The sequence below is a fragment of the Macaca nemestrina genome, chromosome 10 (assembly GCF_043159975.1).
Source record: "Macaca nemestrina isolate mMacNem1 chromosome 10, mMacNem.hap1, whole genome shotgun sequence".
Lineage (NCBI taxonomy): Eukaryota > Metazoa > Chordata > Mammalia > Primates > Cercopithecidae > Macaca > Macaca nemestrina.
The window spans coordinates 111,673,807-111,817,985 of record NC_092134.1 but is presented as its reverse complement, the minus strand read 5'-3'; the positions used below and the strand labels follow the sequence as shown (position 1 = coordinate 111,817,985).

Here is a 144,179-nt window from a genome sequence, read left to right as displayed (position 1 = left end):
GAGAGATCAAAGGTCCATGTTGGCTTTTGGTGCCTTAAGAAAGGTGGAGTTGCTGGCACCAATATTGCAAATTGTGTGTGTGTTTGGTGCCTCAGCAGTTTTTAAACTTGTGGCACAATACCACTCTGAATGAGAGGTATGCCTTATGTTTGTAAATTGAGAGAACTGCAACTGTAGAAGGGAGGAGAAAAAAAGAGAGCTAGTTTGATGTCACAATCACAGGTACATGCTCAAGCAATTTTAGGAAAATGGAGATGAAACTCTGGAAATATTTTTTTTTAAAAAACTGTTGCACCCATGTGTCCCTTGTAAAGTCTCTATGTACCCTCAGCATATCCCAGCTGACTTAGTGTAAACTGGCAGTGGGTACTGGGAAAGAATAAAATCAGACCTGGTAAATGATCAAAGGAAGGTCATAGAGCCAGAATATCTATACTTTCCAGACAAACAACTTTGTGTCATTGCCCAGCACATAATTGTACTTATATTTCAATAATTTTAAATATAATGCAGAGGCCACATCATTTTGTCCTTCTAGTTTGAAGAATACCATGCTAACTTTGTTACCCATCAGAGCATTCAAATTTTGCATTAAAAACACTAGAAATATAAAGGAAGAATTAGAAAATATGCATAAATTAAGAACAATAATAATAACAGCATGATAGGCAACTCAAAGGATGCTTGGTGATTAAAACACCTAAGGTCTTATAATTCTGCAATAACAACTGTAGCCTGGATTCTTACTTATAATGATAATCGTAGTGAATTAGAAAGCAGTTGGTCGTGGAGGTACAATAAAGGCAATTTGAACACTAATAAAGGGAAGCTGTCAAGCAGATCCAGCTAATGATTTATAAAGATAAAGAAACTACTTTAGTGGAGTTTTTTATTTTTTCCTGCTTACAACAAATTATTTCAATTCAAGTGTAACATTTGATTTTGAGAAAGAAAAAAAGATCAATTTAGCTTTTATTTTTGGTCTTATTCCATATTCCAATTATACTTCCACTTCAGTGTGTGAAGAATACAAGGCACCAAGCATCACCATAATGAAAGCAAGTCTAGGATTCCTTCTTTTGTAGCTTTTTTCTAATTTTTAATTTTTGTGGGCACACAGTAGATGTATATATTTATGGGGTACATGAGATGTTTTGATGCAGGCATTCAATGTGTGATAATCACATCATGGAAGATGGGATATCCATTTATCCTTTGTGTTGCAAACAATCTGATTATACTCTTGTAGTTATTTTTAAATGTACAATTTAGTTATTATTGAGTATAGCCACCCTGTTGTGCTATCAAATACAAACACCTATTCATTCATTCTATTTTTGTACCCATTAGCCATTCTCACCTCCCCCTCTTCACCATCCCCTCCACTATGCTTCCTAGCTTCTGGTAACCATCAAGTCCGGGATTCTTGAAGCCAGTTTTGTCACAAATATACATCAGCACGAGAGTTGCTAGGCAGTGTAAAATGGTATTTACTACTTGAAAATACATTAGCTAAAAACGGAAAATGTGATTCTTGTGTTCAGAGAATGTCAATAAATACCATGAGGAAAGCAAAGGGAATCCATTATTTATAATGGTAAGTTACACGATTAATAAGTTAAAAATTACCTCCAACATCTGCTTTTCTATATATTTGAGTAAATATCACTTTTTATACTGAACCAAATGTGAAAAATAATGGGAAATGCATAACAACACTATTTTGAGAAACTTTCGTTTCGTATAAACAGCAAGTAGGCAGGCACTGACCCAGTTCATCCCCTTACTCTACATAAAATGCATTCCAAGTCCTGTGCTCTGGAGCACCGAAGAAATGACAGGTTCTTCCTAAACTGCTGAATATTCAAATCCTGCAGTGCTGTGGGTCAGAGTCACAGCGACCAGGGATGGGGTGGAAATCATGGTGCCTATTCTTCTGTGATCACATCTGCAATTGGGAAAAATCCTGGGGAATGTGTCCTCTCACCCATGGTGTCACTAGGAACCAACTTTCTACATATGTATCTGTAGCATCACCTAATTACCATCCCACAAAGCGTTCTTCAGAGAATCAAAAGGCTTCTTAGTAGCTACAGCTAATATTTAAAAGAATAGGCAAAACCATAACCTTGAAATTTTTATTGAAAGTTGCTAATATAAATTTCCAGTGATCTGGGTAGCTGAATTCTAAGATTACAAATAAACTAAAGGAAAAGAGAAAAAGGAGAGAAACCTATTGTTCAAGTATTTTTTTAAAAAATTCCCTAAAATAGAAATATAGAACAAAGAGACTTCTAAAGGTTGCCTTAGATTCTTAACAGGATATGATATAAGAAATGTACATGCAGACGGCGGGGACTAGGGGATGGGAGTAGAGAGGGCAACATATACACTCGCACTGAAGTTGTCTATACTGACTACATTCCAAGCCATTTAACTGAAACAGTCGTTTGGTGTCTTTACCCCCTTGACCTCAACTTGCTTTTCTTACTATGCACTTCCTCTTTGCCAAGTCATTTGAAATTGTGAAAGTCTGAGTTTACAGATGCTGTAGGCTTATTCTAAATACCTGAAGTGTGCATAACTTAGAACCTACAGAATGTTGAGCAGCACAGATTACAGTTTGGCAGACCAATCTAATGAGAATGGAAAAGGGATCTTGTTACCCACTGCATTTCCATTCCCACTGGCATAAACTGAAATAATCATGCACATACCACAGGCTAGGGGAAGGAAATATAGGTTGGGGGGTCTAATGCCAGTGCTCCAAAGGGAGATGGCCCCAACCGTGTGTTGGCATACCCTCGAGGTAACCTAGCTTTCTTAAGAGCTAATGTGAAATCACCTGCTTGCCACAGGCCCCAATCAGAGGAAATGAGAAAAAGGCAGTGGACAAAATGAGTAGGAAGTCCCTTAAGACATGGGGAGAGCATCACATTTCTCCAAGGGGAAGGAAGAGAGAGCTGCTGGGAATCAGAAAGTAGTGCGACAACAGCTAAGAGAGAAGGACAAGGTGAGGCTCCAGCCCTCAGAACTTAGGCTCCATTCCCTCCAGGCCCTCTCCCTGCAGCTGCCTTGTTGCTATTTTTTTTAATTCAGCCTCAACTTTGCAGACTTACTAAGCTGTTTGTTTAAAAGACATTCACACTCATGATCACAGTAAGAGAAAATAGATAATCCCTGGTAGATGTCCAGCCTAGAGGAGGATACAGCAACATGTGTCAAAAACTTTTGAAAGTACATCATATTTGACTGAGCAATTCTGCATCCAGGATTCTGATGAAAGGAAATAACCAGGTATGTGCATAAAGATATATATGTACAGGAATGTGCCTCACCACATTAGTTATAAGACGAAAAAAGTGAGAAATATAAAACTAAATTTCCAATCATATGGGAAGGATTCAATTAATTTTGTTGGCATCACAATATGAACTACTATAGACCATTAAAATGATCATATGAAACTATATTTATTAACATGAAAATATACTTGTATTATATAAGTATTTTAAAGGAGATTATGCAATGCAATGCAGGGGCTTCTCATTTTGTTTTTAAAAGACATGACTGCATGAGAGAAAGTCTTAAAGACCTTGCTCATGTAATAAAATCAGCTACAAATTCAATTGTAGAAGGAAATATTGATGATCCGTTATTAAGTTTGAGAAGCAAGTAGCAGAACAGTATTACAGTCTGTCTCTCAGTAAATAAAATAATGTGCATAATATGTGTTCATTAAATATATATATGCATGCATCAACAAAGAATGAGAATATTCACCAAAATGTTAACAATGGTAGGATTACACATGGGTTTTATTTTCATTTTTGTACCTTTCTGAATTTTTCTAAATTTTTACAAATACAAGTTTTCATGATCAGAAAAAGCAGTGATTCTTTAAGTCTTACATACAACACTGCTGTTCATTCCCTTGCAAATAAAAGGCACAAGAAACTAGCACCAACTTCCCACTTTCTGACATCTAAATACTGGTCATTTCATGTTTCTTTTTGGCATTGAAACTAAGGTATGGGGGCGGAGCAAGATGGCCGAATAGGAACAGCTCCAGTCTCCAACTCCCAGCATGAGTGACACAGAAGACCGGTGATTTCTGCATTTTCAACTGAGGTACTGGATTCATCTCACTAGGGAGTGCCGGGTAATCGGTGCTGGTCAGCTGCTGCAGCCCGACCAGTGAGAGCTGAAGCAGGGCGAGGCATCGCCTCACCTGGGAAGCGCAAGGGGGAAGGGAATCCCTTTTCCTAGCCAGGGGAACTGAGACACACAACACCTGGAAAATCGGGTAACTCCCACCCCAATACTGTGCTTTAAGCAAACAGGCACACCAGGAGATCATATCCCACACCTGGCCGGGAGGGTCCCACGCCCACGGAGCCTCCCTCATTGCTAGCACAGCAGTCTGTGATCTACCAGCAAGGCAGCAGCGAGGCTGGGGGAGGGGCGCCCGCCATTGCTGAGGCTTAAGTAGGTAAACAAAGCTGCTGGGAAGCTCGAACTGGGTGGAGCTCACAGCAGCTCAAGGAAACCTGCCTGTCTCTGTAGACTCCACCTCTGGGGACAGGGCACAGTAAACAATAACAAACACAGCAGAAGCCTCTGCAGATGCAAACGACTCTGTCTGACAGCTTTGAAGAGAGCAGTGGATCTCCCAACACGGAGGTTGAGATCTGAGAAGGGACAGACTCCCTGCTCAAGTGGGTCCCTGACCCCTGAGTAGCCTAACTGGGAGACATCCCCCACTAGGGGCAGTCTAACAACCCACACCTCACAGGGTGGAGTACACCCCTGAGAGGAAGCTTCCAAAGCAAGAATCAGACAGGGACACTCGCTGTTCAGAAATATTCTATCTTCTGCAGCCTCTGCTGCTGATACCCAGGCAAATAGAGTCTGGAGTGGACCTCAAGCAATCTCCAACACACCTACAGCTGAGGGTCCTGACTGTTAGAAGGAAAACTATCAAACAGGAAGGACACCTACACCAAAACCCCATCAGTACATCACCATCATCAAAGACCAGAGGCAGATAAAACCACAAAGATGGGGAAAAAGCAGGGCAGAAAAGCTGGAAATTCAAAAAATAAGAGTGCATCTCCCCCAGCAAAGGAGCGCAGCTCATCGCCAGCAACGGATCAAAGCTGGACAGAGAATGACTTTGACGAGATGAGAGAAGAAGGCTTCAGTCCATCAAATTTCTCAGAGCTAAAGGAGGAATTACGTACCCAGCGTAAAGAAACTAAAAATCTTGAAAAAAAAAGTGGAAGAATTGATGGCTAGAATAACTAATGCAGAGAAGGTCATAAACGAAATGAAAGAGATGAAAACCATGACACGAGAAATACGTGACAAATGCACAAGCTTCAGTAACCGACTCCATCAACTGGAAGAAAGAGTATCAGCGACTGAGGATCAAATGAATGAAATGAAGCGAGAAGAGAAACCAAAAGAAAAAAGAAGAAAAAGAAATGAACAAAGCCTGCAAGAAGTATGGGATTATGTAAAAAGACCAAATCTACGTCTGATTGGGGTGCCTGAAAGTGAGGGGGAAAATGGAACCAAGTTGGAAAACACTCTTCAGGATATCATCCAGGAGAACTTCCCCAACCTAGTAGGGCAGGCCAACATTCAAATCCAGGAAATACAGAGAACGCCACAAAGATACTCCTCGAGAAGAGCAACTCCAAGACACATAATTGCCAGATTCACCAAAGTTGAAATGAAGGAAAAAATCTTAAGGGCAGCCAGAGAGAAAGGTTGGGTTACCCACAAAGGGAAGCCCATCAGACTAACAGCAGATCTCTCGGCAGAAACTCTCCAAGCCAGAAGAGAGTGGGGGCCAATATTCAACATTCTTAAAGAAAAGAATTTTCAACCCAGAATTTCATATCCAGCCAAACTAAGTTTCATAAGTGAAGGAGAAATAAAATCCTTTACAGATAAGCAAATGCTTAGAGATTTTGTCACCACTAGGCCTGCCTTACAAGAGACCCTGAAGGAAGCACCAAACATGGAAAGGAACAACCGGTACCAGCCATTGCAAAAACATGCCAAAATGTAAAGACCATCGAGGCTAGGAAGAAACTGCATCAACTAACGAGCAAAATAACCAGTTAATATCATAATGGCAGGATCAAGTTCACACATAACAATCTTAACCTTAAATGTAAATGGACTAAATGCTCCAATTAAAAGACACAAACTGGCAAACTGGATAAAGAGTCAAGACCCATCAGTCTGCTGTATTCAGGAGACCCATCTCACACGCAGAGACATACATAGGCTCAAAATAAAGGGATGGAGGAAGATTTACCAAGCAAATGGAGAACAAAAAAAAGCGGGGGTTGCAATACTAGTCTCTGATAAAACAGACTTTAAACCATCAAAGATCAAAAGAGACAAAGAAGGCCATTACATAATGGTAAAGGGATCAATTCAGCAGGAAGAGCTAACTATCCTAAATATATATGCACCCAATACAGGAGCACCCAGATTCATAAAGCAAGTCCTTAGAGACTTACAAAGAGACTTAGACTCCCATACAATAATAATGGGAGACTTCTACACTCCACTGTCAACATTAGACAGATCAACGAGACAGAAAGTTAACAAGGATATCCAGGAATCGAACTCATCTCTGCAGCAAGCAGACCTAATAGACATCTATAGAACTCTCCACCCCAAATCAACAGAATATACATTCTTCTCAGCACCACATCGTACTTACTCCAAAATTGACCACGTAATTGGAAGTAAAGCACTCCTCAGCAAATGTACAAGAACAGAAATTATAACAAACTGTCTCTCAGACCACAGCGCAATCAAACTAGAACTCAGGACTAAGAAACTCAATCAAAACCGCTCAACTACATGGAAACTGAACAACCTGCTCCTGAATGACTACTGGGTACATAACGAAATGAAGGCAGAAATAAAGATGTTCTTTGAAACCAATGAGAACAAAGATACAACATACCAGAATCTCTGGGACACATTTAAAGCAGTGTGTAGAGGGAAATTTATAGCACTAAATGCCCACAAGAGAAAGCAGGAAAGATCTAAAATTGACACTCTAACATCGCAATTAAAAGAACTAAAGAAGCAAGAGCAAACACATTCAAAAGCTAGCAGAAGGCAAGAAATAACGAAGATCAGAGCAGAATTGAAGGAGATAGAGACACAAAAAACCCTCCAAAAAATCAATGAATCCAGGAGTTGGTTTTTTGAAAAGATCAACAAAATTGACAGACTGCTAGCAAGACTAATAAAGAAGAAAAGAGAGAAGAATCAAATCGACGCAATTAAAAATGATAAAGGGGATATCACCACCAACCCCACAGAAATACAAACTACCATCAGAGAATACTATAAACACCTCTACGCAAATAAACTGGAAAATCTAGAAGAAATGGATAATTTCCTGGACACTTACACTCTTCCAAGACTAAACCAGGAAGAAGTTGAATCCCTGAATAGACCAATAGCAGGCTCTGAAATTGAGGCAATAATTAATAGCCTACCAACGAAAAAAAGTCCAGGACCAGATGGATTCACAGCTGAATTCTACCAGAGGTACAAGGAGGAGTTGGTACCATTCCTTCTGAAACTATTCCAATCAATAGAAAAAGAGGGAATCCTCCCTAACTCATTTTATGAGGCCAACATCATCCTGATACCAAAGCCTGGCAGAGACACAACAAAAAAAGAGAATTTTAGACCAATATCCCTGATGAACATCGATGCAAAAATCCTCAATAAAATACTGGCAAACCGGATTCAGCAACACATCAAAAAGCTTATCCACCATGATCAAGTGGGCTTCATCCCTGGGATGCAAGGCTGGTTCAACATTCGCAAATCAATAAACATAATCCAGCATATAAACAGAACCAAAGACAAGAACCACATGATTATCTCAATAGATGCAGAAAAGGCTTTTGACAAAATTCAACAGCCCTTCATGCTAAAAACGCTCAATAAATTCGGTATTGATGGAATGTACCTCAAAATAAGAAGAGGTATTTATGACAAACCCACAGCCAATATCATACTGAATGGGCAAAAACTGGAAAAATTCCCTTTGAAAACTGGCATAAGGCAGGGATGCCCTCTCTCACCACTCCTATTCAACATAGTGTTGGAAGTTCTGGCTAGGGCAATTAGGCAAGAGAAAGAAATCAAGCGTATTCAGTTAGGAAAAGAAGAAGTCAAATTGTCCCTCTTTGCAGATGACATGATTGTATATTTAGAAAACCCCATTGTCTCAGCCCAAAATCTCCTTAAGCTGATAAGCAACTTCAGCAAAGTCTCAGGATACAAAATTAATGTGCAAAAATCACAAGCATTCTTATACACCAGTAACAGACAAACAGAGAGCCAAATCAGGAATGAACTTCCATTCACAATTGCTTCAAAGAGAATAAAATACCTAGGAATCCAACTGACAAGGGATGTAAAGGACCTCTTCAAGGAGAACTACAAACCACTGCTCAGTGAAATCAAAGAGGACACAAACAAATGGAAGAACATACCATGCTCATGGATAGGAGGAATCAATATCGTGAAAATGGCCATACTGCCCAAGGTAATTTAGAGATTCAATGCCATCCCCATCAAGCTACCAATGAGTTTCTTCACAGAATTGAAAAAAACTGCTTTAAAGTTCATATGGAACCAAAAAAGAGCCCGCATCTCCAAGACAATCCTAAGTCAAAAGAACAAAGCTGGAGGCATCACGCTACCTGACTTCAAACTATACTACAAGGCTACAGTAACCAAAACAGCATGGTACTGGTACCAAAACAGAGACATAGACCAATGGAACAGAACAGAGTCCTCAGAAATAATACCACACATCTACAGCCATCTGATCTTTGACAAACCTGAAACAAGAAATGGGGAAAGGATTCCCTATTTAATAAATGGTGCTGGGAAAATTGGCTAGCCATAAGTAGAAAGCTGAAACTGGATCCTTTCCTTACTCCTTATATGAAAATTAATTCAAGATGGATTAGAGACTTAAATGTTAGACCTAATACCATAAAAATCCTAGAGGAAAACCTAGGTAGTACCATTCAGGACATAGGCATGGGCAAAGACTTCATGTCTAAAACACCAAAAGCAACGGCAGCAAAAGCCAAAATTGACAAATGGGATCTCATTAAACTAAAGAGCTTCTGCACAGCAAAAGAAGCTACCATCAGAGTGAACAGGCAACCTACAGAATGGGAGAAAATGTTTGCAATCTACTCATCTGACAAAGGGCTAATATCCAGAACCTACAAAGAACTCAAACAAATTTACAAGAAAAAAACAAACAACCCCATCCAAAAGTGGGCAAAGGATATGAACAGACATTTCTCAAAAGAAGACATTCATACAGCCAACAGACACACGAAAAAATGCTCATCATCACTGGCCATCAGAGAAATGCAAATCAAAACCACAATGAGATACCATCTCACACCAGTTAGAATGGCGATCATTAAAAAGTCAGGAAACAACAGGTGCTGGAGAGGATGTGGAGAAATAGGAACACTTTTACACTGTTGGTGGGATTGTAAACTAGTTCAACCATTATGGAAAACAGTATGGCGATCACTCAAGGATCTAGAACTAGATGTACCATATGACCCAGCCATCCCATTACTGGGTATATACCCAAAGGATTATAAATTATGCTGCTATAAAGACACATGCACACGTATGTTTATTGCGGCACTATTCACAATAGCAAAGACTTGGAATCAACCCAAATGTCCATCAGTGACAGATTGGATTAAGAAAATGTGGCACATATACACCATGGAATACTATGCAGCCATAAAAAAGGATGAGTTTGTGTCCTTTGTAGGGACATGGATGCAGCTGGAAACCATCATTCTTAGCAAACTATCACAAGAACAGAAAACCAAACACCACATGTTCTCACTCATAGGTGGGAACTGAACAATGAGATCACTTGGACTCAGGAAGGGGAAAGTCACACACCGGGCCCTATCATGGGGAGGGGGTAGGGGGGAGGGATTGCATTGGGAGTTATACCTGATGTAAATGACGAGTTGATGGGTGCAGCACAGCAACATGGCACAAGTATACATATGTAACAAACCTGCACGTTATGCACATGTACCCTACAACTTAAAGTATAATAATAATAAATAAATTAAAAAATAAAAAAAAAATTTATAATGAGACTAGGCTAACATGCATTTCATAATTTTTATAATTATTCTTTTATTGTAATTAAGCACAATGCAAATATTTAATGCAAATAACTAAATAAAATTCTTACACAGCAAAAAAAAAAAAAAAAATTTAAAAGCCAGTCCCACAGCTCCGCGACATGTCCCAGCCAGGGCGCGGCGGGGAGCCTTGGACACGAGTGCACTTGAAGGTGAGGGCTCAGAGTGGCCGGTGGGACTTGTGGCTGGTGTTCTCGGCCATGCCCTGGCCCCAGAGGCTGTTGGTGAAGATGCCCCAGCGGAGCGAGGCGCTGGGCCGCACGTCGGGTTGTTCACTGTAGCCTACCAACTCGCCCTGCAGGGAACCGCCTTAGCACAGGCAGCTCGCGCCTGCCAGCAGCGCCGCGGCCCGGGCCGTCAACACCTCTTCCTCCCTACTGAGAATGCCCCGATCGTGCTCCCCAAAACCCAACACATCCACGCCCCCCAAAAACTGGGAACCCACGCGGGTGTCTTCTGTTTACCGCAGGCGCTTGAATACCAGATGGCGAGAGTTCGCGCGCAGGTGGAGTGGGGATCCTGGCTCGCGGCTGCCCAGGAGAGGAGGGAAAGGGCAACCCGGGGCTCCGCCTGTGGTACCCAGCTGTGCTCACCCCCACGCCCCAGACACCAAAAGGGGCTGGGGAAGGGCACATCTGGCGGACCCCTCCCGGGGAACCAGGCGGGTTTAGTAGGTGCGCAGCCTGGAACACAGGGAGAAAAGTGCCGCTGCTCCTCGGGAAGTTCCCGGCTTTACAGCACCCAGGACAACAGCAGCGGCACCCGGGGAGAGGCTCTCCACCCCGCCCCGCGCTCCCTTCCAGTCGCGGGCTTCGTGCTCTCCTGCCCGGGCTTTCTCTCACCCGCCCGGCGCTGCGTCCTGCAGTCCCAGCCTCCGTCGGGGACAGGGAGCACCTTTCCCAAAGCCAGGAGAAGGGGTCTCCCTGGACACGGACATCCTGCTCGACCTGCCTGGGTGTGTTTAGAGGCGCCACCGGCAGTTTAACTTAACAGCCCATTTCTCGGCCCGCACTTATAAAAAGCCCCAGGTTTGATTCTTGGTTTGAGCCTGGGAGCTGAATTGGCTTCGAAAACATTTCTTTCATTTTTATTTATTTCAACTCTTTAGGCAATCCGGAAGATGACGACCAAATTATTCTTATGCAAGACAGTCACTTGGGTCTGATTATTCATTTCTGGGCTTTGCAGGTGTTTGAACTGCTTCTGCTCAGTCAGTATGCAAAGAACTGGATAAGGCCTTTGGTTTTGGCTCCTAAACGTCCCTGTTTTCTTCAAAGGTTCTCTTTTTAAAATACTAGCTATAGTCTATCGATAATCAGCTCAGAGTGCTGCACACTAAAGTTTCTACATGTGAAAGTCTCCTAACTCTTTCGGGCCCCTTGCAAATTACCACTGTTGCCTGTTAGTGGTGGGCCTCTGATGAGCTTTCCAGACCCTTCTTCAAAACCAATGGACTTATTCCCAGCTCTTGAGAGTTCTATTGGCAGGAAACCCTCAGATATCAGTCCTCTTTAGAACTGCTTTGCCTGAAAAGGGACATCTCCACCAACGTCACCTCCTCCTTCCAGGGTAGCATGAATCCAACGACTGATGGGTGTTGGGTTAGGGAGGCCCACTTGACCCTCCTGCCCTGGCTAGCGACAATTCTGATCATCATTCCAGCTTCAGATCTTTCCAAGGTGTCTCTACTGAGGCCATATATGGCTCGGCAGCTCCCTTTGCCTAATCCTTTTTTCCCTTCCTTTCCACAGGTGGTGATCCCAAAAGCACTCCCATATACACATCCAGCACCTTAAAAATCCATCAGAGTCTGCTTCTTAAAGATCCCAACTTGAAAAAGTTGGTACTAGGAGTGGCCCCAGAAAGCAGAGGTTAAGATCAGCTCTTTGAGTTGTATTACCCACCAACCCAGTTGGAAGAAGTATACCATCCCTGGAGCTAGCTGGATCACAGATAATGCTGGCACAAGGTATCAGTTCCACTATAAAAATGTCCACTGGTGATAAAAGGGGATGTTATTTGTAAAGTAAAAGCACTAGCCTGTGCAATGTTTCAGGCTTTTGGGAAATGCAAGGGAAATTGTAATTCTAAGGACAGTGGAATTGGGTGGCTCCCAGTTGATGCTTTGGGGAAAGTTAATGAAAACATTGGAGCAATTAGTTGGCAATTAAAAGCTAAATGTAAAATCCGAGGGCCTCTTAGCATATAATGAAATTCTCATCTTCTGCAACCAGACAGCAAAGAAAACTGAAGATCAGGCCTGAAATTTAATCCATAAGAGTGGCAGAGCCCAAGAGAAGGTTAACTTCCCAAAATAGGCTGGTCTGCCATGCCAAGGCTGGCACCTTGGTTGGGAAAACAATGGGATATCAACATATGAGAGAAGCATATTGGGGCTGATGCCCATGAAAATAGCGAATTCTCAGTTTCCTCTGGAACTCCTGAGAGTGCAGAAGTGGCCCAATGCTCCCTAAGGGTGAGTCCCCAACCTCATTACCCTTGAAGAAGATGCAATAGCCTCTTCTTTGCAAGACAGTTTGTGTACCCCTAAGGATTTACTTCCTCTTCTCCTCTGACCACTAAGGGTGGAGGCCTTAATAAGAAACACGCCCTCCTGAGAGTGGAAGAAAAATCCTACAAAGATGAAAAGACTTGTCAAATCAGTAAAATATTTAGGGATCAAGTAGCAGGACTTTGCTTTCAAAGTAAATGACAAATTGTTGCATCCTGCACCTCTCACCTCCAAGAAAAAAGCACAATACCTGGTAGATCTCTACTATTTGTGGAGACAGCAGATTCTACACCTAGGAGTACTATTCCAGCCCACACACTGGTACCCAAGTGGCTGCCAGTTTGGAGAGGCCCATAGCGGGAAAGGGTTGTGCAGTAGGTCCAAGCTGTGGTGTAAGCTGCCCTCCCTCTGGGGGCATGTGTGTGGACAGACCCCTATGTTAAAAGTGTCGGTGGTAGGAAAAGACACCACGTAAGGAGTCTGGCAAGGCCCTGGAGGAGAATTACAATGCAGACTCATAGTTCTGGGACAAGTCCATGCCACCTGCAGTCATAAGTCATATATACTCACGAACATTCCTGATGCACTCCTCGGCCCTGGTAGAGAGAGAGTGCTGAACTCATGCAACTCTAAGTGACCATGCAGTAGAATGGTCAATAGTGATCTGGATTCTGCCAGACCCACCAAGTCATGAGGTTGGACAGACATAAAAGCATTCCAACATGCAATGGAAGTAGTACATCTGGGATCAAGTATAAGTGGGGCCAGAGACAGCAGCGTTGGCCTGTACTGGCTCCCAGAGCCAACTGTTTAATTTCCAGGAATTTTGCAAGCCAGTTGTTAAATACAAATATCATTACAAATTAAATTATATAAACTTACAATTAAATAAATTATATTAAAGGAAAAGGCAAGAAACACTCAAACTTTTTACTTCTTAATGATTTTACTATACTTTACTACTACCTATGCTTCTGAGATTATGTCTTTTGTGTCCGAATGATAGAAATACTCTATAATAGTGTGCTACAGTATGTCTCTCCACCATTTCTCATTCAGTGATGGTATGTTGGTAGTTTGAAATAGCTGTTTTGAAAGATCTATGTAAGTTACATTGTCAACTGCTACAAATGAGGGCTTGATTTATTATTTTTTGTAGACTGTCTATACAGTCGTACAGTTGTGTAGATTGTCTACACAGAATGTAATAGGAAAAACCTTAATCGTGTAGATTTTATGTATTTATTTGTTTATTTTAGAAACTGGATCTCATTCTATCATCCAACCTGGAAGACAGTGGCAGCCTCAACCTCCTGGGCTCAAGGAATCCTCCCACCTCAGATTCCTGAGTAGCTGGGATAACAGGCACATATCACCATGCTGTCTAATTTTTAAAATTTTTTTAGAGACAAAATATCTCTGTTTGTCCAGGATTAGATTAAGTTTTAAATGTGTGTCATTTCTATAGTTATTATATTGTGTATGGCAGAAAAAAAAAAGAAAAATATTCCAATATTTTACAAATTGTTATTATTCCATTCAGCCAACAAATTAATTACATCATTTGCAAAGGACTGAAGTTCCAACATATATCTTTGTTGTTTCACTTTTGTCTTACTCTTTAAAGTTGATGGATATCAATGGATATAAAACTATCAGAACTACATTCATTCATTCATCAATTGCAATCATAGGTTGACTATGGATAAAATAATTTTTCAAAAATCAACAAAAGCATTCTGTAAGAATGTATTGGCTATATGGAATTTAAAATCAATAATATTGTTTATTTTATTTTATTATTATTTATAAATGAATACTACATATCCTTCTTGTCAGTAAAATTATAAACGTATGTATGTGCATTTATATGTATATACACACTTTTTTTGAGAACCAGTGGTTAAACTGGCTAGGGGAAGTGTAGACCCTAATGTTATCCACCAATTTTGCACCAGCACTCCACCTGCTTTTCACACCTCCACATAGAGGATCCATTTTGACCAAACCCAGAGCTTGGTTCATTCTGAATTATGGTTGGTAGATAGGGATCAGCATTACAGCCCCATTCAGGAGCAGCTACAAATGAGCCCAAAAGCCTAGGCTCCAACTAATGAAGTTTGATCCAGCTACTGCTGCCTCTGAATATACAACCTGACAGCAACAAAGACCAAGGTAAGCTCCCAATATCATAATTCCTCTGGGAAGCCAACTGGACACATGGTGGTGAGTTTATTGAGCCCCATCTTTCCTAGAAGAGCCCATAGCTTGTTCTTACAGGAATAAACAACTGTTCCACATATGTGTTTGCCTTTGTATCCCAAAGAACCTCATCCATCATCACTAACCAGAGGCTTACAGAGTGCTTGATTCCATACAACATAGCATCCAGCCATGTGTCTCATTTCACTGTGAAGGAGGTGTGGGAATAAACCCATGATTATGGGGTACACTGGTGGCATCCCATGCCACACAATCTGGAAGCAGCCAATGTGATAGAGCATTGTAGTGTCCTGCTGAATGTGCAGCACCAGTACCAGCTCAAAGGCCATTCGCTACTTCAACTATGAAGTGCTCTCCTCCAGAGACTCCTATAAGGTGCCGTATCTCCAAGAGGAAGAAACACATGGATTCAGGAAACAATGGGTGGAAGCAGGAGTGGATCCATTTACCATGACTCCTTATACCCCTTGGGGAATGTTGTGCTTTCTGTCCCACAAATCCTGGACTCTTCAGGTCTAGAGATTTTCAACCTTAAAAAAGCCATACTCTAGCCAGGGACAATGGAAAGAACCTACTGACCAATGACTGCTCCCTGGCACTTTGAACTCTTTGTGGTCCTGAGACTGTCAGGTGAGAAAAGGAATCCACCTCTAGACAGGGGTAATTGACCTTGATTAGCAGGATGAGATAGGGCTTCTCTTACATAAGGAGGCAGAGTGGAATATGTGTAAACTCAGGGGATCCACTGTGGTGCCTCTTGGTTTTCCCTCAATCAAAAGTAACTCAGCAGACATGCACAGCAACCCTGGCCTGCTAAGAGTATGATTACTAAGAACTCCAATGACTCAAAAATGAGGGTTTGAGGGTAAACTACCAAGACCTGCAGCAGTGACAGCTGAGGGTGAGAAGAATGGAGAATGGTGACATAAAGACCATAAATACCAATTCCAGCTGCAAACACGAGAGTAGCTGCAAACACGAAAGTAGCTGCAAACATGAGTGGTTGTGCATCCTGCTAACCGTCCTCTTTGAGCATTCTATCAGGTAGAAAGGCCAGTGTGAACCATGGAGTCTGAACATGCATGGAGAAGTGGACCTGCATGGTGCAAGGGGTGGACTTTGGACGCCATGTAGGTGTGTTTCTGAGATCTTCCTTTAAGCAAGAAATTGCCCTGAAGGGTTCACTCACTGAGGGATTTGCTGCAGCATTCAAGTCAGAGACACGTTCTTCCTGGGAAGCTAATGACCAAGCACAGTGGGAGTTTTAGGGCTTGGCCACTTCTTTCCAGTTGGAGACTTTTCTTACAGGTAATCTCTGCCCTGAGCTGTCCACTAAACCGGCCTAGACTTTCTCTAGCTGTCCAGTCATCTGAGGCTGTTATGCCTTCCTCCTTTCCCTCTCCTTTCATAGGTGGCAGATCACCACAAGGATGAAGGTTTTCCCTCCCTTTTCCTACATCTTCTTCCATTTATCTCTCTTCCCTTTATCTTTCACCTTCTGTACATTTCTTGTACTTCTAATTTTATCTTGACATCTGCTTCCCAGACAACCAAACTAACTCATATAGCCACTTGATTGGTGACAAAGGTACAACTGCAATATATCTTTGTTCAAAGAATTCAAATGATCACTTTTTAAATAAATGGCACTGGGTCAATGAATTATGGGAAAGACTTGAATCTTGACCCCTGCTTCACCCTATACACAGAAATTAATTCTAGATGGATTTTGGACCTAAATGTTAAGAGGAATAAATAAGTTGTTTTAAACAGAACCCAAAAAGCACCAACCAGAAATGAAAAGTTTGATAAATTAGATTTTATTAAAATAAAGAATGTCTAATTGTGAAGACACCATTTGGGGAAGGAAGAGGCAAGGCCCTAAATGAAATAAGATGTTTGCAATTTATATATCCTATAAAGATATTATGTCCAGAATATATAACAATCTCATTTAAACCAATAAGAAAAAAGATAACGCAATTTTTGCAGAGGGAGTTTATTAGGTTTCTATGGCTGCTGTAACAAATTACTACAAAGTTGATGGCTTGAAATAACAGAAATTTATTCTCTAACATTGTTGGGGGCAAAAGGTGTGAAATAATTATCACTTCGCTGAAATCAAGGTGTTGGCAGCGTTTTGTTTGCTTCAGAGGCTGTAGAGGAGAATTCATTCCTTGCTCCTTCTGAAGGCTGCTGGCTTTCCTTGGTTTGCAGCCACATTACTTCAATATCTGTGCAGTCACATTGCCTTCTCTTCTGTCTGTGTCAAATCTCCCTCTGCCTTTCTCTTGTAAGAAGGCATGGGATTACATTTAGAGTTCACCCAAATAATCCAGTATTATCTCCCCATTGCAAAATCCTTGATCTCATCTGTAAAACCCTATAAATAAGGTAATATTTAGGTTCCAGGGGGACCACATTTTGAGGGGCCACAATGTAGTTTACTGTAGGGGAAAAGTGTGTGAATGGTACTTCCCAACAAGGATATCCAAGTGGCTGACTGTGAAAACTCTCTAAAGTCCTTTAAAATTAAAAAATTCTATCATTCTATAAAAGTCAGTATTCCTAGAGTTAGATATTGTAAGGACAATGTGATAGCCTTTTTGTTTTGTTTTGTTTTGTTTTGTTTTGTTGGTTTTTGTTTGTTTGTTTGTTTGTTTTGCTGTTATAGTTGTTACTATTGCTTGGGGGATAATTCAGAAAGTTTTAACAACAAAAGTTATTGTTAAAAAACTGAGGGGTGAGGCAAAGAAATAAAAGAAGATTGGAATTAAAAAACATAGACATTGGGAATGAGTAAGATAATATGGAATCAGGGGAGCAAGAAAAAGCAAACACAGGTAATATTAAAAATTTTTATACCATGAGCTGAGATCTACAAGTTTCCTAAGATGGCACTCTGAATAAATGTATTCCCCTGTGGAAAGTCTCAACATGGTCACCTTACTGTGATTAAGTCCTAAGTACCTGAGCCAGCAAATGTAATCTCCCAGTGTTATCCAATGGAAGAGGAAACATTCTACTGATTCTAATTAGGCCACGTACAATTTTATATGATCCCCTAAAACAAAGAACACATTATATGTAAGTTTTTCTTAAATACAGGCATCCAGAGGAATAAATATCTCTCCTCTGTCTTATTTTTATACCACTGATTTAGAGAAAGAACTGAATAGTTAATCCCGTGACAAGGCAGTCTCTCCACCTGTGCACCAGACAACTGCATCTTTCCTTTCTAATTTCCAGCCCTGGTTTCACAGGGGGCTATGAGGACTAGGGGAAACAGTGAACAGGACTCTCTCTCTCAAGGCCCAATAAACTGAAAGAGCAAATTTGCAAATGCTTACTGGGGTACACTCGAAGGTACCCTAACCATATTATTTACACTCAGAAGCATCCTAACTATGTAATTGAAGCCCTAGAAGTGTCTCACTTCCTCCCAAAGAGCAGCTAAAGCCCAGGAGCATTAGAACATTATTAGAAAATGTATCTGGTAAAATGGTTATTAAATAAAGTATGACTCATTTAGGTGGCTTTAATCTCTCTGATTATGTGCCAAATAGGAACTGAAAGTGGTTTAGCACATAAATCCATTTAATCTAATTTGTAACATAAAATGTCGGATTCCATTTCCATATTATCAGTGTGGCAGCAGGCACTCAGGTACAAGACTTCTGGCTGCGCAATGGGCCAGTCACCAAAGGAGGGGCCGCTCCCTCAAGTAGCATAAATTTTACTTCAGATAAAACACACATTGTTGTACTGGGGAGAAATCTGTGATCCAAGAAAAAAGGCATTGACATTGGAGTTTGGGAACCCAGGCTCTGATTCTGGAACTAGCACTAATGAACTGTCACCTTCCCCACACTGTCCCTACATTTCTAAATCTGTGGATGAGAGAATAGAATAGGACATTTTCTAAGAGCACTTCCATTTCTAAGTAAAAGGATTGGTAGAAAATTTAGGGACAATGTCTTCCTGGTAGGCATAGGGGAAACACACCTGCTAAATAGATTGCAAAACCATTTATTTCACTTTATCTCTACTGCCAAGTTCCTACTTGAAGTTGTTGTCACCTCCCTGTAAGGCTCCTGCACTGGTCTCAACAGAAAGCTTCATGGCTTTTCTTGGCACACACAGCCCTAATCTAGAATGATCTTTCCAAAACACTGTCTGAAGCTGTCTTTTCCTGAATACATATTCTGATTGAATTCATGAAACTTATGTTCATTCATGTTAGAGAATAGGTATTGAACGTGGGTGAAAAGAAGAAAGAAGAGCAGCTAGGATTCCAAAGGCAGGTAGAAGAGTTGAGATTTATGTAACAAAACAAGCCTCTATAGGCTTTCCAGCAAGGCAATGGCATGATAAAATCCACTTGAGAAAATTTGTTCTACCAGTGGATATCGAGCACACTAACAAGAAAGAAAACAGAGGAGAAGCCAGCCAGGGTGCTGTGGCTGACTTGTAGGAGGGGGCTGACAAGAGACCTGAATGGGCCTATGGGCCTGTCAGAGGGAAGTGGAGCTGGGGGTCACTCCGTAGAAACCATTGCAACAAAAGAGGAAAAGGAAAATATTAAGAATGGTTTCACTGGCCTTATGAGACAACAAGAATGGGAGCAAGAAGAAAATAAAGTATTTTGGGGTTACTACTTTCATACCTTAAATATCTGGAATTTCAAAGAAACTATAGTTGTAACAAGATCATTCTAATTTTATTGAGCTGTTACACATTTATGATGCTTTTAAAAGCTAAATGTATAACTAGAAATCTTTTCTAGCAACAACAAAAAATTTTCTGTTAAACTGGTAGCTCACTGGTGATGAGCATCTTTAAATGTCCATTTCTCTAATGCTTTGTTATTCTAATAGTGTCAGGTTACATATAACATTTTATTGTTATATTACTCATAGTCTTAGGTAAACATTTTGTGATACTGTAATTAACTCAAAGACCCAATTTTCAGTGTTTTGTCTATATTTTAACTCCCACAATATTATAGCAATTATAAAATTATAGTTACACCAGTACAAATGATGTCGTCTTAATTTTAAGAGCAATTTTAACATATAAAACATATTCTCTTTTTACCTGTTCGTTGTAAGAACATTATCCTTTTTTTTTTTTTTTTTTTTTTTTTTTTTTTTTTTTTTTTTTCATTATTGCTATTCTAGATCAGGACAGAGTTAAGAAACACAACATTACTTGAATTTCCTATGTGACCAGGAAATCCACACATTTTTCAATAGGTGTTATTTTGGTTCAGTGAGTCTCATTTCAATTTCTTTTCTGCTGTGTCTGGTTTCACAGTATGATTAATGACCTAACTTGCTTTGGTCTCCCTGCAATTGTCTTGAGAATTTACAATACTGGATTTATTCACTTACTATAAATGCAAAGCAGGAATGCAATTTTCAATGTAGATGTTGCCCTTAAAACACACAGATATTTATCATCGACTGTTTTTTAATCAATTTCTTGGATTTTGGACACAGAAGTGTTCTGTGTGGTAACCGTTAACTTGTATAAATAAAATATTGTATATGAAAAGTATCAGATTAACAACATTGCAAATTAAACTCTTTTTAGCTAAAGAACATAATGATAGAATCCAATCTTCACGCTACATACGCCCTCTGAATTCTACCTCAGAAAGTCCACCTGTAAAACCAAGAATTATTTCCTGAGAGTGAAGAATATTAACTAGAATTTTAACAATAAAGTAATGTATAAAGTGAATGTCATAAATAAATTGACATCTTGTTATTCCAGATGATCAACCTGTGAAACCACTGGACATTTTCCCCTCTGAATTCTCTTACCAATCCACTGGAATTCAGTTCTCTGAATTGTATTACATAGGTTCCTGTCTAAAATCACTGTCATTCCGGAGTGAACAGGATTCAAAACTTATTATTCTAAACTACAGGTCTCTGCAGCTCAGGCACGGTGTGGCTCAGTTGGTTCCTCTTTACTTCCAGTTCTGTATTCCAAATACACAAACATGTTTATCAATTCCTCCTACCTGCCAAGGCCCTTCTCACCTCCTAACCTGCGTACCTGTTATTTACATTGGAACTCTCTTTTCTATTTTGACTAACCCTACTTGTCTTCCAAGTCCCAGCTGAGGGATCACTTCTTCAGCAAGAACTTAGTTCCCCCTTAGATAAGATTAGCTCTCCCTAATATATGTTTTCATAGTTCCCAGTCTTAGCATAACAACTATGAGACTCTCTTTAATGTCTGGTTTCTCCTTCAGAATGTAAACTTCATGACAGGTGGTAGACATTAGGTGATTTGCAGGACGTTATAAGGATTAGGTGAAATCAAGTGTATAGCACTTAGCCACACACAGAATAAAAGGCTTTAATAAGTGGAAGCTATTTTTCTTACAGCAGTTTACATGCTTGGTGTCAAAATGTTAATATAATAGCAATGCTGTGAAGCCACTGGAGTCAAAAAAGCTACCTCAAAGTACCTCAACTTAGGAAGACTAGAGTGGTCATATCTCCAGAAAATCATCAAAGCCAAGCTCAGTTGTCTTGACATTCACTGATCCTACGTTTGCAGTCACAGCTGTCCTTTAAGACCACTTTTCAAATCTTACAGTAAATTTCTACTCTTCAATTAGAAAATAGTAAGAAACATAATAAAAATAAGTTAAGAACAAGATAATTCAGAAATTTTTTGTGTTTCAAAAGATAAATGAATAAATATGTCAATGTAGATGGGAAAGATAATGTTTACCATTGGAAGAATGAGATACTTTCCAGCAATAAAATAGAACCAACCACTAACAAACATGACAATACAGATGAATCTTAAAAACATTATGCAGCCGGGCGCGGTGGCTCAAGCCTGTAATCCCAGCACTTTGAGAGGCCGAGACGGGCGGATCACAAGGTCAGGAGATCGAGACCATCCTGGCTAACACGGCGAAACCCCGTCTCTACTAAAAACACAAAAAATTAGCCGGGCGAGGTGGCGGCGCCTGTGGTCCCAGCTACTCGGGAGGCTGAGGCAGGAGAATGGCGGGAACCCAGGAGGCGGAGCTTGCAGTGAGCTGAGATCTGGCCACTGCACTCCAGCCTGGGCGACAGAGCGAGACTCCGTCTCAAAAAAAAAAAAAAAACATTATGCAACATGAAAGAAGATAGACACAGAGTACGTAATACATAATTCCATTTGTATGAATTTTACATGAGACAAAACTAATCCATGATGACAGAAAGCAGATTGCTGGTTTTAAGGGGCAAAGAGAGTGGGATAGAATACAAACAGGCATAAGGGAACATTTTGGGGTGATGCAAATGTTCTATATATTTATTGTGATATGAACAGGAGGCAGGGAAATACTAGGTAGAAAAGGGTGGGGTCCCTGGAAAGGGCTTCACCCTCAAGCTTGCAACCACCACCCTAAGTGAGAACATGCATTCCTGTTTTCCCACCCGAATGTTGCCTTTTCCAAAACCACCCTGGCCTGCCCTGTCCCCCATCCTGTACCCATAAAAACTCTAGGTTCCACTGGCAGAAGGGCAGCAGAGTGGCAGAGCAGCAGAGCAGCATGGCAGAGGAGAGAAGAGAAGCATCTGAACATCAAGAGGTGAAGCAGCTGGAAGACTACAGTTGGAGAGGAGTTTGGCTGGTGACAGTTAGAGAGGAGTTTTGGCCAGATAGCCAAACTTCAGAGGAAGACCACCTTCCCACTCCATCCCCTTTCCAGCTCCCCATCTAACTGAGAGCCACTTCTACCACTCAATGAAATCCTCCACATTCACCACCCTCCAATTTGTTTGCACAATCTCATTCCTCTTGGATGCCAGACAAGGACCTGGGTGCAGGTACAAGAGGCTGTCACATTGATCCCCCACTGAGCTGTTTAACACATAAGCTGTCCATGGATGGCAAAGCTAAAGCAGCTCACTGTAACACACACCCTCTGGGACTCTGGGGATCACAGCAACCCCCAGATGCTCCCACAGAGCAGTGCAGAATTCTACTCCTGCCAGCACCCAGAAGCATTCATCCAGGCCTCTGAACCTCCTCACTTGCATGTGCCCCTCCCACAGGGGTTTAAGAGCTGCAGGGTGAGTAGGTGAGCCACCCCTTCACGAGTCCCATGAGGGGGCCAAGGGAACTATCCTGTCTTAATTGGAGTGGAGTTTATATGCAGATATGCACTGGTCAAAACTCACAGAACTGTACATTTAAAGAGGTACATATGATAATAAAATTATTATGTATAAATTATACACCAAAAACTGAAAATTATATTTAGGAAAGAGACTCCCTGTGGTGCTGAAAGAATTAGAAAGACACAAGGTTTTTTAGGAGCATAGAGGTAGTACTAACTTGTATTTGCATCTTTTAAACATTAATCAATGTGAAAAGTTCCTTTTTAAAATGTGTGTATGTTTGCGTGCGTGTGTGTGTGTGTGAATGTATTTCAGTTTGCTGTTATTCCTGAACTTCAAAAACCTTAAATCTTGTTAGTAATTAAAAATAAATTATCTCAGTAGGAAGCAGATGTGTTACCTTGATGATTTAGTATCTACTTGACCGCTTAGGTGAAACTGTATTTTCAATTACTGACCAAGAGTTTCACTTGTTCTACTCTTATTGTTAGATGCATTTTTATGTGACATTTGTAATTAGTTTCATTATATTCACACTTGATACATTTAATAAATTAGCTATCTTTATTTTCTATGCATATGAGATGAATATAAATATGTACACATGTGCACGATTCATTTTTCTTTGAGATAAATATTTCAGTCTTTACTTTTGATCTTGCTCGGACAGGAGTGTCATAACAAAATACCACAGACTGGTATAAACAATAGAAATTTATTTTCTCAGTTTTGGAAGCTAGAAGTCTGAGGTCAGGATACAAGCAAGGCGAGATTCTGGTGAAGGCTCTCTTCCTAACCTGCAGCCTCTGCCTTCTCACTGTGTCTTCACAGGGCATTTTCTTGGTGGCATGTAAGTGGAGAGAGAGTGCCCACTCTTCCTCTTCTTTCTTATAAGGCCACCAACCTAGTAAGAGTAGGACACCACCCTTAAAACTTCATTTAACATTAATTACTTCCTAAGAATCCCATCTCCAAATACAGTATCACTGGGATTTAGAGCTTCAGCATACAAATTTTGGAGAGGGACACAATTCAGTCCCTAGCTTCAGGTGACTGGTTTTGAGCAGAAATTCACTGGTTTGTTTCTCCAACAAATATTTATTAAGTACATGCTGAATGGTGGGTTCTGGAGACCCAAAAGTTGAAGAAGACATAGTCCAAACCCTCACCATAGGCATAGCCTTTGACAGTTGGTTATAAAAGCAAAGGGAGAACAGCTTGTAAATTTGGAATGTGAGATAAATGAAATGGGTCTTTTGTTTCATTAGACCTTTAATTGAGTAAATGAGAATTAAAGGAAAATAGAAGTGAATGAGAAGTAACAGTTCTCCAATTTTTTATATACAGAAACAAGAGCATATATTTTGATAACTTGGTATTTATGTTGTAATTTAAAATATGGGAATGAACACTTGGACTTACACTGCATCCCTTCCTCTTTCTCTCCTCTCCCCACTGGTAACAGTGATTGATGGTGGCCTGAAATACAGAATTGTCAGTGGGATATAAGATACAGTGTTCTAACTGGACACTAGACAGGTCTCAGTGCCGGTCACCCAAAGAGTTGCCAACCCTTCAGAGTGTTCTTATATATATCTGGTTTGCTTAGGAAATTGAAAGCTATTTGAATCTCACTAACCTCTTCCCTTCTAAAAAAAATGTTATTTAATTTTTTTGACACTAGAAAAGTTGATCTGTAGCAACAACAGAATACATTTGAAGCTGAGTTGAAAGGTAGCTGCAGGAAATTGTCCAGCATAAGAGAAAAAAAACCCTCTAAAATACTCTAAGCTTCCTAGTATTTCTTAGTGTTAAATTGTAAGCTGTATTTTTTCATTGTTTTCATGGGAGCTGTAGTCATTGTAATTTGAGTCAAAACAGGTATTTTCAAGGTCTTAACATTTCAACACAAATTAGTTAATATGACCAAGAAAATTCCACCAAGAAGTCTACATCTGCTGGTATATGGCTCAGTAAGCTTGAGCCAGCCTCTCGGCCTCTCCAAATTTAAATGCTTGTATCATTAAGATAAAGGCCCAACATATTCAGAGGCATGAGACATAACAGCAAACAAAAATGTCTGTGAGTTTACATACATTACCTCTCTTAATCCCTAAAACAACGATGAAGCAGTATTATTAAATACATTTTAATGTATGAGGAAACTGAGGGCAAGAAAGGTTAAGTGACTTTCCAATGGTCTTAAAGCTACTAAGAGAAGACACAGAGTCACTGTGAAAACAAAGGCCTGCCTGACTCCAAAGCCCTTGCTCTTTCCACTTTCTCCCCAGCCTCTCACCTCTTCTTTTAAATAACAGCATTTTCACTTTTCAGAGTAGTTTTACATGCATGGTCTTGTTTGATCATCACAATTCTTCTGGAAAACAGGAAAGAGCAATCATATTTTCTCTGTAATACACCATGGAAACAACAACTTAGAAACTTTCCCAAGATCACAACACTAGAATATGTTAATCAAGTGTTGAATTCAGTCTTCTGATCCCCATTTCAATATGCTTTTCATTACAACCCATTTTAAAAGATTAAATTGACTCCCAATTTATAACACCTATATTTTCTCTTTCACATCCATCATCTGTGTGTTCTTGACCCTTATGTGTTCCTTAGAGATGGTTTCCTTTTCATTTGGGGCACAGAAATTCTTCTTCTTCTTCTTCTTTTTTTTTTTTTTTTTTTTTTGGCGACAGAGTGTTGCTCCGTTACCCAGGCTGGAGTGCAGCCGCGCAGTCTCGGCTGACTGCAACCCCTGCCTCCCAGGTCTTAGCAATTCTCATGCCTCAGCCTCCATAGAAGCTGGGATTACAGGTGTGCACTACCACATCTGGCTAATTTTTATATTTTTAGTAGAGGCAGGGTTTCACTGTGTTGGCCAGGCTGGTCTCGAACTTCTGACCTTAAGTTATCTGCCCACTTCAGCCTCCCAAAATGCTGGGATTACAGGTGTGAACCACCGTGCCGGGCCACAGAGATTCTTCTGTTTATGCATACAAACATCTTTGACAAGCACCTCTAAATCTGAGACATTTTAAAGTCAGCCAGAGGTGAGGCCATTATTATGGTCAAGGCAGAAAGAAATTTTTGTCAAATTTATTTTCATACTGTAATGTCCTGACTATTTGGATCCACTGTATTTTCCAGTGGGCTTTCATTTCACTTCTGGTTCTCAGCATCCCCCTCCTTTTACAATTCCAGGGAGCAGATCCTTCAGTGCATCTAGATCTTTTATACTTCGGTGTTTTGGAACAGAAAATCACAAACTAAAATAGGTACACTTGTTTTTGGTGTTAGCACTGCTTTTTCCCAGATATAAAGCACTACAGCTGCTTATGATTTATGAACCACTCTAAAACTCTTCTCTCCTGTTTTCATCAATAGTACTGGGATTTGATAGCTTCATATCCTTCTAGGGACAGCTCCTATCTTTGAAAACATAGCAACTGATTGGGGAGTTTCACTTAGGACTCTAGTCTTAAGAAATGAATATGCATTACCCAACCCCTCCTTATCTTAGCCAAGCCTTATCCGATGCTTTTGGCAAGGTACTTTTCTTAAAACTGGGAGCTTCATCTCTTGCCCCACTGTCAGCGAGATCCATGAAAAGGAGAGTGCTGGGTTTATTAACTGTCAGCACTTACTCCTTACGTACATAACTTTCACTCCCTCACAACTTAATCCTCACAATACATGGTAAGTATTTTTAGTCCTCATTTTTAGATGATGAAACTGAGGCTCGGGGACATAAAGTAATATGCTCAAGATCATACACCTGTTATGTGGTAGGAACAAGATTCAAAACTAGGCCTGTGATTCCAAAATCATTTTTTAGGTACTATGTTATATAGGCGCTATGCAGCTCTCTACTATAGTGTTCTATATTACACTATACTATACAATACTATACTATACTATACTACTCTAGACTATACCACTCTAAACCATTTCACTCTACAATATACTTTGTGACACTACATTATATTATACTACGCTACACTATACTATACCATACTATATTATAGCATGATATACCACATTAAATATAATATACTATACTGTAATATATATTATTTGTAGAAATTATACTATATTACATTATACTGCATTACACTAACTATACTAGTTAGCAGATTTAAGTAAGCATCACTATATCTGGAACATACATACAAAGTCATTATGGAGAAGATACCTTACATTCTGGAATGATTCACTGGTCACATGGTATAGCCCACATGATACTTAGCATGCAGTGCTAGTGCAGTAGCTTTGTAGATTCTGTTGCCTGGGAAATGTTTAATGGTTTTGCTCAGGCAGTTCTACAGTGCATAGCTAATGGTAGATCCATTTTCAGTTTGGGCTCTAAGCAGAAGGAAACATTTTTCCCTGAAGAGATTTCTAAACATCACACCTCTGATTTTCATAGTTTTGGAAGAACATATTGTAACATGAAATACATGAATATACTGCATAAATAACGTTGTTACGATGTTAAAGGAAATTATTCTAAAATAAAGACCAATTTACCCACAATTATTCTTCGACAAATCAACTTTTCTTTTTTTTTCTTTCAGTTTGTGTCCAAATGCATATTTTTACATATTAACATGATAGCGCAGATATAATTTTATATCCAGCTTTCATTATACTAAGCTTTTTAAAAGAAAGCATTTTAATAGGGGAAAGAAGATACTTCCAGTGACCATGTCAAAGGAGACTGCATGGCAGAGATGAAAAAGTTGATGAGGCTTGCCTGGAATATGAATACTTTCTGTACCTAGCAACCAAGAAGTACAAAGGAAAGAAAACCAGCATCATCTAATGTATTATTTCCTTTTACTTACGCCACAAAATTAGAACCATATTTATACTGAGAGTGAATGAAGGCCAGCAAGTAAAGCCCAGCAAGCAATGCCTGCTTTTCCTGCCATAAGACCTTTGGCTTGTCCAAAGTTAAGTGCTAGCCATCTGTGTTAGATTCCCAGCCATCCAAACCTACTAATACTCATAAAATATCCCCAGAGCTGGCCAAGACGGTAGACTGATATCAAAAGCTTCTGCCAAGTAAAAAAGGCATATCTGTAGACAAGTGTGATGCTGGAAGGACATAAACTTCACTGTTCTTTGATAAACAAAAGTGAATGAGTCCATCAGCCTGCACCTTGTACTTAGTGGAGACTGGGATTTTGTTTTTGTGTAGCTTGTGCCTACACAACGTGTAGCCATCTGTCCCTTCCACACAAAATAGGAACTACTTGTAGATATAATAGTAAACATTAATATCTACAACACTCAAAAAAGTGTTTAAAAAGTGTTAAAATGTGTGTTAAAACTGGCTGGTGATAATGAAGGAATTTGAAGGGGAGTGAAAAATGCCTCGTGTGGGAGCTGTCAGGGCAGCCTGCAACAAGCCATGAGAATTGGTATTAGGTTCAGTCAGAATTTTGACATCTTCACTAACAATCTTGAAAAGCGAGTGAATGACTCATTAATAAAATGCACAGATAAAGTGCAATGATGGATTAGATGCAAAAAAGCGACATTAGTGATGTTAGCAAAATGAGATGCATCTTCGGGAAATGCTCACTCATCTATTTAGACAGAAAATCACCATCAGAAACTCATTTAATGGGAGCAGTCAGTCCAGGGAGCACCACTACCAGCAGAGGCCTGGAGGAAATGCTGGGAAGAAAGTTAGATAGAGATGGGAGGCTGAGCCTGCACAATCAGAGCTTCTCTCTGGAAAAACATCATGACGTTTGCCCAGTGTTCATGGGCTTCCCACAGCTCTGGACACCCAGCCAGAGCTTCTAAAATTCACTCTGCTTCTGCCCCGTGGCCAGCCTGTCCTCTGATTTTTAATTCTGGTTGGGAAGATGGATCCAGATGGGCTTCCCATCAATGCTCTGCACAAGGAGAAGTTGGTGATGTTTAATGCTTTACTGCTTTGAGACCAATAACTCAGCCAAAGCTAACGGTGTGAATCCAGACCCAGGATTGAAGGCTAGGATTATTCCTGAATGGCCCAAGGAAATGTGCCAAATCTCTGGCTTTTAGCTGATTACAAGCTTTCTGGGGTAAAGTTGGATGTAACCAAGACTCGAATCACGTTTTTCTCTAGTATTTAGAGGAAGTAGATCATGGATACTCTGCTATTCACTATGGTATATCACTTCCATCAGCTGACAGGCAACTCCTAATGATTCTAAACAAAATTTGCATTTAGACTCACACTTGCCTTACAACGTTAGGCTGACCTTGCTCCCTTAGCTCCCTTCTTAGTGGTCACTCCCTTCAGGATCCTACAATGATGGTTGCTCATTAGTTAAGAAACAGCCATTTTAGCTATGGACTGAGGAAGTTAGGAACAAAACTGCTGGTTTCTCATTAATTTGTATAAATGTTCTCAAAATATCAGTGCACAAAACTCATTATATTTCTTAATTTTTCTAAATCAGGTTAAATCTGCATGAATCAAGGAGAAAGGTGATGTCTTAATTTACAAGAAGCTTGGAGGACATATTCAATTCAGAAAAATTGAAAGTGGGCTCTTGGTTTGAGTTCATCATGATTGCCACCCAAAAGACCACTTCTTTAAGCTCGTGTCTTGCCTCAAAGGTAGGTATCGTTGCTGTTCACAGTTCTGCTGCTCATGGTACCCACTGCTTCTACAAACATGTGGGTTGGCCACTGGTCCTGCTGAGGTTTTCAAGGTGGCAGTGCTGTGGATTCATGCATCTATGTAGTAATCACAGTACGTAACAGTTAGTTTTTCAAATCTTGCCTCCCCTCCATCCCCTTCTAGTAGCCCCCAGTGTCTATTGTTGCCATCTTTACGTCCATGGGTACCCAATGTTTAGCTCCCACTTACAAATGAGAACATGAGGTAGTTAGTTTCCTGTTCCTGCATTAATTTGCTTAGGATAATGGCCTCCAGCTGCATCTATGTTGCTGCAAAGGACATGATTTCATTCCTTTTTATGGTTGCAGAGTATACCATAATGTGTATGTACCATATTTTCTTTATCTAATCCACCATTGATGGGCACCTAGGTTAATTCTATGTCTTTACTGTTATGAACAGTGCCGTGATCAACATATAAGTACATGTGTCTTTTTCATAGAACAAATTATTTTCTTTTGGATATATACCCAGTAATGCAATTGCTGGATTAAATGATAGAATAGTAGTTCTGTTTTATTTTTTATTTTTTTTTTTTGAGGCAGTCTTACTCTGTTACCCAGGCTGGAGTGCAGTGGCAAGATCTGGCTCACTGAAACCTCTATCTCCCGGGCTGAAGCAGTCCACCTGCCTCAGCCTCCCGACTAACTGAGATTACAGGTGCCTGCCACCAAAGCCAGCTAATTTTTATATTTTTTGTAGAGATGGGGTTTCATTATGTTGGCCAGGCTGGTCTCAAACTCCTGGCCTCAAGTGATCTGCTCCAGTTGGCCTCCCAAAGTGCTGGGATTATAGGCGTGAGCCACCATGCCCAGCCCTGTTTTAAATTCTTTAAGAAATCTCCAAACTGCTTTCCACAGTGGCTGAACTAGTTTACATCTCCACCAATGGTGTATAAGCATTCCATTTTCTCCACAGCTTTGCTAGCGTCTGTTGTATTTTGACTTCTTAATAATAAAGCTCATGATTTTCAAATCCTGAAAAAAAAAAATAGGCTATTTGGGAATAGGATCCAGTCTATTATTTAAAACCAAATTTCCACTAAAATAATTTACTTCGTCACTACTTTTAAAGGTAAGTCAGATAGCTTATTTTAAGTTTATGGCTATTTAACACTTGGAAGAGGTAAGGATTACTGCATGAGCATAAATATAAAATACTACATGCCAAAGTTGAGTTTTCCAGAGAAGAAATGACAACAGTAGGCAGAATCGGCAGTTCTGTGTGTTTTATATTAGAAGTATCTGATGGGCCGAGGATTTGGATGGGGCAACCTGAATCTGTGATTCTTCAAGGTTAGGGTTAATTGATTATTGTCCCAAATCTGACTTGGAGAACCAAAATCACATTGGTCATATCACTTTAGTCCAGATCTCTTTACGCCACAGTTCGCTTTAGGGCACTGAGTCTACCCTTTCCCACACTGTGCCGTGAAAAGACCAGTTTCAAGGTGCAGCCCTCTGAGAATGCAGGGTTGTGGACTACATCCAACATGAATTTTAGACAGTCTGGCCCAGCCCTGATGGACCAAACTCAGGAGAAGCTTTCACTTGTTTCATAGCCCCCGATGGAGCCAGAACCATCGCTTGTCAAATGTCAACTGGATACCACCATGAAGCATGCAAGAGCAAATATCTGACATTTTCTAACCCCTGCAGCCTTTGCTTCTGTTGTTCCCAACATGAATCCTCCATCTGCTCCACTGATTTTTCCCTCTCAGCCATTACAGAGATTGATGCTGAGATTACATTTAATGTCACCCTCAATTAACCTGAGAGGACAGGATACAGCCCTTAGTCCGCTCCTGGGACTAAGAGAAAAGAAGAGACTTAGGGTGGGAAACTGAAAATGCTTTTATGTTCCTGGCTCTTCTGCAGGTACATCTCTCAGAAAATTGCTGTTTTATTGTTTCCAGGCATTGAGCTCACATTACACCAGCCCAAGCCAGGAAGGTTCTGTCAACCCATCCATCAGCTTTTATAGGGTGAGGACCTCTGGGAACATGGAAACCACTCAACAAATTGGAAATGTTAATGACATGGTCCAAGTAAACACCAAATCTTCATGGCTGGACATTTTCTTCCTGTACCTTTCCCCAGCTAAAAATGATATGGAACATTATTGTGAGGGGACTTTTTAAAAAGCGTGTGTGAGTCCATGCATGCACGGGTGCATTTGCATGCTTAAAAGAGAGGACTGACCCAAAGCCATGGGGGATTTCCAAAGGAAATGAACCTTTCTTAGAGAATCAGTCTTTCCTCTCTGGAAATTGGTCTATATACAACCCCAAACTATTACAACTGCACTGCAGTAATGAGCTGTCAGATATTTCCCGTTATGTAAGTGAATCTTATTATTTAATCAGTTAATAGTTTGTGTCTGTTTGTTTGGTTTTGTTTTTGTTTTGAGACGGAGTCTCACTCTGTCACCCAGGCTGGAGTGCAGTGGCTTGATCTCGGCTCACTGCAGCCTCCGACTCCTGGGTTCCAGAGATTCTTCCACCTCAGCCCCCCAGGTAGCTGGGATTACAGGCTTGCGTCACCATGCCTGGTTAATTTTCGTATTTTTAGTAGAGACGGGGTTTCACTATGTTGGCCAGGCTGGTCTCAAACTCAGGTGATCCGACTGCCTCGGTCTCCCAAAGTGCTAGGATTACAGGCATGAGCCACCACTCCCGGCCTCAGTTAATAGTTTTTAACCAACATCAGAATAATGTAAGTTGTCTAGAAAACAATGTTGACAATTCAGCTGAAAGATAAATAGGAGCCCTCTATAGTGTTAGACTAACATCTATAGGACTAGTCTAACATCTCTCTAATGTTGGAATATGTTGAGCATTTTTACAAATATTTAATGACTATTATTTTTCAGAGTGACCTTAACCATTACAAGGCAGAGACCAAATTCACCTGCAATGCTCAGGTGTCTGTCGCTCTGTAGCAGTCCTAAATGCCCTGGCTCACCATGGAGAAATCAAACTGCTCCTTGACAAGTGATCCAATACCTTGCATTGCGTCAAATAATGTAACAGGAAAAAATGGAAAAAGACTGAAAGTGACTATGTTGTCACTGTTCTTCCAGGTTGTCATAGTCAAATCACTTTTGCTGCTTTTATTCAATAAAAACATACTTTGTCCTAATTCTGTAATGATGTCCCTAAATACGTTATTTCTTCTCTACCCACAACATACACAGTGAGCACATGGCAGAAAAATATCAGAAGCAAGAATTGCACGTTGACATTTGGAATTGACTCTAGCCGTTGCAATTGTGCTAAACACTGGTTGTTGGTTTTTTAAAATAAGTTGTCTAAATTAAACACTACTGTTTCAGACATTGTTAAGAAGCGTAAGTTGTATTTGATTTGAAGTGTACATTCACATTCTTCCTGAGAAGTGTTGAGCAGTTTGTCCCTAGACCAAAAAAAAAAAAAAAATTGTATTTTATTTCCACTCAGAAAGAAAAACATATTTTTGATATTCAAAATTAGTTATTAAAATCAGATTCTAAGAAGTTTCTCAGAATATTTTATTTGTTGTGGAATGTAAGTTCTACTAGATGATGGAAATCTAAATGCTTCTATAGAAATAGTGTTCAAAGATTTTTTTTCCAATTCCAATGATCTCTCAGTAATTTTTAAGGGAAGGGTGGTGGGGCAGAGAAGGACTATAGGGAAGTGGATTTATTTTTTGTTTTAAAATGTTCTTCCCATTAAGTTACAGATTTTACTGAAGATATTGACAAAGAACTTCTTTCAAAGGTGAATTCAGGTAATTATAGATAATATCTTCATTTGTTCACTATTAGGTTAAACCTATGATACTGCCATTTTCTTACATGAAAATTGGTCAAATATAGGAAAATTTTCATATGTTCAACCTAATATTTTATTCTTTCATTTATCATTATGTATATCCTTGCTATACGTCAGTATATGATGTGGGTTTATAATAAAAGACAGACATAATAAATCCATGAGCACAAAGAGCAAAAGAACAAGGGCTGTGTGACAACAGAGGAGGGATAATTGTTTTTGGAAAACCAGGCTAAGGATCACTATCACAATTGATCAGAAAACCTAATTTAGAATTTCCTGGAATTTATGACAAAACTGGAACAAATGTTACATTGCTTTTACCTAATAATGAGATATATAGATACTTATAGAAGAATGTCAAACTTTTTCTGGCTATTAAGAAAAATATATCAAATAAGCATCCATATTAGAGGAATTTCTAAAATTAATACCTAGTATTTATGGAACGTTATGTAGTTTATCACTTTTCTCTTATGAATGATTCTATTTAAATTAATGTATCAGTTGGAAAAGAGGAGCTTAGAGAGAATGTTGAAAAGAGGACTTCAGAGAGAATCTGGAAGTAGACTACATGAAGAAAGGGGTATTTTTCCTAAGGAAGTCTTTTCCCTCTGAGAACCCTCTGATTCACATACTCACTATGCTAATTAGGGCTGTAAGGTATGCTCCTTACTGGAAAGTTATTTTACATTGCAAACTATTATATTGATTTTCAGATAAAAAATCAAACTAATGTGTATTAAGCCATTTAAACTGTTTTTTGTTGTAATTCCCCAAGAACTGGACAAACTGACTTCAACTTTCTGGATTTGTTTATTTGGGAGAACAAACCTGAGAATGCAGGAAGATAAAAGGAACCTTGGAAACTTTGGGGGTAGACTTCCTTCTCTAGATATCCTCCCATTCCAATACAATTTCAATAGGGATTAAAGAGAATGCTTTCCGAAGTCAATGAAAGACTTCTATAAATCAACGCATTTCTCAGTATGCTCAGACAAATCATTATGCCTCTATGAATATTTAAGTAGAAAAATAAAAAATATTCATAGTTCTCGTATTATAATCCCTTTAGTTTATGCACTCACCACTGGGCTATATGGTGTTTAAATAGGAAGTGTTGAAAGAATAACCAACCACTGAATGAAAGGTGTGGGTGACTCATTAGATAGCTAACTTCCCTTTGGGTTAATAAGAGAAGTTCTGACATACATGCCCTAACATGATGAAGGGTCTAACATGTCCAAAGTAGGAGAAGGCTTTAAGCACTAGAACCAATTCTTTCTAATCACTGTCAACAGTATTTGCAAAGTATTCTTCCTAGGATTAACTGATAGAAACCAATCCAAACCTGTTTCTCCCTAGCCAGTCAAAATGCTCAAGGGAAAATCTGAAGATGGACACATTTATAAGCAATTATAAATGGTGAAATGCATTTGCAAATATATTTAACACAAATGTAAAACTGGTCAATATCCCCAGGATAATAATCATTTGCATCTTCATCTAACAAAATTTATTTGTATCTTTATCAATGAGAATTGTTTTATTACTATAAGTTGTCTACAAATTAGAGAATTGTAAAATATCTAAAAGATAACAAAAACCATAAACCCATATAGAATCAAATAACCCCAGTAGGGACCCCTAGACAGTGCCCAGCATTCCATTGACAGAACGTCCAGTAGTTCTTTGCCCGTTTCAAAATCGTTCACCTTTCTTTCGAGCATTTTAATTCTCAGATTAAAAGACTTCGAAAGTACACATCCATTGAATATTTTTCAACAAAAACAGGTAACAAGAAAAATATTTCCACCTCCACAATGCCCTTTTCTCTTCTCATCACCACTACCACATTAGGCTAAGTTTGCAGAGTTCTGTTATTTAAATTTTAAATTTAACACAATAACAGTTATGATTATCAGTCTTAAAAAGGATCATGTTTGAATTTTGCATCACCAGAAAGCAATTTATCATTATCCTCTGGATACCCTATAATCTTGAACAAATCTGTACCTCCTTCCAGTGGGTTTTCAACAAAAAGAATAGAAGTATTACAAGAACCAGTGTAAGGAGAAATGAGTCTTTTCCTACTAATTCTTTGATTACAGTCCTTATTCTTTCCTTTTCTCCTGGTATCAAAAGGTATTTTGCAACAATGGGTAAGGCTCAGCCCCAATAATCCTAACAATATTGGTAGATTTTTTTTCTCCCATAGGGAATCTGGTACCTCACAGAGTTCTTCAAACTGTGCCTGCTTTAAGCATAAGACACAGGTAAGTCTGTGTCCTAATTAGCTCAAATCTGATTATGAACAAAAGAGTCCTCAAGGATTTCAAAGATCATTTAATTTGACAAATGCATTATAAAATATATATCCCTCCTGATTAATTTGATTGGTGTAGCACCACAGAGGAAGACATCATGTTTCTGAGTCAAAGGACCAAGGGCGACAGTAGTTGGCTGGGTGACAAGGAATATCTGAGGGCTGTAGGAAACACCTATCAAGTGGGTTGTCTGTTGATTTTGAGGGAGAAGGATAAGCACAGCCATAGTTTACTGTCAAAGAGTAGCATCTCTATCTGTAAGAAAATTGTAATATTGGCTCTTAGAAGTTAATGACAATTCTTAAAGAAAGAAGTTAGTTTAAAGAAAGAAGAGTTTAGCATTACATTTATTTTTGTTTCTTTAGTTCACAAAATCTTACTTTATTTAGGATCTTTGTTCTAAGAAATCACTCAAAATTTTGGTGAAATACTATATATCTGTTAGGGAAGCTATTTCCTAGTTTAGTATCTATTATTTAATAAATTCCTCTATTTCTCAGTTAAGGACATTCACCAAAAAAGGGTAAGAAAAAAAAAAGAGCTCAGCAAATGCATCTGCCTGTGCATCTAGTCCAGAATGTGACTTCACTTTTTACTCTCTTAGTAGCTGCTTTTGATGAGTACAAGTTCTTCATTTTAATGAATCCCAATTTACCATCATTTAATGTTATTGTTTGAGTGTTTTTAAGCGATATATGCCTGTCTAAGGTCATGAAAATAACATTTTACCTTTCAGATGTAAGTCTGTGATCCATCTAAATTGATTTTTCTGTAAGGTGCGAGGTGGGGGTCGAGATTCCTTTTCCTCCCCACCCCTCAATATTCATATCTAATTGACCCAGCATAATTTACTTAAAGGTCCAATCCTTTCCCCATTGCCCATACTGCAGTGGCAACTTTGTAATTACAAAAAAAAAAAAAGAAGAAGAAGAAGAAGAAGAAAGAAAGAAAAAACTGTTATAGCAGTAGGTCTGTTTCTGGACCCTTATTTGTTTTATTGTTCTCTTTGTCTATCCATGCACCAACACCACATTGCCTCAATTATTATTCAGGGATGACAAAAAACAGATAACATGGAAATAGAGCTAAGAAGAAGATATATTGCTATCTTGAATCTCAGGGGCTTACACATTGGACAAAGATCATAGATGAGGAGGAGGAAGACATGGTAGAGGATGTAACTTCCTGGTATTAGAATAGGCAGATAGTCAGAAATGAGCAGTCCCATGTTTGTTTCGTCTGAAAAAGTAGACAACTCAGGTAAGAAAGGGTGAAAAGGATGGCTTTGGGGGTGATTTAAGGAAGAAGAAAAGGCCTGTTCCCCGGAAGAATATGATTAGAGCCACTCTTTGTGGTTAAGACATCCTCTCCACAAAACTTCTGCAAAAATGTGAGCATGTTTCTTGGAAAGATTAACATACTGACCTGTAACATCTGCTAAAATAACAATGTCAGTATTTTAGCTAGCATTTTACACACACACGCACACACACACCCCAGCTTTGAGCATGATTGGTCATCCAGCCCATTCTATTGTGCACTGTATGGCAGATTATTCCCCTAGTACAAGTTTATTAATCTGATGTGCATAGAAGAGGAGTTACTGCAGTGTGGGTTTCCTGCAAGGAGGCAGTGTCCTGTGTGTGGAGACAGACCCAACATCCAAGGAAGAGGTGACACTCTCACAGTGTAAAATAACTTCCATGAAAAGAGGAAAACATGAAAACATGAAATTCATGCTCCAAATTCTCAGTTTCATTCTTCAGTCACTAATTTTCAGGTAACCAAAAATGCACCGCACCTGGATGAAAATGAAGCTTATCTTACGCCAACTTTGTTCCAGGCGAATATGTCACTCCACGTATTTGGTATTCCACAACTCAAATATTTTGCCTCTGATTTTTTTGTATGAAATAAATTTGAGTAGTAAATGCCAAACTGAACATTTTTCTGATTGGATATATAAAATTTCCCAGGTAACAAATACCCTACAGCAATGGTAATTTACAAGGGGCCTGAAAGAGTTCACAGATTTTCAAACCTAAAAACAAATCAGGTGATCCCGCACTTTGGGATATCTAATTAGGAGCCAAAGCCAGAAGAAGCCTTACACAGGTCTCTGCCTATTGTTAGCAGGAGTATTCAGACCTGTGCAAAAACCAGAAACTAATCATCAGACCCAGTGACCCACTTGGTTGAGAAGAAAGAGCAATTTGCTTAGGGTCTCCTAGACTATCTCAATAGTTTAAATTAAAAAAATAATAATAATAACTAGTAAGAAACTTTTCAGGAACCAACTTAGCCCCCAGCTTGGGACATTTAGTAAGTGTGGGCCAAGAAATGGGCTGTAAGGTTAAATAGCCGGTGGCGCCTCTGAACACACCCACCCGGGCAGGGAGAGTAGGATGTCCTTGTCCAGGGAGACCCCTTCTCCTGGCTTTGGGGAAGGTGCTCCCTGTCCCCGCGGGAGGCTGGGTCTGCGGGACGCAGCGCTGGGCTGGTGAGAGAAAGCCCAGGCAAAAGAGCACAAAGCCAGCGACTGGACGCGAGCACTGGGCGGGTGGAGAGTGTCTCCCCGGGCGCCGTTGCTGTTGTCCCGGGTGCTGAAAAGCTGGGAACGTCTCGAGAAGCAGCGACACTTTTCCACCTGTGCGCGAACTCTAGCCACCTGGGACTCAAGCGCCAGCGGCTTGAGCGCTGTGGTGAACAGAAGGCACCCGCGTGGGTTTCCAATTTTTGGGGGTGTTTGTGTATTGAGTCTGGGGGAGCGTGATCGGGGCATTGGCAGTGGGGAGGAGGAGGTGCTGATGGCCTGGGCCGCGGCGCTGCTGGCCGGGGCAAGCTGCCCATGCTAAGGCCGCTCTCTGCGGGGCGAGTTCCTGCACGACGTGTGGGCTACCGTGAACAACCCAGATGTGTGGCCTGGCGCCCCGCTCCGCTGGGGCATCTTCACCAACGACTTCTGGGGCCAGGGCATGGCCGAGAACACCAGCCACAAGTCCTAGCGGCCGCTCAGCGTCCTCACCTTCAAGTGCACTCCTGTCTAGGGCTTGCCTTTGACCCAGGGCCGGGAGTAGCTGTGGGACTGGCTTGAAGGGAGTTTCTAGTTCTCACCACGCGTTGGCCTCTCTGCCTCCCTGCCTCCCCGACTCCGGTTGTTCACGCCACCAGGTCCCAGGTCCTCTCCAGGCTAATCTGGGTTTCTGGGCCAGGCGGGAGGCTCGCGCTGGGGAGTTCCCTTCGAGTTTCCAGAGTTTCCCCAGTTTCCCGAGGTGCCTGTGTTCTAGGCTGTTTGTTTTCTCTGAACAGATCTGGGAGTGGGCGGGAGGAGCCGCCAGGGCACTCCCCTCCCGCCAGTCCCTCTGGGTGAGCAAGGCAACCAGTCCTACACAGTTGCCCCCAGAGGTGTGGTGTGTGGAAAGGGCGGGGGAAATGCTGTTTTCAGGGACATAATTTCTCAGTATTGTGGGCAACTTTGCAGGTGGGGAGACTGTGTGAGCCCCCTTGAATGTATCTAGGATCTGCCGATGCTAGGTGGATTAGGGCGATAAGCAGAAAAGGTATCAAAAACGGAAGGATCTGAGATTCTACTCTGCTTACAGCGAATGGTTACCTTGCCAACATTTTATAGATGCTGGTAGAAGACAGGAGAAGCGTGGGCCAGCGACAAAGTACTTGATTATTTTATTATTCAGGACAGAACAGGCAGCATGGGCTTCAGGTTCAGTTGGTTCTTCTTGCACCTCAAAGTCCCATAGGTGATACAGCAGTGGACCCAAATGGATACTTCATCTATGTCACAGCAGGTGATCCTCAATCTTTTAAAGCGGTTCTCTCAGCAAGCAACCGCCCCCAACCCCCACTCCCACCAAACACACACACACATACACCAAACTGCCTTTCCCCAGAGGATACATTATTATCCTGGTCAGGAAACAAATCTGGCTTCTGCTCCAAAGGGAGACATTATCTCTGTCTTCGAAGACTGTTTGCTACACAAACATCCTTGAAGTCATCCAGGACAAAAGCTGTAAGAAAAGGTGTGGAAATGGCATGGAGAATTTCTCCCCAACAGGAGGGAAGAGTGGATCTCCACCCTTGGCTGCCCCAGGTGCCTCCAACCTGACAAAGCCACCAGCAATCAAAACCCTCCTGGCATCCTGGCGAAGTGGTTTTCCTTGAGTATCCTTGAGCTGTTTCTGATGTGAATAGTTTAAAGTGTAAGGGGGAGCCAAAAAGTATTTTAGAGTGGAGTGTTCAGTTTAAAGATGCCGAGCCTCAGACCTTTTATTTTACAAAGAACATAAAACACTGGCCTTTGAAAATTATCTGCAAAACATGTTTTATCTTAGTTACACAGAGAAGAGAAGGCTATGAATGAAGGAAGGCTGATAACTTAAGCTTTACACTGGAGTGTGAAAGTGTGAGGGGATAACAAAGGGTCACAGTCCTGGGCCATGAGAGTTTTGTGCATATCATGTAGATGAATCCATGAATGAAGTCTGGAGATTTCTTATGAAGAATTTTATTTTAATCAATAAATGTTTTTCTATCTTCTTTTGGAGCTACCTGTATATTTTTCCAACCTTTGAGGACCCTGTCATCCCAATTTTAAAATGGGGAATGCCTGATCATGCCAAAGTAATAGAATTGTGCACCTACTGACAGCAAAGGTTTTCTAGCTATTTTTTCAACTTCATCTCCACCTTATTCACTCACTCCAAACCAGCACTTTTTATTCTTGGCGCACACGCTACCCACTGGCACCTTAAGACCTCTGATTTGCGATTCCTCTTTCTGGAAAGCACTTTTTTTTTTCTTCTGGGACAGAGTCTCACTCTGTCACCCAGGCTGAAATGAAGTGGCACCATTTCCGCTCACTGCAACCTCCGCCTCCCGGGTTCAAGTGATTCTCCTGCCTCAGCCTCCTGAGTAGCTGGGATTACAGGGATGCACCACCGTGCCCAGCTAATTTTTATATTTTTAGTAGAGACAGGGTTTCACCATGTTGGTCAGGCTGGTCTTGAACTCCTGACTTCGTGATCCGCCTGCCTTGGCTTCCCAAAGTTCTGGGATTACAGGCGTGAGCCACAGCGCTTGGCCCTAGAAAGCACTTCTTTAAGATATTCACATGGTTTGCTCAGGCTTGCTGAAAGTCCCTCCTCAGAGAATCCTTCCCTGTTATCCTAGCTCAAGCAGCAAGCACACCTCCCTGACCTCAACAATACTCTCTTATTTTGCATTTTCTTTAATAGCACTCATCACTTTCTGGCATTAGACATTTATTTTTTTATTATTCCCCAGCCACAGCACAAGCTCCTACCATCTAAACTACCTGCTACACAAAGTAGGTATTCAGGAAATTAATAAATTAGGGAAATGGTAAGCAAATTTTCACACACTTTTTAAGATGATGCTTTTAAATGTGGGAATTACGTCTCTTTGGTCTCATTTCTTGACATCTTACCTTTTTCTCTCTTGCTACAAGAGAAAGCAGAAGCAGCCTCAGTTCCCTGGACACACGCAGAGTGTGGATGGGTCCTGATTACCGGCAGGCTCTGATACTGAGAGCACCTCTGCTTCTGAGGGTATAGGGAAAAGCAATGTTTTTCCTTTTGTATTCTTACCACTGTTACAGGTGACTTCTGGCACCAGAAGTACAGGAAAGACAAACTGTTTTTCTCTATGCACTCTCACAACACTTCTGGTCACCAAAATGTGTAGAGCTTTCTCACACACTAAACAATTCTCCACTTTTTGACAGACACTAACTGGGTGTCTTGCGATTCAATTCTGACAGTAACCCAAGTTTGCATGGACCCCCCCTCACATGGATTAATGGTACAGGGCCACAAGATTGCTCCCAACTTCAGATGCCAATCACAAGCAGTAGGTTCCCAGATTACCCATGACTTCTGTCTGACTTGGCTTCATATCAAACATTCTCATGACTCCCTGCTCAAATTCAAAATTTTCTAAGAGCTGCTCATAGAACTCAGGAAAGCACTTTACCTGCTACTACTCATTTATTACAAAAGGAACACAGGAACATCCAGATGGAATCGATTCATAGGGCAAGGTACTGGGAAGGGGCACTGAACTGCTATGCCTTCTCAGGTTGTGCCACCCTCCATGTACTCAGCAACCTGGAAACTCTCCAAACTCTGTTATTTAGGGATTTTTAATGAAGATTATATTACATAGTCATGATTGATTAAATCATTGGCCATTCGTCATTAATTCAACCCTTAGTCTCTTTCTCCTTCTCAGAGGTTGAGGTGTAGGGCTGAAGGTTCAAACCCTCTAATCACATGGTTGATTCCTCCGGCAACCAGCCCCCATCTAAAGGCTATGCAGGAGCCCTCAACCATCACTCATGTCATTGATGCAAGAAACACTTACCACTTTTGAAGATACCAAGGGTTTTAGGAACTGTGTGCAGAAGACTGATGATAGACCGAATACATACATTTCTTTTTTTTTTTTTTTTTTTTGAGACAAGAGTCTCACTCTGTCTCCTAGGCTGGAGTGCAGTGGCGGGAACTCGACTCACTGCAAGCTTCGCCTAACGGGTTCACGCCATTCTCCTGCCTCAGCCTCCTGAGTAGCTGAGAAGACAGGTACCCGCCATCACGCCCGGCTAATGTTTTGTATTTTTAGTAGAGACGGGGTTTCATCATGTCAGCCAGGATGGTCTCGATCTCCTGACCTCATGATCCGCCCTCCTCGGACTCCCAAATATATACATTTCTTATTATTTCAGAGTCCACCCTCTGGTCTCTGGCCACACACTTCTTATGGCAAAACAAAATAGAGCTCAATAGATACGGGCACATTACTAGAGTTCCATTCAGTCATTAACAGTCACTCCAAGGCATCATCACATCACATTGCATGAGCATGTCTCCTAGGGCCAGGCCGCTCAGGTTCGCAGGCTTCCATTCAATCTCATCAGGGTCCAAAACCAGGATTGGTCTCAACAAATGTGTATCTTCATCCTTTCAGGAATCTGGTACAATTGAGCTAAGAGACAATGTTATTTCTTGCACTGAACCTCTTTCAAGGTATTAATGTAACATTATATTTCCTTTATTGCATAACTCATTTGTTTATTCCTTTACCCTAAGCTACAATTCCTCCTTCTCTTTATTGTAACCAAGATTTTTTTCACCTTTGTGAGGGATATTAGGCTTGGTGACTGTGCTGGTCTAGATTACAGGCATAATACTAGCCTAGCAAGAACCTCCCTCTCAGTTCACTCCCATTCATATAGGGTAGGGTTACAGAGATACAGAACTAGTAGGATATTTTTTACCACCGGACAATACAGTTACTGATTCCCTAAAATCCTGATTCCCTAAAATCAGGATTTTAGGGAATTCTAGTATACAGGTTTTAAAGCATCGTTAGAGTTTCTTGATTGGAATCACCCTTGCTTCCAGCACTTGCAGTTGCAGCCTTGCTTCTGTATTGAATCACTGACCATTGAATAAGATAGGGAAAAACAATCAAGTCAGGGTGATGTGGGGAAGACAGAAAAAAGTATAGTCATCATTACCAGCATCTTCCCCAACCCCTCTTGACAATAATCGCACACTCATCCCACCACCCTTCCCCATTCCCTCTTCCCCAGACCCACAAGATAAAGAAAGAATCTATCTAGTGGGGACACGCCTTTAGTCCCACTCATATTGAGTGTGACCCACACACTGTAGAGGCATGTACACCAGCCCTTTGTGGCTTTATCTCCCCTTGCTTAAACAACCAATGTGTCATTTGCCCACTGCACTTCTCTGGCACACTATGATTCTGAGGAGGATGTCTCTGCCCATTGTTAGGCATTACAGGCTGTAAAGTCTGTTCCTTGATCTGAAGAAATAAGATTTGGCAGTCCATACTGGTGTAACATCCTCTGTTTGGGTTCTTTAAAGCATTCTAAGCATTTGCACCTATCACGAGGTAAACAAAGCCGACTCCAGAGTCAGTGTCTAATCCTGTCAAGACCCAGGTGTAGCTCCCCCAGGGCTATCAGTATCAGTTTCACTTGCCAGCTATGTTCAGGGCCTTCCCTCCATGGAAATCTGCCCCATAGCCACTTGCAATCTCTGTCGGTTTTGCTGGCAGACAGACCATTCTTTTTGGCATTCTGTGCTTCAGAAGATGCAAGAGGACCACGTCTGGTTTCCGCCATCTCTCTACTGCTGCAGTACTCTCATGTCAGCTCATTTCATGGACCCAGCTCCTCTTCCTCTTTTCCCATGCCTTCTCCTTATAGTTTTCTTTTTTTTTTTTTTTTTTTTTTTTTTTTTTTTTTTTTTGAGACAGAGTCTTGCTCTGTCGCCCAGGCTGGGGTGCAGTGGCCAGATCTCAGCTCACTGCAAGCTCCGCCTCCCGGGTTTAGACCATTCTCCTGCCTCAGCCTCCCGAGTAGCTGGGACTACAGGCGCCCGCCACCTCGCCCGGCTAGTTTTTTGTATTTTTTAGTAGAGACGGGGTTTCACCGTGTTAGCCAGGATGGTCTCAATCTCCTGACCTCGTGATCCGCCCGTCTCGGCCTCCCAAAGTGCTGGGATTACAGGCTTGAGCCACCGCGCCCAGCCTAGTTTTCTTTAAAGCTAGGTGATAACGTGCTGCATTAAGCTCAGATCAGAACCATGAACTCTGCTTTCACCTCCAAGCGCACCATTGTGTTTGCATTGGTTCCTGGAATTACATCCTTCAGTACTTCAGATACATTGTGATGATGATTAGTTCGTTTGCTCCTGGTATTGGTGAAAATGTGCTAAAACAGTTAACTAAAATGATTAAGACTCAAGGGATTCACCCTAGAGGAAAAATAAGAAGAAGCAGATGTTGTTATTTATTGGCTAAATAATCTAGGAAGACTATAGAAACCACTTACAAGCATTTGAGGGTTGTAATTATGACAAGGGAAGGGGAAGAAGAAAGATAACTGGCTAGAGCAGAAGACAGGAGAATGTGCTGTGTATTGGGCTGTGGAAATTCACCAGGAAAGTGTTACAGACCCAACATCGGAGACACCAGAAACAGATGACAAAGGAGTATATTTAATTCTTTTTCTTCCTTGGATTTTATCTTAAATTGTAAGTGAATGTGTATTGACTTACCAGAGAGAGCTAGGTTTGGCTGGAAGATGTAGCAGTTGGCCCTCTGCTCTCTGCCCTAAAATTTTCCAATCTCTGGACTCCCTCCAGCTCTAGTAAATTACAATTTCTGGGGAGTGGGTCAGGAAATCGGCACTGGTAACAAGCACACTAGGCAATTCTTCTATACACAAAAGTTGGGAACCACCAGGTGTGGTAATAACTAACATTTATGTAGCATTTACTGTTTTATACATGTAATCATTTTAATCCTCATAACAACCATAAGAATTGGGTGTTATTATTGCCACTGTTTTGCAAAAACGAAAACTGCAACAAAGAAAGGTTAAGTGGTTGCCCAACTGACACAACTAAGAAGCACTAGTGCCAGGATTTGCCCCTCACTTGACAGTCTGCTCCTAAGTCCACATTCTTTTTTTTTTTTTTTTTTTTTTTTTGAGACGGAGCCTCGCTCTGTCGCCCAGGCTGGAGTGCAGTGGCTGGATCTCAGCTCACTGCAAGCTCCGCCTCCCGGGTTTACGCCATTCTCCTGCCTCAGCCTCCCGAGTAGCTGGGACTACAGGCGCCCGCCACCTCGCCCGGCTAATTTTTTTGAATTTTTAGTAGAGACAGGGTTTCACCATGTTAGCCAGGATGGTCTCGATCTCCTGACCTTGTGATCCGCCCGTCTCGGCCTCCCAAAGTGCTGGGATTACAGGCTTGAGCCACTGCGCCCAGCCTTAAGTCCACATTCTTAATGCCCACAGGAAGCTGCCTCTTTGAGAAAGGTTAACTTTGAAGTCCTGTTGGTCTCATGGGCTAGAACTACAAGGAGGAAGGGTTCCATTCCTCTTTTATGTAAAGTGGAATGATCCTTTCTTTTTGTTTTTAAACAGAGGAGAATGAATGATTTAAGGCCCTCTGTGTACAGGTGTGAGCATGTAGTGATTTGAACACCTTAAATTTGTCCTAGATTTGTGCTAACTTGACCATGGGGCTTATATCTTTTTGCATTGAGAATAAAAGGCTGAGATATTTAAGTCTGAAAGGAGCTTCTGCATTTGAAATAGGAAGGTGCTTTCATGAGGAATGTTCATTGCTCTTGAAAAATTGAAACTGCCTACCTGAAAAACAAGTTCAAACCAGGCTTAACAGACTGGACGCCAAGAAAGCGTTTCATAGAAGTTTTTCCAAGTTGGTGTTTGTTTAATAGTGAGTCTTATACTGTAAGTTATCTGGGTTGGTTTTGGTTTGCTTTGTAGTCTGTTATCCAGGATTGTTCTTTCAGCCTTTATGTCCATATTTTTCAACTCATAATATATACTACAGAAAACTAATATTCACAATGATGCACTGAGATGCACTTCTAAAATATCAAAAATAAAGACTTACCCATGGGGAGGTTGTATTCTAGCAGCAAGTGGAGATAAAGAATAAACAAATATAAAAATATGTTAAACAAGATAAATAAATAGTAATGATAAACACTATGTAGAGAATTAAAATAGGCTGATATGATGCAATGTCTATTAACACAAGGTGGTCAAGCAAAGCCTCTGTGCAGAGGAGGTGACAATTAAATGAGATCTGAGTGACAAGTGGAAAAGAACATACTAGGCAAGAAAAGCACCTAGTGTAAGGGCCGTAATATGGTTTGGATTTGTGTCCATGCCCAAATCTCATGTTGAATTGGAGGACAGGGCTGGTGGGAGGTGATTGGATCCTGGGGGTGGATTTCACCCTTGCTGTTCTCATGACTGTGAGTTCTCACAAGATCTGATGGTTTAAAAGCGTGCAGCACTTCCCCCTTCACTCTGTCTCTTGACCTCCTGACGCCATGCGAAGAAAGTGCTTGCTTCCTCTTCACTTTCCACCATGACTCTAAGTTTCCAGAGGCCTCACAGTCATGCGTCCTGTTAAGCCTGTGGAACTGTGAGTCAGTTAAACCTCTTTTCTTGGTAAATTACCCAGTCTCATGTAGTTCTTTATAGCAGTGTGAAGGTGAGATCAAGTATGATAGGTTTGGAAACAGAAAGACCAGTGTGACTGGAGTGCAGAGAGGGAGAAAGAGAGTACTGCAGATGAGCGGAGAGGTGGCCTGCAGCCAGAAGCAGAGCTCTGTACACCGGGGCAGGGCAGTTTGGTTTGCAGTGGGAAGCAATCGAAGTGCTTTAAGCAGAAGAATAGAGTGATCTAAGTTTTAAATGCTGTCCTGCTGCAAAGTGGACAATGGATTGTAGGTGGCAAGAAAAGAAACAAAAGACTGGCCAGGAGGCTTATGCAGTGGTCCATGGGAGTCTGACTACAGCTCCCGGGTTGTTAAAACTTATCCTATGTTACTTTTTCATTTTATCCTTTTTTATTTTATGTCCTGTTAAAAAAATACATTGTGGGCTGGGCGCGGTGGCTCACATCTGTAATCCCAGCACTTTGGGAGGCCGAGATGGGCAGATTACCTGAGGTCAGGAGTTCAAGGCCAGCCTGGCCAGTATGATGAAACCCTGTCTCTTCTAAAAATACGAAAATTAGCTGAGCATGGTGGCGGGCACCTGTAATCCCAGCTACTCGGGGAGCTGAAACAGGAGAATTGCTTGAACTTGGGAGGCGGAGGTTGCAGTGAGCTGAGATCGCATCATTGCACTCCAGCCTGGACAATAAGAGCAAAACTCCGTCTCAAAAAGAAAAAAAAAAAAAAATTACAGGAGGCCCTGATTTTTACTGAGCTCTTGCACTAGGCACCAACAGACCAGACCAAACCACAATGGAGTCACTCTTACTAAGTGCCACATAATCAAACTGAAGCATTCAGAAAGTAGATAGATCCCCAAACACACCAATTGTTCTGACAACAGGAGATTCCGGTCTGCCTGCATTAGCATAATAAATGAGTCTCCTCTGCTTTAACCCTCCCAAAATAAAAAAAGGAAGAAATCTGAAGTTACCTGATGTTAACCAATCAGCTTTTTTTTTTTCTATTGCTCTGTTTCCTTGTTCCCACCTTATAAAGCCCCCTGTCCTGCCATGCCCTGTGGGAGCTCTAATTCTGTTTTATAGAATGGAGGCTGCCCCATTCATGAATGGTGAATAAAAGCCAATTAGGTCTGGTGCCATGGCTCATGCCTATAATCTGAGCACTCTGAGAGGCTGAGGCAGGAGGATTACTTGAGCCCAGGTGTTCAAGACTAGCTTGCACAACATGGTGAGACCCACCCACCTATACAAAAAAAAAAAAAAAAAACTTAAAAATTAGCCAGGTGTGGGTATTGTGGTGGTCTGGGGTCCTAGTTACTCAGGAGGCTGAGTCCTGCCATGCCCTGTGGGAGCTCTCATTCTGTTTTATAGAATGGAGGCTGCCCCATTCATGAATGGTGAATAAAAGCCAATTAGGTCTGGTGCCATGGCTCATGCCTATAATCTGAGCACCGTGAGAGGCTGAGGCAGGAGGATTACTTGAGCCCAGGTATTCAAGACTAGCTTGCGCAACATGGTGAGACCCACCCACCTATACAAAAAAAAAAAAAAAAACTTAAAAATTAGCCAGGTGTGGGTATTGTGGTGGTCTGGGGTCCTAGTTACTCAGGAGGCTGAGGCGAGGGGATGGCTTGAACCTAGGAGGTCAAGGCTGCTGTGAGCCATGCTCACGCCACTGCCACTGCACTCTAGCCTGGGTCACAGAGTGAGTGAGGCCCTGTATCAAAAATTTAAAAATATATATACCATTTAGATCTATAACTAAATTTGTTGTAATTTTGTCTTTTGGCAGTCCTTTTTCATCTCAGGATATTACACTATCTTGCAAAATGATTGTGATAGTATGTGAAAATTGTTTTGTTTTAGTGTCTTTATTAGGAAAAAAAAAATTAAAGTCAATCCCTTGTTTTTACCCCAAGTTTTGTTTTTGAAATTGTGCTGATTTGGATTGGAGTCTACTGGCCTACTCTTCTAGACCATGGAGAGAATACACAATATCCTAGAAAACACAGAAACGAAGAGTGTGCATAGCACGTTTCTTGAAATGAATGACTGAACAATGAAGCACAGGACAACATAACAACACAGTATAACCTCAGGACGCATTGAGTCATTTGGCCCTCACTTGGGCATGCCCTTGGCTTCTTTCTTGGTGTCTTTTATTGAAGCTTCCCAGGAACACACCTGTCCTGCCTCTGATTTGAACCTTCTTGATTCCCACCCTCAGCAGTGTTCTCTCCCACAACTTCAACAGAGATTCTCTAATCATCCACAAAGGCATTAAAGCTCCACTCAGTTTATATTTATGTCCTTTTCCCTGGGATGGAAAGAAACCTCTGTGTTGATTGGGATCATTAGAAATTCCCCCAGAGAGACATGGACTCATTATGTTCTTCCCGTGTGTTAATATGGATTTACCAGAAGCCCCTGGAGAGCCGTGTGTTTATACGCACAGTTCCTGTTCAAGAAGGGTAACTACCTGCAGTGTTTACAGTGCACAGGCCCTTTGGAAATGGTCTCCAAGTGACTGTAAATAAATTGAAGTGAGTTAGAGGCACACTGTTCTAGACGCGTGCTGTTTCTTCTGGGCAGGCTCCCTGGGGAAGGATGAATTGATGCTGTGTTGAGCTCTCCCTGCACAAAGAAGAAAGTTTTCTGAGGAGGAGCCCCGGAGAAGAGCAGGGGAGAGGGTGAAGAGGGAGGGAGAGAGGAAGGCGTCCTTGGCCACTGAATGTGTGATACTGTGGGGCTTTTACAAACTATCCTTTTTAAAACCTACAATTTCAGGCCTGAAATTAAAATTTAGGTACATCAGGATGGTGCAGAACATTAATGTGGAGGGAAATTCAGAGTATTTTTATCAGGGCTTCTTATAAACTCAGTGTAACCACAGAACCAATTCAGTCTGGTTCAGTGTTGTCTGTAACAATATTTAACAAAGTGATGGGTTGTTTTTCAATTGCAACAGACCCCCAGGTTGCAAGTCAAGTAACCAGAGCATGCCCAGATGAAGCAAGCATGTCAGATTTGAGACTGTGGAGCTAACCTGAAGGAAAAAGTCGTCCGTAAGCAGCACCTAAGTACTCAGATCAAGAGGCCAGGCCCAATTAAGAAGGGAGAGGTGCCCTGTTTTGTTGCAGTATGAAGTTAAAAGCCAATGACCCAACACCACATCTTTGTATCACCCAATCAGGTCACACCTCTTTGCATCTTCCTATCTTCCTCATAGCTACTCTCTGCCTATAAAACCTGTCCCCAGTCCCCAGCTCTGGGAGACAGACTTGAGCACTGCTCCCTGTCTCCTGGCCAATTAACTTGCAATAAAGCTTTTTTTTTCTCCTTAAAAGCCAGTACCATATTATTGTTTTCTATATGTGTTGAGCAGTGAGCCCATTGCTTGGTAACTCTGGGGTGTGGGATCTAGTGGTGGTGCTTCAGGGAACAGGAGGTGCAGTGCCGTCTTGAATTCCTTGAAAACACAGGCAAAACGTAGTTAATATAAGTACATATGCATTTTTTCTAAGGAGCATATTCTTAGCTGTTATCACACCAAAGAGCCTATAAAAAACACATTGCTGTTCTCTCATCCCCATAGGAGTGGCTGCTTTTCTGTTCCCTGGTATAGGGCTCTCTTCCAGGACCACAGTTTTTTTCTTTTACTTAAATGCGAGCTATCTTTCAAAGAGCGCTAGAACAGAAAGATGTACCATATCTAAAGTGCCTGGCTTCTGAGTGTGTGAACAAGACAATGCATGTCTCTTTTCCCTTGCCTGGCTACGGCCTTCCCATGACTTTCTTGCTTTCCCAATTGTGTGCCCCTGAGGCCTCTCCTGGGAAGCGTACCCTCTCTCGGGGATGGTGCTCTCTAGCCCCTGTGAGCCCATTACTCCTCCCCTCTCCTGGTCTGTTTTTGAAGGAGCCAAAGGGAGTTTCACATGCAGCAAAGATTATTTGTATTCGTATTTGCCACAGTCTGGAAGGTTCTCAGCTTATAAGAGATCATTATTAAGGTTATTTCAGAAAAAAGATTGTTTTCTTTTCCTATTACCTGCTTCATTTTTAATGAGAAATGAAAACTAAGCCTAATAGAATTAGAGACTCATAGAGCTGACAGAAAATAATTGTCAACTTCCAGCTCAATACAATAAGTATTGATTCATTCAGTGAACTTTCCTTTGAAGCCTATCTACTGAATGTGGAGGACACAATGATAAGCAAGACAGACTAAGGAAAAATTGTTCATGATCTATTAAAAGGCAGTTAAGAAGTTTTAAAAATTGGTTAGGTGCTATAACGGAAATACATTCAGTATATGACACCTAAGATTTGTTTTTATTTTTAATTTTTTAAATTTGCATACATTTAAGGAGCAGAAGTGCAGTTCTGTTATATCATGGATATGTTACTGGCACCCTGGGTTCTTGTAATCTCCCAAGATAGAAATCAAGAGAGATCACAAGACATAGCAGCAAAGAGGACATTTATTTAGCTTGTGCACAAGGAAGCCAGTACTGTGGAAGGAAAACGTGGGGAGGGGTGGGTATGTCCCTGGAAGATAGTATAGGGGTTACCTTTAAAGGATTTTTCTATAGGGAAGGGTTTTGTCAGGGCACAAATAGGAGGGTTTTCTCTAGCCCTTGTGCAGTGGCTTGACATGCTTCTTTAGACATTGAACATAGCATTAGCATTTTAAATCTCTATCCCTGGGTGACATTTTTTGCAATAAAATGAGGAAGGGGTAAGTATAAGTTGAAGTTTAACTGCACATATGGGGTCCTGGGGAACTCCTTAGCCCCATAAAGCAGGAACTTGTGGTTAATAGCTTCTTGGGTCTTTTGTTGCTGATCGGCTGGAACTTAGGTAAGCTATAGCTTGAGTAAGGGACTTTTGTGCTTTTTCTCTAGACCACATCAAAACAAAAAGCCAGCCAGCCTGCTTGTCTCAGATATATTGTGTGGTGGTGAAGCTGGGCTTTTAGGGTAACCATTACATGAATAATGTACACGTACCCGTTAAATAATTTCTCATCCCTCACCTCTCCACCACCCTTCTGAGTTTCCAAAGTGTATTATTCCATACGCTGTGTCCGTGCATACAGATTATTTAGCTTCCACTTATAAGTGAGAATATGCAGCATTTGACTCTTTGTTTCTGAGTGTCTCACTTAAGATATGGCCTCTGGTTCCATTGGATGGTGTTCTGGATGGACTATTATCAAACTTTTGCCTGAACATTTCTGACTCTTCAGTTCTAAAATATCAGACTGAGCTGAAATTGTCTCTTAGTTACTAATATTGTATATTAAGTATATATGCCCAAAGGGTCAGGCAGGCTTACTAACTGAGTGAAGAGAGTTGGGTATAAGGTTATAGCCATTTGATTCAGGGGCACTTTGCATATTAAACATATGAAAATGCTTTCTTCTTTCAGAGGAGATTTGTTTTCTTCTATTTTTCTTCTTAAAATGTGCATTTCTGCCTGTGTTTAATATCCCATGTCTAATAGTAATATAGACCAAAAAAATCCACTCTTCTCTTTACCATAAGATACACAGTAATGCATATATAATGATAAATGACAGCTTCAGTTTGGGAACGCAATGAGGATTGTGAGGGACTATGGCAAATTGTGAACACCTGCTTCATCTAAATGGACGCCTAAATTATCCATGCAGGCTGACCCAGTGTGACTAATTCCTCTGATATTTCAAGAAAAGCCAACACAAAACTTTCATGTTTGGATGTTAAACATGTAACAGCTAATCAAATAAGTTCACAGACTAATCCTGGCCCATGGCAGTCTATTTACTACATTTGAACAGACAATGATCTTTGTAACTCCAAAGAGGATATTTCTTTGGATTGTTACTCAGAACAAATGTACTCCTTCGGTATTTCATTCACTCATTCATTCTTTCATCCATCTATTCCTTCCAATATTTATTGAGTGCATATGAGTCAACCATTATGCACTGCGTATAAAGCTAAAACTAAAAATATGATAATGATCCTGACCCTGAGGAATTTGCCTGCTTTCCATCTCTCATTTTGTCTACGCTGAACCTTTTACAACAAACTTGAGCCTTTGAGATTGGCTCTTTCCTCTTCTGATCACCCAATTTTAATGAATGACTTAGTTGGTCAGGAAGGCTGAGTCTGAAGAAGTATGAAACTGTAAATTTGGCCACCCTGAGGACACTGAGCCTAGATTCTCTTCTCTGAGGACAGAAGCCTTCATGCCCTTCTCTCCAGGATCTGTCTGATTTTTTTATTGATCCTCAGATCAGGAAAGTGGAGGTTTTAGTTGCTCCTCCCAGTAGTCTAGTCCAGTTGTCCCCAACCTTTCTGGCACCAGGGACCAGTTTCATGGGAGAAAATTTTCCCATGTACCGGGGTGGCAGGGGAATGATTTTGGGATGATTCAAGTGCCTTACGTTTATTGTGCACTTTATTTCTATTATTATTTGCATATTAAACATATTGTAATTATTAATGTAATAAAATAATATTACAATAAAAATATTGTGATATATAATGAAATAATGATACAACTCACCATAATGTAGAATCAGTGGGAGCTCTGAGCTTGTTTTCCTGCAACTAGATAGTCCCAATTGGATGGTGATGATGGGAGATGGTGACAGATCATCAGGCATTAGATTTTCATAAGGAGCGCACAACCTAGATCCCTCACATGTGCAGTTCACAATAGGGTTTGCACTCCTATGATAATCTAATGCTGCTGCTGATCTGACAGGAGATGGAGCTCAGGTGGTAATGTGAGCAATGGGGAGTGGCTGTGAATACAGATGAAGCTTCACTTGCTGATCCATTGTTTACCTCCTGCTGTGCAGCCTGGTTCCTAACAGGCCACGTACCAGTATTGACCCATGGCCTGGTAACTGGGGTCCTTTGGTCTAGTCCACTGACCTCTCCCCATTTCCTCTGGGTGGGGCATATAACAATTGGACTATTTCATAAGGTCAAGTCTCACCTCAGAGCACTGGAGTCAGATCCACCCAATACTTCATTTTTCTGGTCTTTGGTGGGAAAAAGATTACTTCAATTTTCTTTCCCTGCGGGAATGAAAATGAAGTGGACAACATCTCTTTCCTGTTCCAATTTTATTTGTCATACTATAGTCTGAGATATTCAGAATCCCATAGGTTGTAAGTTGTGTATATATCAGGTATTTAGAATTAGCCTGTCATTACCAACTTAGAAATCTGCCATAATTATTTCTGAATAGTCCAGTGGGAACAAAAAAAGGAACGATCAACAAGTTCTGCTCTCTATTCCTTAGATTGATCTGCCAGAATATAACTAGAACTGTTTAAAAATCTGTGGTTTATAAATTCTGCATGTAATCAGGTGTTGGGAATTCCATAACATCTATACCAAAATGGTGGCTAATAACCACATGTGAGTTTTTGAGCACTTTAAATGTGGCTAGTCCACACTGAAATATGTAGTAAGTGTAATATATAAATAAAATTTTAAAAACAAAAGCAAAAGAATATAAAATATCTCATTGATGATTTTTGAATATTGATTACCAATTGAGAAAATAATATTTTGGATATATTGGCATAATTAAAATATATTATTAAAAATAGTTTCACCTATTTTTTTAAACATGGCTACTAAAATATCTAAAATTACATATGTGGCATGCACTATCTTTCTGTTGTATAGTGCTGGTCTAGACCTTACTTTTGTCAACTGACTTACCAAAGAGGAAGCATTTGCATAACAAAAACAAGTTAAGGTACAGGATAAAGACTGGACTAGTGTTTTGGTAAAATACTTTAGTTGTGTAGACATCTGCAGGCAATATCTGTTAGGATGTATGCCCCCCAACCATGCTCTCTACTCTACTTTTCCCTGTAAAAATATTAACTCAATTGGGATTGTTATCTTAGTTATAAGAAGATTTATTTTAAGATAAAGTTTAGAAGTCTGTTTTTTTCGGCATTTCTATCTCAGGAAATACTTAAAGAGATTGAACAGTATGTTTCTTTTCTTTCTTTTTGGGGAGGATTTTTTTTTAGTTTAACTATAATAGTCTTACAATACAGAGTCTTGGTTGAATGGGAATTTCTGTAAGAGGGCTTTTAGTAAACATTCTAAAACTTATGCTTTTCTTCATTCTATTTATTTCAGCAGCAGCTGTGAATAAGCTCTCTGATACCCTGAAGAGTCCCTTGTGAGGTGGTCACTAATGGTGCTTCCAGGTGCACAGTTTGGGAGGTTGGTTTGTGGTGGCACCATGGTGGAGAAAAAACATTCATTCCTGGTTTTTCCCAACTGTGGATATGATCGTAAGGGAAATCATCTCTAGTGGCGGGGACTCTTGCCTCCAGCCCTCTGGGACTCGCCTCTGGATCACCATTTGTTCAGGGAAGACCATAGCAGCCAGAATGATGTATTTTGGGCTTGGATTGCCTTCTGTGTGGAGTGAGGAGACAAATGGGCTTAGCACCTACCTTCTAGTCTTTTCCATGACACTAAAATTTTTTAAAATATAATTTTACTATATTTAAGGTTGTTTAATCATAATTCTGGAAGAAAGAAAAATGATGCAGACTCAAATTTATAGAATAATTACGTGTTGGGACACATTTTTAACTAAGTAATCAAATAGCTTATCTTTGTAAATGACAGATTTTTCTCTGCTTTTCCTCGTGCTATTTTAATGGTATCTGTAGTCTCTTTGTAACTAATGCAGAGACATTACTTTCGTTTATTTTCCTCCTGGCTGACCATATTTTTGACAGGCATGAACTCATTCTGTTTCCGTGCAGTAAATATAATTTTATACTGACAAGTGGCTTTTAAGCTGATGTACACCTGTGACAAAGCTGTCTTTGCGAATCACAGACTTGCTTTTGTTACGAGCTACTTTTTGCTGTGCATCCTATTCACACTGAGGACCTAGATGAAGTAATAGACTGAAAATTAAGTACAGTCATGTGCTGTATAACTGCATATATGGGGTAGATTTGTAAGATTATATTGGAGATGAAAAATTTCTAATGTCTAGTACATCATAGTTGTTTTGTCATCAAGGCGCAATGCCTTATGCATGGGTTTGTGGTGATGCTGGTGTAAACAAACCTAGTACTGCAAGTCTTGCAAAATAGAGCACATATAATAATATATGTTACATAAGACTTGATAGTAATAATAAATGACTATGTTAGTGTTTACATACTTACTATACTTTTTATTGTTATTTTACAGTGTACTCTTTCTAGTTATTAAAAAAAATAAAGCTAACTGTAAAACAGCTGCAGGTAGGTTTTTCAGGAGATGTTCTAGAAGAAGACATTGTTATAGGAGAAGACAGCTCCACGCATGTTATTGTCCCTGAAGACCTTCCAGTGGGAAAAGATGTGAAGATGAAAGACATGGATATTAATGATCCTGACCCCACGTAGGCCTAGGCTAAAGTGTGGGTTTGTGTCTTGGTTTTTAACAAAAATGTTTGGAAAGTAAAAAGTTAAAAATGATTTTCAAAATAAAAAAATCATTATAGAATGAGTATAAAGAACAAAAATCGTTTTGTACAGTTGTACGGTGTGTTTATGTTTTAAGCAGTTATTACAAAAAAGTAAAAAGGTTTGTTAAAAATGTTAAAGTCTATGAAATAAGTAAATTACAATAGATAACATTAATTTAAAGTCTACAGTAGTGCATAGTAATGTCTTAGGCCTTCACATTCACTCACCACCCACTCACTGACTCACCCAAGGCAACTTCTCGTGCTGCAAGCTCCATTCATATACCTACCATTGTGTTGCAATTGCCTATGGTATTCAGTACAGGCACAGTGTAGGCACACTGTGCAGGTGCCTACGAGCAATAGGCTATTCCTTGTAGACTAGGTGTGTAATGGCCTATACCATCTAGGTGTGTGTAGGTACACCCTATGATGTTCACACAACATAACTAAATCGCCTAAAGACACATTCCTCAGAACATGTCCTTGTTATTAAGTGATACATGACTGTATAAGCTAAATTTTCTTCTCTCTACTTGATTTCAAGTAATAGCTGGTAAGCAGGACTTCAAAAACCACTAACATATTGTCTTCATTTTTATAAAGTTTATACCAACTATCTGCATGACAATTTCCCTTTGTGTATAATCACAATGGACTTTATTAAGCATCCCAGTGAATAGTTTTTTAAATTATTAAACATCATTATCATTATAAATACAAATAAAGGCCCACAGTCTTTTATTGCAGTAAATTGATATGTAATGTTTTTCAAGCAGCAAGCATCATGAAGTGCCTATTATCATGCTGGCGCTTTATTCTTACTCCAAATGAATGGTTTACCTCTTCCTCATCTTGTTTTTTCTGCATAGTATTTATGATACAGAACTGTGAATGCTTTGAAAGGACTGTATGAAAGTTAGCATAACGTTCTTCAAGTTAGAATGACAAGCTATGTGAAAAATGTGTATATTTATATATGTATGTATGTATATTTATAGATATTTATATATGTATATAAACACACACATATATATGTATAAATTATATTCCAAGTTATTTCATAAGTCTAGTGTCTCCATGGGAGCAAAATGAAAGTTATGAATTTATAAGGCAGAGATATCCAGGCTTTGAAGTCCTCTTTTCGTGATGCACAGAACTGGAATTGTCCGGTCCCCTGTGCCCCATCACAGTTAACCACAGGTAGTCTACCTGCAGTAGGCACCTGTTTCTCTCAGTCCAGACAAAAGCTTTCAAGGGACACATGGGCAAAACATTTTCTTAACAGCCCAGTTCCCAGAGGCTTAACTTCCACCTGTTTACTTTCCTAGAACAGATGTGCTTGAGAATGTGCTGTGGCCATGGAACCAGGATGATTCTCTTCACCTCTCTTTCCTGTTCACAGTGAACTTGTCTTTACAAGTCATGATTCTCACTGCTCCAGAATCTTACTAATACCTTCCTTACACCTCTGGTGTAGAAACTTGAGGTAGTGCAAATGGACAATTGAAGTGCTGGGGTCAACAAAAACCTCCTTTAATTAAGGCTCAATAAAGCCAAAGTCCACTTCTTAATTTCTCCCAGTCTCTTTCTCTAAAGAGTAAAGCATGACATTAGAAATAGCATATTTTGATCTCTGTTGCAATGTTCTGAATTCAGAAGGGTTCTCATCAAAATAGGTACCATCAGTTTATTTGAATTAAAAACATGAAACAATAGTTTCTGACAGAGAGTTAGTCTGATTTGCAATTGGTTTGATAATGAAAACTGATTTTGCCAATTAAGCTAAATTGTAGACATCCTTCATAAATGGAATGAGTTAAATCTCCCCATTTTAATGAAAATATTTAAAACATATATTATTTTGTATGCAAATATATAATACATATATTCTATTTTTTAAAATTGATATATTAAAAAAAGGTTTTTTGCAAACGTGTATTAAAATTGACAGAATGTTCACTTCATAACCCAGTTCTAACTTAATTGGATTGAGCAGGGTGCCTCTAGCTGAAAGAGTAACAAATATAAAAAAAAACTCCTTTAATAAAGGACCAGCCTTTTGGTGCATTTTTCAGAAAGTAGAGGAGTAAAACATGATTCTAATGACAGAGTTACAAATCACTTTGCATCAGGTGGGTTCCAGTTGTTTGCTTTCACAAAGGAATTGAGTTTTCAGTTGATACAAAATTAAAGATAATTTTTGATGATAAATCACTATGTGCATTTTGGCATTCTGAAAGGAATTCATAGAACTGAATCATTCCTATGAGACAACTCTTCCTATTATCATATGAACTATCCATAAAGAAAAAACTGGGAATACTGTTGATGTTGCTCTAGCAATAGGTAATATTCAGATACAAGAACAATAGCCCCCCAAAATGCATTTTTACATTTAACATTTAATTGTCAAAATGTGTTATACAGATGTGTGTGTGTGTGTGTGTGTGTATATATGTGTATATATTTGTGTGGTTTGATCAAGTCTGAATTAATAATAAAGCTAATAACAGTGCAAATTGAACTTTTGGCATGTTAAACCATATGATTACAATACATTTAAAAATTTAAAGGTATACTCATACTTATGATGTTGAAGGATCAATCAATTAATAAGAGATTTTGAAGCATAAATATATATTACAGTAAGTTAAAATGCTGTGGGTAAAATAGAACAGAAATATTTCTTTCAGGGAGAAAGGAATTATGTAAAATAGCTTTTAAGGAAGAGTTTCTTCATGTTTGTATAAATGAAAAATGATGGAGTTTCACATTGCTATGGCATTTAGACTCCACTGGGCACATTTAAAGCAGTGATATTAAGGTTTTATTTTAAAATGTCAGTATATACAATGAACTGAAAATCTTTTTATTTAAAATTATGATGCAAATTTAAATATTAACCTAAAAGATGAGAGAGGACACATAATTTTTTAAAATTCTTTTATGAGGCAAAAAGATAAAATGCCACTACTGTGAACTCTATAGAACTCTGACAATAGGTCACTGGCAGTGTGTTACATTGCTTTAAATGTCAGCATTATAGTTCTAGTAAGTGATTTTTTTAGTCTAGTTGAAAATCTATACTTAAAGTACCTTGGAGACAATGATCGGAAGAAGGAACAAATGAGCAAGGCAGGTAACCATCTTCATTCAATGCTTGCAGAGAGGGAGTACATGAAACTGCAGGTGACCTTGGGCATAGTGATCATAAGCTGATAAAGCTTAGGTTGAATTCTAAGCAAAAAGGCAAGTTCTATTAGTAAAATGACTTTTTAAAAAGTTTCAGCAGGCTTTGATACTAAATGCAAAAAAGCCATGGAAACAAGACAAAAGGGGCAAAGGAGTCTGAAAGCAGATATTCATTTAGGGAAGGATGTTAAAGAAGGCTATTTGCATTCACAGGAAGATAGGAGATGTACAGGAAGAAGTCGAGAAAATTATTTGATAAAGCAAATTACCATAGAAAATGAAAAACAAAAAGATTAATTTTAAAAACAAGACCTCAGTTCAGCTTTCTACAAAGTAAGAGACAGAAAAAGAAATAGATGTGCTTTGTGCAAAACATAAAGATAAACTATATTTTAAAAATTAAGATTATGCAGTGACATGGTTTTTCTTCACAGAAATCTCATCTTGAATTGTAGCTCTCATAATTCCCACATGTTGTGGGAGGGACCTGCTGGGAGATAACTGAATCATGGGGGCAGTTTACCCCATACTGTTCTTACGATAGTGAATAAGTCTCATGGAATCTGATGGTTTTGTAAGGGGTTTCTCCTTTCGTTTGACTCTCATTTCCTCTTGCCTGCTGCCATGTAAGACATGCCTTTTGTCTTCTGCCATGATTGTGAGACTTCCCCAGCCACATGGAACTGTGAATCCATTAGACCTCTTTTACTTTATAAATTACCCAGTCTCTAGTATGTCTTTATCAGAAACGTGAGAACAGACTTATACATGCAGACAAAAGGGTAATGAGAATTAGCACACGTTCATTGAATTAGGAACAAAATATACACCGTAACTGATCAAAGAAAGGAAGAAAAACATTTTGAAACTACTTTTTTGCCATTAATTTGACTTAGAGTATTTCATCTGCCATATGAATCACACACAATAAATATTTAATAAGCATCTACTGGGCCTAAGGCATTCTGTTGGTACACACAGACACACCTTGGTCCCCAGCCATGAGTTGTTTAGATCTCATGGGAAAGCAAAAGAACATAAAAATAACTACAAGAACTAGTAGTGTATTGAGATCCAAACAAGAAACTTAGCCAGGAGGAAAATTAATTTTAACTTGGGTAGGCAGAAAAGAATTTGTGCATTTACTCATTCTTTCTACAAATATTCACATGCGTATTTTGTGACAGCATAGAATGCTTGATGATGGTTCCAGGGAACTTCTGAAAGTGTTGATGGTATCTGAAGTTCTAGCTCCATTCACCTTCCTGGCATGGCCGCCTTCAGTTTGAAGCCAAAATATATGTTGCCTATTTGCATGAATGTTTCGTTGACCATGAGTTGACCAAGTCCTTTTTGAATTTCTCAGTATCTCAGTTTTGCATTTCACTATAACAGAATTAAGTCTGCCCGCCTTAGGGTGATGGTCAAGGTTTTTCATTTTCTCATCCCAATTTAACCTCCAGCTTCATCTTGCCATCACCCTCCCCTATCCCTTCCATACTTATATGTGTTCTCCACTCTTGTGATTTTATGCCTCCCCTTCTGAAAACACTCCATATTGTTTTAGACACCTGTTCTGTCACTCTTGTTGGTTCCTCTGCCTCAAATACACTTTTTCTCTCTGACTTTGAATGCATATTTCCTTCACTTTTGCTTCCTGAAATCCTCCTCAATTGTCCTCAAATCTTCATTCATGGGCTGGCTCTTCTGTGCAGCCTTCCCGGACCCTACATTCAAAATTATTCCCTTTCTCTGACTTCCCATGGCAATCAATCCTTCTTAGATTAAAAGGATCTCTAACTTGTTTTTCAGGAGGCTGAATCAGGGCTGTGTTGAGGAATATTTTTCTCCAAGGGTTTCTCTCTTCTTCTTGCTGCTCTGTTTGTTTCTGGGGACCTTGGTGATGCTGGTGAAAGAGACAGGCATCACGGTGTTTGGAGTGTGCTTGGTTTATACCTCTTTTTCCTTTTCCACAAGCAAGATAAGTCAAAGTCATAGTCATTTTAAAAGTTCTAATATCAAGCAGCAGAAAGGCTATTCAGAGAAATTTTCTTAAAACACTGGTCTTCAAACTGTCACTTTAAAAAGTAGTACTAGGACTTTTTCTAAGGTGATCTCATATGGCACTCCATCATAATAAATAACATTTACTTTATTAGTATAAATTTATTTTAAAAACTAAAACTTTTAACATTTACTTATTATAAAATCAACAAAAAATTTGGCACAGGAAAACACCAGTTGGCTGCAAATTTATATCTACATGCAGTTTATTTCAGTTTTTTGTTTCAGTTGTACAGTCTTGAGAAAATTCTTGATCTGCACAGAAAAGTACTTGCCAAATAATAATAGCATTTTTATAGCTTATGAATTTCTGAACATTTTTCAATTAAACAGATGCTAGGTTTGTAAAAGTATTAAATAAAAAATTTTAGGTTCAGAGTTGTGTACTTAAACATAAACAACTGTAAACATAAGTAAACATAAATACTGCAAGTATTTATAACAGAATACTATTGAAATGCATCATGCTAATTATTTTGGTTATTGAAAAACTAAATAGCGTTCCTGCAGTGCAAACATTCGTGGAGTAGATGTGTCTAGTTTTTGCCTGTCATCCATTTCCATTAGCATCCAGCACATGTATGTTATAGCAATATACTTGCTTGAACAATTTTACATGTACTGACATGGATAGGCTTGAGCTATAAAGAAAAGAAAAACACAGCCAGACTTGTACCTCTCTCACCAATGACACATTTTCATTTACAGTTTACATGAGGACACTGAGAGTCTTTGAGGTTAAGTCAATTAAGTTAGACAGTGACCGTGTATGAATGAATGTCTGAGTGAATTAGACTTTGAGTCCTGGGTTAATTTTACCTCTCCATGGTTTCTTCATGTTAATCATGCCGCTTGTTGATTGGTGATTTTTGGTGACAGATTCAGTGACTGTTTGACCTTCTTTATGAGCTCCCTCTAAAACTGTCAGCTCTAAAGGAATAGTCATCAGAGTAAACAGACAACCCACAGATTGGTAGAAAATATTTTCAAATGACACATCCAACAAAGGACTGATATCCAGAATCTACAAGGAACTCAAACAAGTCAGCAAGAAAAAACAAATAATCCCATCCAAAAGTGGGCAAATGACATGAACAGACATTTCTCAAAAGAAGATATACAAATAGCCAACAAACATATGAAAAAATGCACAACATCACTAATCATGAGGGAAATGCAGATTAAAACCACAATCAGATACCACCTTACTCCTGCAAGAATGGTCATAATTAAAAAGTCAAAGAAACAATAGACGTTGGCATGGACATGGGGAAAAAGGAACTCTTATACACTGCTGGTAGGAATAGAAGGAAATTAATGCAACATCTATGAAAAAAGATTTCTTAAAGAACTAAAAGTAGATCTACCATTTGATCCAGAAATCCCACTACTGGGGATCTACCCAAAGGAAAACGAGTAATTATATCAAAAAGATACCTGCACATGTATAATTATTGCAGCATAATTCACAATTGTCAAGATATAAAACCAACCTAAGTGCCCATCACCCTATGAGTAGATAAAGAAAATGTGGTATATATACACCATGGAATATACACTACTACATATACACTACTCAGTACCTATACACTACTCAGCCGCAAAAGAGAATGAAATAATGTTTTTTGCAGCAACTTGGATGGAGCTGTAGGCTATTATTCTAAGTGAAGTAACTCAGGAATGGAAAACCAAATACCATGTTCTCACTTATAAGTGGGAGCTAAGCTGTCAGTACACAAAGGGATACAGAGTGTTATAATGGACTATTGCAACTCAAAAGGGGGAGGTGGGAAGGGGGAAAATGATTAAAAAATGACATTTGGAGTACAATGTACACTATTCGAGTGACGAAAACATTAAAATCTCAGACTTCACTACTATAAGATTCACTCACATAATCAAAAACTACTTGTACCCACAAAGCTCCTGAAATCAAAAAATATATTTTTAAAAAACCTGTTAACTCTAGAGTGCACAATCTCCTCAGTGTGGTTGCCAGTGAGCTTTGTCTGGGTCTACAGATGTTGGTAAAAGCTGGGTCACACACAGCCTGAGGAGAGAGAAGAAAGAGCGAAGCAGTGAAAAAGAACATTTAGAGCTGGTCCCATTGACAGGAGCAGTGATCTGAGATTATGTGAGGTGGGTAACGATGATACCCCAAGACTACCCAGACTGGTGATGCTGGCTCCCAACAGGTGGCTATTTTCCCAAGGCCTATTTTGGTGGTAATTAATCATAAAGATTAAGTGTAATCATATCTTTCAGAGACCCATCTTGTATCTTGTGTTATTTGGTTTTAGGCAAATGACCACAGAATGAAAACTCTTGTGTTTGCCACATGCCACAATCACATCCATAAATTTTATAGCTGAAGACATACCAGTGAGACAATATCACACAACCCTTGCCCTAAGCTCTTTTTCCCCACTCCCAGGCCTTTTCATTCTCCCATAATCTTACCTATATTTTCTTTTTTAATTAAATTAAATTTTATCTTTTTATCTATTTTATAAAGTTATATTTTAGTTGACAAATAATAATTGTATATATTTCTGGAGAACAGTGTCATGTATTGATAGATGTACACATTTAGGAATAATCAAATCAGGTTAATTAGCATACCTATCACCTCAAGTGCTTATCATTTTCTTGGGGTAAGAACATTAAAAATCCTCTCTTTTAGCTATTTTGAAATAGACAATATACTATTATTAACTGTAGTCATCATGCTGTGCAATAGAACACCAGAACATTTCTCCTATCTAACTGAAACTTTGGACCCTGATATGGTTTGGCTCTGTGTCCCCACCCAAGTCTCATCTTGTAGCTCCCATAATTCACATGTATTACGGGAGGGACCTGGGGGAGATGATTTAACCATGGGGGTGAGTCTTCCCTGTGCTGTTCTCATGATAGTGAATGGATCTTATGAGATCTGATGGCTTTAAAAATGGGAGTTTTCCTGCACAAGCTATCTTTCCTTGTCTGCCGCCATGTGGGACATGCCTTCCTCCACGATTGTGAGGCCTCTCTAGCAATATGGAACTGTAAGTCCAATAAGCCTCTTTCTTTTGTAAATTGCCCAGTGTGAGGTATGTCTTTATTGTCCAATAAACCTCTTTCTTTTGTAAATTGCCCAGTCTGAGGTATGTCTTTATCAGCAATGTGAAAATAAACTAATACAGACCCATTCATCAACACCTCCCGTTTCCCATCCACAACCCCCCTCCAGTAGCCTCTGGTAACCACCATTCTACTCTCTGCTTTTATGAGTTTGAAATTTTTAGATTCTAGATATAAATGAGATCATAGCTATTTCCCCAAGGAAGGCAACAGATACATGAAAAAAATACTCAAAATCTCTAAGAGAAATACAAATTTAAACCACAACGAGATATCACCTCACATCTGTTAGGATGGCTATTATCAAAAAGATGAACGGTGGTGTTGGTGAGGATATGGAGAAAAGGAAACACTTGTACACTGTTGATGATATAATAAATTAGTACAGCCATTTTGAAAAACAGCATGGTGTTTCTTTAAAAAACTAAAAATAAAATTACTATATAATCCAGCAATGACCTATATTTTCTTTACAGCCTTCTCAAACCCTCCTAGTTCCTCCTATTGTGGAGCTCCTTGGCAGGTACTTCTTGTCTGACTGCAAAGCAATGAGGCACTTTGTTGTTAATGCTAGAGACACCAGTCATTAAGCCTATCAGAATTAATGACACCAGTAATTAAGTCTATTAGAATTCCACAAACCACACAGGAAGATCAGTTGATGATGATCAGTAACATGTTATATTCAAAGAACTACTTTAGTCACCTATTTTCATGAAAGAAGTTGAGCATATGCATTTTTGCCTATAGATTGTTAATGGTAAGAAAAACTGAAGCATATTAGAAATTTAAGCACATACTGAGATTTTCTTCCCCTATTAAATCCATAAATAGCAGCCATGTGACATGCAGACTCTTAAGCTTTTAATGGCAGTAATTACAAGGCCCTCTCTCTTTTGAACTTTACTTTTCTGTGATTGATTTATTCTCTGCCTTGTCAGATGAAAAAGTTTAACTTAAAAAAAAAAACGAGTCTTTTTTGTATTTAAAAAAATTCCCTATGCCTTTTTTCTCCTTGATGTGAAGACAGACTATTGAGTGGTAAAAAGCTGAGACAAGTCATGACATCCTGATCTCCTTCCTGTCTGGGTGTGTGATCCTTGCAGATTGTCTAATAGCCTGGTGCTCAATTGGCTCTTTGTAAATCCCAGTGTGTGAAACGAAGACAAGGAGTCCACCATCAATTTGACCCAAGCTCATGTCAGGCACATGTTTTACCACAAAGAACCAATAGTGCCCTAAAACCCATGAGCCAGAGGACCTACTCTTGGCTTACATGAGGTTGAGGATGTCTCTCCTCTCTTTCTTCTCAACCAATTGGAATAACTGCATTGCCCATTTTACTTTCTAGAAAACCATCTATAAATCTCTCTTGCTTTCCACTTTCTCCTTGCATCTTCTTTGTACCTGCCTCCTAACTTGTGGTGCTTTACCTTATTGACAACAGAAGGATGTGATAACTGACTGTGGACCCTTCCCTTTGGTTCAGTCCAAAACTATTTTAATGTCATCATTGTAGTCATGTCTCCTCTGGTCTTGTGACTTTGCAACCCACAGATGCCTACATTCATTTCTTTCCACTTTATCCTGTCACTGTTGAGCCAGGCTTTTCTCAAAGAAGGTTACTGTCTCTTTTATTCTCTGAATAATCCTACTTAACCTTCTTCATAATAAGCCAGCAGAAGTTCTATAGGAGGACTGATTCTGCTGACGTGTAGCATAGAAACCCCATAACTAATAGTTTCAAATTCTGTGCTTTAAAAAAACATTTAGCTCTTACACCCAGAAAATCTCCATACATGAAAGCATTCATTCATTTATTTATTCAATATGTATCCTGTGTATGGCATTCTACTGGGCCTTAGATATAAAGCCAAGAACGAGATAGATATGATTCCTGCCCTCAAAGTGCTTACAGTCTGATGAGGGAGGCAGATAAAACACAGTGGTTAGAGTATAATTGATTACAATTGTGATAATGCTACAAATGGCAAGTTCAGAATGTCATGAAAATATGTGACAGGGAGACTTGCCTGATATAAGACCAAGAGGTTTGTATGCCCACTGCACAATAACAGACTCATTACACTGAGACAGCAGCGATGCAGCAGAGAAAGTTTAATGACCACAGGGTGCTGAGTGAGGAGTTGGAAGGAGACCCTCAAATGCATCTTCCTGAGGAATTCTGGGCTAGGGTTTTTAAGAGGATCATGGAGGGCAAGGGACTGGAGAATTAGTGTTGTTAATTGGTCAGGGCAAGGGGGGTGAACTGTTCAGGATTTAGAAACCGCATTCTTTGGTGAGTAGGCTTCTCATGAGGTCCCTCAGACCAGTTGAGTCAGTGGGGTCCCTTGGACCTGCTGATGTAGTAGTTTCATCAGTATGCAGAACCTGAAGGACTATCTCAAAGGCAAAGCTTCTTAATGTTTCATAATGTTCAAGTTCTTTTCTACAGAGGAGTTAAGGGGAAGTATAATCTTATAACAGGGTCTACATGATTCTAGGACAGCAGATAACAAACAACTATGAGGAAGCAGGTCAGAGACTGAGCTAACTTCATAATTAATACTGAATGTGCTACAGGCTGAGTTTATGTTGGTTTCTCCCTCTCCCTGTTTCCTGATTAATTTTGACTAATTTTTTAAAGTTTATATGGGGAGTTTCAGGCCAACAAAAATTAATGTTTCTTAAGCACTAAATACGCACCTGCCAAGCCTCACAACAACTCTATGAGATAGGGGCCATTACTATTTTCATTTTATATAAGAAGAAACTGAGGTCCAAAGAATAACCAGCCCAAAGTGAAACAGCTAATAAGGGATGAAGTTGGAATTTAGACCCAAGTTTGTATGACTCCAGAGACTATATCATTAACCTGTGTGCATCCCCACCTACCACAGAGGAACAAAGAACAAGTCTCAGGAGACCTCCTAGCACATCTGCTGCCAAGGCCTGGCTCCTCTTTGTACCACGAACCAGTTGTGTTATGTGAAATTAAATATAGGTGTTGGAACTTAAAGCTATTTTGAGCCTTGAGAGGAACGTGGCTATGTGGTCCAAGTCATGTAGTGTGCAGCTGAAGCTTTGTTTTTTCACGTAATAATGAGAAAAGACTAAAAGATGTTGCCAGAGATAGGACCCCTTGAGATCATTATCCCTCCTTATAAAATGTTAAAGCAATCTTCCTGGGCTATAGCAAGCTGTAACACATCAATTCACTGTAATGTATGTATTAACCTTGTATGGAAAATGTTGTAACCCTGCTAAACTTATCTGTCTCTGTCATGTAAAATCTTAACTTCGGCTGGGCGTGGTGGCTCACACCTGTAATCCCAGCACTTTGGGAGGCCAAGGAGGGTGAATCACTTGAGGTCAGGATTTCGAGACCATCCTGGCCAACATGGTGAAACATCGTCTCTACTAAAAATACAAAAATTAGCCAGGCATGGTGGCACATGCCTGTAATCCCAGCTACTTGGGAGGCTGAGTGGGGAGGATTGCTTGAACCCGGGAGGCAGAGGTTGCAGTGAGCCAAGATCGCACCACCGCTCTCCAGCCTGGGTGACAGAGTAAGACTTTGACTCAGAAAAAAAAAAAAAAAAAAAAAAAAAAGAAGCTTAACTTCTCCACTTTGGATCACTGACTACATTCCTTTGGAGTGTGTGTTTTCCAGGTGGATGTCCTCAAGCTTTGCCCTCAAATAAACTCTATACTTAATCATATTTTCTAAATCTCATTATTTAGGGTTGACACTTGTTAGATCAAACGTTCTTAATGTCTGAAGGGCCATGGGCCCTGTAGAAGATACCCTGTGGCCACAAACACTTAGATATTCCCCTAATAGAGAGATGAGGTCTGTGTTTCCATCCATTGAATCCAAGCAGCCTCTGTGACTGCTTTGACCAACAGAACATGACAGGAGTTTCATTATATTAGTTTCTAGACACATGTCTTAAGGAACCTGCAACTCTGGTCCCTTAGAACACTCATTCTGGGGGAAGCCAAACACTATGTAAGAAGTCCAACTACCCTGAGACTGCCATACTATGAGGAAGCTCAAGCTAGCCATGTGGAGTGGCTATGTTGGGATAGATACCTGGCATCTTTAGCTGCTGTAGCCATCATAGTCCAGGTTCCAAGAACGAGTGAAAAAACCATCTTGGTCATTCCAGCCTAACAGACTCAACAAGGAGAAAAGTTGAAGACACAAGTCAACAGCCAAAACCAAGGCCCTGAGCACATGCAGCTATTTGAGCCATACAAGCTGAGATCCCAATCATCACTGGGCAGACACAAGTCATTCCCTCTGTGCCCTGTTCGAATTCCAGACTCAGTGTTGTGAGCCTAATTAAATCCTTGTTGATTAATTCTACTAGATTTTGGAGTAGTTTGTTCCACAGCAGACCTTTGAAAACTGGATGGGAGCAATGGATCCTCTTCTCAGAGCAATGCACACAGACACACGTACACACACATGTGCGCACACACACACACAAGTTTATGACAAATCCTAGTGTTCACCACTCCCCTCAAATTGATCTGCTGATTCTAGACAAAGCATCTGGCCACTGAACAATTTTAGAAGCCTTTAGTTTTATAATTCAGGCCAAAGAAAAATAACAACAAAACAAATGTTAGATGCACTTCCACAAGTGAATATAACTTTACTCCTATGTTAAATTCAAGCTGTAAGATTGGAATAGGATTTCCTTACCAGACTCCTCTCAAGAGGCAACATTTGCAATGGAAGCTTTTCTTTTTCTTACTTTACAATTATTTTTATATATAATCCGTAACATAAAGCATAGAGAAAACATAATGAATGCCTGTTTCCACCACCCAGCTCTATCAAACCTTGACACTGTACCATATTCATCTCCTTAAAACAAATTATAGGCCGAGAGTGGTGGCTCACAGCTGTAATCTCAGCACTTTCGGAGGCTTAGGCGGGCAGGTCACCTGAGGTCAGGAGTTTGAGACCAGCTTGGCCAACATGGTAAAACCCCATCTCTATTAAAAAAAAAAAAAAATTACAAAAGAGCCAGACATGGTGGTGCACGCCTGTAATCCCAGCTACTCAAGTGGCTGAGGCAGGAGAATCACTTGAACTCAGGAGATGGAGGTTGCAGTGAGCTGAAATTGCACGACTGCACTCCAGCCTGGGCAACAGAGTGAGACTCCATCTCAAAAAAAAAAAAAAAAAAAAACCCACAAATTATAGGCACATTTGAAATATTTTACTACTTTCTATTTCTCCTCCCTCCTTAGAAGTAACCTTGATCCCAAATTTGGTATTTATCATTCCTATCCTATGTACATTGTATAATTATTACTTTGAAAGTATAATACTATAAATAATAAATGGCATTATTTGACTTATTTTCAAACTTTGAATAAATATTATCATTCTATTTATAATTGTGTAGCTTTCTTTCCTAATCAACATTAGGTTTTTGAGATTTACCTATGTTGATATATGTAACTTAAATTCATTAAGCTTAAGTCTTGTACAAGGTTTCATGTCTTGAATTTGTTCATCCATTCTCCCATGAGTCATCTGGGTTATTTCCACATTTTTGCTATTACAAACTATGCTACAGGAGTGTATAGTGTCTATGTGCATGTAGATGAGAGCTTCTCTAAGGTACATACCTATAATTGGAGTTGCTGAGGTACCATGTGCAGAGAAATTGCTCTTCAGAACGGGTGTGGCAATTCATAGTCACACCAGCAATTAGGCCCCCACTATTCTACATCCTCACCAAAATTCAATAGCATCAGATTGTTTAACTTTTGCTAGTCTGATGTGGATAAAGTTGATTCAGTTCAGTGTGTGGCTCACCTGTAACCCATAATTACCAGGTCATAAAAATTGAACACTAAGTACTGATTTAATCAAAAATTGTAAGAGAACTCAAAGTATGGAAAGAGTGGCTGTGTGTGCATTTATGTTTGTGCATTAGGGCACAGTAGTTGTATGGTGATGGGGATAATACTCACTTAAAAGAGATTAAGTCTTATGCTTTTTAGTAGGAAGTTAATAATGTCTATAATTGAAAAATCAGGAAATTTTAATATAATCATATTATCTAGAAACCTGGAGGCAAATATCTGAAGGAAAAAATAAAGAGCTAAAAGATGAGAATGGTGGCTTCCTGGGATTAGGACCAGTGGTGGGGCAGGGTATGGCTCTTCTTTTTTGCAATCCTTATGTTCTACTTGACTTTGTTTTCTCTCAATTCCATGTGTATTGGGAGCCAGTGAGGCCCTCCATCAGCACAGTACGTAGGAGCCTAGGAGCTCCTGGACCTCCTCACTGCCAGCCACCCTCACTAAGAAAATCAGAAGTAGCATTTGCTGCACAAACACTTGAAAATCTTCCACTCCTCATTGCCATGGGAACCATGGTCACAGATTCCCGGGTCCCCATGAGTTGTGTGTGTGTGCGTGTGTGGGTCCTTGTCCCTGTGTGTTTTCAATGTCCAGCATCACCTAGTGCAGTCTGTGATGCCTGGAGAAGCAAGTTCAGCTTCTTATGACCTCCCTCTCTCTCCCTCTCTTCCTCTTTCCTTCCTTTTTTTCTTCCCTCCCTCTATTTCTGCCTTATGTCAGAATAGACAGGAAAAGAGTAGTTAGGAACCAAGCAGAAACCCTGCTGGATGCCATCATTTGGAAGAAAAGTGATGAGCTGTGGGTCTGAGAAGCCTTAAGAAGAACAAACATGTTACCCCTTCCCTGGGGGAAGAGTCCTGTGCACAGAGAAGAGGCACCCTAAGTTTGCTGAGGAGGAGAGCCTTCTCCCCACCCTCTTCCTCCTTAATCTTTGTGTTTGATGTAAACTTATTACAGAACAGGTATGGGAGGGAGCTCAGGGGACACTTTCTCTCTGAAATGTTTAGAAAGAGGCAAGAAAATGCTTTTAAAGCAAGAGATTTTCCAATGCCTTTATAATTTAGTTTTTGTCTTCTTTGACTCAGCTATGAAGTTTAACATAGATTTACCAACACAGGGGCTTTGTTCCTAATCACTTCCTCCTGCTCTTCATCTGCTTCTTTCATTCATTCACTGATTCATTCATTCATCAGCAAGTATCTATTGAACATCTACCATTTTCCAGCCACTGTTCCACTGGAATCTCCCGGTGAATATGCAAGACAAGGTCTTTGCTCCTGGATGGCTTCCCTTCTAATGAGGAAGACAGATGATGAACCATCAATGACTGAGTGAATGATGTGAGTGTTGTAAAGAGAGTGGGGGCAGCCTCCCTGTGCCAGGGATGTCTGAGCTGAGACCCGACTGATGGTGGGAGCCCTCGCTGCAAGGATCTGGCAGAGGGTTCCAGGTTTGAAGGTGATGAACAAGTGGAGAGAGACGGGGTGAGGGCAGAGAGCAGGCGGGATACAGATAATGAAGGGCGGTGTTGACTGGGAAGCCAGTATGGATCTTATTCTGAGTGCAATGGAAAGACATTGGAGTCTTCTGGTTTGTTTATTTGTTTTGTTTTATTGTGGTGTGGGAGCGAGATGATCAGGTTTGCTTTTTTAAAAGTTCAAGCTTGTGGCTGTGTGATGAAAAGAGCCCTGTCAGGAGGCTGTAAGTGTTCTGTGGGAGGTGGAAGGCTCTTAAGGCAAAGCAGTAACCACGGCAATGAAGGAACACGGACAGTTTGGGTGTATATTTTAGATGTAGAGTCAACAGGACCTGCTGGTAGATGAGATGAAAGAGGAGAGAGGGAATCAAGAGTGTCTGGGTTTTTAGCTTGAACAAGTTCTTTGTTGAGAGAGAAAGATTAGAGAGGAATTGGCTTGGGGTAGGTGGTTAGGGAAGGAAAGAGACTCAAAAAGTCGTGGTGTCCCAAGGGAGAGAGAAAGGGGATTTATGTGTTTCTGTAGAAGGGCAGTAAAGAGAAAAATGAGGAGTTAGGTGAGCCGTGGTGACTTTTGAAGGAAAGATATCAATAGAATGATGAGTCAGAAGTCACATTTCAAGAAGATGGTGAACACCAGGAAGGCGGGATAGTGTCAGTTTTCACTCACAGTGTGTCCCCAGTTCCAGTCACTGTGTGTGGCAAATGGCAGGTGCTCCTCAATCATTTGTGAAGTGAACAATGACAGAGCAGAAGGCAAAGAGGTATTGGAGCTCAGTGAGAAAGACTTTTAGTAAATTTGGGAATGAAAGCATTGGGAGAAAAAGAATGCTAAATGGCAGACATGTTGGATTTTTTATTTTTGTGCGTGTTAAATTTAACAGATATGAGATACTTGAATATTTGTAGTCACAGAAGAGATAACTCTAGAGAGGAGAGATGAAGAAGCTGGCCCAGGAAGGAATAATTGATGGCAAAGTTTCTTCGACAGGAGGAAGGAGACTAACATCTGTTGTCTATCTGTTATGTACCAAGAAGTGGGCTAGGCTTGATAGTTGTTATCTCAACATCATAATAGCCCTTGAGGTGGAGACAAAACACAGGATACTCAATTAAATTTTAATTTTAGATAACAAAATATTTATTTTAACATTGTGGCCTCATTTAGTAATTTTGGTGTAAATATGCCCCATGCAGTATTTGGGACATACTTATATTTTTTTAAATATTTAATGCTTATACAAAATTCAAATTTAATTGGATCCCTATATTTTCATCTGGCAACTCTACTTTGGGGTAAATATATAATTGCCATTTTACCTGAAGGAAACTGAACATCTGAGATATTCAATAACATTGCCCTCATTCACCAAGTTAAAAGTAAGTGAGAATGTCAAGATTGAAACCCAGTCTTTTTGACTTCTGAACCCCACTTTTCTCACTTGTGATGTCACGGGAGATTGGAGTCCAGAGTCTCTGGTAGGGGCTAAGCTCAGTGAGAAGGCTCTTATCCCAATTGTATGTGTGCCTGGTCTCCCTGTTAAACTCCCAAAGGTAAGGAACTTCTTGGGGTCATTTTTGTGTCCATTAAAAGAGCCATTTACTACATGATGCTTGATGTACTTCTAGGTGGAACATTTTTTCTAACACATTAAGATAAATGACAAACTTTTGAGAGTCACCTCTGTTTAAATCGCCAACCCCTGGGCTAATTTAAAGAGGGAGCCTGGCCAGACAGCACACACAGCACTGCTGAAATCAACCAGATATTTACCAAATTAATGCTTGTGAATGAAGAGGACAGCTTTATTTCTTTTGAGAATAAATCTATTTTATATATATATAAATGGTCTCAATATTAAAATTATCTGTGTGAACTATGCTTGTCCCTTTGGCAGGACGTGGGTGAGGTAAGCTTACTCCAACCCCTAAGAGGCAGTATAGTCTATGATGCAAGAGCTCTGACTCTGCAGTCAGAGGCACAGAACCTTGACTTCTGGTTCCACCACATATTTGATATTTTGCAAGTTATTTAACTTCTCTTAGTCTCCTGTTTCCTGCTCTCAAAAATTGGGATGAAGATGATGACAATAATAATATCATCCCGACAGAGTAGATGCAAGGACTAAATGAGACTGCACATGTAATAAACCCTTAACAGGATAGTAGCTACCATCTTCATCACCATTACTGGTGGATAATGGTAAATAATGGTAATATGGTAATAATGGTAAATAATAACAGTGGATCCACATTTTACAAGTTGGGGAGAAGGTTGTGTGAGGATTTCGTTGTTGTTCAACTTTGAGAGCTGTTTGTAACAAGAACCTCATGTGAATTTTTATGGGGACATTGACACCAGGCTGAAACAAATCTGGCTTAAATTATGAGCAGGTAAAATGTTGCTTACATATGTCACCAAACATAAGAAAAAAGTAGTTTCCTCTGAATGCCATTTATTTAGTTGCCCAGATTTATATGGGGATTTGGGAGACTTTTCTTGAAAATGAATAAAGTTAGCCAGCACTTTACGGAAAACAACTAATGGTATTTGCTGTCAGAGGTAAAAATGGTGCTTTTGAGTTGTAATGGTTAATATAGGTGTCAATTTGACTGGATTGAGGGACGCCTAGATGAAGCATCATGATTGGGCGTTTGAGAGAGTGTATCCAGAGGCGATTGGCATGTGAGTCGGTGGACTGAGAGAGGAAGACCTGTCATCAGTGCTGACTGGCGCTTCCAAAGGGCTAGGAGCAGAAAAAGCAGGCAGAAAAAGAGGGATCCTCATGCTCTCTCTACTCTCTGCCTCTTTTCCTGAGGAGGACACTTTTTCTCCTTCTGCCTTTGGACATAAGACTTCAGGTTCTTTGGCTTTTGAACTGTGGGACTTACCCGAGCAGCTTCATGGGGGCTCTAGGGCCTGAGTAGGGGCTGCACTGTTAACTTTCCTGGTGCTAAGGCTCCTGGATTTGGACTGAACCATACTACTAGCTTGAGCCACGCTACCAGCTTCTGTGCTTCTCCAGCCTTGCAGATGGCCTATGAAGGGACTTTGCTTCTGTGATCCTTTGAGCAAATTCCCCCTAATAAACCCTCTTCCATGCATTCTACTGATTCTGTATCTCTGGAGAACCCTGACTGATACACAACTGAAAATGAGAATTTTGAAAAATCTACACCTGAACCATGAACTTTCTAGGACTTACAGTCTTTTCTGACAACATAGGTTAGATAGTAATGAATACAATTTTTTGATATCATATAGGGAAATGGCTCATCATTTGGAAGATCTCAATAAATTCAGTGAATCAATAACTTAGAGATAATTAATGCATGATGTAACAAAATCATGCTTTAGAAAAGGATACAGTGTTTTAATGTAACCAGACACCAAACGCTTATTTGATAAGGTTTTAGAGTCCAAATTGCAACTAATCTTCAAGCAATGACCATCTATCCATTTTTGGTGTAACATCAAAGAAAAATATCCACAATTATCTAAAAGAGCAAGAAAATACCACTCTCTTTTCCAACTACACATCTGTGCGAGGCTGGGTTTTCTTCACGTATCTCAACCAAGACAACAGATTACAATAGAATGAATGCAAAACAGATATGGGAATCTAGTTGTCATCAATCAAGCCAGACATTAAAGAAATTTGCAGAACAATCCTCATTGCTCTCTAAATTTTTGGTTTGTTCTTGGAAACCATAACTTTTAAAATACAGATATTTGTGTTAATATGTAATGGTTGTATTATTATTTTTAATTAATTAAATATTTTTAAATTCCCCATTAAATTTCTAGTATGGTAAACGCTGCTAGATATGACATGCTTTGGGGGTTCTCAATAATTTTTAGGAGTATAAAGGAAACTGAGAGCAGCAAAAAGTTTTAGAACTTCTGGTGGTGGCTAATCTGCTTTTCAGTTGGAGGTACTGGGGCATATGTTGAGACAGAAAACTATCAACAGGTAGATACTTCTCCCTGGCGTGCAAGTCAGTTACTGTCATAAATGATTCTTCAGATAACATCTCAGGTCTTGAGTTCTTCCATCCACTTAGCAGTCACCATATGGAATTCTCATGTGGTCAGAATTGAATTCTCAACTTCTGGCTCCTATGGCAGTCTCTCAAACTTCTTTCATTTCCTCTGCAGAGTACAGCTAGGGTTCTTACGCCAAAGTAAGGGAATTTACTTTGTAGTTCCTTTGCTTTGTACTTAATGCTACTAATGCCCATGTTTAGGTTTCTTTTTCTTTTTTTCTCTTTCTTCCTTCCTTTTCTTTCTTTCTCTTCTTTTCATTTTTCCTTCATGTCTTTATTTTTGGTTTTCTCCTCTTTTTCAAAAATGAGGCTATTAGAGTGATTGTAGAGTTATAATAGAAGAATTGCCTTTATATTGTAAGTATAAGGTTGCTACATTAATATGTTTTTCTTGAGAACATCATTCTACACCAGGCAGCTAACCCTGTGATCTCAAGCAACTTAGTGAAGTCTGCAACTCTGACAATTATAAGACATATATTTTGAACACTGACTGGTACTATTCTTTGTAGAATGCATGAGGACCAAATCCACAAAATACACATGCTTTAAAATAAATCACTAACAATTTGGAAGCCTATGCCCAACAGAGTGAAAATGAGATTGCACAAGTATAATTTCAAAATCAGTTTACAATCCAGTGGCAAATTCATGGTCATAATTAGCATCGTGATCACTATTGTGATAATCATCATGGATAAAAGGAAATTTTCAACTCACAGCCATTCATGCATGGAAGACAGCAAAACTGAAAATCCTGTTGCATCCCAACTGGTTCTAACAAACTGAAGCTGGGAAAAAAAAAAAAAAAACATGAATTTTGAGTGACTTAAGATGCCATGCTGTTACTAATTCCATCCAAAAATTCTCCTGATTGATGAACATGGAGACCTGTTTTATCCAATCACATTCAAACTTATGAACTTGTCTCCTCCTTTGCCGGCCACTTGTGTTCAATCTTTATTTAAAATAACACCATGAGCTCACACACACACACACACACACACATCCTCTTCTGTTTTCTAGCACTTACCAGGATTTTGTCCCTCGGTACAACTAGTCAATAAATGGCTTCACTAGTGTGTTTTCCTTTCCCCAACAAGTTAATAAACTTGGATTGGGTCTCCTTTAATTTCAGTTTTCTTTGTTTTATTCTTTGATAGCTGCTCACTAAGGGCAGGACCTGTTCTTCATATTTTACATATAGTTTGAAATTTTAATTCTCACAAAAGCCTCTGATGTAGTCAGGTCACATGCTGGTGAAGATCACGAATTCAAAACAGTGTTTGAGTTCTGATCTTGCTCCCCTACCTGCAGCTGCATGATCTTCTGCAAATGTTTGTGCCTCACATCTCTGTGCCTATACTTATGTGTAAAATGGCAGCAATAATAGAACCAAATTCTTGACTTGTTGAACACAAGGAAGATAACACATAAGGAACATAAGGAAGATAAGGAAGATAAGGAACATAAGGAAGATAAGGAAGATAACACATAAAGACGATTAGAATGGGCTGGGCGCGGTGGCTCATGCCTGTAATCCCAGCACTTTGGGAGGCCGAGGCGGGTGGATCACAAGGTCAGGAGATCAAGACCATCCTGGCTAATACGGTGAAACCCCATCTCTACTAAAAATACAAAAAAATTTGCCAGGCGCGGTGGCGTGCGGCTGTAATCCCAGCTGCTCGCGAGGCTGACGCAGGAGAATCGTTTGAACCCGGGAGGCGGAGGTTGCAGTGTGCCGAGATGGCACCACTGCACTCTAGCCTGGGTAGCAGAGCGAGACTGTGGTCTCAAAGAAAATTTAAAAAAAAAAAAATTAAAACATAAAAAAAATTATTGCAATGGTGCCTAGCACATAGTAAAGCATTCAGTACTAACTATTATGAACTCCCTTTACAGATGAAAAATCTGAGACTTCCAGCAATTGAGGAATTGGTTTAAGGTCATAGCTAGTAAATGGTGGATCTTGGGTTTCTTCCCCAAGATTTATTTTATGGCAAAGCCTGTGCTAAAAAAAATTCTTGTTTATAACCACTTTCTACAATGTTTCCTTTCGCTTCGTTGTATTATTTTCTTAAGTGGTGTAGTCTTGCCTTTTCTTGTTTATGTTATTTCATTCCTTTTAAATAATCTAGATGACAATATAATTCCTCTATTAACACTTCATTCTTCACCAAAGTTTCAATCATTTCAGTGACAAATATCACCCTCCTTACCCATTGTTCGTGCCTTGAAGACATTTTTTTCTAATGAACATTCTTATTTTTCTGAAACTAAAATTTGACCTCTTTCAAAATATTCCTTTTAATGTATGTAGTTTCTACTGATAAGCATCTATTATTAATAAATAAGCAGTTGTGTTGAAAACCAAAAAATGAACATCACTATAATTTCTGATCTTAAGATAGATGAACTTTGTAATCAGTCAGGAAGATATGTGCTTGTGATAAGACCTTACAAATTTTTAGGATTTTTTTGCATCTAGACAAACCATGGACATTATTTTTGAACATTCATTATTATTATTATTTGAGACAGAGTCTTCCTTTGTCACCCAGGCTGGTATGCAGTGGTGCAATCATAGCTCACGGTACCCTCAATCATCTGGGCTCATGCTATCCTCTCACCTCAGATTCCAATGTAGCTGGCACTATAGAAATACACAAACATAACCTGCTGAATTTTTTATTTTTTGTAGAGATGGGTTTCACTATGTTGCCCAGGCTGGTCTTGAACTCCTAGCCTTGAGAGGTTCTCCCATCTTGGCCTTCCAAAGTGCTGGTGGTCAGTCACCATGCCTGACCTATCATTATTTAAATATAAGTTTATATCAATTTTGAAATCATGCTAAGAAGCAATTTCCATGAGGGGACTGACATTAGAGATTCCTTCTTAAAGATCTAATCTCCAAATGCACTGGCAAAGTGTTTAAAGAGAATATAAGTATGGATTTTTAAGGAATGGAAGCAATTATTATATCAACGACACACACACAATACATACACCACATACACACATAACTCCTGTCTTACTCAGATTAAGGAAAGAATTAATTTGTATATCTTATATTAAGAGCTACATGTACACTTTTTACCCAATGAACACCTAATATATTTCAATTATTGATTGGTAAATTGTTTTGTTTCTGACAATTATGTCAGTATCACAGAGTTTTATTTTTATACTTTGCATTTTACTTTCATAAGAATTTTTTCTTCATGACTGATTACAAAAGGAATTATGAGCTACATGGCAATTACAATGGAGAAAACATTTTGGTTGAAAAAAGTTGTTTATTTAATTTGACAACAGTAATTTTGGGTTTTAGTAAAGTTAATGAGATATTAGGTACTTTCCACAATGAAAATTGTTTCTGTCCAATGATATTTCATAAATTGTGTGATTTATAGCTCTAGATCACAGGCAAACACACTGGGAAACTGAGGCTTTATTTAAGCAAAAGATACAGGTGTGATAAAGCTTGATGGCTAAAATAATGGAATGTCTTGAAATTCAAACATATACCAATGTTCCTCATTTCTCTTTTTATAAATCTGAACATTGTCAAGCCATGGATTTGTTTTGCTCTTTTGTTGAAAGCCAGGACATAGAGAATATAGTCCCAAGTTGTGCTAGAGGCAAAGAAAGAGAGGAAACACTGGGTGGAGAAAGGAGTTCTGCCAAGAGGTCAGGAAACCTGGGTTCCACTCAGTTCCACCCTGATCATGACTTGCCATGTGACTTTGGGCAAGTTATTTTACATTTCTTGATCTCCATTTTTTTGCCTATAAAATGGGAGCGGGTCAATGTCATTGACTACTTTTGAAAATCTACTGTATTCCCAAAATTCTGTACAGTTGAACTGCCAATTTTTTTTCTTTTTTACACACTCTTGTTTGAATAGCATGTGTATTGAATATTTATAATGCTATAGTTTAAATATTTGTCCCCTTTAAAACTCATGTTGAAACTTAGCTGCCGTTCTAATGGTACAAAGATATGGGGCCTTTAAGAGGTGTTTAGGTCATAAGAGCTCTGCCCTCATGAATGGACTAACGCTGTTATTATAGGAATGGGTTCTTTATCACAGTAGTGAGCTTATCCCCTCTTGCTCTCTCTTGCCCTCTCTTCACCCTTCTATCATGTGATGGCTTCTGCCCATTATGATGTGGCAAAAAGGTCTTTGCCAGATGCTGTCAACTTAATGTTGGACTTCCCAACCTCCAGAGCTGTGAGCTAATACAATTTTGTTCATTATAAATTACCTAATCACTGTTATCATAGCAGCACCAAAAGGTTGAAGACATACACACACACACACACACACACACAGAGATAAGTGTACACACAAATATTTGCTTGTACTATGAGCTGAAAAGGCATAGAAACAATAACACTCTAAATCAATGAGCACATTGGTGCCCAGATCGCAGTTTCCAGTGCCATTCTCCAATAAAAGGAACCAGAACTTCTCAGAGAAATGACTAATTTTAGGACTGATGCAGGGAATATACAATATCAACCTGGAGCATCTTCTATTACCAAAAAGAAAGAAAATGCTCAAAAACAATTTTAGGAATATTCCAAAGGGATACAGGACCAATATGAAAGGCCTCTTAATAGCCAATGCTTAAAAAATCTGAGCAATTAATAGTATGCCATTGAATTATAACATGAAATATAAAATCATTATGGTTGGCTCCATACTGATGTAAATAAAAGTTTGAATAAATAAATGGAGAAAGACAAATATCCCAAACAGAAGAATTTCAACCAATTTGTGTAGTTGACTGAACATATACACAAGTGTATACATACATACATAAGTAAATAAGCAGGAAATAATAGAATATCTCCAGTGCAGAAAAATTCTAAATAGTTTACATAGATACTCCCTTTTTAGGAAGTATCCACCACCTTTCTACCATTTAAGAATGGGCTGTGTATAGAGATTTTCTTCAGTATAGAGTAAGGGAAAGGGAAGAGTAACTTGATTATTTATTGTGGAGAAACTAATACTACCCTAGCCAGATGATTAAGATGATAATCAACAATAATAAGTATATTGATTGCATACATCCTTCATATGATACAATAAAAATGGCACTTTACCTCTGTGATCTTTCTCCCCCCAAACCATAAATCCAGTCTACTAATGAGAAAAATATCAGACAACTCCCAATTGAGGGACAATGCACATAATAGCTGACCTGTACCCCTCAAAACAGTCAAGGTCATCAAAAATAAGGAAAGACTACTGAATTATCACAGTCTGGAGAAGCATAAGAAGACATGACAACTCAATGCAATGTGGTATCCTGAATGGTATTTGAAAGAGAAAAATGACATAGGGAAGAAAAGGGAAATCTGAATAAAGTATGAACTTTAATAATAATGTGTCAATATTGATTTATTAGTTGTGACAGATGTACCACATTAATGTAATATATTAGCAATAGAAAAAACCAAGTGCGGAGTACATGGGAAATCTTTTTACTCTCTTTGCAATTTTTTTGTAAATCAAAATATTTTCTAACATAAACATGTATTTGAAACTATCTGGAAAAACAAAAGACCAAGAATAATGAAGGCAATCTTCAAAAAGAAAAAAAAAATGGAAGGATTTATGCTACCCAGCTTCAGCATTTATCATAAAGCTACTATATCTAAAACAGTATAATATTGGCAAAAGGACAAATAGATCAATTAAATAGGATGAGGAGTCTACAAAGAGGCCCAACTTATATAGTCAAGTGATTTTCAACAAGAGCACCAAAGCACCACAATGGGGAAAGGAAAATCTCTTCAACAAATATGCTGGAATACTGGATTAAAAACAAACAAACAAACAAACTTTGCCCCTACCTCACATCATACACAAAAAGAATCAATTCAAATTGAATAATATTCCTAAAGGTAAAAACCTAAAAAATATAGCTAATGAACAAACACTTAGAAAAATATATCTTTGCAAATTTGTGTCAGGCAAATATTTCTTAGAAAACCCATAGTTGAATCATAAGAGAAAAAACTGATAAATAAGACTTCATCAGAATTTAAAACTTTGGCTCTGGAATACGCCATCAAATAAATAGACAAGTCATAGATTTTGAGAAATTATGGGCAACACATATATATATGACAAAGGACTTGTTAACATGTGTGAAGAACTCCTGCAACACCATGATAAAAAAGATGAAAATTCAGTCTAAAAAATGGGCAAAAGACTAGAACATACACTATACAAAAAATATAATAAATGGCCAATAAACACATACTAAGGAGCTAAATATCATTAGTCATTAGGGGAATTGAAATTAACACCATAATGATAAACCATTATATAAACACCAAACTGGCTAAAATTTAAAAGACTGACAATCACAAATGTCAAGAAAATTTGAATTTACTGGAATTTTTATACATATAAAATGGCACAACCAGTTTGTAAAACCATTTGTCAGTTACTTTAAAAGTTACACATGCGCCTACCCTATGACTCAACATTTTCCCACTTAGGTAATTATACAAGACAACAGAAAACATGTCTATAAAATTTTTGTAAATGAATGATTATAGTAGCTTTATTTATCATAGCCCCAAACTGGAAACAACCAACGTGTCTATAACCTTGTATATTCACACATGAAATACTGTTCACTCAAAAAAGGAGCAAACTACTGCTAAAACAGAATGGGTAAATCTCAGAAATCTTCTGCCAAGGGAAAGAAGTCAAAAACAAAAAAGTTCATACCATACACTTCCATTTATATGAAATTCTACAAGAGATGAAAACTAATCTATTGCAATGAAAATTACATCATTGGCTGCTTCTTGGGAGGTGCTATCTGAATAGAGGAGAGAGGAGTGATGGAAATATTCTGTGTCTTAATACACATTTATCAAACTGATTGAATGGTACACTTAGATACACATTTCTTGTGTGTAAATTTTACCTCAATTCTTAAAAGTTCCCAGGAATATTTAGGGATGCTGTACATAATTAGTAATAATAAATAATAGATAAAATGTATTGAGTAATTATAATGTTCAAACATTGTTCTAAGTGTTTTACTTATATTAACTCACTTAATCCTCACACTCACTCTTTGGAGTTGAGACTATGAGTAAATTATGAAACTGAAATATCAAACCTGGCTCCAGGGACCTTGCCTTTAATCGGTTTGTTGTATGGCCCTATGAAAAGAAATGTGCAAGGATCAGAATCATCATCTAAAATGGTACCTCCTTGTAGAACATTAAGGGCTCATCCCCATTTGAGAGCTTCTAGCCTTCTGAGTAGCCTTCTTTTCTACTCTCATGGGCTTTACTTCTGCTTACTGAATTCAGGCACTTAATTCTGGAATATAATGGGATCACAGTTGTGATATAATTGGTGATTTATTATTCATCATTTTTAATTGCTTTGGATAAATGAATGTTTGTGACAGGAGCCAAATACTGAGGTCAAACAAACCGTTCTACCCACCTTATGTTCTGTGTTTACACATAATTGAAGTAATCTCAGAATTGAAATAACCTGGGGGTCCCAGGTGAAAAATGATAATAAAAAATTGAAATCATAAAAAGTTGCTAGTGGTAGTTCAGCATAAATAGCATGGGGAATGAGGTGTATTCTGAAAGATTAATTCATCAGGTAATTCTATAGTGTGTTCCATGACACAGTTTTTTTTCAGTTAGATGTTTACAATCACCAAAAAAGCTTGTGTTTCTCCTGCCCACTGGTGCAGGTCACCCATCGGGTTACTGAGGCAATCCAAAGGAAAAGTATGACAAAAATGAGTGAAAATTAGAAGGACTAATATCCTGGGAAGGGGTCCAGAGTTCATTCATAGGAAAAATACTCTGCATTTCCTAAAACTCAGGGGAAAATTCGGATCCGGTCACTCGTCAGCTCAGCATCGGTGCGTGGCCTTAGAGAGAGGTTGAGCTGGTGTTTGAGAAGAATCAAATCATCCCCTTAGGAAGCACACTTCCTCTCTCCTGAAATACAGAAGTCACGCGGAAGAGTAAAAAGATAGAGTTGAGATTCCGTCTCAAAAAAAAAGAGACAAAATGTCATCCTGGATCAGCAGAACGAATCCTGGTTTTAGCAGCTAGTTTCTGGCTGCTCTGTGAGGCAACACGTTTTTCAACATATACAGTAACGCTTATGCACTTAAGTAGAATAAAAGAACAGCAGGTCTTCACGGTATAAAAAAGGCACAAAGACTGGAGCCTGGCTCTCAAAAGAAAGTTGAAAAGGAAGTCTATTTTCCCTAGTTAAGTACTAAATATATGTCATCAAAGAAAAATAAATGAGCACCTTCAAGGACCTCAATGTTCTAAGGAAATGGCAATATAAAAGAAAATCCCTGGATTTGTCAAAGAAAAAAAAAGGTAAGGAGGGAGGACATTCCCCAAGACAAACAATGGAGCAAGCAGAGATATATTGAAATATGTTTAAAAAAAAAAAATCAGGAGGTGTTGAAGACAGAGCAATTACTGTTGGCACCGAAACAGGGGAGTATGAATAGGGAGTGAGGGGTCAACTAGGAAAGTAGCTCATAAGCAGTTCAGCTAATGTGAATATGTAATTCTACTACGAAGAACTAGTAATTAGCATTTTATTTTCTTTGTGTGACTTTTGTGGATTTGTTACCAAGCAGCATATAATTTATATTGATATTTATCTGACTTTATTCCAACAGATAAGAATAAGAAACATTACCATATATTTTTAACAGCGTTTGGTTGCACAAGGAACGGGTATTTTTGAACAGTTACATGGACTTAAATCTTTTCCTAGGTTTTTGTTTGTGGTGGTTTCAAGAATTTAATGCTATTTCCTATTCTTTGGTTATTTTCTTATTTTAAAAAATCCTCTTGACCAGGTGTGGTGGCTCATGGCTCTAAACCTAGCACTTTGGTAGGCGGAGGCAGGAGGATTACTTGAGGCCAGGAATTCAAGACCAGCCTGGCCAACATGGTGAAACCTCATCTCTACTCAAAATACAAAAAATTAGCCAGGCGTGATAGCACATGCCTGTAGTCCCAGCTCCTTGGGGGGTGAGGCAGGAGGATCACTTGCCTGAGAGTTCAAGGCTGCATTGAGCCAAAATCACACCACTGCACTCCAGCCTGGGTGACAAAGTGAGATCCTGTCTTAAAAAAACAAACAACAACAAAAAATCATTTTGTTAGACTGTTAGGCTATTATCTGACCCCTTTCAGTCTTTATTGAATTAAATGCTCTCAGTACAAACTTAGAGGTTAATCATAGAAAACTATAGAAAGTCGGTTGCTATTAGTTTCTCTATATTCCTTCCTCCTTTCTCCAAATGTCAATTCTGATATTCCTCAAGAACATGTAAAATCTACTCTTTCATTTATTACTAACAGAGATGGGCCTTAAGGTCTAGAAATATCCCAGAACTTTTTTCTTTCATCATTATCTCTCTGTCTTGCTTCCAGATGTTTTTAGAAAGTAGATGTGGATGTAAATGCTACTCTACCAAGAATAAAGCTGGAAATTAAAAGGAAATTGTATTAATAATAAGAAAATGGAATGTAATTTTATTTAGAAATAATACTAAATCAAATCTGACTATGATCCTGCTCTTTTTAATCCCCCAAGTGGGTAGTGAAGTATTTACTTAACCTTGCCCAAAGACAGGTCTGGCCTCTGCCCTCAGCTGTTGAGGTAATCTCTAAGCCCTTAGAATATCATGCCTGATAACAGTGTTTTTGTTTACTGGGGGCCTTGGGCCCGGCCAGATAGTTTAACAGTGTGATTTGTCAGGAGGGATTTGGGGCCCATGGTACCAGCTGACCTCAGGAGGGGCTGGAGACTTGGGTTAGCCACATGGATAGCCAACCATGTCTATGTGATGACCCCCAATAAAACTCTGGACACTAAGAATCAGGTCAGCTTCCTTGGTTGGCAGAACTCCATGTGTACTGTCACAAACATTACCTGAAAAGTTAGCACTGTCCATGACTCCACTGGGAAGTGTGTATGTGGATGTTTTTTGAACTCTGCCCTATGCACCTCTGCCCTTGGCTGATTTTAAGCTGTATCTTTTCACTGTAATAAGCTGCAACCAAGATTAACTGTTTTCTGTGAGTTTTGTGAATCCTTCTAGAGAATTATTAAAACTGGAGGTGATCTTGGGAACCCTAACTTGAAGTTGGGATCGGAAGTGAGAGTGGTCTTGAATGTCCCAGAATCCACACTAAATGAACCTATTCATATTTTATCTTTCACATGTTGGAGCCTAAGAACCACTGTTATTACTACTGGCTCTTATAAATATGTGAAATGTATTCTAATTTAAATAGTTAAAGAAAGAGCAGGTAAAAATCTGTGTTAGCTGCAAAAAAAAATTAAATTACCTTGGTATTTATATCCATCATGCTTTACTGCAGATGGCAATGTTGTCATGATCCTCTGTTGATATTTCTCAGAGATGGTCTAAGTGTAGAATCGCTGCTTGCTTGTGATAAATCTGAATTATTTTTCTAAAGGATGAGTCAGAGACAGGACACAGACTCTTCTGGTCTCTTGGCATGAGTATTATTTGATGAAAATTTCAGACAGATGTAAAAAGATGGCTTTGCATGGTACCAGGGCTCAGAACACTAACTGACACATATTACTGATAAGACATTTAGCTTAACCCGTCTGCCTTCTAAGAAATGTGACTATTGTCCATAAAATATCCTTTTTTTCTAAAAACCAGCTAGGATATTGGTGTAGTTCTTAGACAGAAGGTGGAAGTTATACTGTATGCAGTAATTTGATCTGATGGAAAAGCTGAAAAACCCAAATTTCTGTGTCTATTTTTAAGATCTCAAGTTTTCAGGGAAAATATTGTGGGTGTCTTTCAATTTATTTAATAAAAAAGTAGAGTTACAATGAAATAAATATAGCTCTTGTTGCTGCTGCACCCTTCTATGAGGCCCGCAGGCACCGGATTTAGGAATCTTCTCTTGTATGACTTATTGCTCACCCTCTTCCTACTCCCTTCAGTAATATATTCTGTATGTTACCAGTAGGCTTTTGCTCACTCACCTGGCAAGCACTTTTAAGATGTCATTGAATAAGAAAGTTTAATGCAAAGATGAATATATTTATCCCTTCGGAATAGCACCTGTTCTGCCTAGAACCTGGGTCTAAAATGTCAAATGTCAATTCCAATCATACAGGAATTTTTCTCTCTAAATCTCTCTCTTTTAGGAACCTAAAATTGTGCATGCTTAACAGTTTCTGGAATATAATAGACAGGCAAAATTGTTATTGAATGAGTGATCAGAAACAAAGGGTCTGGATTAGAATCACAATAAGAAGGAAAAAGTGGCCGAGCATGGTGGCTCATGTCTGTAATCCCAGAACTTTGGGAGGCCAAGGTGGGTGAATCATTTGTGCTCAGGGGTTTGAGACTCCCTGGCCAACATGGCAAAACTGCATCTGTACAAAAACTACAAAAACTGAGCATGGTGGGGCACACCTGTGGTCCCAGCTACTTGGGAGGATGAAGTGGGAGGATGGCTTGAACCCAGGAGGTGGAGGTTGCAGTTAGCTGAGATTGCACCACTGCACTCTGGCCTGGGTAAAACCCTGTCTCAAAAAAAGAAGAAGGAAAAAGTACTCAAATGAGGTTATTGGAGGGTGTATTTACAGATGAACTGTTTACGCACATGAATTGAAAGGGATCATAGATGTAACCCAAGGGATAATGCAGTAAGCTCACGCACAAAGGAGCTATTTTCTGTCCTAGATACAAAGGGGAAAGGTGAGGGAATGGTTACCACAACCTGGAATAAGTTTGTGTAGAGAATGTTGCTTTGGGAGAGACAATGAAGAACCCAGATAGCTGAGGTCCCTTTCAGGGAATGAGCAGAGAAATAAATGCAAATGCCTTGGCATCACATCCCTCTCTCACTCTAACTTACTCTTAAGATTCCTGCTGGGAATCTAACCAAGTTCATGAGAACCTGTGGTGAACACCAGAATGGCCAGTCTCTGGGGAAGGGTGCAGAGTAACCTAGAGGAGAAAAGGAAAGATATCCAGGAGGGAGTTTCCAGTGTGGACAGGGAGATGGGGCATAAGCAGGCACTTCCCTATAAAGCTTAATTAGAGCTATTCTAGGGGCAAGGACAGGATGCTCCTGGATTCAACAGACAAGATACCTGCATCATCAGGGTCCAGTCAGAGAACAAACACTACACAATATTTTGAATAGAGAAAGGTTAGGGTAAAGAATTCTTAACTAATAACAGGCAGGTAGCTAGCTATAAGGCATTAAGAGAACTCTAAAGAATACAGAAATCACAGACACGGTGGCAGATAGACAGCAGTTTCTACCCCTAGGCTGAAGCAGAGTACCCAAGCCAGAAACAAATGTGGAAGAAAGCCCTCCATTCAAGGCTGAGATTCACACCTCATTGGAGAAGTAACGTTATACGGCCACGTTATACGGCCACTGATGGCAGAGGAGTTCACTGAGGCATGTATGACTGGCTGAGGCTGGAAAACAGGAAAACGTTCATGGAGGTGCTGACAAAACGTGCCAGAAATCCACCCATTGGGTGCTGATGTAAAAGCTCCGAATTAGCTCGGCTGAGGATCCTGCTCAAGGTCTAAGTGCAACAGGAGCAAGAAGAAAGGCAAGCACAGGGAAGCATAAAAAGGAGCCCCTTCCTCCTGCAATCTCCCTCCAGTGTCCTCCACTGACAAAGACGAACAATATGCCAGGTGGCAAAAAATATTTACAGGGTCCATATGCAAAAATCACAGGGTGATGAAGAGCACAATTCAAGTTGAGAAGCATCAAATTGATAACTGACACACTATCTAACACAGGAGTAAATGGGGTTATGGAATTAAAGGAGGAATTCCTAAATTTTGAATGAGTTGGAGTTTTCTAGGTGAATAATTTGAAGAGGAACATTTATGCTGCATGTAAAAAAAAGTTGTAGAGTTGCAAGAACATTACATCGAAGGGATTATAAATAATTCTGAATGATTGCAGTTATCTATGACCATTAGAAGCCCCAAGTATGAGCTCCACCATGTGTAATTATAAATGACATTTTACTTTTACCTAGCTAGCAATTTCTTCAAAAAGGAAAAGAAATAAAAGACATTAAGAGTGGAAAAATCTTATTTTTCAAAACAACACAATACCTACCTGAAAGTGGAAATGCAAATAGCTTTTCTAGACTTATCCAATTATAAAGTCATGGATAGATTCATTCCGTTGAACTTTGTGGGCTAGAGCACAAAGCAGGATCTTGGGTCCCTGATTACAGGTTTTGGGCCTTGGATGTTATTTCTGGACCTGCTTTGGGCTAGAGGGGAGCCCAATGTCTTGAAGGGTTAGTCCCAAATCTGGCAGCATTCACCACAAGCCAACTGATGAGCCCTTGGGCCTTAAGTGAACATCAACAGTAGCTGGGCAGTACTTGCAATGGCTCTTTGTTAGTGGTGGCCTGTGGCGAGAAGCTCCTTTGCCTGTGGAAAGGGGAGGGAAGAGTGGGAAGACCTTTGTCTTGTGGTTTGAGTGCCAGCTTAGCAGAAGCTAATAGAGAACCAGGTAGATTTCTAAGATTGTTACTCCAGTCCCTGGCTTCTAGATGGCATCTCTGGACTTACCCGGGGCCCTGAGGAACTTGCTGGCCTGAAGTGCAGTACACAAGCCTGGCTGGAATCACCATCTGTTGATTATAGAGCCCTGGGGCCTCGATCGAACATAAGTGGTAGCCAGGCAGTGGTTACTGCAGGCCTTGGGTGAGACTCAGTGCTATGCTGGTTTTGGGTCTGACCCAGAACAGTCCCAGTGGTGGTGACCACAGGAGAGCTTTTGTCACCTCTCCTCCAGCTCTAGGTGGTTCAGCACAAAGAGAGAGAGAGAGACTCCATTTGTTTGAGAGAAAGTAAGGGAAGAGAACAAGAGTCTCTGCCTGGTAATCCAGAGAATTCTTCTGGATCTTATCTAAGTCCACCAAGGTCACACCTCCAGAAGTCTGCAAGAAGCACAGCAATACTGGACTTGGGATGCCTCCTAATGCAGCTGGAGCTGAGATCACAGCACCCAAATCCATTTGAATATCTGAAAAGCCTTCCCAAGAAGGATGAGTACAAAGAAGCCCAGATTGCAAAGACTATAATAAATACATAACTCTTTAATGCCCAGAATGATACACACCTACAAGATGTAAAAATTCGCCTCAAGGGAGGCAAATCCAAGAGTTATTGACCTTAAAGAAGAGGTAGAGAAAGAGATAAGGGTAGACAGTTTATTCAAAGAGAGAATAACAGAGAACTTCCCAAACCCAGTACAAGAAGACTATAAAACACCAAGCAGATTTAACCCAAAGAAGACTACCTCTAGACATTCAATAATCAAACTCCCAAAGATCAAGGATAAAGAAAGGATTCTAAAAGCAGGAAGAGAAAATAAACAAATAACATACAATGGAACTTCAATACATCAGGCAGCAAAGTTTTCAGTGAAAACCTTGCAGGCCAGAAGAAAGCGGCATTGCATATTTAAAGTGCTGAAGATGAAACACTTTTACCCTAGAATACCATATCCAGTGAAAATATCCTTCACACATAAAGGAGAAATAAAGACTTTCCCAGACAAAGAAATGCTGAAGGATTTCCTCAACACCAAACCTGACGTACAAAAAATACTAAAGGGAGTTTGTCAAGCTGAAAGAAAAGGACATTAATAAGCAACAAGAAATCATCTGAAGATTCAAAACTCACTGATAATAGTCACTACACAGAAAAACACAGAATATTATAACACTGTAATTGTTGTGTATAAGCTACTCTTAAGTAGAAAGACTAAATGATGAACCAATAAAAATAATAACTACGACAACTTTTCAAGACATAGTAAAATAACATATAAATATAGCCATGCACAGTGGCTTACACCTGTAATCCCAGCATTTTGAGAGACTGAGACAGGACAATTGCTTGAATTCAGGAGTTGGAGACCAGCATGAGCAACATAGTGAAACCTCATCAATAAAAAAATAAAAAATTAAAAACAAAATTTCCAGTATATCAAAAGAAACAACAAGTTAAAAAGCAGAGGATGAAGTTAAAGTGAAGCATTTTGTTTTATTTTTGCTTGTTTGTTTATGAAATCAGTGTTAACTTGTTATCAGTTTAAAATAATGAGTTATAAGAGAGTATTTGCAAGCCTCGTGGTAACCTCAAATCAAAAAGCAACAGATACATAAATAATAAAAAGCAGGAAATTAAAACACACCACCACAGAAAATTACCTTCACCAAAAGGAAGACAGGAAGGAAGGAAAGAAGGAAGAAAAGGTTACACACACACACGCGCGCAAAGGAAAAAAAAGAAAGAAGAAAAAACAAATAACATAATGGCAGGAGTAGGTCCTTACTTATCAATAATAACATTGGATGTAAATGGCCTAAACTCTCCAATAAAATACATAAAGTGGCTGAATGGATTTAAAAACAGACCCAACAATCTATTGCCTCCAAGAAACACACTTCACCTGTGAAGATACAAATAGACTGAAAATAATGAGATGGAAAAAGGTATTTCATGCCAATTAAACCAAAAAAGAGTACGAGTAGCTATAACTGTATAAGACAAAATAGATTTCAAGAAAAAAACTACATGAAGAGGCAAAGAAAGTCACTATATAATGATAAAGGGGTCAACTCAGCAAGAGGATATAGCAATTGTAAACACATATGCACACAACGGGAGCATCCAGATATATAAAGCAGATATTGGTTAAGCTAAAGAGAGAGAGACCCCAGTAAAATAATAGCTAGAGAGAGACTTCAACACCCAACCATCAGCATTGGACATCTCTCCCAGATAGAAAATAAAAAAAGAAGTATTGGACTTAATCTGCACTGTAGAACAAATGGACTTAATATATATTTACAAAGCATTTCATCAAACAGCTACAGATTACACATTCTTTTCCTCAGTACATGGATCATTCTCAAAAAGGTGGCCAAATAGGAACAGCTCCAGTCTCCAACTCCCAGCGCGAGCAACACAGAAGACCTGTGATTTCTGCATTTTCAACTGAGGTACTGGGTTCATCTCACTAGGGAGTGCCGGACAATCGGTGCTGGTCAGGTGCTACAGCCCGACCAGCAGAGCTGAAGCAGGGCGAGGCATCGCCTCACCTGGGAAGCGCAAGGGGAAAGGGAATCCCTTTTCCTAGCCAGGGGAACTGAGACACACAACACCTGGAAAATCGGGCAACTCCCACCCCAATACTGCGCTTTAAGCAAACAGGCACACCAGGAGATTATATCCCACACCTGGCTGGGAGGGTCCCACGCCCACAGAGCCTCCCTCATTGCTAGCACAGCAGTCTGCGATCTAACTGCAAGGCAGCAGCCAGGCTGGGGGAGGGGCGCCCACCATTGCTGAGGCTTAAGTAGGTAAACAAAGCCGCTGGGAAACTGGAACTGGGTGGAGCTCACAGCAGCTCAAGGAAACCTGCCTGTCTCTGTAGACTCCACCTCTGGGGACAGGGCACAGATAAACAACAACAAAAGCAGCAGAAACCTCTGCAGATGCAAACGACTCTGTCTGACAGCTTTGAAGAGAGCAGTGGATCTCCCAACATGGAGGTTGAGATCTGAGAAGGGACAGACTGCCTGCTCAAGTGGGTCCCTGACCGCTGAGTAGCCTAACTGGGAGACATCCCCCAGGAGGGGCAGTCTGACACCACACACCTCACAGGGTGGAGGACACCCCTGAGAGGAAGCCTCCAAAGCAAGAATCAGACAGGTACACTCGCTGTTCAGCAATATTCCATCTTCTGCAGCCTCTGCTGCTGACACCCAGGCAAACAGGGTCTGGAGTGGACCTCAAGCAATCTCCAAAACACCTACAGCTGAGGGTCCTGACTGTTAGAAGGAAAACTATCAAACAGGAAGGACACCTACACCAAAACCCCATCAGTAAGTCACCATCATCATCAAAGACCAGAAGCAGATAAAACCACAAAGATGGGGAAAAAGCAGGGCAGAAAAGCTGGAAATTCAAAAAATAAGAGCGCATCTCCCCTAGCAAAGGAGCGCAGCTCATCGCCAGCAACGGATCAAAGCTTGACAGAGAATGACTTTGACGAGATGAGAGAAGAAGGCTTCAGTCCATCAAACTTCTCAGAGCTAAAGGAGGAATTACGTACCCAGCGCAAAGAAACTAAAAATCTTGAAAAAAAAGTGGAAGAATTGATGGCTAGAGTAATTAATGCAGACAAGGTCATAAATGAAATGAAAGAGATGAAAACCATGACACGAGAAATACGTGGCAAATGCACAAGCTTCAGTAACCGACTCGATCAACTGGAAGACAGAGTATCAGCGATTGAGGATTAAATGAACGAAATGAAGCGAGAAGAGAAACCAAAAGAAAAAAGAAGAAAAAGAAATGAACAAAGCCTGCAAGAAGTATGGGATTATGTAAAAAGACCAAATCTACGTCTGATTGGGGTGCCTGAAAGTGAGGGGGAAAATGGAACCAAGTTGGAAAACACTCTTCAGGATATCATCCAGGAGAACTTCCCCAACCTAGTAGGGCAGGCCAACATTCAAATCCAGGAAATACAGAGAATGCCACAAAGATACTCCTCGAGAAGAGCAACTCCAAGACACATAATTGCCAGATTCACCAAAGTTGAAATGAAGGAAAAAATCTTAAGGGCAGCCAGAGAGAAAGGTGGGGTTACCCACAAAGGGAAGCCCATCAGACTAACAGCAGATCTCCCGGCAGAAACTCTCCAAGCCAGAAGAGAGTGGGGGCCAATATTCAACATTCTTAAAGAAAAGAATTTTCAACCCAGAATTTCATATCCAGCCAAACTAAGTTTCATAAGTGAAGGAGAAATAAAATCCCTTACAGATAAGCAAATGCTTAGAGATTTTGTCACCACTAGGCCTGCCTTACAAGAGACCCTGAAGGAAGCATTAAACATGGAAAGGAACAACGGGTACCAGCCATTGCAAAAACATGCCAAAATGTAAAGACCATCGAGGCTAGGAAGAAACTACATCAACTAACGAGCAAAATAATCAGTTAATATCATAATGGCAGGATCAAGTTCACACATAACAATATTAACCTTAAATGTAAATGGACTAAATGCTCCAATTAAAAGACACAGACTGGCAAACTGGATAAAGAGTCAAGACCCATCAGTCTGCTTTATTCAGGAGACCCATCTCACACGCAGAGACATACATAGGCTCAAAATAAAGGGATGGAGGAAGATTTACCAAGCAAATGGAGAACAAAAAAAAGCAGAGGTTGCAATACTAGTCTCTGATAAAACAGACTTTAAACCATCAAAGATCAAAAGAGACAAAGAAGGCCATTACACAATGGTAAAGGGATCAATTCAACAGGAAGAGCTAACTATCCTAAATATATATGCACCCAATACAGGAGCACCGAGATTCATAAAGCAAGTCCTTAGAGACTTACAAAGAGACTTAGACTCCCATATAATAATAATGGGAGACTTCAACACTCCACTGTCAACATTAGACAGATCAACGAGACAGAAAGTTAACAAGGATATCCAGGAATTGAACTCATCTCTGCAGCAAGCAGACCTCATAGACATCTACAGAACTCTCCACCCCAAATCAACAGAATATACATTCTTCTCAGCACCACATCGCACTTATTCCAAAATTGACCACAATATTGGAAGTAAAGCACTCCTCAGCAAATGTACAAGAACAGAAATTATAACAAACTGTCTCTCAGACCACAGTGCAATCAAACTAGAACTCAGGACTAAGAAACTCAATCAAAACCGCTCAACTACATGGAAACTGAACAACCTGCTCCTGAATGACTACTGGGTACATAACGAAATGAAGGCAGAAATAAAGATGTTCTTTGAAACCAATGAGAACAAAGATACAACATACAAGAATCTCTGGGACACATTTAAAGCAGTGTGTAGAGGGAAATTTATAGCACTAAATGCCCACAAGAGAAAGCAGGAAAGATCTAAAATTGACACTCTAACATCACAATTAAAAGAACTAGAGAAGCAAGAGCAAACACATTCAAAAGCTAGCAGAAGGCAAGAAATAACTAAGATCAGAGCAGAACTGAAAGAGATAGAGACACAAAAAACCCTCCAAAAAATCAATGAACCCAGGAGTTGGTTTTTTGAAAAGATCAACAAAATTGACAGACCACTAGCAAGACTAATAAAGAAGAAAAGAGAGAAGAATCAAATAGACGCAATAAAAAATGATAAAGGGGATATCACCACCGACCCCACAGAAATACAAACTACCATCAGAGAATACTATAAACACCTCTACGCAAATAAACTAGAAAATCTAGAAGAAATGGATGATTTCCTGGACACTTACACTCTCCCAAGACTAAACCAGGAAGAAGTTGAATCCCTGAATAGACCAATAGCAGGCTCTATAATTGAGGCAATAATTAATAGCCTACCAACGAAAAAAAGTCCAGGACCAGATGGATTCACAGCTGAATTCTACCAGAGGTACAAGGAGGAGCTGGTACCATTCCTTCTGAAACTATTCCAATCAATAGAAAAAGAGGGAATCCTCCCTAACTCATTTTATGAGGCCAACATCATCCTGATACCAAAGCCTGGCAGAGACACAACAAAAAAAGAGAATTTTAGACCAATATCCCTGATGAACATCGATGCAAAAATCCTCAATAAAATACTGGCAAACCGGATTCAGCAACACATCAAAAAGCTTATCCACCATGATCAAGTGGGCTTCATCCCTGGGATGCAAGGCTGGTTCAACATTCGCAAATCAATAAACATAATCCAGCATATAAACAGAACCAAAGACAAGAACCACATGATTATCTCAATAGATGCAGAAAAGGCTTTTGACAAAATTCAACAGCCCTTCATGCTAAAAACGCTCAATAAATTCGCTATTGATGGAACGTACCTCAAAATAATAAGAGCTGTTTATGACAAACCCACAGCCAATATCATACTAAATGGGCAAAAACTGGAAAAATTCCCTTAGAAAACTGGCACAAGACAGGGATGCCCTCTCTCACCACTCCTATTCAACATAGTGTTGGAAGTTCTGGCTAGGGCAATCAGGCAAGAGAAAGAAATCAAGGGTATTCAGTTAGGAAAGGAAGAAGTCAAATTGTCCCTCTTTGCAGATGACATGATTGTATATTTAGAAAATCCCATTGTCTCAGCCCAAAATCTCCTTAAGCTGATAAGCAACTTCAGCAAAGTCTCAGGATACAAAATTAATGTGCAAAAATCACAAACATTCTTATACACCAGTAACAGACAAACAGAGAGCCAAATCAGGAATGAACTTCCATTCACAATTGCTTCAAAGAGAATAAAATACCTAGGAATCCAACTTACAAGGGATGTAAAGGACCTCTTCAAGGAGAACTACAAACCACTGCTCAGTGAAATCAAAGAGGACACAAACAAATGGAAGAACATACCATGCTCATGGATAGGAAGAATCAATATCGTGAAAATGGCCATACTGCCCAAGGTAATTTATAGATTCAATGCCATCCCCATCCAGCTACCAATGAGTTTCTTCACAGAATTGGAAAAAACTGCTTTAAAGTTCATATGGAACCAAAAAAGAGCCCACATCTCCAAGACAATCCTAAGTCAAAAGAACAAAGCTGGAGGCATCACGCTACCTGACTTCAAGCTATACTACAAGGCTACAGTAACCAAAACAGCATGGTACTGGTACCAAAACAGAGATATAGACCAATGGAACAGAACAGAGTCCTCAGAAATAATACCACACATCTACAGCCATCTGATCTTTGACAAACCTGAGAGAAACAAGAAATGGGGAAAGGATTCCCTATTTAATAAATGGTGCTGGGAAAATTGGCTAGCCATAAGTAGAAAGCTGAAACTGGATCCTTTCCTTACTCCTTATACGAAAATTAATTCAAGATGGATTAGAGACTTAAATGTTAGACCTAATACCATAAAAACCCTAGAGGAAAACCTAGGTAGTACCATTCAGGACATAGGCATGAGCAAAGACTTCATGTCTAAAACACCAAAAGCAACGGCAACAAAAGCCAAAATTGACAAATGGGATCTCATTAAACTAAAAAGCTTCTGCACAGCAAAAGAAACTACCATCAGAGTGAACAGGCAACCTACAGAATGGGAGAAAATTTTTGCAATCTACTCATCTGACAAAGGGCTAATATCCAGAACCTACAAAGAACTCAAACAAATTTACAAGAAAAAAACAAACAACCCCATCAAAAAGTGGGCAAAGGATATGAACAGACATTTCTCAAAAGAAGACATTCATACAGCCAACAGACACATGAAAAAATGCTCATCATCACTGGCCATCAGAGAAATGCAAATCAAAACCACAATGAGATACCATCTCACACCAGTTAGAATGGCGATCATTAAAAAGTCAGGAAACAACAGGTGCTGGAGAGGATGTGGAGAAATAGGACCACTTTTACACTGTTGGTGGGATTGTAAACTAGTTCAACCATTATGGGAAACAGTATGGCGATTCCTCAAGGATCTAGAACTAGATGTACCATATGACCCAGCCATCCCATTACTGGGTACATACCCAAAGGATTATAAATCATGCTGCTATAAAGACACATGCACACGTATGTTTATTGCAGCACTATTCACAATAGCAAAGACTTGGAATCAACCCAAATGTCCATCAGTGACAGACTGGATTAAGAAAATGTGGCACATATACACCATGGAATACTATGCAGCCATAAAAAAGGATGAGTTTGTGTCTTTTGTAGGGACATGGATGCAGCTGGAAACCATCATTCTTAGCAAACTATCACAAGAACAGAAAACCAAACACCGCATGTTCTCACTCATAGGTGGGAACTGAACAATGAGATCACTTGGACTCGGGAAGGGGGACATCACACACCGGGGCCTATCATGGGGAGGGGGGAGGGGGGAGGGATTGCATTGGGAGTTATACCTGATGTAAATGACGAGTTGATGGGTGCTGACCCATCATGTGAGGACATGAGATTTGGAGGGACCAGGGATGGAATGCTATGGTTTGGCTGTGTCCCCACCCAGATCTCAACTTAAATTGTATCTCCCAGAATTCCCATGTGTTGTGGGAGGGACCCAGGGCAAGGTAATTGAATCATGGGGGCTGGTCTTTCTCATGAATAATATTATTCTCATGAATAATTCTCATGAGATCTGATGGGTTTATTGGGGTTTCTGCTTTTGCTTCTGTCTCATTTTCTCTTGCTGCCACCATGTAAGAAGTGCCTTTCACCTCCCACCATGATTCTGAGGCCTCCCCAGTCAGCTGGAACTGTAAGTCCAATTTAAACCTCCTTTTCTTCCCAGTCTTGTGTATGTCTTTATCAGCAGCATGAAAAAGGGCTAATACAATTTCAACTTAACCAGTCTTGTGTATGTCTTTATCAGCAGCATGAAAAAGGGCTAATACAATTTCAACTTAACCAGTCTTGTGTATGTCTTTATCAGCAGCATGAAAAAGGGCTAATACAATTTCAACTTAATCAATGTGGTACATCATATCAACAGAATGAAGGTCAAAAATCATATGCTCATTTCAATTGATGCTGAAAAGCATTTGATAAAATTCAATATCTTTCATTACAAAAATCATCAAAAAACTAGATATAGAAGGAACACACTTCAACATAATAAAAGTTATGTATGACAGACCTGTAGCTAGTATCATATCGAATGGGAAAAAACTGAAAGACTTTCCTCTAAGACCTAGAACAAGACAAGCATGTTCACTGTCACCACTGTTATTCAACATAGTATTGAAAGTCCTAGTTAGAACAATCAGACAAGAGAAAGAAATAATGGGCATTCAAATTGGAAAGGAAGAAGTCAAATTATCCTTGTTTGGAGATGATATAATCTTATATTTAGAAAAATCTGAAGACTCCACCAAAACTCTGTTGGAACTGACAAACAAATTCAGTAAAGGTGCAAGATACAAAGTCAGCATACAAAAATCATTAGCATTTATTTATGCCAACAGTAAACAATCTGAAAAAAGAATCAAGGAAGTAATCCTATTTACAATAGCCATAAATAAAATTAAGTATGTAGGAATTAACTTAACCAAGAAAGCAAAAGCCCCACTATAAAGAAAAGTATAAAACACTCATGAAAGAAGTTAAAGAGGACACCAAAATATAGAAAGATAGTTCATGTTTATGGATTGAAAGAACTAATGTTGTTAGAATGTCCATATTATCCAAAGCAAACTATAGATTCAAATGTAATCCCTATCAAAATATCAATAGCCTTCTTCATAGAAATAGGAAAACAGCCAGGCATGATGGCTCATACCTGTAATCCTAGCACTTTGGGAGGCAGAGGTGGGCAGATTACCTGAGGTCAGGAGTTCAAGACCAGCCTGGAAAACACGGTGAAACCCCCTCTCTACTAAAAATACAAAAGTTAGCCAGGTGTGGTGGTGTGTGCCTGTAATCCTAGCTACTGGGGAGGCTGAGGCATGAGAATTGCTTGAACCCAGGAGGTGGAGGTTGCAGTGAGCCAGGATCATACCACTGCACTCCAGTCTGGGCAACAGAGCAAGCCTCCATCTCAGGAAAAAAAAAAAAAAAAAAAAGGAAATAGAAAAAACAATCCAAAAATGTATGTAAAACCACAAAGACCAAGAATACCAAAGCTTTCCTGAGCAAAAGGAACAAAACTAGAGGAATCACATTATCTGACTTCAAATTATATTGTAGAGCTATAGTAACCAAAACAGCATAGTGCTGGCTATAAAAACAGACACACAGACCAGCAAAACAGAATAGATTAACCATAAACAAATTTATACATCTACAGTCAACTCATTTTTGACAAATATGCCAAGAGCATACATTGGGGAAAGGACAGTCTTTTCAATAAATGGTACTGGGAAAACTGGATATACATATGCAGAAGAATGAAACTAGACCCATCTCTCCCACCATATACAAAAATCACATCAAAATGGATTCAAAGACTTAAATTTAAGACCTCAAACTATGAAACTACTAAAATAAAACACTGGGGGAAACTCTTCAGGATGTTGATTGAGGCAAAAATTTCCTAAGTAATACCACACAAGCACAGGCAACCAAAGCAAAAATGGACAAATATGATCACATCAAGTTAAAAACCTTCTGTATAACAAATGAAACAACAATGTGAAGAGACAACCCACAGAATGGGAGTAAATATTGGCATGCTACCAATCTGACAAGATATTTATATCAGAATATATAAGGAGCTCAAAAAATTTCAGGGGCAAAAAAATCTAGTAATCCAATTAAAAAATGGGCAAAATATCAGAACACACATTTCTCAAAAGACATACAAATGGCAAACAGGCATATGAAAAGGTGCTCAACATCACTAATCGTCAGAGAAATCCAAATCAAACCCACAGTATCAACTCACCCCAGTTAAAATGGCTTTTGTCCAAACACATGTTTACCTAGGTAACAAACCTGCACATCCTGCACATGTACCCCGAAACTTAATTAATTAATAAGTGGCTTTTGTCAATAAGTTGGGCAATAACAAATACTGGCAAGAATGTGGAGAAAAGGGAACCCTTGTACACTGTTGGTGGGACTGTAAATTAACACAACTGCTATGGAGAATACTTTGGAGGCTCCTCAAAAAACTAAAAATAGAGCTACCATACAATTCATCAATGCCACTGTTAGGTATATACCCAAAATAAAGGAAATCAGTATATCGAAGAGATATCTGCACTTCTATATTTATTGAAGCACTATTTAGAATGGCCAAGATTTGGAAGCAATTTTAGTGTCCATCAACAGATGAATGGATTAAAAAAATGTGGTACATATACAAAATGGAGTACTACTCAGCCATAAAGAAGAATGAGATTTGGCCATTTGCAACAACAAGGTTGGAACGGGAGGTCATTATGTTAAGCAAAATAAGCCAGGCACAGCAGGGCAAACTTTGTATGCTCTCACTTATTTATGGGAGCTACATATCAAAACAATTGAACTTATGGAGATAGCAAATAGAAAGATGATTACCAGGTACTGGGAAGGGTAGTAAGAGCTTGGGAAAGAAGTAGGGATGGTTAATGGGTACAAAAAAATTAGAAAGAATGAATAATACCTAGTATTTGATAGCACCACAGGGTGACTATAGTCAATAATAATTAAATTGTACATATAAAAATAACTAAAAGAGTATAATTGGATTATTTATAAAAGAAAAAGGGATAAATACTTCTGGTGATGGATACCCTATTTACCCTGATATGATTATTACACATTGGATGCTTGTACTAATATATCTCATTCACCCCATAAATATATATACCAATTATGTACCCATAAAAATAAAAATAAAAAATAAAAATAAAAAACAGCATGGCATATCATGACAATAGTTTAGAGCTGCTTGTAAAAGTTTTCTCAATTTTAAATTTTTTTTTCAAAGTATTGATTTGTACTCTAGTTTTATAACACTGCAGTTCCATCAGATAACAAACTCTGGAATAATAATTATATGGTAAAATATTTAGATTATAATAATTGTTCAAGTAAAAGAACAGATAACAGCAAAATGAATCTACAAAGTGCATATGAGGTAATGTGATTGACACAATGCCGTCTTTTCCTCCCAGATTTATTGAAGTATAATAGACAAATAAAAATTTTATATAATTTAGCTGTACAATGTGATGGTTTGATAGATGTATACACTGTGATGTGATTACCACATTCAAGTGAATTAACATAGAAAGCTATTGACTCTGGCAGTTTTTATGACCTCTACTGAAAGGTGCCTCTCTCCTAGGAAATACCTTCATCATGAATCTCTGAAGGAAAGTCAGCACAGTCCTTAACCTACCAATGATCTTTGTGGAAAGCCAGTATATTCTAAAATCAAGTTTTCTCACTGCTTCATATGACTGTCATCTTTGGTCTTACAGAACACTGCCAATTTGTTTCCCTTCTCTTTCCCCAACCCCTGGTCTTGAAATTATGAATGTTTTTAATAAATGCCTGTGGTTTTCTGGCAGGAAGATAATAACTATTATCTCCAAGCAACTGTAAAGAATTGAAGAGAGGTCACTTTTTTTGTTTTTTTTGAGAGAGTTTTGCTCTTGTTGCCCAGGCTGGAGTGCAGGTGGCACAATCTTGGCTCACTGCTACCTCTGTCTCCTGGCTTCAAGTGATTCTCCTGCCTCAACCTCCTGAGTAACTGGGATTACAGGCACCCAACACCATACCCAGCTAATTTTTTTTATTTTTAGTAGAGATGGGGTTTCATCATGTTGGCCAGACTGATCTTGAACTCCTGACCTCAGGTGATCTACCTGCTTCAGCCTCCCAAAGTGCAGGGATTACAGGCATGAGCCACCACACCCAGCTGAGTGGTCATATTTTTATGCTTTGGCTTTATTGGTGAAGGCGGCTTCTCTACCACTTTTAAAATTGAAAGCAGTGTTTACAATCATAATTTGCTTTTCTGCCATTTTCCTTATGTCCCTATAATTAATAATGATATTAAAGGTAATAATTGCTAACCATGTAAACTATAACACTATGTGCCCAGTACCATAAAAGCATTTTCCCTACATTTGCTCATTTAATCCTCACAAGAATTCTATGTGCTAGGTATTATTATTTAACTAAGAGACAGAGAGCTAAGCAACTTAAGGCCTACAACTAACAAGTCAAAGAGTCAGGACTTCAACCTTTGCAGTTTGCCTCCAGCATCTGTGTTTTGTTGGGTTGGGATGGATTAAAAGTGGGTCTGAAGGATTTGGAGTAAGAAAATCTATGTCAAAATCCTGGGGATTAGAAAGTCAGTTAATCCCTTCAGTATTTTTTTATCCTGATTTATAAAATGAGTGCATTGGATGAATTTTAAGCCTCCTTCCCATTCTTTCCAATTTCAGACAGGCAGGGTGGGCCTTTGGCTGTTATTGTTGAGGTTTTCATTGTCTTAACCCTCTCCACCTCCACCTGAACTCACAATGTCTGCTCTGTTATCAGTTCTTTCCTTCCAAGGCTAGAAAGTCTTTGGGAATCTGCCTCCACCCACTTTTCTCTTATGGAGTTTTATTGTCTGAGACAGCTTAATAGGGGCTAGATGTAAAAATGCAGCCTGACTTTTAAGTCACTATATTGTGTCATTTTCTTACTGTGTGCCTAGAATTTCAATGAGAAATTATTTTTGTTTCTGTGATGAAGCCTCTAGAATCATTTAAAAGATTTTCTACTCTTGAACTAGGATGAAAATACTTAACGCTGTCTGTGTGGTCAGACAATACTCTGCTTGCAGCTCACTATTTAAATGGAAAGTGATAAATGCACTCATAAGATAAGCTTCAAATAAAGCTTTACTGCTACACTCCACAAATAGCCAAACTTTGTGCCAGGAGTTGGGACTTTTGTTTCACTGTAAGCCACAGCTGTACATGCAATATGCAAACTTTCAGACTTTGTATTTCAGGTAATTTGTCTGGGGCCAGTTGGTCAGGCATAATACTGAACTGTTTTTCTCTCTGTTATCTGTTTGTTTTGATCATGCAGGGTCTTTTGTTTTGCTCATGACACAAACAATAAATGAAGCAGCAAATTTCTTCAGATACAGAGATCCTGTGACAATATGGGTTATGGGTTCCTTGCTGTATTTGATATTTTGTGCAATTTAATGGCACTTAGAAATAATCCTTGTTTATTTTGAGGAGTACAGCATTGCTCTCCTGTGGTGTTTAATAGTGTCTACTGGAAGATTATACAGCAGATTGCCTGTTGGCCTGTTAGCCTGTTTACTTAAGTTATTGTCTCCTTAATATATTTGGTAGTAATTATACGAAAGGAGATTTTTGGAAAGGGATAATCCTTTAAGTCTATGTTTAATTTCTCGGTAGAAACCAATTTCCCCTCTTTAAGTGTTTCTATGTTAGTGATATTGCCTTAAGTGACTTGGTTTCTAGATCTTTCTGTCCTGTTCTGAGGGATATTTCCTTACATGCTGCCAGTGCTCAGATATTTTTTTCAAAATAGCTTGGAACCACTATATGTTGTATACCCAGCACTTAACCAGGCTGGGATTTTTAGGATTTAAGGGCTAAAAGCTTCAATGGTTTCAAAAATCTCTGTGATGTTAGTAGTGTGTGCAGAGCAAAGAGAAGGTTTCCAAATGTACATGAGAGTAGCAAGCATTTGTTGTTCTCATGGGGGAACAGCCTTGGCCCATAGCTCTGTTTTTAATTCCTGTCTTGGCCATCTGATTTGTTTCCTTCTTGAGATGACAGGATCAGAAGGAGGAGAAGGGGCTTCATTACACATCTAGGGAGAACATCTCTGGACTTACGTGAAGATAGGGGAGGCAGTAGAATCCCTGTTAGTAACAGAGTAAATAATGTATTTAAATAGCCTCTATGTCTCTGAATGCAGCCTTCATGTTAACTGCTTTTGAATTATAGAAAAAAATCAAAAAATCTATTGAACAGGCAAAATTTAGGGCAGAAATGTGAGCTGATTTCATAAGACAGGTCACATCTCTCCTCCCCAAATCCACCCATCCTTGCTCAGCAGCTCAGAGTGCAGGCAGCTATTCTCCCAGGCTTGCAGGGATGGGGGTGTCCCTGGAGCAGTGTTAGGCAAACCAGACAACACTGTACAGTTTTTCTTTTTCTTTTGGGCCAATACTTGGCAGGTCAGTCAGGCTGTGGGATCCTGAATCTAGGTAGCTCTCCATATGAAGACTTTGGTCTTGGGAAAGGCTAAAAGGCCGGAATAGAACTTGTCTCCCTTTGCAGGCAACCTATTATTCAGATTCAGATACAGTTCCAGATATCTCTTGCATGTTTGTATACATGCATGAACTGAGCATACATTAGTGCTCAGAAAGAAAGGAATAACATTTTGAATTTGAATAGTATTTTAAAAATGGACTTTATATGCTGCTTTCTGTCCCTCCAAAGTCATTCCCTATTTACTTCTGATGACTTTGAAAGGTTATGCAGGAAAGATGAATTCTACTTGCACATAACCAAGTAGAATAGCAGAATGTTGTGAAACAGCAGATCAAATGAACATCTTTATAGAAATGTCAAAAAACCTTTATACTAGAGTGGCTTCCCTCCACAGGGCATTCAATTAATTATGAGCTGATAATAAACAATACTTTTTATAATACCTTGACATTTATCTGGGTGCATTGTTTTATAAACAGTATTATTCACTAACAGCCTTCCAGTTCTGCGTTTATTATAAGGTGATCTTATAATTCTAAATGGGAAATTTCTACATTAAGAATTTGGTAGATTTATAATTAAGTTTTATAAAGATTTTGAGGTTGTCATTGATAATAAAAAGTTACATATACAGCATTCTATCTCATGTTCTTTGGTCTACACTTCTATATTCTTTTTGGTACACAATTTTAGTAAATTTGTGTTAAATATTGTTAGTTCCTTCTCATGCTTCTACAAAGAAATACCAGAGACTGGATAATTTATAAAGGAAATTGGTTTAATTGACTCACTGTGCTGCCTGACTGAGGAGACCTCAGGAAACTTACAATCATGGCAGAAGGGGAAGCAAAAACATCCTTCTTCACAAGGTGGCAGGAGAAAGAAGTGCTGAGCAAAGGGGGAAAAGCCCCTTATAAAACCTTCAGATCTCATGAGAACTCACTCACTATCATGAGAATAGCATTGTAGTACCTGCTCCCGTGATTCAATTACCTTTCACTGGATCTCTCCTATGACACATGTGGATTATGGGAACTAAAAGTCAGGTGAGATTTGGCTGAGGACACAAACAATATCGTCCCACAGCTGGTCCCTCCCAAATCTCATGTCCTCACATTTCAAAACCAATCATGCCTTTCCAACAGTCACCCAAAGTCTTAGCTCATTCCAGAATTAACTCAAGTCCAAAGTCTCATCTGAGACAAGGCAAGTCCCTTCCACCTATGAGCCTATAAAATCAAAAGCAAGTGAGTTACTTCCCAGATACAATGGGAATACAGGGATTGGGTAAATATACTCTTTCCAAATGGGAGAAACTGGCCAAAACAAAGTGGGTACAGGCTGCATGCAAGTCCAAATTCCAATAGGACAGTCATTAAACCTTGAAGTTCCAAAATGTTCTCCTTTGACTCCAGGTCTCACATCCACAGAATTCTGATGCAAGAAGTGGGTTCCAATGGCCTGGGGCAGCTCCAACTCTGTGACTTTGCAGGGTGCAGCCCCCCTCCTGGCTGCTTTCACATGTTGGCATTGCGTGTCTGTGGCTTTTCCAGGCACACTGTTCTATCTGTCAGTTGATCTACCATTCTGGGGTCTGGGGGATGGTGGCCCTCTTCTCACAGCTCTACTAGGCAGTGCTCCAGTGGTGACTCTATGTGAGGGCTCGGACCCTGCGTTTCCCTTCCACACTGCCCTGGCAGAGGTTCACCGTGAGGGCTCCACCCCTGCAGCAGACTTCTGACTGGACATCCAGGCATTTGCATACATCCTCTGAAATCCGGGTGGAGGTTTCCAAACATCAATTATCGACTTCTGTGCACCCACAGCCCCAAGACCACACGTAAACCACCAAGGCTTGGAGCTTGCACCCTCTCAAGCAATGTCCTGAACTGTATGTTGCTCCCTTTTAGCTACATCCAGAGCTGAAACAGCTGGGACAAAGGGCACCATGTCCTGAGGCTACATAGACTAAGGGGCCCTGTACCTGGCCCGTAAAACCATTTTTCCCTCCTAGGCCTCCAGGATTGGAGGAGCTGCCATGAAGTTCTCTAACATGCCCTGGAGGCATTTTCCCCATTGTCTTTTGATTAACATTTGATTCCTCATTACTTATGCAAATTTATACAGCAGGCTTGAATTTCTCCCTAGAAAAATGGGTTTTTCTTTTCTACTGCATCATCAGGCTGTAAATTTTCTAGGCTTTTATGCTCCACTTCCTCTTGAATGCTTTGCTGCTTAGAAATTTCTTCTGCCAGATACCCTAAATCATCTCTCTCAAGTTCAAAGTTCTACAGATCCCTAGAGCAGAGGCAAAGTGCCACCAGTCTCTTTGCATAGCAAGAGTAACCTTTACTCCAGCTCCAAACAATATCTTCATTCTTGCATAGCAAGAGTGACCTTTACTCCAGTTCCCAACAAGTTCTTTACTTCACACCACCTTAGCCTGGACTTCATTGCCCATATTACTATCAGCATTTTGGCCAAAATCATTCGACATGTCTCTAGGAAGTTCCAAATTCCCCACATCTTTCTGTCTTCTGAGCCCTCCAAGTCTCTAGGAAGTTCCAAACCATCCCACATTTTTCTATCTTCTTCTGAGCCCTCTAAACTGTTCCAACCTCTGCCTGTTACCCAGTTCCAAAGTCACTTCCACATTTTCAGGTATCTTTACAGCAGTGCCCCACTCTATGTGATACCAATTTATTGCACTATTTATTGTACTATTTATTGCATTATTTATTGTACTATTTATTTATTGTACTATTTCCTTCTCATGCTACTATGAAGAAATACCTGAGACTATAATTTAAACAGGCAAGAGTTTTAATTGACTCACAGTTCCACATGACTGGGAAAGCCTCAGGAAACTTACAATCATGGCAGAAGGGGAAGTAAACACATTATTCTTCACAAGACAGCAAGAGAGAGAAGTGTCGTGCAAAGGGGGAAAAGCCCTTATGAAACCATCAGATCTCATGAGAACTCACTCTCACAAGGATAACATGAGAGTAACCATCCCCATGATTCAACCTATCACCAGGGCCCTCCTACAACACATGAGGATTATGGGAACTACAATTCAAGATGAGATTTGGGTGAGGACACAGCCAAACCATATAAATATTAAGTGGATAAGAAATAATTTAGTAGACTATATATGAAGTTTAAAGAACACAATAGAGTGGACTCCTTTATATTATGTCCTTCCCCAATTCTATTCCCTTCTCAAACTCTGTTTATGATTGTGCTAATTATTTTCTTTCTTGTCTTTATTGTTTACATGTGTTTGTGCCTCTAAACATTATACAGTTTTGTTATGCATGTTTTTGAGATACATACAGATGAAATCATACTTTGGAAACTTAGTTTTCCCACTCAACTTTATACACCTGAGATTCATGTATCTATTTATGTAGCTGAAATTTGTTAAATCCTACTTCCTTATGAATGTATTCAACCCATGTTTGACTATATCACTATTTATCCATAATTATTGCTGATTAAAAGTGTCAAACTCTGTAAAATATTGAAGGGCCAAATATGAGAACCATGACCCATGAGTGACACAGCCCCAGGAGATCCTGAGAACATGTGCCCAAGTTGGTTAGGCTATAGCTTGAGCTTGATTTTATACATTTTAGGGAGATCTACGATTTCAATCAATACATGTAAGATGTGTATTGGTTTGGCCGGAAAGGCAGGCTACCTTGAAGCTGGGTGGGGGCTGGGGCTTCCAGGTCATAGGTGGATTCAAAGATTTTCTGATTAACCATTGGTTGAAAGAGTTTCACTAAAGACCTGGAATCAATTGAATGGAGTGGCTGGGTTGAGATAAAGAGCTGTGGAAACCGAGGTTCTTATGGCAGATGAAGCCTTCAGGTAGCAGGACACAGAAAGAATAGATTGTAATTGTTTCTTATCAGGTTTAAAAAGGTGTCAGACTCTTAATTAATTCTCTCCTGAATCAGAAAAAAAGACCTGGAAAGGGAAGTGAATACTCTACAGAATGTAGATCTTCCCCATAAAAGAAAGCTTTACAGGGCCATTTCAAAATATGTCAAAGAAATACATTTTGCAGTAAAAAGATGCTTGATATTTTTAGGGCCTACTTTCTGTCAGGCTGGTATCATATTGCTACAAGGAGTCTGTTTTGTTAGTCTTAAGGTCTCTGTGTTAATGTTAATGTTAATGTTAATGTTAATATTAGTCAGCTGTGCCTGAATTTCAAAGAGAGAAACGTATAACGAAGTATGTCCGACCATCCATTCCCATCATGGCCTGAGCTAGTATTTCGGCTTTACTTTAGAATGCTCTTGACCAGGAAGAAGGGTCCATTCGGCTTATTGGGAGGCTTAGAATTTTACTTTTGGCTTACAATTCTATAAGCAAATCTTCAGGTTTTCAAATTTTTGTTGTCACAAACACTGCTGTTAAAAAAAAGATCCACAAGTCTTTAATGCTTAAGATTTTTTTTTTCTAAGAAATATTTCAAGGAGTGACATTTCAGGGAACAGGGAATGGATTTCTTTATTACTAAGTAAGCCAAATGTTTCCCAAGGCAGTTGCTCCAATATATATTGGATCAGCAGAATATGTGATCAAATGGTGCCAAATTTTAAAATATCACCAAGTTGGTGGGTACAAAATGGAGTCTTACTGTGGTTCTAGTTTATTTTTTTCATGAATTCCAATGATGCTGAGCATATTTTTCTTTATTATTGGCTATTTAACTTGCACTACTTTAAGTGCCTATTTTTCTACTGAACTGTGAAAATTTAAAATTTTTATTGAATGAAATGCCCAGTTTGTACAGTATAATCAATTTTTACCATGCCTACTCCCCTGTAACTCACACACCTACCAATTTAGAAACTATTTCCTTACCTAAAATTTCCTTACATTATTTCTCAAAAGATTCTTTCATTCCAAAAGCAACCACTGATCTATCTGATTTCTACCATCATAAATCAATTTTATCCATTCAAGAATCTCAAATAAGTGGAATCATATGATATGCAATTTTTAATGTTTTGCTTTCTTCACTTAGCATGATGTTTTTGAGGTTCATTAATGTTGATATGCTTCTTAGAAAATCTTTTTTATCATGAAGTAGTTCTCTTTGTTCAAATGTATAAGCACATAGATTGTTTTTGGTTTTTAGCAATCATGAGTAAAGCTTCAAGGAATATTTTTCTACAAGTTTTTGGTAGATAAGAACTCTTTCAATATCCTTCTCTGCTAATTCTAACATCTGGATCAGTTCTAGGTGGATTTTAATTGACTGATTCTTCTCTGCATTAGGGGTTGTGTGTTCTTGCCTCTTTGTCTGCCTGGTAGTCTTTTATTACATAACAGATATTGTTGGGTGATGAAAATTTTTGTATTTCTATAGATTTTCTTGAGCTTTGTTTTACTATGCCATTAAGTTACTTGTAACACTTTGCTGTTTTCAGGTCTTACTCTTGTGATTTTTAGGCATTTCTGAAACAGAGCCCAGTCTAAGGTTAATTATTCCTCATGCGTGAGGCAAATATTCCTGAGAACTCTGCCCACAGCCTTAAGCATTGTTTTTCCTGTCTGCTTGGTGGGAGCACGCATTGTTTCCAGCCCAGCATAAGCAGTCTCTTTTTCCTCTTTTGATGATTCTTTCCTGGGTAGCTTCCTCACATTCATGTTCTGATTCCCATCAGAGTTCCTCTGCAGATCTCTGGAGTTGTCTATCTGTGCAGCTCTCTCCTCTCTGGCACTCTACCCTGTGAACTCTCGCTGCCCAGGTCCCAAAGGACCAAGCTTGATCTCCTCACGTCGGGGAACCCACCTCAGTTCTGCCTCCAGCATCGCAGCCTAGGAACTCCCTCAAGGCTGTTAGCTGGAGCAGTTGTAGGGTTTATCTTGTTTGTTTCGCATCTCTCAGAGATCACCTGCTGATTAATGTATTTTGCTGTTGTTTCAGGCAGAGGATATGTCTGGTCCCTATTAGTCCACTTTGTCCAGATCCACCAATATTTTGAATCATATATTCATATTTTGAACCATAACCTCCCAGTTTGGCACCTTGGGAGGTTGTTTCCCTCCAGGGAAGGGGGTCATTGTTAACTTCAGGATGTAAGAGACATATGCCCTTCTTTAAAAGAAGACATTGCTAATGGAGGTAGGTAGTGGAAACAGCCAGAATGACACCGGGACAGCACCATTCTTCAGGGTGAGGGACATTTCCAGGGGTTCTCTCTTCTCCCTGAGTGTCAGAATCAGGAAGTCATCCTGCTCAGCATCTGCTGGCATGAGCTTTTGTTGTGGTCCCCATTGAGGCTTGAGGACCTGAAGAAAGTTCTTTTCCTTTTTTTTTTTTTTTTTTTTTGATGGAGTCTCACTGTGTCACCAGCCTGGAGTGCAGTGGCGCGATCTCTGCTCACTGCAACCTCTGCCTCCCGGGTTCAAGTGATTCTCCTGCCTCAGCCTCCCGAGCAGCTGGGACTACAGGCATGCACCACCACGCCCAGCTAATTTTTGTATTTTTTTAGTAGAGACGGAGTTTCACCATGTTGACCAGGATGGTCTCGGTCTCTTGACCTCGTGATCCGCCCACCTCGGCCTCCCAAAGTGCTGGGATTACAGGCGTGAGCCACCGCGCCCGGCCGAGAAAGTTCATTCTTAAAAGGAGGAAGTGGGGTTGGAAAAAGAGTGTTTCTTATTAAAGTTGGGCGCATGATAGAGTGAAACGTTTGTCTTGAGGTGTTAACCTCTTTGGACACCTTAATATTTTTGCCAGCATTTTCACCTAAGAAGTAGTTTGCACACACAGCACAATAGTATTGGTAGTGGCTTCACCTGGTGTAAGATGAATGATCTGAAATGAATGTGCTGGTTAATCTGGGGGATTTTCTTCCAGATCAAATTTACTTGAGGGGAAATCCACATGATGTTGGACACAAGTGTCCTCTCATAAAGAGCCTTCCAGGGATGAACGGCTGACGCAGGGCTTCTCTGTAAAGTGACTCTGGGAACATTTTCCCCAGCGCGTTAGAAATTTCAGCATCTCTTTAAAGTCCTGCCTCGGGGACCCAAATCTTTGAATATCTCCCACATCTGCTCCAAAAATTCAGTCCTCCTCACTCATTATAGCAATGTTAGAAATATAGTCCCATTTGCAGTTTGCAACTTGAATTAAACCAATAACACAAACATCCTAGAACAATGCATTTAAATTTTTGGTATTACAACATGAAATATGCAGACCAGTTTCAGTAAGTTTGAGAGAATAGAAATGTATCATGCTAATGCAGCCTCTGGAATCAATAAACCTGGTTTTATTTCAATAATCCCCTATGATTTCCCCTTCTAAATCACAGCATGAAAGTAGTTGCTTCTCTATCTTGTAAAATACTCTCGTTTTTATTTCCTATCCTGAAAATAACATTCTAAGGATTCAGGTAGATTATGCCAAGCATATTTGAGATCCAGGTTGATAACAAACATTGAGCATTTTCCTCATTTGGTTTTCCAGTCACAGGGCTTCTGAGAGAACCCTGAAATGGGAGCATGGTTCCAATGACTGAAAAGAAATAGCAGCCAGCAGACTAATTGGCATGGAGCTTGGACCAAGAACTGCCAAAATGACCTAGAAAGGATCTGCTGTGTCCTGACAGGCCTGGAGATTTCCTGCAGATTCTGGCAGGGTGGTACAGGCTGTGTCTGGAGCTCAATATGAAAACCAGTTAGATTGTGGCAGCTGCTGATTAAAGAACATTGCTCCCTAGAAAGGGTGTGGAAAAATGAGAAGAGTGGAAATCCGCTATAAACTGCTTCACAAAAGAGGGAAAGGAATGTCATTGAACTCTATGTCAGTGACGGATCTTTCCCATTTGCAGAAAACTTATCAAAATAACCTCCCTTGGGCTTATCACATCTTACCATTGACCCTTCTTCTAGCAGCTTAAATTTTTCATGTCTGTTAAAGAGGATTATCTATCTTTTCATATCATTTTTTTCCTATACATGATGATGGTGAGGCATTTTATACTTTACACGTATTTCATGCTTTATGTACATCATATCATTAAAATACCACAGTGATATGGTTTGGCTGTGTCCCCGCACAAATCTCAACTTGAACTGTGTCTCCCAGAATTCCCACATGTTTTGGGAGGGACCCAGGGGGAGGTAACTGAATCATGGGGGCTCGTCTTTCCATGCTATTCTTGTGATAGTGAATAAGTCTCATGAGATCTGATGGGTTTATCAGGGGTTTCCGCTTTTGCTTCTTCCCCATTCTCTCCTGCTGCCACCATATATGAAGTGCCTTACCCCTCCTGCCATGGTTATTAGGCCTCCCCAGCCATGTGGAACTGTAAGTCCAATTAAACCTCTTTTTCTTCCCAGTCTTGGGTATATCTTTATCAGCAGCTTGAAAACAGACTAATACAGCAAATTGGTACCAGTAGAGTGGGACATTGCTGAAAAGATACCTGAGAATGTGGAAGCGAGTTTGGAACTTGGTAACAGCCAGAAGTTGGAACAGTGTGGAGGGCTCAGAAGAAGACAGGAAACTGTGGGAAAGTTTGGAACTTCCTAGAGACTTGTCGAATGGCTTTGACAAAAATGCTGATAGTGATATGAACAATAAGGTCCAGGTTGAGCTAGTCTTAGATGGAGATGAGAAACTCGTTGGGAACTGGAGCAAAGGTGACTCTCGTTATATTTTAGCGAAGAGACTGGCGAAATTTTGTCCCTGCCCTAGAGATATGTGGAACTTTGAACTTGAGAGATACTATTCAGGGTATCTGGAGGAAGAAATTTCTAAGCAGCAAAGCATTTAAATGGTGACTTGGGTGCTGTTAAAAGCATCCGGCAGGGTGCGATGTCTCACGCCTGTAATCCCAGCACTTTGGGAGGCCAAGATGGGCAGATCATCAGGTCAAGAGTTTGAGACCAGCCTGACCAACATGGTGAAACCCCGGTTCTACTAAAACACAAAAAAATTAGCCGGGCGTGGTAGTGTTTACCTGGAGTCCCAGCTACTCAGGAGGCTGAGGCAGAAGAATCACTTGAACCCTGCAGACAGAGGTTGCAGTAAGCCCAGATTGCGCCACTGTATTCCAGCCTGGGTGACAGAGTGAGACTGTGTTTCAAACAAAACAAACAAACAAAACAAAGGCATTCCATTTTAAAAGGGAAACAGAGCATATTAGTTCAGAAAATTTGCAGCCTGATAATTCAGTAGAAAAGAAAAATCCATTTTTTTGAAGTGAAATTCGAGCCAGCTGCAGAAATTTGCATAAGTAGCAAGGAGCCTAATGTTAGTTCCCAAGACCATGGGGAAATGTCTCAATACCATGTCAGAGACCTTTACGGCAGGCCCTTGCATCACAGACCCAGAGGTCTAGGAGGAAAATGTGGTTTTCTGGGCCAGGCACAGGGTCCCTGTGGTGTGTACACACTAGAGACTTGGTGCCCCGTGTTTCAGCTGCTCCAGCCATGGCTGAAAGGGGCCAACATACAGCTTGGGCTGTGGCTTCAGAGGGTGGAAGCCCCAAGACTTGGCAGCTTCCATGTCTTGTTGGGCCTGCGGGTACAGAACTGAAGTCAAGAATTGAGGTTTGGGAACCTCTGCCTAGATGTCAGAAAATGTATGGAAATGCCTGGATGCCCAGGCAAAAGTTTGTTGCAGGAGTGGGGCCCTCATGGAGAACCTCTCCTAGGGCAGTGCAGAACAGAAATATGGGATCAGAGCCTCCACATAGAGTCCCTACTGGGGCACTGTCTAGTGGAGCTGTGAGAAGAGGGCCACCATCCTCCAGACCCCAGAATGGTAGATCCACCAACAGCTTGTACCATGCACCTGGAAAATTCACAGACACTCAATGCCAGCTCATGAAAGCAGCCGGAAGGGAGGCTGTACCCTGTGAAGCCACAGGAGTGGAGCTGCCCAATCCATGGGAACTTACCTTTTGCATCAGTGTGACCTGGGTGTGAGACCTGGAGTCAAAGGAGATCATTTTGGAGCTTTAAAATTTGACTGCCCAACTGGATTTCAGACTTGCATGGGTCCTGTTACCCTTTTGATTTGGCCAGTTACTCCCATTTGGAACATCTGTATTTACCAAATACCTGTACCCCCATTGTATCTAGGAAGTAGAGCTTGCTTTTGATTTTACAGACGCAGAGGCAGAAGAGACTTGCCTTTTCTCAGATGAAACTTTGGACTGTGGACTTCTGGGTTAATGCTGAAATGAGTTAAGACTTTGGAGCACTGTGGGGAAGGCATGATTGGTTTTGAAATGTGAGGACATGGGTTTGGAAGGGCCAGGGGCCGAATGATATGGTTTGGCTGTGTCCCTGCCCAAATCTCCACTTGAATTATATCTCCCAGAATTCCCACAACACGTGGGACCCGGTGGGAGGTAACTGAATCATGGGGGCTGGTCTTTCTCTTGCTAGTCCAGTGACTAATTATCATGAGATCTGATGGGTTTATCAGGGTTTCTGCTTTTGCTTCTTCCTCATTCTCTCTTGCTGCCACCATGTAAGAAGGGCCTTTTGCCCTCCACCATAATTATGAGATCTCCCCAGCCATGTGGAACTGTAAGTCAAATTAAACCTTCTTTTTTTCACAGTCTCAGGTATGTCTTTATCAGCAGTGTAAAAATGAACTAATCTATCTTGCAGGTAAGTGTACAGTAAAGAACTAAAAATTAGGTTATTAAAAGCATTATTTTTTGAAAAGTAGATCTGAAAAAGTCTTTAAATTTTAAACACATTTTGGAAAGCAGGTGAATAGCTACAAAGTGTCACCCATTTGTGATTGGCCCCATTACCATCCAACATTTGAATTTCTCTAAAAGAAAGAACAGAAAAAAGGTAGACAGTCTCAGGCATTTGGGGGAATTTCTTTGATTTTTTTCCAGGTTTTATTTTTCTCTTTTTTGTTAATGAGTGTGGGGGTGTATCTGTGAAAATTTTTCCCAAAACTTTTCATCCCAATGTACTTCATTTTACTTGACTCCAAAGTCTATATCCTTAAAATGGCATGTTAAAGTCTAAAATTTCTCCGCAAATATTGAAACACCTTTTTTTTTAACCTTTATACTCATGATTTCTCTTTGTTATAGATGGTACAGAGATTATTTTTATTCTCTGTTAGTGAAAAAGAAATAAATGCTATTTTTAAAATATTTTTCTTCTTCTGGGTTTCAACGCTCGTTCCATATGCTTTCTTATTACTTTTTCTCTCAGTTGCAGAACTAGACGGAAAGAATATGCTTTTTGCAGAAACCGTCATTTGTCTCCATTCCCATGTTTCTGTTTATAACAAAAAGAAACTTAGCTTACTCGCTCATAGGAAAATCAAGATAAATTTTTGTTGGGATATTATTACTGATTTACAATGTCGATTTGATTTTCGAATATTCAAACATCTTGGATTTGTCTTGCTTTAGATATTTCTCCTATTAGGCATCTCCTGGAAAACAGATACTAGTTTAAGGGCTCAAAAGAAGCTAACTCTACGCAGGCATTAGAGGTAAAGGCCTTCAGTTCTGGGGACATTGATCATGAACTGGGGCTACATGGCTTTTCATGGGTCCCATTTCAACTGTCTGCAACATTTTTTTTTTTTATCAGAATTCCAAAGGGGTACCTGAAAGGTTATGAGCAAGGGCTTTGGATTTCTTCTAAAATCACTTCTAATCAAATCATTCGCTTCTAAACTGTCATTGCTTACTAATACTCCCTGTACATTTCACATTCCTCTATTTAGTAAATAAATTGCATTAAATTTGTGAGAACTTCCTTGAAATTTTGTCTTTACTCCTTACTCAAATATAATGTAATGTGTAAATCCTTACTCTGCTAGACACTGTGCCAAAGCAATAAATCGTGTCCTCTCAGGCTAAAGCAGGTCACTTCATTGTACATCACTATGGCATCCATATCCATACCTTTCTGCTATAACATGCATCAAACTTTGCAGTTATGAGCAGGTAAACACCAGGGTTTAGCTTTCACAAAGCTCGATGGAGAATTAGTCCCACCAGCCTTCCAGTGGGTGGGTGGACCCTCAGGCCATACACCTAAAGGAGCTTTCTTACTCTTTGACAGATGAGGCTTGGGTCCTTGGTAGAAGTTGGAACTGACTTGTATCTGGATGGCTCACTTAAGTTCTGGGAATAGACTACAAACTCTACACTTGAGGTTAGCAAACTACAGCCAAGTCCTGTTTGATTAGAATACAGCCATGCTCCATTTATGTATGGTCTATTGTTGCTTCAGAAAGTTGAATAGTTGCAAGAGACTATATGGTCTGCAAAACCTAAAACATTTACTCTCTGGTTCTCTATGGAAAAGGTTTGCTGAGCCCCACTCTAAAATAGCAGTCAGCTTTCTTAGAAATAGTTCAGGCCTGGTCTGTATGTGCTGAATAGGTTAGGCTAATCTCTGAAGCTGGATCTCCAAAAACTCAATTCCATCTCAGGTCTTGTAAATCTATTAGTCACTAAGCTTGTTAACATGTATATGGTTATATGCTATGAGCTTTAAAGTGTGGTGCCAGGCTTGGATTGGTCTTCTATGAGTGGTCTATGGGCTCTGCCACTTGCTGCTAGAGGACCCTTCCCCAGTCATTTCTAAGCATGTTATCCCTTGCTCTGCAACGTTATGTGACTCTCTGTTGCTACCTGATGACATTTACATGCCTTAACCTGACCTTCTCCACATGTGAACCTACTGCACCATTCCAGCCTTAGTTTCCACGTCTCACTGAATACCTGTTAAATGCTTCAGCCAAACCTGACTCCTTAACACCTGTCAAACATACTTTCTCCACCTTGGTGACCAAATCTTTTTGGGACTATTTAAACACATTCAGCTTTCTGTTGTCGTTTATTTGGGTTCTTGTCTCATGTACCCTATTTTTCAACTTTGTGAGGGCAAATTCCATATCTCCACTCATTTTTACGTGCCCAGTACATCTGGCTGTTAGGAAGGACTTAGTGATGATCGAGGCCATTGATCCTTAGCACTGTTTCTTGAATTTGTTTGACCCTCAGGAATATTCACCTTTGGATGCTTTCAGTTAATTTAGAGTCTAGTGTATTAATATTTGTATACCCAGCATCGAATATCTGGCACATAATAAATGAATGAAAAATAATGAATAAAAGAAAGGATGAGAAGAAAGTGGTCCCATTTACTAGGAGTGCTAGGGAGGCATTTGGGATTGTTGGCTCTGCTGCTGCATGATAGGCTTGGGACTTTCAAGACTGTCATTTCCTCCTTCTAAACTTGGAATTTCAATACATTACTGTGAGGCAGACAAAGGTATATGGGACAGGGTCCTTCATCTAAATAATATACCTCTTTGGAGTGTGATTAATTGAAAGGGACTGTAAAAAGCTAAAAACAATGTTTGAGTGCTATCTGTCAGCCATAGTGATAAAGCACTCTATATACATGGTCTTATTTAATACTAACTACAAATGCATAAAGTTGATTTTTAGAAAAACTTTCTGTTATGGAGAACTTTAAACAAGACACTAGTGTGATGAGTTTTCACACACTCATCACCAGATTCAACATTTATTAATTCACGGGCAATCTTGTTTAATGTATGCTTCCACCCACTTCTCCTCTCCCTTGTTATTTTGAAGCAAATCTCAGATATCATATAATTTCATCCATAAATATTTTGGCATATGTAATAGATAAGAACTCTACTTTTTTCTTTTTAAGACAGGGTCCAACTCTGTCACCCAGGTTGGAGTGCAATGGCGTGATCACAGGTCACTGCAGCAACAATCTCCTGCCAGGCTCAGGCAGTCCTCCTTTTTCAGCCTCCTGAGTAACTAGGACTACACCACACCTGGCTAATTTTTTATTTTTATTTTTGTAAAGACGGGATCTTGCTATTGTGCTCAGGCTGGTCTCGAACTCCTGGCCTCAAGCAATACCCCCCCAAACTTGGCCTCCCAAAGTGCTGGAATTTCAGGCATGAGGCACTACACCCAGGGAAAAAAAAAAAAAAAAACTTTAAAAAAAATTCACAATACCATCATTAAACCAACCACTCAGCACAACTATTCTTTAATATCAAATATCCTGTTATCTCTAAATATTCATTAATTTTATATATTTTTGCTTGCTTGAATCAGGATCCAAATAAAATCCCACTTTATGATTGTTTGTCTTTTAACTTTTTGTGATCTACAGGCTTCTCCTTTCATCTCTTTTTTTCTCCCTTGCAATTTGTTTATTGAAGAAACCAGGTTGTTTTCCTATATTTTGGATTTTGCTAAATACATCCTCATTATGCTGTGTCTCAGAGTTCAGATTTTTCTGACTGTATGCTCATGAAGTTCTTCAACTTTTTCCTCACTTTCTTCTGTTCTCTGTATTTACTATAAATTAATAGTTTGATCCAAATATTTGATCAGATTTAGGTTGGATTTGAAGAGCAGGACAAAAAAAAAACTGTGCTAGGCTCTTCCATCAGGAGAAATGTAATGTCTACCTGTCTTCTTTTGGTGATGTTAGCATCCATTGATCAATTATGAATTGAAAAATAATGGTATTATTATATCTTTCCTTCTTCATTTATTAGCTGTCATACTGTAGATACTGCTTTTTATAAATTATTGTTTTACCCAGTTGTACAATTTACATAGAAAAGGCCAGATAGTTGTTGATTTTTTCTTTTCAATATTTTTTCTCAAAATGATGGTTTGACTTATGTATATCCTTCAATCGTGACAACTTTTATTTTTTAAAAAGGATTATTATGAATACAGAAGTTTAAGCATATGTGAGGTATTTCTATCCATTGCAATTATTATCCTTATCAATATATAAAATATCCTATCTTTGGTCAGAATGAGTCCCTTTAAATTTCCTCTTGAGACTTGTTGATATCATTCTAACAATCTTTGATACAGTCCTTGCTATCTAGAGTGACAATGTGTTCTAGGCTTATCTTATGCATTTCTGGCCCAGACCTGAAATAAGCAATTTCTCCAAGAAGTTTTGGGGATTTTGTAGTGGTAGATGGTATTTGGAGACCACAATCTTGGTGTTAGGGATAAATATTATAATTTTAAAACTTTTGAAAAATTAATTGCTTTATTAAAGTATAATTTATATACCATAAAATTCACCCATTTTAAGTGTGCAATTCAATGATTTTCAGTATATTTAGTGTGTTTACAGAGGTGTGCAACCATCACCAAAATCTACTTTTAGAACATTCTCCTCATCCCAGAAAGAAAACTTGTGTCCATCGAGTCATTTTTCATTCTCAACTCAGCCCTAGGCAACCACTAATCTACTTTTCTCTGCATATATATATTAGGTTATTCTATTCCAATATGTGTTCTTTTGTGTCTGGCTTCTTTCAAGAAGCACTATGTTTTTGAGGTATATCAATGTTTTGGAGCGTGTATCAGAACTTCCTTTTTATTGCTAAACAATATTTTATTGTATAGATCTACTACATGTCTTTATCCATTCACCAGTTGATGACTGTTGGGTTTGTCTCCATCTGTTGGTTCTTGTGAATAGTGCTACTATGAACATTTACCTAAAAGATTTTGGTTGGACATATGTTTTCATTTCCCTTGGGTAGATACCTAGAAGTGAAATTGCTGGGTTTAAGGCAACCCTATATTTAACATTTTGAGAAATTATCATACTATTTTCCAAAAACAGTGGCTACACAATTTTACATTCCCACCAGCAATATATGAGAGTTTTGATTTTTTCACATCCTCTCCAACACTTGTTATCTTATTGTTGTCTTATTGTTTATAGTCAGTCTAGTGGGTGTGAAGTGATATTGTGGTTTTGATTTGCATTTTCCTAGTAACAATGGTGTTCAGCATTTTTAATGTGCTTATTGGTCATATCTTCTTTAGAGAAGTGTCTATTCAAAGTATTTTGCCCATTTTTAAATTGGATTATCTTTTAATATTGGATTGGAAGAGTTCTTCTGGATATGTCACTTATTAGATATCTGACTTATTTCTTCCCTTTTGTGGGTTGTCTTTCACTTTCCCTGCCCGTGTCTTTTGATGTGTAAAAGTTTGTAATTGGGGATTATGTTTAAATTACTGGGTTGTTTTTCTTTTCTCACTTGTGTTTTGGATGTTGTGTCTAAGAAATCATTGCCTAACACAAGATCACAAAAATTCACTCGTATGTTTTTTTCTAAGAGATTTAGTAAATTTTTAGTAAAGATTTTAGTAAATTTTTGTGTATGGTGTTAGGTAGGGAAACAAATTAATTTTTTGCAGATGGATATTCAATTGCCCCAGCACCATCTGTTGAAAATAGAATTTTTTCCCCGTTGAATTTTCTTGACACCTTTGTCAAAAATCAATTGACTGAAAATGAAAGGAGTTATTTCTGGGCTTTCAATTATATTCCATTGACCAATACATCTGTCCTTATGCTAGTACCATACTCTCTGTATTACCTTATCTTTGTAGTAAGTTTTGAAATTAGCGTAAGTCTTTCAATCCTGTTCTTTCTCAGAATGGTTTTGGTTATTCTGTGTCTTTTGCATTTCCATAGGAATTTTAGGATCAGCTTGTCAATTTCTGCAGAAAAGCCAGCTGGGATTTTGACAGGCATTGTGTTGAACCTGTAAGAATTTGGGGAGTATTGCCATGTTAATAATATTTAGTCTTCTGATCCATAAATGTGGGATGCCTTTCCATCTACTTAAGTCTTTTAATTTCTTTCAGCAATGTTTTGAAGTTCTTAGTATACACACCTTGCTTTTGTTAAATTTATTCCTAATAGTTTATTCTTTTTGATGCTGTTGTGAATGAAATAATTTTCTTAATTTTATTTTCACACTCTTCATTGCCAGTGTATATAAATACAATTGATTTTTGTATGTTTATTTTGTGAACTTCCTGAACTCATTTATTAATTCTAGGGGTTTTTTAAAGTGGATTCCTTCAGATTTTCTATATATAAGATCATGTCATTTGTGAATAAGATAGTTTTACTTCCTGCTTTCTAATCTGAATCCTTTTATAGATTCATTGCCTAATTGCCCTGGCTAGAACCTTAGTATGTGCTGAATAGACTAATAAACATTACCATCTTTATCTTGTTCTCAGTCTTAGGGGGATAATATTCAATCTTTCACCATTAAATATGTTAGCTGTAGGATTTTCACAGATTTTTTTATCATGTTGGTGAAGTTCCCTCCTATTTCTTATTTGTTGAGAGTTTCCTTTTCATGAGTGGATAGATATTGTTTGTAATTCTTATTTACCTATAAGGAAACTAGCATTCTGGTGATATGACTCCAAGGACCAAGCTCTTAATCATTGTGCTATCTCTATAGCACCATCTTCCATTTAATTTTCACTCTACCCCCGCCTCTGAATTCTTTTAGCTCACCTTGTTAATGCTGGTGTTCTCCAGGATTTTCAGCCCTTCCTCTGGTTATTCTATCCTAAAGTGAGAGTATGGTTTCAATCATTCACTTGTAAGCTGATGACTACAAAATCTGTATCTCCTACCCTCACAGAGCTCTAGTATATCTTAAAGCTTCCAAGACTCTTCCACTTAGATATGTAAAGAACTTCCCAATCCATCATGTCCTAACGTGCCCCATTACCCCCACTCTACTCAAGTGGGCTCCTCTTTCCAGCCTAAAACCTGGTATGATCCTATAGGCTTCCTGGTCCTTGGTCCCTCCTCTCACTTTTTCTAATCAATTGCCAAGTTCTGCCTATTTTAACCACCAGAGCAGTCTGGTGGTCTTTGCAATCCATTCTTTTCTCTTCATCTCCACTGCTACTATCTTGTTCCTGTTTCCAGTCTTGTTCACCCTTAAATTCACACACCACATTACCAACAGAATGATTTCTCTGAATTACAGCTACTCTGACACTTAAATTCTTCAGAGATTTCTTATCACCCAGCACAGCAAGCAAGGCCATTCTTCCAAATATTAAAATCATTAAATGCCCATTAAGATGTCAATTTTAATAGCTGCATGATACTTTCATCATTTGGAGACATTATAAATTATATTACCTTCCTCAAGGATCTAGAAGTAGAAATACCATTTGACCCAGCCATCCCATTACTGGGTATATACCCAAAGGATTGTAAATCATGTGGCCATAAAGACACATGCACATGTATGTTTATTGTGGCCACTATTTACAATAGCAAAGACTTGGAACCAACCCAAATGTCCATCAATGATAGACTGGATTAAGAAAATGTGGCATATATACACCATGGAATACTATGCAGCCATAAAAAAGGATGAGTTCATGTCCTTTGTAGGAAGGGACATGGATGAAGCTGGAAACCATCATTCTCAGCAAACTATCGTAGGGACAAAAAACCAAACACCACATGTTCTCACTCATAGGCGGGAAATGAACAATGAGAACACTTGGACACAGGAAGGGGAACATCACACACACCAGGGCCTGTTGTGGGGTGGAGGGAGGGGGGAGGGATAGCATTAGGAGATATACCTAATGTAAATGACAAGTTAATGGGTGCAGCACACCAACATGGCACACGTATACATATGTAACAAACCTGCACGTTGTGCACATGTACCCTAGAACTTAAAGTATAACAATAAAAAAATTATATCAACAGATCTATTTCTACTTTCCTTTGCCTGTCTTGTTGATTCATGCCTCAGTGCTTTTTGTTTATTCTGTTGTCTTTGAGAGATTTTTTTCTCCTTCGACAACATCCCCTCTATTCCTTTACACCCTGAAAAGCCTGGCTGACTAGACCCTCCTTTTTGAAACCTTCCTCTAACTCTTTCAGAGCTAATTATGCCTTCCTCTGTATTTTTTTCAGAACATTGCAGAAGCCTATAATATTTCATGTATTATCCTATATTATAATTATTTGTTATTGTTTTACTCTCACTCTAAGTTCGAGTTCAGCATTTATACTAGATTTATATAGAGTACTCTCACAATATCCAGCATACAGAAAATACTCAAAAAATATTTGTTGAACTCACCTAAATTTTGCTTTATCTATAAATTTCCTTGCTTTTAATAGATCATTTTCTAATTTGTCAAAATTTAAATGCATTTTAAAGAGAACATAATTAAGAAATAATATTTTTTAAATGACAAAGTAATATATGTTTATTTTAGATTGCATGAAATACATAAGTTTGAGGTGGGGATTCTTTTGCAAGTGATTTTTCAAAGGAGCATGCTCAGAAGAAACTGGAATTCAGTGAAGGGAGCAGAATAGGAAAGGGGAGAAACTAAGCAAAGATTTGGTCTGATCCCATGGGGAGCTCTGGAGGGAAATTGCACTACAGAGCTTCTCCTGCCTTGAGACAAGCAATGGGGACTTTTGTACCTAACCCGCCTCACACAGCTGTCCATTGTTGGCTTCCATGGTTGGCATAACGCACAAAGGGGAGAAAGAGAAATGCAACTTTCAGGGCCCACCAGGAAAGGAGGCCCCAGATAGCTCAGGGAAATGCTCCTGAGAAGGGTGCAGCCAGTCAAAAGGAAGGAACCTGAAACCTCAGGTCTGGGCAGGGCATCAACAGCACCTGCCAGAGCAGGGTAAAGTGCTCATAGACAGAGGTCTTAGGGGTGAGTTGAAAGCAGGTGAGAGATTTATTCCTCTACTGGTTCATTCACTTCATCTGCTGTGTCACACACTGTGCTAGTCACACACTGATGACAAACAAGGCAGACAGTACTCCTGGGCTTTGCTCCTGAGCTTTCTTCTGGCCATAGACATGAGGCTGTAGGGAGTTAGGAACTAACCAAAGAGATGCATCAACAAGATCACCAGTGGATGGCGAGCCAGAGAGGAACCCAAGAGGCAAGGGAAAGCTTGTGAGCCATTGTCTGAAAGATCTGGAGTCTGAGTGGTTGAGCTCCTTCTGGTTTCAGCTCTTGAAGGTGTGAAGAATGATTCTCTGGAAGCTATCCAGTCTTTGTTCAATACCATCCTGAAAAAATTTGACTCAGATACCAGTGCCCAATTTACCCTCCTTTCTGGCTGAGTTGGATGAACAGTAGCCTTGTCAAAGCCTCTGGATCAAAGTCCTGGAAAGAAAGAAGCACCACCTTTTTAAGGCTGTCAAAAAGAAAATAATCTGGAATTGGCTCCAAGACCTTCAAAATTTATTGCACAACTGGCACCATAGGAGGGTGAACATAAACAATGCTCCTCCTTCTGAAAAATAAGGTATGTATGAACAAGGTCAACCATAAAAGGCACATGGACCACAACATCTAACTGAAGTAGCTGGATCTGTTTACAAACCAGTGATGTGTCACTGTGAATATTTGGAGCTGGTGAGATGACCAGATCCCCAGAGCCACTGGACACCGAGAGTCCTACTCCAGGCTCTGGAGGCCAATCTGCCCTCAGTGTTTACGGAACCCTCAGGTTGGGTGGTCTCCCAGTTTCCAGAGATATCCTTACAATAAATCCCAATTGCTGAAGGTAACCCTTTGAGAGAGTCTCTGTGGCCCTGAGAGATCCTGAGTGATACACAGGCTCTAAATGTGTAGAGGTCTGCAGACAACAGGTCAGGGAGGGCTGGAAGCAGAGTGAGCCACTACATTCCCACTTTTGACTTTTTTTCACTCCAGCCTGCCCTTCTCATTCCTGCCAAAATTACAGATTGCACCAACCCAGAGGTAAGCCCTGAATTAAGGATTTGGGTCTCCATCCAATTTCAAAGTGCAATCACTGAAACAGGTACTTCCATCAGTACCACTTGGTTCTCCATGAAGCAGGACAGTTCCTTCTGCTCCCCAAGCCCAGCTCCACTTGGTTCCAGTCTGCCAGAACTCAAGACATGGGTCACCATCTCTTCCCTTTCAACTCCCAGGTTCTGTCAAGCATGGCCCTGATGGAAAGCCACGGTAGTGGAGTGGGAGTTGTCTCTTTTAACTAGTTGTTTTCAGGAGCATGTTTGAACTTACATCTTAAAAAAACTCCAAAATATTTATTTTAGAAAGCAGGTTCCATGTCCCAAAGACTGTGGCAAGTGGGAACTTAAGGTCCCTTGAAATCATCCAACTGTGGAAGTGGTGATTTAGAGCTAAAGCAAAGATCTAAATTCTCCAGGCTGAAGTTTAGCTGAAAGAGGGCTTTGGTTCTCTCCCTCTATCCCTAAGCCTTCTTCCCAAGCCACCCCTAGACACCCTGTCCACAGAAGCCATGGTTTGTGATGGCACTTCGCTCCTGCATTCTGAGAGATGCCATTTCACAATGGTTGCTCCCTTTACACCTGTCACATGGCCCCCAATCAAACAAACTCCAGTGGACAGATTCACGCCAGCAACAGGTTCACAGCAGACCATGGAGGTATAGAGCACATGAATCTTCCATTTACTGAGAAAAAAAAGTGACAGAGAGTCTGGGGAAAGAGTACAGGTTCAAATAGGGACCCGCTCCCTGCTCTCTGTTCCCCTGCATGCAAGCCCCTCCCATCCATCCCCATTCCTTCCACCTGAGATCAGCGCTGAGCCCCCGAAGAAGTTCACTGAGTCTTTTGGAAATGTAACAAAAGTGAATACAATTGGTGCAGTTGCAATGAGGCCCCAGATGCCCAGGTTTGACATCCTCTGAATCACCCCCTCTCAAGTGTTACTGAGGGCTATGGGGATGTTTGCTTTCCACATACATGGCAGCATCTCATTCCTTGGCTTCTCTAGGAAAGGAGCCATTCCACATATAATATCTTTCCAGCTAATTGAAATCTGACAGCAGAGGTTTCAATATTTCCTTAAAAGGCTGGCAATGTGAAAACCGTTTTATATACATTTCTTACTTATGATCTACTCCTTTGCCTTCATACAACTAAGCATTTTGAAAATGTCATAAGTTAACCTTTTCATGATGACTTGGGGTCATTATTCTGAACACCCATTATTGTGTCAAGGTATCATTTTCTCTAGAAGGAAGAGACCATGTCTTAGGTGAAGAGGGATTGTTAGTCCACACTCCACCATTTTGTAAGCCCCCCACCATTTCGCAGACCTTGGTCAAAGTGAAACATTTCATGGTGGTTCGGGCCATGAGAAACATTCTGCCTAACCACCTGACCACAAGGCACAGGAACTTCCTTATCATACCCTGCTGGGCAAAGACCCAACTAAAGGAATATCCCTATCATATGTTGGGAGAAAGTCCAAGGAGCGTCACTGCACATCTTGTAGGATCAAAGGCCAAACTACCTCATCATAGGAACGTCTTATCAACATCTTCCCAGGCAGTAAATCATATTGCCCAGACCCCTTCCGCCTATACCGATAAGTACCCCAGCCTGTAAGCAGCAGTGGGCACTGGCATTAAGCTGATCCCCCACCTCGGCAGGTTTATGCTGGACATAAATGTCTGCATTTGCTGTAGAATTGCCCTCTCTCTCACTATGAGTCTTTCTTTAGCCCTCACCTTCCCTTCAAAACCTAACAGGGATGTCGTGTGCATTTGTGGGATTGGATTCCACTCATTTGTAACAAAGATCCTCATAAGGCATGGTAGTGGGTCTAGTTATGTTAAGCATGAAGTACTATCAAGTATCCTTTAACCTTACCATGAGAATCCAAAAGATGGAAGGCTTATTCTGTGCATATGACTGCTCTAGGCAAGAATGTGCACCAACCATCCCTGGAGGATAAAGATTATCATCATTACCATTGCAAGGCAATGATAGCTCCTTACAGTTCACATCACTTTTTTCCAGTTGCTCTCCTTCTTAATTATTAAAAGCCCTGGGCACAATGGCCCATGCCTGTAATCTTAATGCTTTGGGAGACTAAGGCAGCAGGATCACTTAAGTCCAGGAGCTCATAGCAAGAGCCCCATCTCCACAAACAATAAAAAAGTTAGCCAGGCATGATGGCACTTGCCCGTAGTTCCAGTTACTCAGGAGGCTGAAGCAGGAGGATTGCTTGAGCCCAGGAGTTTGAGGCTTCAGTGAACTAGGATCATACCACTACACTATAGCCTGGATGACAGAGCAAAACTCTCTCTAAAATAAATAATTTTCTAAAAAATGTCCTTCAAGATAGGTGTGACTCTCTCTAGAGCATAGCTGAAAAGATTAAATGGCTTGTCCTAGAGCACAGAGCTCAGCAGAGCTGAGAACAAAATTTAAATCCAGTGTTTTTTCCCTCTATGCAGCAGCAAGCCTCCACTAGAGTTTTATGAAGGTCCAACTTGTTGACAACAGGGAGAAAAAAAAATCTAATGTTCCTTGATATTTTAACCTAACAAACAATCATCAACCCAGAAAAAAACCTTCCAAAAGTCTAAGACATATACATGTGCTTGCCTGTATGTATAGACATTCACCCATCAGCCATAACCTTAAATCTGAAGTCAAGAGCCAGAAAAAAAAAAAATCTCAGGGTAACATTATTATTGCTTCAGTCATGAAGTCTCACTTCCAGGACCAGTTATGACTTAGGTTTACGTCTCCATCCTTCCAGATGTCTCCAAAACCCTGAATCCTACGGCTTTTCTTCTGCTGATTTCACTCTTTCTACACACATTTCTCACCACTCACCGCCTGCCAAAAGGGAGTGATCCCTAAACATGTGCAGTGATTTATGCTTTCCATGTCTTTTCCATCTGCCTACAGTTATGCTACAAGATCTATGGGGAAAGGACTAACCAGGTCTGCCTAATCAATACATTTGCATGACTTAAACTGATTTCTACCACTTTCAGCCTGAAGTGAAAGTGTTTTTTAACGCTGGATGGAGGCAGCGGACTGTTGACCCTTGCACAGCCTCTTGTTGGCTTCAGTCTGCCCCCACCAGCAGCTCCTCATGGGACACGCAAATAAAGCAGAAAACGGGGTTTCTGATGAGAAAAGAACTTTTATCTGAAGAAAGAGAGTCCTTTTCAATTATCAGGTCCAGAGAGACATCAAAAGGAGACAGTAATTACTTTCTACTCTCCCCACTTCGAGCTACTTGCTCATCTCTTGAAATTACTTACTAATGCCACCAGTAGCTCTTAAATTAACCTAATAATGCTTCACTGGACACTATAACCCACATCCTATTGTTTAACAATGTACAGCTAATCACTAATTGTCATTTGGGATCCCTATTGACTCTAACAGGGAGGGCATCATGTCCAAGAAGCTGAAGAAGAGACAGTGAAGGATAGGGTTTATTAAGGAGGACTCTCATACAGAGATGATCCTGTGGCAGCAGGCTGGATGGGAGAGCTGCTATCATTTATAAAAAGCATGCAGTTTACACAGCATTTTCAATTAGTTCCCTCCACCTAGAAACCTCCAGTTAACCCCAAACAAAGGACCTTGATCCCCTGTATGACCTGCTTTCCAAGGGATGGGCAGGGGGTTCAGATGTACTTCATAGAAAAAGAGTGAATCTCCTGGTTGGTCACTCCCAATTCCTTAGCTCAGGAATCCAAATCAACACTCTTCTTAGAACACAGGGTCACTCTCAGGGAATGCTTAAGTTATTACTGTCTGGTGCACTTGCCATACACTAGTCAATATGTCAGCCATTAAGAATTCCTGATAACTGTGTACCAGCCTGCTCCTTGTCCCCCTCTCGCCCTCTTTTTTTCTTTAAAAACCTGCTTGTAACAAAGGCTGGAGAGAGCACATAGCCAAGGTTCCTTGGATCTGAGTCTTCCAGGCAGCTGTCCTCACTCTGGCTCAAGTAAATTAAGTTAGATTTTGTGCCTTGCCTCTTGCTTTTAGGTTGACACTGATGCGAATAAATGACCCATGCTCCTTCACTGTCTGCAGCTTGGACTCCACATGAGAGGGTTTCCTAAGAGAGAAAGGAGGCTGCCTCAGACGGAGGAGGAACTCACGTCTGCCGAGGACACAGTTATGTCCAGTGAGGTCAGGGGAGGGCTGTTGGCAGCTTCCATTAATTCTACTGGGGCAGGGAAGTGGCAACTGGCAGTTATTGGAGCTGAGGATGCTGGAATCGATTGTAAAGTGAACAGCTGCCCCTTAGATTGTAAGCCTACCTTAAGGAAACAGAACTACAGGGAGAAAGGAAAGAGCAGATTTTCACAAGACTCCTTGTTAGGCTTTGGTTCCCATATCCTTCCCCACAGCTTCAGCCTAAGTGTCCAGCAGCCCACCTGCTCACCTTTTCCCAACTCCCCAAAGGTAGAGGCTCCTGCTGGTAAAGAAACAGTTGAGAAGTGGGAAAGATAAAGGTTACAAACACTGCCCCAGATAATCCACAAAAAGCTTTGCTGGAATCAGGTTATGCATCTCTGAATCTGAGCTAGATTTGTTGGGGTCAGGTACCATGCTTGCTTATTGGCTCAAGAACTGACAAAGGAGGTGTCTTAAGAATTGCTTGCTGGATGGATAAATAAACAGCTGAGTGTTTGTCTGAGCCTGGAAACTGCCTGCATCAGCACAAAAGTAAAGCCCCAACGCCCTTAGGCCACATCTGCTGGAAGACTTCCTATCCATCAGTCCCAGGAAAATGTAGGCAAGATGAGGCAAGTCCTGACCAACACAGGAAAGTGCTCTCCTTCTTTCCTGGCCTTTCTTCCACTGTGATGCCAAAAATTTCATCAAGTCCAGTTAGCCAGAGAGTGGGATGTAAAAGGAGTTTCCTGGATATCTGGTTCTACCATTGCCCCATGAGTATGATGGTGACGAGCTTGGGCCCTGAAATCAGAAAGCCCGAAGTTTGAAATCTCAGTCTTCTTACTTGCTAGCTGTGAGACTTCGAGCAAATTACTCAATGTTACTAAACCTCAATTTCCTCAGTGGATAAAATGGGGATAATATTGGGTAACACACTAACCCTAATGTCAGGAATAGAGTTAGTGCTCAATAAATGTTTATCTCTGTTCCCGTACACCCCATCCTGCTAATTCCCTTCTTTCTCTTCTTCCCTATAACTTCCAACTGCATTATTGCCTATGAACAGAGGGTAGAATAATCACAAAACTGGAAAGTTTGGGACAGCCTAGAAGTTATTTACAAGTCTAGGAGCAACCACTGAGGCCTTCCCAATGCCCTGGCTTTTTAAAAAACACCTAATTAGGAGCCAGTGAGGTCCCTAAGCCCACATAATTTCCTGGGAATGATAGGGGTATGTATTTACAAAATAACTCTTTACCCTTTAAAAGAACACAAGTATTTTTGGCTCCCATGATATCTCAAGTGGCACCTAGATCGCTGAAGGTCTGCTATCCAATGAGTAATGTCACTCAGAGAGGTGGTATGAGTGATTTAGAGTCTAGGCCTGTGAACTGGGACGCGCCATTTCTTCAAGTCTTGGTCTCCAAGGCGTAAAATGGAGAGATTGGACCAGATGATCACCAGAGAACCTTCCAATTTTAAGACTTAAAGTTTAAATGGTATTATGATATAGAGCGATTGTAAAAAAGTAAAACCCACAAAACTTAACCTCCCAGGAGGAAAATTAAAAAGTTTTCATTGGAAGTAAATGATAACGTGGCACAGTTGGATGTGAATATAACGGCATAAGGAGGTCGGAGGGCCTAGGTGCCCTCTCACACTCATTCTCAGCACCAGATGTGGGGGCACCTGGAACAGCCTGTAGGGAGGCTAATGAATTCCACCCTCACTCCAGCTCTGAAGAAACCTCCATGGTAGAAAAAAGACAAGGAGCCCCGGAGTCTCTCTACTGCTTCACTGGCTACTCCCACTCTGGAAAGCAGGGGAGGAGGAAGACCCCAACATCTTCCATCACTGCTGAAGACACCCCCCAACACCCCCACACCTCTGCTTCAGCTCTTACCTGTGCCCCCACCCCCACACAGCCCTCTGCTAGCCATTAGGTGTTAGCTGCCTTTCACTTGCAAAAGGTCTTCCTTTGCCAACTTTTGTCACGAATTTTTGCGTATTGCTTCCATACATTTGCAGATAGGATTCAGTAGGCCCTGATTCCAACTATGTAAGAGAAAACAGAATGACTGCACTTGCTGTCACAGAAGGGTTTCAGGAGAGCACGTTGATTGGCTAAACAGTGCTGGGAGAGGTACTCTAACTATGTTCGACTGAGATGCTCAGACAGGAGCTTCCCCACAATCCAGGAAATCAGACTTTTCAATGTTGACTTGAAATCCTGCCTGATAGTCAGGAAAAAGCTTTTTTCAACCATGGGAGAAGAATGAGGAGGTGGGGATGGAGAGGGATAGAGTGTCAAACGATTCCATCCGGGACGGGGCACGGAAGGACAGTGGCGGACCCAAGTCCGGAGCTGTTCCCTCCAAACAGTGAATGTTTGGCAACCTTACCCAGAAGTTCTGATATTTCTAGTTAGTCAAACCAGGCTCTGATTTCCAAAATAAGGCCAAATCCAGAACAGTTTGGGAAATGAAGGTATCTGGCTGAAAGACAAGAGTTGGAACCATTGCCCTACCCTCAGCATCACGTTGACAGAAACAAATTCCTCTGCTATGCTAACTATCCACAAACAATTTAAGCCAAGAAAAAGTCCCAACTAGAAAAGCAGTGAATGAGCACCAATCCAATGAGGCCCATCATTTTTGAGTGGACACCCTCTGAGCAACTTGGGATTTCAGAGATAGCAACTGGAAAGGTAGTAACTACTCACTGGCCACAGGGATGACTGAAATGAGACCCACACCAGGGATAACACAAAGGATAAAAACAGTTTAAAGCAGAGATTGAGTTTATTATTTGCTGAACAAGAGTAGGATCGCGTTTCATTAAGAAAGGTCAAGACGGTTCTCTGAATTGAAGGTGAACAGGACAGACACACTGTGGGAAAGAGGAAGTTTTGTCCAAATTTGTGATTGACTGGAAAACAAGAGTAAACTCTCTTGAATTGTTTGCTGTTCTATTTTGGATCACAGAAGCACAAGCACAGTTCTCCGAAAGGTCCTGGATGGATCTGATCTGTGGGGCATGGCCCTGGCAGCCTGGGGTCTGTGTCTCCTCTCACTGAGGTGAAGTTTTTCTCTGGCACCCACTTTGGTTAAGAATGAGGAGCCCTGGGCCCCCATCAGCCTGTGGCATGGCTCTGCGCCCATCACCCAGCTCTCTTTTCCTCACTGCCTAGGATGGAAAAAAATGCAGCTTTCCTGGACACAGGAATGAGATAACCACATGAAAGCAGATGGGTAATTTTGTTAGCACGTAACTACTAATATGATATTTTCCAAACAGGAAAACTGAGGCACTGAGCCCCAAGCCCCAGTAAGTTGGAGGCTACGTGATTAAAATGTTGCTGAGTAGGGGGGAAAAGGCAAATTTTAAAGAGCTAACCAAAAACTAATAGGGTATAAATCTGAGTGGTGCAATTGCAGGTGATTTTTATTTTCTAATTTTCTGTATTGGTGTTCTATATTCTCCAAATTTTCTAGTCTGTGTGGTTTTGAAATCTTTTTCTTTTTATTTTGCTATAACAAGGATGAAGTCAAGGTCATGGTAGTTATTGCAATGATGAGTTTAGGCCAGGCTCACACCTGTAATCCCAACCCTCTGGAATGGTAGGAGGTAGGAGGATCACTTGAGGCCAGGAGTTTAAGACCAGCCTGGGCAACATGGTGAGACTCCACTTCTATAAAAAATGTATTAGCCAGGGGTGGTGGTGCATGCCTGTAGTCCTGGCTACTTAGGAGACTGAGATGGGAAGATTACTTGAGCTCACAACTTTGAAGTTGCCAGGAACTAAGATTATGATGATCATGCCACTGCACTCTAGCCCGGACAACAGAGCAAAACCCTGTCTCCAAAAAGAAGAGAAAATATTACATAGGGGTGTGAGGTCAAAAAGTTTAACTCCTGATGCAGACAATAGGGCACAAAGAGTTCAAAACTAAATAATGCGTTTACCCAACCCTGCATATTAGCCACTATAAAAGTAAGAAAAGATGGTGCAGGTGTGCCCAAGGACATGTAGTTTTCTTCTCAAGAAAGGAAAGTACCTAGAATAAGATAATGTAAAAGGGTGAGTGCAGGGGTAAACAACGCCTTTTTTTTTTTTCTTTTTTTTTTTTTTTTTTTTTTTTTTGAGACAGAGTCTCACTCTGTCGCTAAGACTGGAGTGCAGTAACACGATCTCGGCTCGCTGCAACCTCCGCCTCCTGGCTGGGTTCAAGCGATTCTCCTGCCTCAGCTGGGATTACAGGTGCATGCCACCACATCCGGCTAATTTTTTTTTTTTTTTTTTTTTTTTTGTATTTTTAGTAGAGATGGGGTTTCACCATGTTGACCAGGATGGTCTTATCTCCTGACCTTGCAATTCGCCCACCTCGGCCTCCCAAAGTGCTGGGACTACAGGTGTGAGCCACTGCACCCGGCCTAACAACTCCAATTTAAGCATCAGTGTTGTGTCAGAGTTTGTGATGGCTGGGAGGAATGTAATCATGTCTAAAATTCACTATTCCCCAAAAGCTGACTGTCTAGGAGAGACACAACTGAATTTTTGGTTGAAATGCAGTTAGGAAGAAGGGAGATACATGCACGGAATGAATATAAGAGGTTGCGGGGAGGGGCCTTGCATGAGGAGTGGAATGAGGAAAGGTGAGAAGGGGGACTTCCTGAAAAGGTATGTCTGTGCTGAGTGTTAGAGGATGAGCGGGAATTTGGCTTCTGAGTGGGAGAGGCACTCTCGGAGAAGGGGGTGCCCCCGCACTGGGAACAGCATGAGCCCAGGCCCAGAGGTGTGAATCAGCATGGTGCATTTGGAGAAGGTATGAAAAAGGAGTAGTCAAAATGAAAAACAGACTAGAGTTGTCCCCCAACAAAATAAATATAATGTCCCCAATAAAATTAAAATGTTTACAAACCAAGACTTAGTAGCTCTGATAACAAGTATCTACTCTTTTAGAAGATAATAAACTGGTCCATAATTCAGGTGTATGGAAACAAAGTGTCTGTTTTGGAAAACAAAAATGAGGCTCTGCTCTCACATCTTGATACAAAGTGAAATGCTCTGGTCACCCCCTAGCCTTTCGAGTGCTTTCTTGTCTGTGACTCCCAAGGGCTGCCCAGAGTGGCCATTGTGGACCCCTCAGGACCCATCAGCAAGAATCCCAGGACTTCACTCCATGTGGTTCAGAAAGGGGTTGTGTGGCTAGGTCATGCCATGCTTGTGAAATTGTTTTTTTCACCAAAGGAGCTAGTCAGGATGGCTGAATGTTTATTTCAGAAGCAGTGGATCAATGCCATTCCAAAAAGTTAAATCAAGTTAGCCTAAAGCTGCCTCCTTACATATTTAAGTTCGGCCTAAAGGTTTTCCTGTACATCGGAAACCATAACAAGCAGAGATGTAAACCAACTGTAGCTCACATCTGTGCTAATCACTGTGTTTTGGGCAATCAAATCAGCCAACTGTTCAAACCATGTTCAAATATGGCAAATGCCGAGCTGTAAGCCATCCAGTGTTTCTGTACCTCACTTCTGTTTTCTGTACGTCACTTTCCTTTTGCCGTCCATAAATCATCTTCCACCACGTGGCTGTGCTGAAGCGTCTCTGAATCTGCTGTGATTCTGGCAGCTGCCCAATTCACAAATTGTTCATTGCTCAATTAAACTCCTTTACATTTAATTTGGCTGAATTTTTTTTAAAACAAAAGCTAGTATTCTGTTTTAAATCACACGGGGGAGGCGGAATACCCTGCTAGTTACATCAAATAAAAGAGGAGAGAAAGGGAACATTTTCTGATAGTAATCCATGCCCACCTATCCCCACAAATAGCCTTCATCAAAGGTTGAACTGACCCAAAAGATGCTCTGGCATTTACTCAGGGGTCCCTGGGGGGAATCTGACCTTTCCAATAGGCACTGGTAGGTGGCAGAAGAAGCCTCCTTGTCACACAGCTGGGACTCTGCTTCCAGTAGAAGCCTGACGGAAACCCCTGGAATTAAAGAGGGTTAGACAATTCTGCAGGCTGTGGACTAGGGTCCCAGAACCCTTCAAGGGCCAGGGCAGGCTGGGGGCAACCTGGGCAGATGTTTGCCAAGAACAGCAGGCAGCTGAGGCAGTGCAGCCAGAGTGAGACTCTGCCGGCAGTCAGGCTGGGGGGCTGAGGCAGTGCAGGGAGAGAGCCAGCTCAGACTGGTCTGCAGGTGGAGAGGATTCTGCAAATAGGGAAGAAAAGTATCAAGAGTAGCAAGAAGCCCCAGGAAAAGGTTGAGATGGGCCTCTTAGAGCAGAGTGGAGATAATCAGTAAAGAAGTAAGGATTTGAATGCAGAGAGAGGAAATTAGCCTGTCATTACACTCTAAATGGTTCAGGGACAGGCAACCTAACATAGAGGATCTCACTCCTATCAATGGAACAGAATAAATAACTCAGAAAAAAAGTTACATACATACAACCAACTGATTTTCAACAAAGCTGACAAAAATATACACTGGGGAAAGGACTCCCTATTCAATTAATGTGCTGGGAAAATTGGATAACCATAGACAGAAGAGTGAAACTGGATCCCTGTCTCTCACCATATACAACAATTAACTCAAGACGGATTGAACACTTACATGTAAGACCTGAAATTATAAAATTTCTAGAAGAAAACCTAGGGAAAAACTCTACTGAACATTGGTTTAGACAAATAATTTATGACTAAGACCCCAAAAGCAAACACAACAAAAACAAAAATAGACAATAGATTAATAGACTTCATTAAACCTAAAAGGTTCTGCACAGCAAAAGAAATCAACAGAGTAAACAACTTGCAGAATGACAGAAAATATTTGCAAGCTATGCATCTGACAAGGGACTGATATCCAGAATCTATAAAGAATTTAAACAATTCAATGAGAAAAAAATAACCCCATCAAAAAGAAGACAAAGGATATAAAGAGACACTCTTCACAAGAATACATACAAGTGGCCAAAAAACGTATGAAAAAATGCTCAACACCACCAATTATCAGAGAAATGCAAACTAAATTCACAGTGAAATACCATCTTTACAGCAGTCCAATTGGGAGCTAAACAATGGTACACGGGGACATACAGAGTATGTTACCTGCACCAAGTGTCCTCCCTGGCCCCCTACCCTTAGAGGTCTGCAGGCCAAAATTGTACAAAAAGCAAGATGACAGAGTCAGGGGAGATAATGCCAGGTTTCCAGGCATGAAGGCCAAGGCCGCACTGCATGCAGGACAGGGGCATCTGGAAATACAACTTTCCTTGACCCAGAACAGCTGGAAAAAAGGCTCCCTAGTACATTTGTAAAAAAAAAAAAAAAAAAAAAAAAACATAAAAAAGGAAATTACCCCAAATCCTTGCCTGGGTTCCAGGCTAGGAGGAAATAGGACAATGAACCTTTCATCGCTGGCCATTTCTATACATGCACAGAAATGCTTGAAGACTTTTAGATTGCCTTTTACATAACATATGGAAAGTATAAAAGGGAGATGTGATCGAATTGTGTGGGAACCCTTAGATTGGGTGTAAAGAGATGATGTTTAGGTGGAACTCACACAATTAAAAGAAGTTCATTGTCTTTGGTGGCATGCATTGCAGAAAAGAAAGCTAATGCAGGTCCCTACGGTAGGAACAAACTTGGAGGACAGACAGAAAGGCAACCATGACTGAATCATCCAGGGGGGAAGGTGGGGGAAGCAAGAGCAGGTGCTGATGAGGTTGGCAGGACTCAGGCCCTTTGCAACCACTAGGGAGAGGGGTCCGAATTCCATTGCAAATCTGATGCACAGCCCTTGGTAAGCTTTAACCAGGACGGTGATGTGATCAACTTAAATTTAAAAAGATAACTCCAGATAGTCTATGGAGAACACCCAAAGGGGAAGAGAGCACAAACATGAAGCCCAAGTAAGAGGCTTCTGTAGTACTCCAGACAGGAAATAATGGTAGTTTTGACCAGGTTGGACATAGTGGAGAGGTGGGGAACCGCATCCGTGTGGGAAATGCTTCAGAGGTCGTCTTGACAGACGCTATAGTGGATTGGATGTGAGTTAGGCAGGAGAAGGGAACTGAGGATGGACCTCTAGGATTTTGGGCTGAGCAACTCTGGGTGGATGGTGGGATCCTTTAGTTAGATGAAGAAGAGAGGCAAAGCTGGTTTGGAGTGGAGGAGTGAATCATTAAGAACTGTTTTTGAACATGGTGAATTGGGTATTAATAGCTTATAAAATGTAACGCTATCTTAGAATCCATAACACTTCCCAGGAAATGTGGCTTTTTCACTGGGGTTTTAAGCTCCACTGGGAAAACCACATGCAGCACCCACATTGTTAGATGTTGTCCTCAAGGTCAGCAAACAATGACTTTGTCCTTGGGTCACTCATTCATTCATTCCTCCCTTAGACACACATGTATGTTCCAGAAGGAAAGTCTGCATGTCCTTCAATCTTTGTAATAATCAATTGGTAGAGGCCCTTATGACTTCTAAAGGTCCAGACAGATCCAGAATCTGTCATTTTACTGTTTAAAAATTATCTTTCTTCGTAGATATAGACACAGAAAAGTACAAATTATAAGGTCACAGCATGGCCTCTAATCCCCTAGTTCAGGAAATGCAGACAAATACTGGCCTCAGCCAGCCTCCCCAGCCCCACATCCCCTCCAGGCCCAGCCCTGGTATCCCGTTCACCTTGCAGCCTAGATAGGAAGTTTCTGTCCTGTCCCTGGAGACAGGGTGGCTGCACCTGGAAGGGCTGGGTTTTTCACATGGTGTGGGTGACAGGCTGGTAGCGGGAGAGGGATTGACCAGGAGCCCAGGCCAGAGCTAAGAACTGATCTAAGAATTGCATGGTGGAGAAAGGGCAGGGACCAATCCCATTTTTTTTTTTAACAAAGCAACTGGCATGCAGGAACAATCAGCTGTCTCCTCTCCTGATTCTGGGGCTGGAGTCATTTTATTGAAGGCCTGGTAGTATCACATGGGGGATGGGAAGGGAGGAGGTTTAGTTGCCTGGAATTGGGACAGACAAAAGTATGCCAGAAATCATCTTCTACTGAAAACTTACAGCTGGTCCCCTTTTCCTTTTGAATGTCAAATAAACAGAAGAGAAAGCAGATTATGTGCATACCCTCCTCATTTCCCTAGGGATAAGGTGTGGGTTTTCAGTCTTTGGATGTTTCTTACCAGACTGAGCTAGAGTGAGCTGTGCCTATTGGGAAGACAGGGTGGGATTCTAGCCTGGGCTTCCAGTGTCAGGGATCATGGCCCAGGTCTGTTCAACTCCACTTCCCTCCTCCCAGGTATTGTGGGCCTTGTGTCAGATGTTGTCAGGATTCCTGTGCCAGGAGGCAGTCCAGGAGCTCTACCTACAGCTGCTGCTGACTGTGCTTTGTCATTTTTGCTGGGTGATTTAGCAAAATGCTCTCTCCAGAAGATGACAGAACACAACAAGGAGGGGCCCCTGGGAAGCAAAATCAACTCTGACCCCATTAGGTAAGCCTAACCACCAGGGAATAGAGAAAGGAAATGAGGCAATTTCCTGAGGGCCCTGGACAACCAGATGTGGGTCCCTCAGGGAGGCAAGGAAGAGAAGAGTGGGCTATGGCATGGGTGCTGCACCATCGTACACTGGAGTACTCTCACAGGTGTTCCAATTTCATGAATCCCATTACCCTCCCATCCAAGGACGAACCAGGCCTGACTCTACTTAGCATCCGAAATCATGAGATCTGGCATGTTCAGGGTGGTATGGGCAGTGGACCAATTTCATGAATCCTTGTATTACATTCACTCTTCTACTGACCCACACAATGGTTTTTAATCCATGTTCATAACTCTACACATAAGAGATTCGATTAGACAGGGGCAAGGCTGTGTCATTCTCTCCATGAAGTTTTGGCCACTTGAGTCAGCCTTTTTGGCCTCTGGCTTGGTTTTGCCATTAGCTGCATCTTCTTATATGAGTTGCTGATAGAATTCCATTTCCTCATCTGTAAAATGGGAGTCCTAAATAAGTGGTTATCACTCCTTCTTTAAAATTTAGAACATTTGGGCCAGGTGCGGTGGCTCATGCCTGTAATCCCAGCACCCTGGGAGGCTGAGGTGGGAGGATCGCTTGAGGTTGGGAGTTCCAGACCAGCCTGACCAACATGGAGAAACCCCGTCTCTACTAAAAATACAAAAAAAAATTAGACAGGCAGGGAGGTCCATGCCTGTAATCCTAGTTACTTGGGAAAGCTGAAGCAAAAGAATCGCTTGAACCCAGAAGGTAGAAGTTGCAGTGAGGCAAGATTGCAACATTGCATTCAACCTGGGCAACAAGAGTGAAATTCTGTCTCAAAAAAAAAAAAAAAAATTCAGAACATTCAATTCAAATGAAACCTTGAATAAAAATGAAAATGAATGGAACCAATAAATCAGAGACATTCTGATTAGGTGGCTGTGGAAGTGAAGAGAGATTCTAACCCTTTTTCTGTGCCCCAGAGAGCAGAATTTGAAAACCATGGCACTAGGATACCTCCATTGCCCCTCTTAGCCCACTCTGTGGCTGGATGAGGGGCAGGGTGAAAGGGTGAGTGGATTGGTAATTAAAGATGGCTCCTGTAGAGCCATTACTTTCTATCATCAGGACAGCAGAACCCAATCATGAAAGGGCTGAGAATTGTCTCCTAGCTTGCCAGCAGAAGGGTGCAAACCAGGGCATAACATCTGGTCCATCTTTTTGTCCTTTTCACAAACCCAATGGAGGTGGCCTTCAGTTGTGCCCTGGAAGTAGTGAAGATGGTGCTACTGGCAGCTTTGTATGATAAAGTGAAGTTCTATACAAGGTAACATCACTGCTGGGAACTTCCATCCAGCTCCAGATCTTACTACACAGAGAACATGAACCTGATAAGGTGGGACCTCTTTTCCAGTAATGTTGGCACCACTCTGGCCCCTGACATTGTCTCCCAGGTCCCAGCATTCAACCCTCCCTTCCCCATCACCTAGCCCTCTAGTCTCTTGATTCTTCAGCTCTCACATCTTCCTGTTCTGTGCAAATGATCTCTCGTGACTACCTGCCCCACTGCAACTCTTGGCTTCCTGTGCCCCATCCCAGTGATATTGTGAAGAACTGTGAACTCTTCATTCTGCACTGAATCCTAAACTGTATCTGCAACCTGCAGTATGGCTTGGATGAGTGTAGGAAGATCCTGGCAAGGGTCTTCTATGAACAGGTAAGAGTAGGGGAGAGGTCAGCAGCTCCAGCCATTCATTTCCTGTAGCTGAGGAACTAACTGGTTAACAGGATGTTGACTAACTTGCACCAGAAAGGAGATAAAAAGATAGGGCTCCCTTCCTGGAACTTCAGGGGCCTGGTTAAAGGTGGATAGGAAAGAATGAGGAGGAGGTAAGCAGGTCTAGTCCTCCCGAAATGATCCATGGTCCCAGCATCTGGCTTGAAATTCAAGCCTTGTCAGAATTACCCCCCAATTCTTTCTCCTGTATCTCCATCCCATGTGAGCAGATCTGCCATTGCTCTCAGCTGGACACAGTCTTTGCCGGAGCATGAGGCCTGAGGAAGTCCTAGAGGAGCGCTGGGTTCCCATGACCTTTCCTCTTTTCATGGACATTGTCTGCTGTTTCTACAGCTCCTCTGACATTGATCAGTGATACAGACTCTGGGGCAAGACTTCTGGGAAATCTACTCAAATGTACAAAGGAGCCAACTTCATTATGAAGGAAATTGGTCTCCTGAGATTCAGTAACCTGGAACTGCACCTAGGAAATGTAAGAGTATGGGGAGGACCAAATGTGACGTGAGTCCCTGGAGCACTTTATTTCCCTCCCTTGGGTCTCTTGGTTAGCCAGGCCTTATTATATCCCTAACCCCTCATTCTGGGGGCATTACAGCTTCCAGTGTGTAGATCTATGTAGATCCATCTGCAAGTGGCCAGAACGTCCTGAGCCTGCTGTCTCTGCAGCAAGTCCAGCCCCTAGATTGCTCATGTCAGTTTCTCTTAGGCACCATCTATGCTCTCAAAACCCTGTTCCCAGAGTGTTGCATGATCCCCAGGGTGGTAAGTCACCTCTACCTTCTTCCAGATAGGCAGAGCATTGTTCCGTCCTTGCAAGGAAAACTACATAGTGAGGTGTGGATGACGGTGCAGGTGGTGAGGAACCTGTGGAACATCATCTACCACAGGCAGGAAGAGGACATCAAGCTGTTCTTCTGCAGCATCTCCAAGCAACTACATTCATTCATCAATGATGTATGCCCCTAAGTCCTGACAATCAGGTGAGAACAATATAGGCTGGGGCTGAGGATGGACTCTGGGAGCTTAACTAATGGTTCGGGGTTAGGGCAAGGGACTGGTGCAAGGCTGAGATAACCAAAGAGCAGAAGAAAGGAGACTTAACTACTTGAAGCAGCACACAGAGCAGGTCCCACATGCCTTTCCTACTGTATACAGATGTAGCATACACTGCCCCACTTACTCTCAACAGAAGTTCTTGTAGGAGCCACTCATTGAAAAATAAAAAGCTAACATACTGATAATGACGTTGGTTCTGACGTTGATTCTCCTCTTTTTGTTTTATAAACAGGGATGCAGTGGTTAAATCTTTGCATGCCAAGATGATTATTTCATTAAGATAAATTTCAAGTAGAGCCAGTGGACTCAAAGGATATGTAACATTTTAAGGATTTTGATGCTTATTGCCAAAGATGGAATCATTATCTACTCCCAAGATTCCTTGTAGCCTAGATGTCAGTGACTTAGTAAAAGAACACCCCTCAGAGTAGCTGTGATCCAAAAATCATTGTCAGAGGTGAGAAGTAGAGCATCAGCCCAACATGTTAAATTGTATGTGGTTCCTACACCAATCAAAAAATGGACAAAGGGCATGAGGCAATTAATTAGCAAAAATGAAATACACATAGCCAATAAACAGAAAAAATGTTTAACCTCACTGATGATTGAAAAATATTAATCAAAACAGTAACAAGATATTATTTTTCACCTATCAAATTGGTAATGATTTAAAAAATATATAACTTAGATTTGGCAAATGTCTGGCCTCATCTGATGGGCAAGACCGCCTTGCAGAATTCAGGTGCAACAGTTCCCCTAGGACTAAAGTCTCCTACAGGAGTAAGTCAAGTCTAGGAGGATGGCCATTCCTGGCTGTGCCCCACTACAGACGCTCTGGCACCAAACACTCTGGGATCTGCACTGGCTGGAGTGCTGCCCTTACCACTCCTCTAAGCAGCTCTTCCTGCCAACTCAAGTGTCCATGGTGGTCAAGGGGTCTCCTCCTGCTGGGATTCCAGAGGCCCATGGCCAGAGCAGGTTGCTCCTTGCCAGTATAACTCACCCATCCTCCTGGGGTCGTTGCGGGCCAGGAATGAGTTCCAGTGTGCGGTAGCCCCATGCCGGGTTCCCAGCTTCCCCTTCAGCTCAGCTTCTGTGACTTCACTCCACCCACTCTCAGTGCCTTCCCTCTGAAGGTCTGTTAGGGGTGTGCCAGTTAGCCCAGTCCCTCGGTGGCAGCTGTCCCACCTGGCAGTGTCTAGTGGGCCATCTTGCCCAGTTCCAAACATTCTTACATATACCACCTTATATACATTTGTAAAAGTTTCTCCAGGCTAGATACCAAAAAGTAGACTTTTGTTATGCAAATGAAGCTTAATAGAGTGTAAAGTAAAACATCTTAACCATCCCTCCTCCTATCTTGATGTTAATTCCCACCACTGTTCTTCCTAACTTACAGGCTTTTGCTAGCCAATATTTCATTTGTCTTTCTTTAACCCAGAATTTAGATGCTGTTATTATTGTTATTTTCTACAAACTCATTAGATTTACATACATTCTCATCAATTCCTTTTTGCATCTCTCACTCTCTTTGAGGATCATCTCTCTTCATCCTGGAATTCAACTTTTAGAAATATCTTTAGTGCTGGTATCTTGATGGTGCACTCTCCTGGTTTTTGTTTGTTTGCAATGATTTTATATTACTCTTATTCTTGATAGATGGCTTTACTGGTGACACAGTTCTAGACAACTACAATTATTTCTCTTAGCACCCTGAAGATACCACATTACCATTTTCTGGCTTTCTTTGTCACTATTGAGAAACTTGAAGTCATTCTAAATTTTGGCCC

General features: G+C 40.1%; 1 long non-coding RNA gene across 1 annotated transcript; it reads right to left on the bottom strand.

Moving 5' to 3' along the window:
- Positions 1-67,034: 67,034 nt before the first annotated feature.
- LOC139356567 (uncharacterized) lies at positions 67,035-130,093 on the bottom strand. The gene is made up of 5 exons (XR_011608582.1): positions 130,004-130,093; positions 122,570-122,624; positions 77,065-77,135; positions 69,028-69,104; positions 67,035-67,322 (listed from the first exon to the last, which is right to left on the bottom strand). It is a non-coding gene; the product is annotated as an uncharacterized lncRNA (long non-coding RNA).
- Between the last annotated feature and the right edge of the window lie 14,086 nt (positions 130,094-144,179).